Here is a 144,179-nt window from a genome sequence, read left to right on the forward strand (position 1 = left end):
TTTCTACATATAAAGCATTATTCTAAGTATTTTCTTTTTTATTTCATATTAAAATGTATTATTTTATTTTTATTTCTATTTATTTCAATTTAAATTTTTTCCAGTTTTATTGAAGTATAATTGACATAAAGCACTGTATAAGTTTAAGGTCTACAGCATAATGACCAGACTTACACATATTATGAAATGATTACCACGATAGGTTTGGTTAACATCCATCATCTCATATAGATACAAAAACAAAAAGAAAAGAATGTTTTTTTTCTTTGTGATGAGAACTCTTAGTTAGGATCTACTCTCTAACAACTTTCCCATGTTTCATACAGTGTCAAATATAGTCATGTTGTACATTACATCCTAGGTGCTTATTTATCTTATAACTGGAAGTTTGTAGCTTTTGAACATCTTCATTCAATTCTCCATTCTCCTGCCCTCCACTTCTGTGTTCTGAGTATTTTCAATGTATCAACTCTTTTTATCCAACCCCAAACTCGGTGTTATTATTATGTGTACTTGTATGCATATATTTACCTTCTCTAGTCTTTGGACTCTTTTAAGAAGAGAGAAATTATATCATTTATATTTTTATCCCCTGCAAGGCTTCTTGGTACTTTCTGCATTAAGTATGTGATAAACACATATTTGTTGAATGACTAAATGAATAAAAGAAAAGAAAAAGAATGCACACAATAAAAAAATTGAAAACATTAACTCTATACTTATAAATCTTTTTTTTTCCCATGTAGACTGTGAGTTCTTTGAGGATAGAATTTGCTTGATTATTCTCAAAGTGCTAGGCACATGGTAAATACTCAATAAATACCTGTTGGTTTATTGGTTAAAATCTGTATTTTACCCTGAAGAGTGGAAAGCTAAGGGATATATCCTCTAACGCAAAGTCAGAATTCACTGATCACCTGCTGCCTACCTTCACACATATTGCGTGTCAGGAATCTGATTCTTTGGATGTGGTTTGAAGAACAATTGTGGGGTATCCTGCTCCACTGCCAAAGTTCCATTTGCCTCTATGACTAACTACTTATGCTCCAATCTGTTTCTCCTCTGTTCCAGTCATTTACCACCCTGGCACCATTGTGCAATTTTCTTTGCACCTACTGTAGACAATTTGTTACATACATAACAGGTGCCTTAAAAGAAGTTGCACGCTAATAGTGGGCACGTTAAGTGGAAATATATACTATAACCAATTTGTGGAAATTATTCAGTTTTTACAAAGGTTAATTTCTATTTATGGAAAAATCATGAAATTTTACATTGGTTAAAATGGAGAAATAAGATATTCAACTAAATGATACAGATCAATTATTTTTGTTTATTATAAAATCACACAATAAAAGATGTAAGAAATCTAAGATTATTTGTTGTTCAAACTGACAAAGTAAATTTGTGAGGAGATATTACATATTTGCAACTGAAATATCTTTCTTTCTTTTTTTTCTGAAAAGTAACCAAACAATTCTATGTTGATTAGTACATAGCAAAAATACATTTGGAATGAGTTTCAAAAACAAATCTAACTCTAACTTTTGCCAAAATTAATAGCAAATTGTCATTACAAAAAAGAAATCTATTCATTTTGAGAAGACAGTAATTGAGCTTTGATTACATAATTTCTATATCCCCGCCCCCCCCCCCCCCCACGCCCCAGGGGAGCCATATAATCACTCCGGATATGCACATGTCATCATTTTTTCTGAAGGGATGCCCTGGGCCCTCAAGCAAGGTAGTATCCCTAGAATTTGGACTGGAGACAACCTGCATCTCATGATCCTGTGATTCTTTCAAATTCTCTTCTTCACTTCCTGCTCTCCCTTTTCTGATACCTAGCAAAGATGAGAATGTTTGTTGATATTGGATAACCAAGGGGGGAAAAATGCAACAGCTAAGGCCATCTCCTACAACCTTTCAGACATGATGCGGAACAACTGGTGTTTCCATGATGGAGTACATGAAATGAACTGTAGATGTTTCCCAATACTCCTAAGAATGACAGTGCCAGTAGAACAGTGATTTATAGCTTCCTGAGTAGTTTTTAGACTACTCGAATTCTTTTATAAATCTTCTAAGAAGCAAATAAATCCCTATATAGCAGGAAAGAAAAAAATATCTTTTTGCATGGCCTCTAATGTTGATCTGTATATTTCAGTCCCCAAATAAGCAGGACAATGTTTGAAGACATAGGAAAAAAGTTTACACCCATCCAAGAATAGATCTTAGATCTAACATAATTCAATTCCATAATTCACGTACACCTCCAAGAAATTGAAACTAATTTCCATATATGAATGAAAGGATCAGCAACATTCAGAAACTATTCCTTGCCTTTGCACTTTAACTCTGGAATTCCTGGAGTTATCAGGTGGTAAAACTATAAGTACATAGCAGAGGCAAATAGGTAAGCCCTATGGATCAAACGATATGGATAGAATGCCTATAAATTTATTATTTATGGAAAAGCTAATACTCTAGAAACTAAATTAGGAAGTGTTTGGCTAGAATACTTTCTTACCCAGAATCAATTATTCTTTGTTAGGCTGCTTCATACAGTTGTCTAGTGGAAATGCTTATGGAGGGACTTCCCTGGCAGTCCAGTGGTTAAGACTCTGTGCTTCCACTTCAGGGGACACGGGTTTGATCCCTGGTTGGGGAACTAAAATCCCACATGCCATGCAGTGCAGCCAAAAAATAAATAAATAATAAAAATAAACAAATTAGACTGACACTTACATTGTTGCCTGTTAAAAAAAAGCCTTTGGAAAGCCTTAATCTATGGAAAACCCATTAGACAACAAGCATGTGTAGAGATAGCTAACTTAATTAGTAACCAGGTTGCTATAAATCATGACATCAAGGAAATGCCATTTTACAACCATCTGATTAAAACAGTGAAAAGTTTGACAATGCCAGTTGTTGGAGAGATGTAGATCAACAATGTATTATATGTGGTTGGTAAGAGAATAAATTAGTAAACCACTTTGGAAACCAATTTGGCATTGTCTTGTGAAAATGAACATTCACATATCCTATGACCTTTCAGTCCTCTCCTAGATAAAAATTCAAGTGACACTTGTTTATGTGCATCAGGAGACATGCATAAGAATGTTTATAGCAGCACTGTTCAAAATAACAAAAAGAAAAGTAAGTAAAAAATCTGTGTAAAATGCAAATAACCATCAAGAGTAGAATGAATAAAAAGAATCATTCAAGAGTGTGATATTACACAGTAGTGAAAATGAATGAATCACAATTATACACAACATAAATGAAGCATACCTACTGCTGAATGATGAGAAAAAGCATTATAGCCTTTTTTTAAAAATGGAAAAGACAGCTCAATATGGAAAAGTTGCTTAATCATCTGCTATTTGTAATAAAAACCAAATGTTTTTTAAAAAAGGTATAATCACCACAGTAAGTCTAGTTAACACATCAAGTACACCTCAAAACAACAACAACAACAACAGCAACAACAAGGGAATAAAAGCACAAAAAGCAGCATGACGGATAACTTGGGTTGAAGCCAATAGACAGGAGGACAGAATGGGGAGGTGTTCTAGTTCTTGGTCTGGATATTGGGTTCACAGATATTTATTATTTGTTGAAATGAATGAATGAATAAGTCAGTAAAATAAAAGAGGATAGAAATGCAAGTCAAAACTACAGTGAGGTATCACCTCACAACAGTCAGAATGGCCATCATCAAAAAAATCTACAAACAATAAATGCTGGAGAGGGTGTGGAGCAAAGGGAACCCTCTTGCACTGTTGGTGGGAATGTAAATTGATACAACCACTATGGAGAGCAGTATTGAGTTTCCTTAAAAAATTAAAAATAGAACTACCATATGACCCAGCAATCCCACTACTGGGCATATACCCAGAGAAAACCATAATTCAAAAAGACACATGCACCCCCATGTCCATTGCAGCACTATTTACAACAGCCAGGACATGGAAGCAACCTAAATGTCCATCAACAGATGAATGGATAAAGAAGATGTGGTACACATATACAATGGAATATTACTCAGCCATAAAAAGGAATGAAATTGGGTCATTTGTAGAGATGTGGATGGACTTAGAGACTGTCATGCAGAGTGAAGTGAGTCAGAAAGAGAAAAACAAATATTGTATATTACTGCATATACGTGGAAGCTAAAAAAAACGGTATAGATGATCTTATTTGCAAAGCAGAAATAGAGACACAGATATAGAATACAAATGTATGGATACCAAGGGGGAAGAAGGGGTGGGATGAATTGGGAGATGGGGATTGACACATGTACACTACTGATACTATGCATAAAATAGATAGCTAATGAGAACCTACTGTATAGCACAGGGAACCCTATCCAATGCTCTGCGGTGACCTAGATGGGAAGGAAATCCAAAAAAGAGGGGATATTGTATATGTCATGGATGGATCAGTGTTGACAGTGTGTCATGACTCATGAATTAATTCAAATCTGTATACCGCAGGTTCATTTAAAAACCAAGCAAGAGAACAAAAGAAAAATTTAAAAAGCTATTGCTGATTTTATCTGTTTAATTTTTTAATTTTTCTAGCTGAAGAAATGAAAGGCATAATGAATCCCATTGTATATGCTTATAATACATGAAAACAGCAATTGAATGGATATTTATTTTGGAGGATTTACAATCTAACATCATTATGAACAACCACAGAATGCGTGGCACACAGGTAGGCACTTGATTCTCTTAAATCCAGATTTTATTAGGATTTTGTTTGGGATTAGAGGGTGGGCAGGAACGTTCCCTGGGAGAAATGACATTTCATTAACATAATATATAGGTCATTCTGTCAGTAGGGATTGATTCTGCTATGTGATACTATTAGGTTTTATCTATTAATGATGACTTTGTTTCTCATGACTTCATGTTGGTTCCGTTACAGTTCTTTTTTTTTCTCCCTCTATATTTTTTTCTTTCATTCTGATAAGAGAGTTACTGCAGTCTGTGTGAAGGTGACATTATAATTATTACCTATATTGAGCCAACAGGATCCATGGCTACCTGGACTGAATGAAATCGAAAAACTGGTCAGTCATTTACTTTATGTGATTTATATCATCTTGATCTGAACAATTTAAACTTCTAAACTCTAAGCTTAGAGCCATATCTCAATAGGGAGTTGTGTTCCTCATAAATATAATTCAGACCCTCCAGTCTCCCATGTTGAATGATGGAAATGTCCAGAGCCGTCAAAACTTATGGCTGGAACAGATCTCGAATGAGCTGTCACAAGGATTAGGGTCTGGTGTGTGTGCATGTGTGTTAGGACATTTTTGGGGGGAGGGCATTGCACAGATATAGATCAGAATATCTTTGCACACTTTGCCCAAGTAACTGTGTGACTAGAAACAGAACAACACTTTTTTTGTTTCCTTCAGGCCTTTATCACAAATTGTAGGATGTAGAAAAATCTCTTTATATTCCTCTTGTGTTAGTGTCCCATATAAAAATATTGGAGTGCCAGGACGGGGGTTATTGCTCACCACTGCATTGCAGGTCTTACAGTGTCAGCTCCAAGGCCAGGCAGCAAATATATGCTGAATGACTGACTAGCCCCCATTAGGCAATGAGGCTGCTTTAGCAATCAGTCTCCTTAAATGGCATTATTTACTTGTTGAAAACGTGCTTTCCACACTGGCCTAGCTCTTTAATTGACATAGGCCCATTTCTACTCTGTTGTGACACAGATCACTTTCTGAACACTCCGCAGTTTTCTGACCTCCTTCTCACATGGAGACGTGTTGACAATTGCATCCGTTTTCCTTTAACAGCAGTGCCTTGCCCTACCCCTACCTCTAAATTGCAATTCTTTGATTCTTTATTATAGATCTAACATGCCCCAGCCTGGTCTGGGATTCCACAAAGTCCTTGACTTTAGATTATAAATAGGGTTGCAACTCAAGTGGAGTCTTGTCTGCCTGTTTACTAGACTGCTTTCAAGATTGTTCAAACCCAAATAGCCAGGGGAGAGATGGAAACTTAATTTGTTTCAGGCTTCAATGCCTGGAGGCAAGGCAGACTCTCAGTTTCCCATGAGCAGACTACTAAATGTTTTCAACCTCGGTAAGCAGAAAAGACTTTGTGCACAGGCTGCACTGAGATTTCCCAACAAGCACAGCTCATACTCAAATAACAGGGTTATCTGTCATACACTGAATGAGACCCACCTACCCAGGGAGTTGAGCAATTCTTTGCTTGTTCAATACATTAATCCTGGACTCAGTTAAACAGAGGCCCTGGCACATGCTGCAGAAAGTACAGCAAACACTCCACATGCCAAACATGATGGGGCTCTTGCCTGTTCTCCTCTGGCCTCACCTTCACCAATCCCTGCTGGAACAACGAGTTTTAAAGTCCTTTCTGCTGTCCTGGAAGCTGTTATTGTTGAGACAAAAAGCTACAATCAGAGCAAATTGAATTGTTATGCAAGACTGAAGCCAGTTGTTTGGAAGAATGAATCTCAGGCAAGAACTAAGTTTGAAATTTTAATGTGTTAAGTGACATAATATGAAAGAATTACTGTTTTGTGAACCGTGTAGAAAGAAAGATGGTAAACTGAGTGTGTCTCAAATAATTTAATTTAATTCAGTTCAGAAATTATTTATGAACACCAATCATGAAGCCTTGAATTAGACTATATGTTAGACATTGAACGAGAAGAGAATGGATTCTTCTTAGGAAGCCCACAGTTTGGATGTTGACTGATTCACATAGGCCAGTGTAACACAGAGACCGTCATGTAGTAGGCATTTAATACATCTTGTGCTTTTGTGTTATTTTTGTGTTATTACTATTAATGTGACAAGTATTATATTACTGCTATGTGTCAATTATAGAACTGGCTGAATATTTTTATTATGCTAATGGGCAGCTTACTAGAGAAAACGATCTATGAACTGATTCTTGAATACTGATCCTGCCAATAGGGGGAAGGGAAGGGTATTTAGACAGAGGGAATGGCATGTACAAACATCCCTGGCATAAAGGAACAGGCTGTTCAGTGGCAAGAAGTGTCCAGATCCTTCTTGGCCGGCAAGGGTACATATGGCAAGAGAACAGTCCACTGTAGTCTAGTCCAGACCTTGTGGTCCTTGTCCAGAGTAGACCAGACCAGGATAACTTGAGATAGTGTAGTCAGAGGGAGATTTTGAAACACAGTAAAAGAATGCATCCAAAGTAAGCAGAAAGCAATGCCAATGGTCAAGTGTGAAGAGCCAGCTGAAGCTGTGGGTGGGATAATTAGTAATGCTGTAAAAAGTCAATAGAGATTGGAAGTGTCAAATGCAGATCTAGAAATAAGTTGGGAGGGAGGGCATTTCATTTGGATCATGATTGGCACCACTGCAATGGATAAGAGACAAGAAGGAAAAGCACAGTTAGGAAGCATTGCAAAATTCAAGTAGATAATGAGTTGAAATAAGGCAGTAGTACTGGCTTCAAGTTTGAGAAAAGTTTAGGAAGCAAAATGCTTCACACTTGATAAACAATGGAATATGAGACTGAGAAGATAGATGTAGAAAATGCTGCTCAGGGACAACCCCTTGCAGAGTATGGGATAGAGATTGAACCTGTGACTGATCTATGTTTACCCAATAGGTAGAAAACATGAGTCTGGAAACCAAAGGGAAGAAGTAATATTAGCCTCTCTCATCATCATTCTTAATGACCAACCCTTCTGTGGATTTGTGTTTCCCATCACCTTTGGTTCTGCTAAATTAGAGGTCCAGATTCTTGGGGAATGTTTGCATTAGTGGAATATAAATGATCCATTAGTGACTGAACTTGAAGCTACCATGTCACTTTGTGATCCTCATGCTAGTGGCCCTGCAGGTAAAAATTCAGGGGAAAATGACCTTGACAATAAAAAAAGGTGGAATGTGATTAGTTCCAAAAGAGAAAAAGAGAAAAGAACATAAAAATAGAAAAGAAAAATATAAACTATAAAAGGAAATCTAGAAGATGGAGAAATTTGGTAAGATTCAGAAATGCAAAGATGAAAGGCCAAAAGATGGCAATGCATAAAGGTTAACAAGAATAAATAATACATAGTATCAGAGAACTACTTACTATTCTATTGCATGAAAATATTTACAAATGCCCTTTTGAACGTGTCCCTAGTGAATAAATAAAGGTGCATCTGTACCTAGTCTAGTTATATTTTATTGGACTTGATGATATTATCTCATTGTTATTTTTAATAATAAAGAAGGAAATAACCCCTGATAGCAAAATTTCAACACATTTTTTCTATTGCCACATGGAGAATACTTTTGTTGCATATTTTCACCTTATTATTTAGAGTTGTGATACCTTAGGTATTTGAAGTATTTTTAATACAGTGATGGAAACAATTAATGAAATTTGGAAGAGTTAAATGGATTCAATGTTATTGTCCTGACCTTGTGCTGATTTTCCCCTTGCCCTGCCAAGATTCAGATTCATATTTCAGGCACAATAGAAAAATAGTCGTGTAATAAACTGATACAAAACAGCTTAACTTGAGTTGTCCTTCTTTCTGTATAGTCAGTATTTCTGCTTCCGTTCTCCAACAGAGAAACTATTCTGGCTTAAGTGGTGTTGCTGACAATCAATATAGTGTTAGGATGAAGAGCATGAGTTCTGGAGTTAGATGCAACTAGGGATGACATCTCCTGTGTTACCATGTGCAAGTGAATCAAACTCTCTGAGCCTCAGATTCTTCATTTGTAAAGGAGGGTTAATAACAAGATTCACCTACCTTTAGGATTTTTGTGAAGATTACATGAGCTAGTGCAAGTAAAACATTAGCCCAATTTGAAGACTATAGTGAAATTCTGATAGCACAAAACCTCTAGTAAATTCAGTAGTATTAGTATCTCTGGTAGTAGAAATCATAATAGTAATAGTAGTTGTAATTAGAGGATAATTTTCAAAAAACAGGTAACTCATGACTTTCATATAGATGTAAAAATGCATGTGTATTAAATTTTATTTAACTCAATCAGTGAGGGGATCAAGCAGATGCTATAACCTGTTCAAAAGACAATCCAAAGAATAGACACATTTATCAGTGAGGAATATCAAAATGAATGTGAAAACGGAGGCAAATTTGACCTCCTCCATAGTGAAGAGGGAGACCAGTTGGATGCTCACTGGCTAGAACTTACATGTCTTTAGACCAGATTTATTTTTGCATTACTCTCAGTTATCTACAGCTTACAGAGTTGCAAAACAGCTTCCACAGAACCACCATTTTAAAATGGAGAGGGATGTGCTATAGACAATGTGTACTTCTCCACTGAAGTACAATTTTTGTCTACATAGTGGTGGTAGTGGTAATATTTTTGGGTCACAAGTAACACGTGTGATGTAAACATTACTAAAAATAGGTTAAATCCTGAAAAACCCATGAAAGAAGACAGTATGTAAATTATTCAGAAGGTGCTGGTGGCAAGCATCTGGCCCTAGCATCAAAGAAACCTGGATTCTAGTTCCATGTTTTTACCATTTATCAGATAATTGACTTTGGACAAGTCAGTTAACCTCTTTCAGTCTTGTTTTCCTCATCTGTGAGATTAGGCATCACAGCAAATGCTTTCTAAAGCATCCCCTCCCCCTGCCCCTTGGACTCACGTCTATAGACAAGAAGCAATGACTGTTGGTGTGCATTATCATGGAGTGTCTCTCGTGGACAGTCTACACATGGATAATTGAGACTTGGCTGCAAATGAGCAATGTGATTAGAGTTACTGACCTAAACAATTCCAGCAAATGACAAGTCTTCAGGGCCTTTGAAATGTCACCCATTTTACTGTGTATATTTAATGAAATGCTAATGTAATTTTGCTAAACATGCAGTACTTATCATTACACATGACGGATTGGAAATACGAGTTTCCAGTGGTAGTAAACTGTCAGAGAAATAGTGATTAAGCACTATAATTATGGGAACACCTACCTTTTATATTAGAAAGTCATTTTTTCCCAGCTTGTGTCAGTTAAAATCGTAAGAGACTGTGAATGTGAGGCAAAGGATGTGTGTTGAAAGTATGGTTTAAGAATATTCAACTCAAACTCTGCTTGCATAGTGTCATCTGGGTGGAAGATATCTACTCTATAGTACCATGGGCACTGCATACAACTTTTGTACATTGTTCCCTCAATTCTGTGTGTGAGATCTCCTGAGATATCTGAGCAAGTGCTGGACAATAAGTGGTTTGCTTTTTAAAAATGATTTTTTATTAGAGTGTAAAACTTTTAATAGAATATTTATTATAACATTTTAAAATTATTTATTATAAAATAGACGGGAAACTGCATAAAACACGTGAAGAGCTTAATGGAATATTATGATGCATCTAACTTGGATTAAGAAACAGACTTTGGATATTTACCAAAGAGATCCTCCAGGTATCCTGTCTCAATCATAACATTCTTCCTCCTTCCTAAAGGAAACTGCTCTCCTGTATGATAATCACTTTCTTTCATTTCTTCACAGTTTTATAAATATGTTGCTAAACATGGCCAAACATCCCTGGGTGGGAGGGATCTTCCTTGGTTAGAAGTACTATTCTAAGTCCTTAAGACATAAATACTCTTGGAGGAAAGAAGGAATTTGTGTGTAGTTTGCATACAAAACATCTAACCCATCATTAAATTCCAGCAGTGGTTTGACATGACCACATTCTCTAACATACCAGAGAGAAATGGATGCAGCTATGTAAACATATATTCATGTTTACATAATTTTTAATGTCTTCAAATATACATAATTTTTAACATTTTGTGTATATAGTGTCTTTTTGGTTTTATTACTCATACATATTTGTTATATAAAAAGGCAAAAAAAAAACCCTCAAAGAAGATACAAAGATCTGTAATCATGTCCTACAAATCTAGCTATTATTTACAGTTGAGGTTTATCATTAAGATTTTCATCTCTCTCCATCTCCACCTATGCCGTTTAAGTATAAAGCTATATCACATAAATATGCATATAGTATATAAAATAGTTTGCATTGTTTGGGCCATTGTATAATGCACATGGCCATGTTTCTTTAATCTAGTTTCCCATATATTTCTCTCTTGTTGAAATAAATAGTTAAAATGTATTTTTAAAGGCCAAGGACTTAAAAAGAAAACTATCCACAATGCCATTTACCTCATCAAAAATTAATATTTTTTTTAAATTATAAAATATCCTGTCACTGTTGAGGGGAAATAACTATTTGAATTCAGTTAGTGAATGAAAATGTATTGAGTCTAAATCTTGGGCTACACTGTATTTTAATGACAGAGTAATTTTATGCAGCTAAAGCACTGTCATTTGAACGAAGACTGCAGTTTCTGGAAGGGCATATTTTTCATGTTTTAATAATCCGCACAACTGTTTTCCATTGACAGAAGGAGGGGGATGTCTTAGACAGGAGCCTTCTATAGGCTTGTCCATTCTCATGGTGGCCCCCTGGTGGTCAGATGGACTCTGTTTGTGTTTCTTTGCTGAGTGTTTTGAAGTGTGTGTGTGTGTGTGTGTGTGTGTGCGGGTGTGTGCGTAATTTTGAGAGGAGAGGAGGGGAAAGACTTTCAGAGGGTACAATGGAATAAATGCTAGTGTATTTCTTTCTTCATAGACAGAAATACGCTGTAGTCCACTGAAGGCTGTTCTATCAGCTGTAGTCTCACCTGTGGTGAAGCCAGGGTTCTTGATTCAATGCAGCTGGGTTGCAGAAACAGAAGACCATAGCCTGAACTCTCAATACTTAAGGCTCTAGGTCAATTCAGGTTTTAATTTTCTATTTTATGAACCTAGAAATCATAATAAATGAACTGTCCAGGCCCCTTCTAATCCTCCTGACTATATAGTTATATAAAATAAATTCACTCATCGGTAGCTCCCTCAGAAGACAAAGATTTACATAAATATTCCAGTTAAAGCATTCTGATTTTGAAGTGCTTGGAGAAGAAATGAGCAAGTTACTTTTTTCCAAAAATTAAATTTAAAGATGTTAATTCATTTTTAAAATTGTTACTGAGCCTACAGTAGACAATCTACTCTGCTAGATATTGGGGTGGAGATGAGGAGAAGAGATAAGAAGAGAAAAAAGCACATAATCTGTCACAAACGAGTCTGTAGTTTGTAAATGAAAAGGTTAAAGTGACCCACTTTGAAAAAAATTTGAACTTGACAAAATAAATTTATCATGAAATAGTTGTTTGAACCATAACAGAAATGTTGAAGGTCATGCTTTCATAGGTTAACTTGTGTAAAAGAAGCCAATTACATGCACACACACACACATAATCATTTGCAGCCTGAGTTCTTTATCTATTGTGAGCACAAATTAAAAGTAATAGTTATTTAGACTGAATCGGGTGCTTTAGATGTATCATCTTATTTAATTATTATGATAATGCTGCAAGAGAAGCATTATTATTATTTTCATTTTACATCTGAGTAAGTGAAGCACCCAAAGTGTAGGTAATTCCCTCAAAAGACAAAGCCAGTAAGAGATGAGACTGGGATTTTAACCATTCAACTATATATGTTTTCACTTTTGGTGCCCCTCCTGGTTGAACTATTGTGACACTCAGGTCAAAAACCACTCTTCTAGAGGTGAGAGCTGGTCAGAGAAGAGTACATTTTGATTTTCTTTAATCCTAGGGTACTAAAGTAGCAAGGCACTAAAAGTATTTCTATTCCTTCAAGATTTTTTTTAAAGAAAGTATTAAATGTAAGAAGATTTACAAGCAGTTAGAACTAGCAACAGGTTATTATTATTTTTTATTGTGGTAAAAAACACATAACATGAAATCTACCTTATTAACAAGTTTCTCAGTGTACAGTGCAGTAGTATTAACTATACATACATCATTGTACAGCATATCTCTAGAACTTTTTCATCTTGCATGACTGAAACTCCATGCCCACTTGAATAGCAACTTCCTATTTTCTGCTCTCCAGCCCCTGGAAATCATCAATCTACTTTCTGCTTCTGTGAGTTTGATTACTTTAGATATACAAATAAACAGAATTGTGCAGTATTTGTCCTGATGTAAGTGGCTTATTTCACTTATAATATTCTCAAGGTTCATCATGTTGCAGCATATGACAGGATTTCCTTTTTTTTTTTTTTCAGGCTGAGTAATATTCCATTGTATGTATATGCTACATTTTCCCTATTTATTCACCTATCAACAGACATTTAGATTGTCTCCATTCTGGCTATTATAAAGAATGCTGCAGTGAACACTGATGTGCAAAGATCTTTTGGAGTTCTTGTTTCCAATTCTTTTGGATGAATACCCAGATCATATAGTGGTTCTATTTTTAATTTTTAAGGAAACTCCATACTGTTTTCCACAGTGGCTGCACCATTTTACATTCCCACCAACAGTGCACAAGGGTTCCAATTTTTCTATATACTTGCCAACACTTGTTATTTTCTTCCTTTTCTTTTCTTTAAAAAAAAATCAACAGCCATCCTAACAGGTGTAAGGTGATTTCACTGTGGTCTTGGTTTGCATTTCCCTGATTAGTGATGTTGAGTGTCTTTTTACGCAACTTTGGCTACTTGTATGTCTTCTTTGGAGAAATGCCTATATTAATGATTATCCACTTTGGCTTTTGAAGCAAAATTCATTACTTTTTTTTTAAAGATTTTTTTTTTTTGGATGTGGACCATTTTTAAAATCTTTATTGAATTTGTTACAATATTGCTTTTGTTTTATGTTTTGGTATTTTGGCTGGGAGGCATGTGGCATCTTAGCTCCCTGACCAGGGATCGAATCCACACCCCCTTCATTGGAAGGCAAAGTCTTCACCACTGGACCACCAAGGAAGTCCCCATTCCTTTCCCATGAATAAAAAAATTTAATTCCTTGCAAAAAGCATGCACTGAACACATGCTGCAGAAGGTATACTGAGCCTACAAGGATGCACATCTCCCCTTCTTGAAAAGCAGTTTGCATCATGGAAGAGAAGCAAGTCATGTATATTCAAATCCTACTATAGAGCAAGGTCTGAAATGCGTTAATAATGGGACTGGTTTCAGTGGGGATGCTTTGAGGGGAAGGGAGCTAACATTTATTAATCAAGTACCATCACGTACAAATCTGATTTGGTGTGTAAGGATCATCATCACAGCTATCTGAGGCTTAGGGTGATTAAGTCCTGTGTCCAAGGTCACCAGCAAGTAGATCAAAGAACCAACATTTGAACCAAATCCCAAATCCATAATCTTTCCTACTGTAACATTTTGTATCCTTTTCTTTGGGAATTGAGGGAAATTTCAGAGAAATTTGACTCTAGAGCTGAAACTTAAAGGATGGGTCAGTGTCAAAATTAGAGAAAAAATAGTCACACTGATTCTTCTGCTGTCTCTGTGATCTGCCTTAGAAATGAAGTGATAAGCTCCAAGATAACTCCTTTCTCCCTGAAGAGAAAGGGGGTGAAGGGGGTGAGTTTCTGAAGTATGCATTGAAAGCCCTATTCACCCCAGGAACACTGTTTAGGTTGCAAGAGCCTCCTCATTTTAGAGACTGAGGTTTCTAATTAGTCAGTTAAGCATAACCCTTCCTCTGATTGTTCCAAACTCTTCCCATCTCCTAGGGACCTCAGACCCTTACTCCCATCCAGAGTAATTGCTCTAAAGTGAGCTTCTCATAGCTATGCTTTTTTTCTCTCTTGACCATCAGCTATTTCTTAATTGTTAAATGCAAGTGGTAATTTGTTGATTCTGAGGGCAACTTTTGGGACTGCACAGCTATTAGGCAAACCATGGTTATGAGTTCTGGTCCAAAGGCAAGATCTTTAACAACACCAAGGACCCAACAACTAAGGATATGTTGTAATCAAGATTAGAAGCTCTGCAAAGAAACTGTCCTTGCCCAAGGGAGGCTGGTCTTGGGTGGTGGAGGACCTCTGTGAACCCTTGTGGTATCCTCAGTGTTTATTTCCATCTGGAGTTGTTAGTTGAAGTGTGTTTCTCATTAGAGTCAACTGTGGGAATCCAAGAGTTTTATAATGTCTCCATTTATTCATTTTTAGCCAACAAATATTTAGAGGCTCCAGAGCATTACTGGGGACATCATAAAGTGGTAATTCATTGAGTCATATTCAGAAGGGAGAGGAGATGAGGATTGTGGGGCTGCTTCTGTACCCCTGGCCAGGCCACCCAATCTCCTAGAGTGGCCTCAGAACTGACCCTATCCTGAAGATGGCTCATCTCCTTATCAGAAACACAGAGGAAAGATGCAGCCAGGTGGATACCCCTGTGAAAATGCCCAGTCATTGGCCTTGATAGTTTGTTGTCACCTTTTAATAAGTTGAATGTAACATTGGCAGATTGTCACCACCTATCATTTAACGAGCTGTTCTTAGGAAAGTAGTGTTGATCGTGTGAGGTGCAGATGGGAGACGTAGATATTGTTCTGAATCCTGACTCTGTCACAGGCTGCGTGATTTGGGGCAGATGACTTTACTCCTGGAGTTTTGGTTTCATTTGTATCATGGGCATATTAGTACATGGGTTTTGCAAGCAGTAAATGAGATGCATTTTGTGAATGTTCTTATTATATTAATTGGCACTTGAACGTGCCTAGTGAACAGCATTTCCCTTCTCCGTAAGGTAGAAGAACAAGGGAAATTTTAGATCGAATATGTTGTGTTGGAGTATACATTAAAGAATGTTTCCCAAATGAAGATAGATCAATACATATTTAGGCAAGATTGAAAATGTATGATGAAATCTGGATTGTTGTCAGCCAATAATAATATTCTACATATTTGGAAAGGAAATGAATAAAAAAAAATACGAATGTGTACATTCTGCAGACATTCTTGAAATTCTTATTATGTTTGTGTAACTAAACTGAAGTGGAAACTAGATGGTGAGAATGATTAAGGTAAAATAAGAAGATGATTAAAGCACGATAACATGACCTAAGAGAAGTATGCAAACAAAATAGAATTGGGGGTTTTAAGAAAGAAGAAATTAGTAGAATTTAGATAAACTTTACGGAGGAAAAAAATAGAATGCCTTATCCCTAGTTTCAAAGGACAGAAATCAGGGGTAATGCATTTGGAGTAGGACCTGAGGAACGGGGAGAAGCATCAGAGGTGCAAGAGGTTAGTGGATGGTCTTGTTTCATTGAAGGCCCAGCCAGGTTCCATGGACACGCAACTTGTGTAGTTCTACAGGGCCCCACACTTGGTTTATTGCTCTGTTGTTGCCATCTTGATATTCTTAACAAATTTTGAACAAGGGACCCTACATTTTCATTTTGCACTGAGCTTCAAAAATTACGTAGCTCCCTACTGAAATGAGAGAAGATATTTGCAAATGATAGCTCTGATAAAGGGTTGATATCCAAAATGTAGCAAGAACTCATACAACTCAACATCAAAAAAAAAAAAACCTGATTAAAAAATGGGCAGAGGATCTGAATATACATTTTTCCAGAGTAGACATATAGATGGCTAACAGGCACATGAAAAGATGCTCAATGTCACTATCATTAGGGAAATACAAATCAAAACAGCAATGACCTATCACCTCACACCTGTCAGATGGCTATTATCAAAAAGACAAGAAATAACTAGCGTTGGCCAGAGTGTGGGAAAAGCTTCAAACACTTGTGGTGGGATTGTAAATTGGTGCAGCCACTATGGAAAAGAGTATGGAGACTCCTCAAAAAATTAAAAATATAACTACCATAAATCCAGTAATTTCACTCCTGGATATTTATTCAAAGAAAAAGAAAACACTAATTTGAAAAGATACATGCACCTCTATGTTTACTGTAGCACTATTTACAATAGCCAAGATATAGAACAACCTAAGTGCCCAACAATAGATGAATGGATAAAGAAGATGATATATAATACATACATACATATATATAAAGAATGAAATCTTAACACGTGCAACAACATGGGTGGACCTAGAAGGTATTATGCTAAGTGAAGCATGTCAGAAAGAGAAAGACAAATATTGTGTGATTTCACTTATGTGTGGAATCTAAAAAACAAATGAACAAACATAACTCAATAGAAACAGAGTCACAGACGCAGAACACACAGGCAGTTGCCAGAGGGGAGGGGGTGTCAGGGGAGGAGAGAAATAGGGCAGTGAAGAGGTACAAACTTCCAAAAAAATGATGTAGCTGGTCTTGACTAGAGAAATTGATTGAAGTAAAAATCCTGATATCCTGCAGGATTTTAAATGTCAGCATAAAGAACCCAAATTTTATTGTGTCTGGGAATGAGGAGACAAGTGACATGACCAGGGTTATGTATTAACCATGAAAACCATATGTTTGTTGGGTAGAAAGAGAGAGGACAGTCAGCGAAGGAAGTGGTTTCTGCTGGGACCACCACAGCCCCCTCTTTGCTTAGGGCTGCCCTGGTTTACAACACTTATCCCAGTGTAATTATTAGTAGTGCCCTCTCTCAGTCTCAAAAATATCCTAGTTTGAATGATTAACTGTATGATCACCCAAGTTATTTTGATCATCTAGGCAAATTAAGCCTGAATTTGAATGAGGACAGGAGGTATGGTGAATAGAGAACCAAGAAGGAGGATAAATGGCAAAACATCAGACTTTGAGTCAGAATTTCCCTTTTAACGTCAATAAATTCTGCAAATGCCTATGTTCTAGTAGTTGAACTTTTGGTATCTGTCACTTGAGAAAATCCAGGATGACATAAAGTTACTTGGAATTTAGTGTACTATTAGATATTTTATTAGTCACTAGACATTTGAAGATTTGCATTACATATTTGAATGAGATATTATTCATCCCATTTAAAGTCACTGCTAGCTGTGCTTATAGCTTGGTAGACCTCTTGCAAAATTTTAGCCCTCCCTCCATAACAAAGTATCCTTCCATGGCCCAGAAGGGCAGACTGGCTGATTTGCAGGCAACACTTAAATTCTTTGGTGTGACATTGAAGGTACCAGTATAGACAGAATTTAAAGTGGCGCCTGTGTATTACAATTTGAAGAATTCCCTAATAGATGGCTGGTGAGAAAAGGTGACAATGTGTGTGTATGAGGGAATGGGGGTAGAGTAAATGGATGTGGTTTTATGGAAGTTATACTCCCACATAAGAATATATGTTTATACTCCCTTATAAAAATAAACATAAAATAATCAATCATTGATTTTTACCTAATTTATACATTGGGCAGCTGCATATTTCCTTTGAGATATATTTGAAATCCATGAATGTGATAGAAAGAGCATTGTGAAATTGCAGATTTAAATCGTGGCTCTACAATTTATCAGTTCTGTGAATTTAAGCCAACCCTTGAGGTTTTCTGAGCCTCCCTTTCTTCATTTATAGAATGGGGTTAGTGAAGCCACTGTGCAGACTGCCATGAGGAGCAAAGTAGACGCAGTGTGTGAAATGCTTTAAAAACTGTAAATCAGTGGTTCTCAAACTTTAGCATACATTAGAATTACTTAGAAGGCTTATTAAGACAGATGTTGCTGGGCCCCATCCCCCAGAATTTCTCATTTGTAGAATTTGCATTTTAGCAAGACCACAACTGAATGTTTGTATCCCCTTAAAACTCATATATTGAAATTCTAACCCCTAATGTGATGATATTAGGAGGTGGGACATTTGGGAGGTAATTAGTTCATGGGGGTGGCATCGTCTTGAATGGGATTAGTGCCTTTATGAAAGAGACCCTTGAGAGCTCTCTCACCCTCTTTCTACTATGTTGAGGATATAAGGAGAAGAGAGGTTGTTAGTCTGCAAGGTGGAGGAAGACCCTTACATGATCATGCTGATACCCTGATCTTGGTCTTCCAGTCACCAGAACTGTGAGAAATACATTTCTGTTGTTTATTAAGCCACCCAGTCTATGGTAATTTTTTAGAGCACCTGAACTGACTAACAGTCCATGTTGTTTTAAGGCTACTTCTCTGGGTACCACACTTTGAGAACCACCACTCTTAGCAAATTTATATCTTACCAGAGTTAAAAGAATAACTCCCATCTTCCTAAAGGATAAGTTTGTTTTTTGGGGGGGGAGGGGAGGCTGCACATTATTAAATAAAAGAGACTTTAATGAAGAAATACATGTGACTAAATATTTTACTAGAGAAGGAAAATCTTGGCTATGTGAAGAAAATAACAAAGATTGCTATGAATCATCTATTGGTCTCATGCAAAGTAAAACCAAGGATTATATACCCAGCTTAATTTCAACTTTATAATGATTTCCTTTAATTACTGTATAGGACCAAACACGAAGATGCAATACTGTGAAATTAATACTGACAACACTGGGCTTGCCTGGGCTCTGCAGATTAACCAGCATTTTACTACATCAATAAAGGAATGAGGAAATAAAATTAAAAACTGATAGTAAATGGAATTACTTATTTGAAGCTAGTGATTATGTCAAACTGTCACTCCCACAGATGGATTAAGCATAGAAAGACAACCAGATAAATTATAAACCACTCTGTGAAGCTCGTATCCATCTAGTCCACAAGCTTGGTAACAATGGAAATCTGAAATCGACTTGGTCATGGCAGACTTGGGTTGCGTGTTTAGCATTTCATAGAATCCTAGCATCTTGAAGAGCAGAGATCAAAAAGACCTTAGAGGTCATGTGAGATTAGATTTCACTTTTTGAGGCATTACACTGAATTATTTAATCTAAAAGGAAAAAATAAAGTTTTTCTTCCCTTTTTAAAAATCACTGAAATATAATTTAGAGAAAAAGGAATAGTGCCAAATAGTATACCTAAATCATGTGAAACATAGAAATTACCTTAAAAAATAGCAAGGTTAGTTCTCTGCACTTTGAATAGACTGCATTTATTCAGGCCATAGATTTTATCTTAGTTTCTCTTTCCTTTTATTTAATTCTTTTCCTTTCCCCCTCCCTGCTCTTCTCATTACCACAACTCCTTTATAATCTAAACTCTTAGATCACCCAAAAGTCTCCTTAAAATTGACTGGAGCACTGATTCCCTTATTACCAACTGATTGCTGGGCAAATTGTGTCTGATTATAGAGGGTCCTGGCTTTAGCAGAAACAAGCCTGCATTTTTTTGTACAGATGAAAGTAAAGAATTGTGGAATTGAGCGTGATCTTAGAGAAGCTGTCTTTCTGTGTCTCTGACAAATTTTGGTGAGATGTGGTTCTGTTTTGCCTGTGCTCCTTACGCCCTCACTGTTGCAACGGAGAAAGGCAAGCATTAGGATTTTGCTAGAAGGGTCAATATCAGCAATGAGATTTTGTTTGTTTTGTAGCTGATCCCTTCTGAAGAGTATAAGGATCTAATACACTCTTTTGAGGGTGGAACTTTGATTATAAAGTACTGAAGTAGGATGGAATCTGGACGCTGAAGAAAAAACAGAAAAGAAGAAAGTGAAGGAGATTTAGGGGCTCCAGGCATACAACTAAAGATGGACTCTCTGTGGCCTGAGAGACCCTACATGGTCATGCTGAGGATCAAGACTGATTTATTCCAGGCAGTGGACAGAATTCAACCACCCTTCCTGTCACTGGGGGGCCTAATGGCTAGATTTTAACCAATATGGTAGAACTCAAAATTGTACTAGCCACATTTGTAAGTCTGCTGTGACAGAGCCAACTCTTTCTGTTTGGCTAGGATTTCCAATGGAAAGAAAGAACATAACAACTGGAGTTTTTCTTTAAGAATTTGCTATCAAGTAATTCCCCCATATGCCGATTTATCCTAGGAGTCCTCTGACTTCCCTCTTCAACAGTCTCAAAACCTGGGTGAAAACCATCAAATCTTCCAGTTGGAAGGGTTCCCTGGTCATGTATCTCTTCATTATCCATGACAAAGGCTTCATTGAAGCTCTTCAATAATGGAAAGTGATGGAGCTTTCAGTGATGGAGCTCTGGCTGTGTTCCACTTTTCCCAGGGTTTTATTGTTGGAGTGTTTTTTCAAATGAAAACCCCTCCCACCAGCTCTGAGAAAGCAGAGTTAATTCAAGCCTCAATGGATTAAGTCTGACTTTTTAAAATGCTCTGTATACTTACCCTATTTAGTAGCTAATGCTCCTCAGTACTTACTGTTCAAGAACTTTGCACTAAACCCTTGTAGTAATGCTAGGTACTATTATTATACCCATTTTATAGATGAGGAAACTACGGTATAGAAATATTAAGTATATCACCCAAGGTCACATGGGATTTAAATGAAAGAGCTGGTATATGCAACCAGGTAGTCTTATTGCCAGAGCCCATGGCCTTAACCACTAGGCAAATGACCTTTGATCTACTGTTGGAAAATACTTTTCTGTGCTCTCTCCTCTGGATATTTCTATTCTTCTATTAGAAAAGTGTCACTGGTTCTTCAGTTAGACCCAGGACCTTTGATGCATACAAAAAGCAATCTTAATATTTAGGTATATTTCTTAGTCATTCAATAAATTAATTTTAATACAACTAAATACACTTCTTAATGGGGTGAAGGATAGATGAAAGTCAGCGGGAGAAATACTTCATAGAATAGGCAGCTTTAGAGCTTACAAATGGTACCTTAACAGGTGTTTATTCAATGTCATTAAAAGAAATTGATCTTAGATGCTAGAGAACTCCTTACGGAAATCTCAGATTCAACCATACCAAGCACATATTTTTCACAGTTCTTTCCAGCTCGCCTCCCACTTACTGTCAGAGTAATAAGAAAACATGCAAATGGAAAAGAAATCTTGTAAGCTCTTCAAAAAGCATTCAAATACAACTGAGGGAGACAGATATTTTTTAAAGCTTTAACCTGTGCTCTGGGTGATCTGATGATAAACTAAAAAGACCAAAAAAAAAAAAAAAAAAACTTTGTATGTAAAGGACCTACTTGCTTTCTGTGGAGAGCTACTGCTCTCTCTCTCTCTCTCTCTCTCTGCCCCCCATCCTTCCTGCTTTTGTATATAACTTATTATTATCACCCATGCCTGCTTCTAAGATTCTGAAAATTATTTAAAAGAAGCAATTAGTACAATGTGTTAAAAATACAAGGAAAATGAAAACAGAGGCAGCCACTGAATAAAACAAATCAAACCAGGCGGTAAATCTTAAAAACAATAGCAACAATTTTTATTCAAAGCTAAAGGATTACAGTGATAAAAGTAACATCAGAACCCTGAAGGTTTTTCTTTACGTCCAATTACTGTTATGAATATCTATAGTACATATACGTATGCCTTAAACTCAAGAGTTTCTTGAGAAACTAAACAATAGAGGGAAATAAGGTTGTTCCCTCCGTATACATTTACCAGAAGTCCACTGGATAAGAGATAAAAATATACAGTGTGTTCAGTATGCGTGGAATTTCCTTTGCAGAGGGTGGTCAATTTAGGCGGTCATAGGCAACCTTTTCTGTCTTGGGATTACTGTGGAACCTGGTGGAGCTGTTTGAGGATTACTCTACATTTCTTATCCACTGATGGAGGATCTCGAAGACACACAAAAAAAGTAAGACAAAGTCTTTAAGACTCTGAGACAAAACAGAGCTTTTAAGTGTACAACCAAAAGAGTGGATCATTCCATTTATTAAAAACAAAAGTATGCCTCAGAGTTGAATTGTTTACCATCTAGTAATCTTTGCCATAAATGCTCATGTAGGCAAAGTGTGCTGAATGGTACTAGTCTGTTTGGCACATTATCATCAACTAACTATTCATTTGAAGTTAGAGGTTGATAACTAATGTCACTATTGGATGTAAACATATCAGATACATTAATGTTAGATTTTTATATGAAAGATTTTCCAGGAGGAGGGGGAAATAAACGAGAACCCACAATATGAAATTGAGCAGACATCTGTCACGGTGGCCAAACCTCCAGTAGGCTGGATTAATGATTGTGAATCTATTACTGTTGATATATTACATAAAGCTGTGGGAATAGAAAGCTTTTCAAATTACACAGAGGGTAATCAACAGCCAACAGCAATAGCCCCATGCTCCCACACCTGCTGCGTGCCTCCTGTGGGAATATGTGTATCTCCAAGCCTGGAATTATTGGCAAGACAGAAGGAGTTTTCCTTCACCTTTAGCTTGACTTTCAAATTATAAAATAAACCATTGGTTAGTCAATCCCACAATAGGGGTGAAAGGAGCCATGCTGTCAAAGCACAGCTAATAGAGGCATCCTTTACCTCCTCTCCTCAGCATCTCAAGCCCCATTACTAAAGCTTGCTCTGTTGTGATCTCTTTCTCTCTTTGGTCTCTCTCTACCGCACAAATCACACATTTTAAGAAAATTTGAAATCCTAAAAAAAATCACAGTATACTTTAAGAAAAGGGAGAGGCAGAGGGAGAGAGGGAGAGAAGGAGAGAGAGAGAGAAAATGAAAGAAATGTGAAGGGTTTATTTAGAAATTTGAATACAATTCTAAAACAGGAACATGTTTAAATCATAATAGAAATTTTAGCTACTGCAAGTCAGATCGTAGGTTCAGAATCTACTTAACCACAGTCATAAGCTGGTTACTATAGCTAGGTGGATAACTCGGTGGTCTGCATTGATTGTAGACAAAGATGAAGTGTTCCGTTTCATGCCCAGCACATAATTAATGTGTTGTCCACTCTCAAAAAGTATAGTTAACATTGATCTGAGGTTAAGATAACTATGTTTCCTTTATAACTTTTAGTGCTATTTGCATTCTATCTATATAAAAATCATAGCTGGCACCACTTTAGTCTATATAACAGCTTCATATGAATTTGAAAAAGGCACCCCTTCCTCAAGATATATCCTTATTATCAGCCATAAGTTTGTAATAAGTATACAAAATATTACGACTAACATGTGAAGTACCCCTCAGTAGTATACCAGTTGCACAACAAAATGCAACTATTTTGGTAGGTTGTATGTGACTGTTTCCCCATAATTCCAATCCATTGGTTCTTGGCCATCCCACACTGTGTTGTATTCACCTCGGTATAACTTGATCTTGTGTTTTGATCCAGCCTGACATCTCCAGGCACACTAGTTTGGCATGTTACATGGCCACTCTTACACTAGTAGTATTCGTGGCACACATGCTTGGCCATTTTCACTTATTTTTACGTTTGCACTTTGCTTCTGATCCCGTCCACTTCCTGACTCTTGACTACACTTCTGATTTAGGTTCTTTGTTTACAGAATACTCATGATAGCAATCAAGCTGTATTTCATATGTCATACTCATACACACATACACGCATATAAAAGGTCACTTTCTGATGTTAAACTGGTAAAAATCAGAACAAAGAAGATTCCCCTGAAAAATTTTATACGTCAAGAGATGTTTGCAGATATTTTATTGAAGACTAGGGAATACTCCAATAGGATCACCATGGCATCCTTAGGTCTGGAATGTAACTAAAGCAATTGTTATTCTGAGAAGGCAGACTGCATACAAAAGGGAGAAACATAAGAATTTTCAGTGTTTATCCTATACTACCTAGTGGAAACTGCTCCCTCCTCCTGGAGGTGTGCCCTACTTAGGTAGATAGAAGTCTTCTTTCCTTAGAGAAAGGACAATTCACCTTCTGGGGATTATCTGATATGGTTGTGCCAGTTTTTAACAAGCAGCTGATCTATAACTCAGTCTCCTGAGAGGTCTTATATCTAGGATCAGTCATGATTCTTGACTCAGGCCTATTTTTCACTGTATTAAATTGGGGCTAAAGGTTTTTTAAAAGCTGTCTCCTATGAGTTAGTTTAACGTTAATTCCCTAGGATCTGAAATACTATATATAGATAAGTTGATCAAGAGTAGTTTCTGTTCAGAAAACCTGACAATCTGACCCAGATACACCTGCATGATCCCACAACACTATAGACCAGCCTGGGAGACCTATCTAGAGCAACTAGCAAGACTATCTCTTGAATATTTGATGTCTGAATGCCTCATTCTTTTTTTTTTTTTAAGCTCTTTATTGGAATATAATTGCTTTTACACTCTTGTACCAGCTTATGAGGTACATCAAAGTGAATCAGCTGTATTTATACACATATCCCCATATTCCCTCCCTCCCACGACTCTCATTCTTTATATAGATGCCTATTAAGATATTTATCTGAAATTGGGGAAGCTATCACCCTACATGGTCACAGGCGTAGCTCCCAGAAGCCATCGTGGTTCTGCACAGTTCATACCATATAGTGAATGGCTGAGGATAGAAGGTGAACAGAATTACATAGCTGCACATGACTGATTGGAACAGGAGTTATCATTTGATTCACCCTGGACAATTCAAGGTCCTCCTCCAGGAATCTGAAATTTGAACTGAATTTTAATTTTCTCTTGTGGCTGGAAATTAAACACATTAGTTTGAAAGCCATGGATGGTCATGTGTACTGGGGAGCAGAGAGAGAGAGAAATACCAGTTAAGCAGAGAGTCAAATATGAGGACCAGAAAAAAACCCTGTGATGCTCCTAACAGATTCTGGTCCTTCCAACATGTCTGGACATCACCCTACCCTTGGGGTCTGCAAAACAGTTGAGAAGTCTCACTGCTTTTTTTTTTTTTTTAAGTTAATTAATGTTTCCAGTACTTACTGCAAAAGTCGTAACTATCACAAGTCTATAATTCTGAATTTTCATCAATACATCTGATCTTCTTACTCATTAGTTCAGTCAATAGACTATTTTAATGAATTCCAAAGTTACCTGTATCCCAGGGCAAATCACTTAATAAGCTGCTTAGTTTGTAAAATGGTACAGTATGTCATAGAATTGTGAGGATGAATTGATTTAATATAGACATGAAATCTGAATAACAGTAGCAGGCACACAGAAAGCACCAAGTATATTTAAATTTTATAATTTTATAATTATTTACATTAATGTTATTAACTAGGATCTTTTCATGATCCTTTTATAATAAAAAACACATTTGGGATGTTCCTTATGTTTTAGCTTAACTCATATCTCCAAAATGGAGTTTTATTTTATTTTATTTTTTTGGCGATACTGCATGGCATACAGGATCTCAGTTCCCCGACTAGGGATCAAACCTGCACCCCCTGTGGTGGAAGCGTGGAGTCTTTAACAACTGCACCGCTAAAGAAGTCCCCCCATATGGAGTTTTAATTAGTTCTTACAAATACTCCATAGATATATTCATTGTTTAATTACCACACTTATTCATTCAAGCAACAAGTTATTGGACACTTCATATGTTCACGTATATTTCTGTTTGTATAAAAATTACAATTAAGAATTTAATAGTACTATTAAGTAGCTACCATTTAGAAACAATCTTATTATGTTTTTCAATTTAGGATTTTAATCAATGAGATGCTTTCTCTCGAGTTACGTCTTATCTGCATTAATCTTTCTTTGGCTTCAGAGAAAAAAAGAACTGATGTTCTTTGAAGATAATTCTGTAATATATTGCTAGATGTTAATGTTTGTTTGATAAGCAAAAGAGATACAAAGGTGAGCATATTTTAAGCTTTATGATTACTCAGGTGATTGACTATTAAGAGGATGGACAGAATCCCACCAGGGATGGTTACATATGTCTTCATCATGACAGTTCTCTAAAAAGAGGGTTCTTTGATGCACGTGAACATTTGTTCCAACAGGCCCACTGAGTATTTGAAGCTTTTTCAAAAGGTCACATTTTTGGGCAAGACTTCAGTCATATAGTCCAGATGGGCTAAAACACAAAGGAATGTAAGTACTTCGAAGTCTGAAGTGTTATTCAAGGATTTCTGGACTGATTTCTTAGATGTTGCTTTAACTTTGGACAGTTTCTTTTGGAAATGTCATGAGTAATTCTCAAGAGGGCTTAAAGGGAACATGAAGCCACCACCACCAACACACAACAAAAAACCTGGTATAGACAAAAATATCAGTGAAAAATTTTTCTTCAAGCAGTTTGAAATGGTACTCCTAGAAACGATTGAAAATATCACTAAAATCAACATGTGTCTCCATGGTTCACAGAGAGAGCTGAGAAGGTCAAGCTATTAAACCAAACCTGGGCACTGTAACATGATATCAACAACTTTTATCTCTCATAAGCTGCCATCATACCGTTTCTTTAGACATTTTCTAGTTTAGGAGTTTCCAAGATTCAGTCTTATGCTTTTCCACCCTAATGCCGTCTTCATTTCTTATCGTGTAGATCTCAGGTCTAGCAGATGAAAAATCTTTTTTATAACAAATATTTTCACTTTTCTGAAGTGAAATTAATAGATAACAAAGCTACCAATGATGTAATTTTAAAAGTCAATGTAATATCCTAGCTTTAACAATTTTAAGAAATAAAAGGAAAGTAATTATATTGAAATAATAGGGACAACTAGAGGAGAACAGAAACGATTCCATCTGATGCCTGTACTTGACTGTCTAGGAAGATATTTAAAAACTGAATAAGACAACTCTGTGCATTTGCAGGATACTTGGCTTTCATTGTCTCCACTCACTAAGTGCCTTAGCACACTCATGATTGATATATCCAAAAAACGTCCTCCATAAAATTCTAAAACTCCCCCTAGTAGCAGAGCTACCTCATTGCTAATCATTACCATTACCATTTCGAAAAGCAAATTAAACCATAATTCCAATGACAACAGTTAGTCCCTAATAAAACAATTTTACTTATCAATATTTATTGTGTATATTGTTTACTAATATCATATCACTATCTTTTAAAATCCTATTAGTAATTCCCAGCACTCCAAAATGCAGAGACAGTTATATCTAACGAGTTACTCATTTGTAATTTTTATTTGAAATATTGACACTGGTTTCAGGCACAGAAACAATGTAATATAAGTACTGTTTTTTAGCAAATGCTTAAACTTGATTGTGAGACTGTGAGAGATCATGCAAGTCTTTATGTACTGCTACACGTTATGTGTATGTTGGTTTTTAAAGGGCAAGAACTATTATTAAAAGGAAACTTTGGTTTCCACTGAGAGCTTCCACGCATTGGTCTAGTCCTGTTTCCGGACTGTTTTCAGACTCTGATTTGGTTATGATTGCAAAAAAGCAGTTTCCCATCTCCTCATTTAGATGGTTGTCCTAATGTCTGTGTTTATATCAGTATCACCACCTATATTTGTAACTATTTATTTTTTCTTGTGGCTGCACGTGGGATATTTTGGTGCCTGGAGTAAACATAAAGACCCAACCATCAGAAGAGATATAGCAACTGACTTCAATCATGCTGTCTTAACAGGTCCTAAAAGTATTATTGCTTTATAAAAATTATGAAGAATCTGGAGATATATATAGACACACACACACACATATATATGTATGTTTATACATATATACATAATTTTTAAAATGAAAGTTAAGACAAAGCCAACTAAAGTTTTAGAAAACCCTGGACAATTCCTTCTGTTAGTCAATTAACAAGATAGCTCAATATAGAGAACAAGAATAGCAGAGAAAGGCAGAAAAGTGATTGATTAAACATTAATTTTAGACCTAGATTGCCTAACTCTTAGCGGTGCTAACATGAGTAAATTATGTACCTAGTTTGAGCTTTTTGGTTTTTCGGTTTTTATTTGGTAAAATGGTGCAATAACAGTTTCTCCCTTATAAATGACCTAGAACTCTAAGGAGATTCACTTGTGAAGAGTTCAGATGGTGCCTAACACAGGACAAGAACTCAGTAAATATTATTGATATTATTGGTTGGTTCTTCAGTTCCATCAGTTTTTATCTTTATGTAAAATCCTAACTGAAAAAAGGGATAAGATCTGAATGGAATATCATTTAGGTCATTTTGTGACCACTCTGGTTGGAGTACCATATGATTGTATAACCTGTGTCTATTTCAGATTTGGATCAATGTGGCGTGTAAGTGCAAAACAGAATAAAGTGGATCTGAAAAATGGTCTGTTGGTAAATCTTTTTTCAGAAAGATTCAGTGGTTCCTTTAGTGACTTTTGATAGCACTAAAGTCTAATGGGATTATTCGAGTTGGTCCTAAGAAAGAGACACAGACTAAATCTGTGGTCCATTGGGTAATGCTGATCTCTGATACCATGTAGTAAAAATAGGTCACCCACCCAAGATTTTATCATCTATAACCTTGGTTTCCTTATCTCTAATCCTGCGTTCCACGTAGCTACTTGGAAAACATGTGCCACTTGAAAAACATGTGCCTGCAAATTAATTATTCTAAAACGAGGCAGAGATCTCATAGACCAGTTCACTTAGGTTCACATAATAAAAGATGAACAATTTTAAGTTTCAGTTAAGTTAAAGCACGTAGTTCTTTATTGCTTTATACCTTAATGGCGTGAATTTTATGGATTTTATTTGGAGAAATTATTTACTGGTGGTCAATATAAAAATAACCAGCAAAAATATTTTACTTTTAAACTCGAACAAAATGAGTTTAATTTGCATGCAAGCAAAATTCCGAAGTCTGTGCATTGCATGCAGCAGCTTTGCCTGACATCAAAGACACTCTAGAGATCAAAACAAAATCAAGTTCTGAGGAACGATTCTCTTATTCTCCTACCTAATAAGCGTGATTTTGTTTTCTTTGTTGGTGTTGGTCATTTCAAGGCAATATCAAAGTCTGTGGACTCCATCGACGTTTGAGTGACTCCATCTCAACCTCAGAGGTAAGAGCGGTGGGTAATGAAAATGTGGAAAGTCTGACATCTGAGGAAGAGCCTGCGATTGGAATCTGAAAACCTGAAGCCGAGACCTTTGTATCGCTTCAGTCTCCCTCTTGCAGAGAAGTGCAGTCGTTGTCACCAGATTGGATTTATGTTGTGACATTTCCCCTTCCCTTTCAATTTTTTTTTTTGTAAGTGATCAACATGAAGGTCATTGATTGTTCTTGTTAAGCCTGCCTGAGCCAAAGGACAAAGACCCTTTCCATGTTCTGTCATCTGTTTGGGTAGGTTTGCCCCAGTCTTCTTGCTTTGTTTTCTCAGGGAAGGCAATTCAGAGCCAATCAAACTGTAAGATCCTGACTGGGTTAAAACCAGGCCAGAGTTGCTTAAGCAGTGCTAACACTTTCGGAGCTCATTTTTGTGACAAAGATTGAAAGGAGTATAGAAAATAGCACAACAGGATTCAATTCACGTGACAAAAGGAAATTGTACAAAGTTTAATCCATTCCCATTACAGTCTCAAGACTGTAATCTCCTTGGATGCTGAGCCTAAGGAAGATTTTTTTTCCCTACAATATGCTTCATCAAGTTGCTTTAGAAGTGGTGCTGTGGGCTGGAGGGAGGCGGCACAAGTTATATAACATGCAATTTAAGATAATGGCCTTTGAAAAGGAGAAATTAATATAAACAGACAAGGCCAACAAAGCTTCAGTCATCTAGAAGGTAGTTTCAATCACCACTGACATTAAACAATATCACCCCCACTGAGTCTACACTATGTTTATTATCATTTAATTTCTTGCCCAAATCGGCGCTTTCTTATTGTGATGTTGCCGGGATTGCAAGCTCTGTTATGACTACAATTGGTAAAAAAAAATGCATTCTTCTAAGTGAGTAACAAGATAGGGAAATTGAGCTCTCTATCTTAACCTTTTGTGGCTTTAAATATTCTACTAAAAACATTAGCAAAAATGGAAGCTATAGCATTTCCATAATTATCACAGCACTGCCTTTGTTCTTATAATGATAGAATCCATACTTTCAATTTGGAGTGCTTAATAATAGCAGCTGTCGTCTGCTCAACTGTGGGGTTTTAGGGCTCCCACAATTATTCATTTTCACTCACTTGACAGTGGGTGTTTCCTTGAAATACTTCAGGGCCACATCAGAAGATAGAATTTTAAAATCCTTTTAAGCATTCTGCTATACACAACAATATTGAATTATGCATTAAAAAACCAAATTTAATTTACTTGGAGGTGCATAAGCCCTTATTAATATACCTCAATACTAAAAACTGATTGCCACAAATCATCAGCCAAACACAAATGCAGGCATGAAGGTCCTCTGTCTCTTGATCCCTAAAACCACAAACTTCGCCTTTTTTCACCTTCTCCCATGCTCTTTCCTTCCTCATATTCTTGCTTCTGGTTTTCCTTCTCCTCCTTTTATTTGTAAAAACATTTTATTTTGGAATAATTTTAGACTTACAGAGAGCTGCATAGATAGTACAGAGAGTCTACCTTTCACCCAGACCTCCTCTTATTACTTACTAAAACTTATTAATGGGTAGTTGAAAGGGAAAAAAATAAAAACAGAAACCTACCCATAAAAAATGCAAATGGCACTCCATCTTTCTGATATGCATCAAGCTAATTACAATAATAAATAAAATATGAATATTGGGAATAAACCCAGTCAATCATTTCCCTTTATTATTCAGTCTAAATGTTTCACAGTGAGAGATTATAACATACATGCATATGTCTACTACTACCAACAGCAGTGTGCTTTATTATGATGGGTGAAAATTGTATTTCTGAGTGTGTTTACATGTGCCAAGAAGAGAGGTCCAAAAGATGACGAAAGTAGTTTTATGGATACGGCTGTGGAGATGCTGGAGAGGATAACTGAGGGAGAGAGGTTTTTATGATACAACAGGGCACAGACAGGGGGTGTGGGGGGGTAGGGACAGGGTGGGTGGGAATGGGTAAGCAGTTTTAGAATGCTCTCAGGACACTGATGCCGGGATCTGTAGACTCTTAGTACTCTTTCACGTAAAAGTAAAGTGTTCCAGGGATAGTGCAGAGGTAAGTTCTCACATTATGCGTACAGCACGCATATTTAGTCTAAACAATTCACTCCAATATTTTTTAAGAAAACAAAGCACTGTACATTTTGTACAATTATAAAATTAATTCACATTTCAATTGTATAATTGAAAAGGACTAAAATAAAGTTTATTAAATTTTGTCTTTACCACTATAAATAATTTTGAAAATTTATAATAGCAGTAAGAAGAAATGACATCATAGATAACCACTCTGAACAATTTAATGCATTTTGTTTTCAATTATTTTATTCGTTTTTTCTAAATTTTATGACATATTTGTTCTAAATCCTGTTTTGTTGTTTTTGTTTATTTTTCTCGTAAGTCTATCAAGTTTTCACTTCCAGTCATGAGAATGGGGCTCCAGACAGCTCACAGAAAATTCCATATTTTTTTCTAAATCATATAAAATGTTCCAGAAAATGCCTTTCACTATGTAGAGGCAAACATGTTGATATAACCACTGGAAAGCATTAAAAAGACAGTTCCAAAGATGGAAAGTTTCTTCTAACTCCCAAGTACATGCACTGCTTTGTTCTTTACTAAATGATCGGTATTGTTTTATAATTCAATGTAACAGCTCCTGCTGCCAAATGTAATCTCTCTTTTCATCTATGCCATTTTCACTTATAGTTATGCCGTTTCTTTTTTCACAATATCTATATCCATATTTCTCAGAAATGATCGACTTTTACCCTGTAGGTGTAATACCTAGCACCAAAATCAATCAAAATATTTACTGACTGAATAAATAAGTTTATCTATGAGGAGGATGTATTAGAATTCTTCAGAGAAACAGAGCCAATAGGAGATAGATGGATGGATAGATAGATAGATACACAGATAGATAGATAGATAGATGATAGATGATAGATAGATATATGATAAATAGAAAAAAACATTATGAGGGGTTGGCTCACTCAGTTAGGGAGGCTAAAAAGTCTCATGATATGCCCTCTGCAAACTGGAGGACGAAGATAAACAGAGGTATGGTTCTAGTCCAAGGCCAAAATGTTGAGAACCAGGGACCCAATGGTCTATGTCTAGCCTGAATCTAAAGACTCAAGAACCAGGAGAGCCAATGTCTGAGGACAAGAGAAGACAGATATCCCAAATTTGATAGAGAGACCAAATTTGCACTTCCTCCACCTTTATGTTCTATCCAGGCCCTCAATCTACCAATCCAAATGCTAATTTCTTCTAGAAACACCCTTGCAGTCAAACCCAGAAATAATGTCTTACCAGCTATCTGGGTATCTCTTAGCCTGGTCAAGGTGGACACATAAAATTAACCATCACAGGGGCTTCCTAGGTTGCGCAGTGGTTAAGAATCCACTTGCCAATGCAGGGGACACGGGTTTGATCCCTGCCCCAGGAAGATTCCACATGCTGCGGAGCAACGAAGCCCATGCGCCACAACTGTTGAGCCTGCGCTTTAGAGCCCGTGAGCCGCAACTATTGAGCCCATGTGCCGCAACTACTGAAGTCCACGTGCCTAGAGCCCGTGCTTCGCAACAAGAGAAGCCACAGCAATGAGGAGCCCGTGCATCACAATGAAGAGTAGCCCCCACTCACCACAACTAAAAGAAAGCCCGCGCACAGCAAAAAAAGAGCCAACACAGCCAATTAAATAAATAAACAAACAAATAAATACATTTATTAAAAAAAATTAAACATCACAGAAGTATTCAGTATTATACATTGTCCAGAGAAACTGAAGCACTGCGACAGACAAAGATGCCAGAGTTATCAAATTATTCCAAGAACAAGACTGGTCAGGACCTTAGTTTTGATCTTACTCCAGAGCAGTACCATTAAAAGATTTAAGAAACATCAGTTATCTGGTTATGCTTCTTGCTGGCTATGTCTTTAGAAAGTCAAAACCTACTTTCCCTGGAACGAGAGTAAGAATCAGGAACCAGCCTTAAGTCTACCTGATGCTTGGAAGCATTCCATTGGACACCTCAGTAGTTTGAGGGCAGGTAGAGTATATAAACATGTCCATATAAATTTATCTAAATGCAAATGTGAAATAAATATTACGTGGCTTTTTTTTTTAGAGAGAAATGGGCATATTATGAAATCACACAAAGTAGAGCAAGGTGTTGCAATTCTCAAAAACTAGAAACCTCTGGCTTTTGCTGGTAAACTATAATGTGACCTCGAGACAGGCACAGATATAAAATGAAATGAAATGAAATGAAATAAAATAATAGTAAAAAGATAAAACAAAAAATAAAAATAAAGTAAAATAAAACAAAACAAAGCTATTCATATAGCCTAATGAAATTCTCTCAGGTCAAAAGCACAATAATTTACTGAGAATCTGTGGCTCTCTTAGTCTGAAAGCCTCAAGAACATTTCTCTAAACCAGTGGTTCAAGATATTCATTTCACTTTAATAAAAATCTATTTAGTATTTAAGAAGTACCAAGAACCATACAAGATGCTGAAGCTAAAATATTGAATAAGACAATAGAGCATGCAGGTCTGTGGAGCTTATCATCCAACAGGGAAGCAAGATCATTAAACATATAATTATAACTAAAGGTGTCTGTAGCTATGAAGAAGTACTGGATTAAGTGGAGAAACAGCACGGTGTCTGTAATTCAGGTGTTAGGAAAAACTTCCCAGGCAAATGACAGCTAAGCTGTGACCTGGACTGCAGGTAAGGTTTAGCCCATTAAAGCCGGAACAGCAGTAATGAGAAAGGGGAACAACAACAACAAAAAATTAAAGAAAATAAAACAGAATTTAGGTAAAAAGAACAACCTGTGTAAAAACTGTGGAGACTGAGAAATGTGAGTCTGTGACCCATATTTTAAGATGCGGAATGGCAAGAGATGAGACCGGGGAGCTAATCAGGCCTTAGAATATATTGTTCATGTATTCTGTGGGTAGTTAATAAGAGGTATAAAAAATAGTCGACTACATTTAGGAAATTCTCAGAGCCTTTATTTACTATGTTAATATCCACCACAAATCTCCCATGTTTAGAGCTTCTGACTTAAATTATTGTCTTGCTGTTATTGTGCTTTTTTGAAGCTGTGACCACCTCCCTCCAGATTTCCCCAGAATTCTCCAGAAACCTCCAGATTTCTCTTTAATCTGGAGAAATAAATGGTATAAGAAAAAGAGATCAAATGGGATTTAGGTAGCAGCATATGACTTCTTGGTATATTTCCACTGCCCTGTACCTACAGAGTGTCCCATCTACTGCGGAATCCTAATTCCAACAACTGCAATTTTTTTTTTTCAGTGAGTTACAGGTATGCATATTCATCTCCATGCAAAGTTCACAGTAGACAGGAACCATCTACCCCCCATAATGATTTTTTCCTTACTCCTAAAGGAGTGTTTTCCTACATTAGCTGCACATTTTAAAGGAATTGATATAGTCTCCTACTCCAGGAGCTTATTTTATTTGGCTGCCATAGCCACCCCACCACAAAATGAATGAATGAATAAATAAATATATAAATAAATAAGAATACAGGCAGCATGTTCCAAGAGCTGTACATCTTCTTGACAGAAAATCAATATACAGTGGGTCTGGAAATCGAGACTGCTGAGCTAAATTTTTGTTTACTTTCCCAGATAATTGCAGTTTCTGCTGTCATCAGGATGGTAAAAAGAGAGCTTTCTTGCATTCCCATTTCATAAAACCCTTTATGGCTCATGACAAACTATTTGCAATTACGTTCATTCAAATTCTAAGTTCTGCCCAAATGCAGTTGACAGACTGCAGGCAGCTAAGTGATGGGCATGGTATGAATAAATTCTGTATATGATAATTATATATTGATCTGCAAAGTGCATTTGATTTGAATCAGTACTAGAACAAAGGCACGAATGTGTTGAAAGCTCATGTAATCATATTGAGAACATGGACAAGAACATCTTCCTAGCATGGACAGAGCTGAAATGTTCCTGCCAGAAGAGTAAGACTTCCTTCTGTTTCAATTTCTTTTAACACGTAATTGTTTAAAAATTAGTGGTTTCTGTTTCCATACCCAAATCCTGATTTCAGAAGCTCCTTTAAAAATATTTATTACCACACCAGCCACTGCATCACAACCCTGTTATTGGTGTTTAAAATTTATACATTTATAAATTGAGTAGAAATTTATAGTCACTTAAAAATCAGTGTTTTTTTTTTTAATTTAAATTAGCAAAAGTTCCATGACAGTGAAAATCTCTTTAATTCTTCCATTCATTTTGGAAATGGGATCTGACTTTTGTTTTAAGCACAGTTGTGTTTGTACAGTCACTGAAATAGTCCTACCCAAAACACATGGCTGAATGGTGCCATTATGGTCCAGTCTGTTAAGCAGAACTCTAGGGGGGGTTTCATAGTTCTCATAAGGCAGGTACAACAGGCTGCCTTTATATCTATGGAATAAATCAAAATAAGTTATGTGTCCTTATCTACCATTAGATCAGTCCTAAACATAAAGATGCTGAAGATGTATTTGACTAGCTTGTTCTAGGTCCTCATGCCTGGACATTCTCTTCCAATAAGTCTGAATTCAGTTCTAGGAATATTTTATTTTTAGCAGCACTCCAGGTTATTCTAATGCAAGCGCTCCTTCAGCTTAGAGATTTTTCATCTTTATATTCCTGGTACCCAAAACAGTGCCTGGTATATATTATACTCTTAAAAATTAGTCTTTTAACCAAAACTAAATTAAAAGAAACTGAAATTTCGTTGGACACAAGTATGGTTGTGTTTGTCAAAACAGGTTGGATTATGCAGCAGGAAGAAACAGCACTGAAGTCTTGGTTGTTAACAAAACATAGGCCTATTTCTCATGTTCATGGTCCTAGCCACTCTCCAAGGGCAGCTAGTGTCCATGAAGCCACTCAGCGATTCAGGCTGACAAAGATGTTCCCATGATGCAGCTTCATCTTGTAGCTGCATACTCTAGCTGTGGTGGCTTTTGAAATCACCACAGAAGGGAAAAGGTTTGTTGGAAGGGTTTTCTCTATCAATTAAGGGTTTGAGTTTAGGAATAATGCACATTAGTTTATTCCCAGTCCTTTGGCCAGAACTAGTGTGTGGCCCCACTGAATTGCAAGGTGGCTAGCATGTGTGGCACTCCTGTGCCCTCAGAAGGAAAGAATTGATTTTGATGAACATTAGGGGTCTTTATCTCTGAGGGTAACATATAAGAGTCAGTTTTTCATATGCTTCTTTACAATGTTTTAGGTAGTGCTCAAATGCCACTGATGGACTCTTCTATGCCAGCTCTCCTGTCATGGTCCCCCAGTGCAGCTCAACCAATGCCTACACACTCTTTCTTTTTTTTGGCGGGGGGAGTGGGGGGGGCGGTGCATTGGGTCTTTGCTGCTCTGCATGGGCTTTCTCTCCAGTTGTGGTGGGTGGGGGCTATTCTTTGCTGCAGTGCGCGGGCTTCTCATTGCGGTGGCTTCTTTTGTTGTGGAGCACGGGCTCTAGGCCTGGGGTTTCAGTACTTGCAGCACACAGGCTCAGTAGTTGTGATGCACGGGCTTAGTTGCTCTGCAGCATGTGGGATCTTTCCGGAGCAGGGATCAAACCCGTGTCCCCTGCATTGGCAGGTGGATTCTTAACCACCGCGCCTCCAGGGAAGTCCCCACACGTACTCTTTTCATGGAAGAGTGGATGAACGGCACGATCACAAAATAGGCATGATATCTTTTGTAGACATTCCCACAAAGACTCACGTTAGTAAAATGAAATAAATCGTACTCAAACGTTGAGGCCTGAGTTTTAGAGAGTTAAAAAATATGCTTGGAGAACTGAACACATAGCCAAAAAGGTCTCCAAGAGTATGTGGTTGGTGGTTAGATACTGAATAAAACACTTTTGAATTTAACCCAAATAACCGTTAATTCTTCCAGGATTGATGTCAGTATTTTGTAGGCCAAATAACACTGTAGATGGGGAAAATATTTGATATGTCTGCAATATACCCAAAGAAAAAGGATAAGAAGAGGATTTTCATGTGTAATCACTGTTACATGGGAGTAGAACAGAGACCCAGTGGACAGTTTTAAAAATTGTCTTAAATACAAAAAGATAGTTAAACTGGCTGTTAGTATCAGTCAAAAATTTATTTTAAAAAAATGAAACCCAGAAGTTTGTTTGTTACTGTATAAAGACTATGATAACTAGTCATAACTCAGCTTAAAAGCAATCTTTCTCCCAGAGTTTTCAGTAAACGGTTAAAAATATTTAAGCACTACAAAAGTAACAGATGTTGTTAAACAAATTGGAACAAAAAAGAAAGAAAACCTGAATATCTCTTGCTTCCTCTTTTCAAATCCATGATATTAAAATCTTGTTTCTTTATTTATATCCTTCCAAACTTTTGATATGTATATGAAAATACACATATGCAAGCAACCACCAGCACTTATATCTTTATCCACATATTGTAAATACATATTGATCTCATCTAGACCTTAAGTAAAATGAAACTAGAGAACGGTCAGTGTTTCCTTATTTTTATCCCTGGTACCAAAGTGTCTAGCAAATCATGGATGCTTAATTGCCCATCTGATGAACAGAAGAACCTTAAGAAGACATCTTAGTTTTCTATATGAGCCTTATTATTTTTAATGGAAGTATAGTATCCCACGATATAAATGTGCTATAATATTTTAAACTATTTTCTACTGATGAATATGTAAGGTTTTTTCTATTCTTTCACTATTACAAACAATTCAGAAATTGTTCACTAGGATGATTATGTTGGATAAATTCTTGGAAATGGAATGTTTAGCTCAAATTCACAAAAGTTTTAAATTTTGAGAGATGCGAGTGATACAGTTCTTCACCTTTTTGAGAGAATCACAAAAGCATCTGACAATCTGATGAAAGCTAGTATACCTTCTCCCAGGAAATTGTACAAATGCTCTATGTAACCTCTCAAACTTCTGGTTATAACTCCTACGTTGAGAACCCCTGCTTTAGAGTGTTACATTGACTGCTAATGTTGATTTTTGTCACAAATGACCTCGACTTTTAGTTGCAACATGGTCTGCCAGTTTTCCTTCAGGAAACAGAAGTTCTCTGAAAGGAGAATTATGAGCTCTTGAGATATTACATGCTAATTCGCCCCATGCAAATTTTAAGCTGAGTTTACCCAGTTTCAATCATTGTTTACACGGGATACTTCTGTGCCAATGCGCTCACATGACTGTAAGAACTCCCACACTCTGTCACATTGAAATCCCAGTTAAGCCATGATTTTCTTATTTTCTTCTTGAAGTTTCCGTAAATGTTCCAGCCACAGTGATATTACCAATTTTTTTTTTTTTTTTTAAGAAAAAGGGGAACAGTCTGTTTCTACTCAGATTGCATCAGGTTGGATTAAGTAGGAACTTGAATATTGCCCAGCCCAAACATGAGTTGCACGGAGTCATAGAAAAGAACTCCGTGTAAAGACAGTTAGTAATAGCTAGGAGGAAGCTTGGTCAGCAGACATGCAGAACCTGACCTCCTAGTGACCAATGGGGGACTCAGACCAGCCCCCACTGGGGCAATTGAGCCAAAGAAATTAGTATTTTATAATTCTGAGTCAAAACAAGAAACCTGAGGTGCTTGTGACACCAGCGTTAGTGTCTCTCTTCCACATACACACCTCAAATCTTCTGTTCTCTAAGCTGGTTCATTTTTCTTAAAAGAATAAAAGAAAAATTCATTTCAATGGTCCTCCTCTCCAATTTCAGAGAAAACAGAGATGTAAGTTGCAGCTGCCTTCAGGAGGAAGGATGCTCTTCTTTAAGGAACTTTAACTGACTTACATGAGAAAAAGTGTCCTTGGTTTACTTAGCTACAGATGATTGAGGCCTTTCCTCCTTCATTTCTGAAAAAGGAACATTTGGACATTGCAGAGAACTGCCTCTGACATCTTTAGAGAGTGGAATCACTTGATCGGGCTCATTTCCTGGCTCCTGTGTTTTCATAGCACAGAGTTTCAAAGACATGTAAAGCCAACACACACTTAAAATTCTCGGTCTCTATCAAAACAAATCTGCCATTTCCTGCTTCACTTTTTCAGTGAGGCTCATTACAGTCCTAAATTTGAACCTTGTTGGAGAATAAAATCTACACCTGTCTTCAGATCGTTCCTAAAAACTAACACTCTCCTATGTTTTTGGTAAATGCTATTGTACACAAGCTTGAAATTCATGATTAATATTACTGAGTAAAAATGTTACCAGACGGTTTTAAACTATGAAAGAAAAAGTGTATAAGTTTTCTCCTCATTGCCCTTTAAGAAATCAAATTGAAGTTTAATTCAGGTAGGAAACAGATTAATGACAATAAAAAAAGTTTAATCTAGACCCTTGTTATGCAAAGTGTATTTATTGCATCAACAGTGTCAATATCACTCCGGTGTTGATCAGAAATGTAGAATCTAGAGCCCGACTAGAGATCTACTCACTCTTGATATGCATTTTTACAAGATTCCCAGGTAATTTGCATACACAATAAAGTTTAAGGAACACTGATCTAGGCCACCTTTGTGAAGCTACCTAGAGACACAAAATGTTCCATCCCTTAAAATGCACCATCCTGTGACTGACGCCAGCTACCATGGGTACTTACTGTCCTCAAGATTATAGCACTCCACGTTAATTCCCTGAGCAGGACAGGTATGGAAGAACATGTCCTTGAGGAAATCTAATCAAAAACAGAAAGTCAAAAAGATACTCAAGTTCTTCATGGCTCCGTTAAGATCCTTGTGCAGAAAACATTACTGCAGAATGACCAAGTAAAGACGAGTATGATTCAACTAAAACCAGAAGTTTTAGTTGCAAAAAAGAAAATTAAGGGCTCAAAGTAATGAATAAAAACAGGCTTACTTTGTTTTACCTTATATATTTACATTGCTAATTTATTATTAATTAAAATTAGCATTTAATAACATTAATAACTTTAGTCCCAATAATGCTAAATTTTTTGTTCTTTTTTTCATTATAAATAGAGGCTCTGAGACACAATATCAAAACTTTGCTCATATAGTCAAAAATATAATTCAATGCCAGGTACTGCTTTAGGTATTTAAGATACAATTAGTAAAGAAAAAAATATTGTCTACCTTGGTGATGCTTACATACTTGTGTGGAAACATCCACAATAAATACCAAAAAGAAGTAACTTGCATAGCAGGTTGGAAGTGATAAGTGCCATAAAGAGCAGGGTTGGGAGTGGAGAGAAGGTTGACCTTTTTAAATAGGACTATAAGTTGTGGAGGTACCATTTGGGCAAAACGTGAAGGAAGTGAGAAAAGCAGGAGAAAGTAGAGGAAAGCCTAATTGTTTTGACTAGTTAATGATACATGTAAATCTCTTCCATGCAATTACTATTTTTCTTTTTTTCTTCCAGTTTTATTGAGATATAATTGACATAGACCAAGGTATAAGTTTATAGTGTAGAGCATAATGATTTGGTTTACATGCATCATGAAATGATTACCACAATAAGATTAGTGAACCTCCATCATCTTATAGAAATACAAAATAGAAATAAAAAAATATTTTTTCCTTATGATGAGAACTCAGGATTTACTCTCTTAATAACTTTCATGCATCACATATAGCAGTATTAATTATATTAATTATGTTGTACATGACATTCCTATTACTTATTTACCTTATAACTGGAAGTTTGTGCCTTTTGAGCACCTTCATCCAATCCCTCTTCCCTTCACCCACTGCCTCTGATAACCACAAATCTGATGTTTTTTTCTATGAGTTTGTTGTTTTTTAAGTATAATTGACCTACAACACTATGTTAGTTCCTGGAGCACACCATAGTGATTCAATATTTCTCTATGCTATAAAATGATTACTACAATAAGCGTGGTTTCCATCTGCCACCATACAAACATATTACATTATTATTGATTGGATTTCCATGCTGTACGTTTCATACCCCTCACTCATATATTTGGTAACTGGAAGTTTGTACGTCTTAATTTTCCTCATTTATTTCACTCATCCCCTGGCTCTCCTCCCCTCTGACAGCCACCTCTTTGTTCTGTGTATCTATGACTCTGTTTGTGTTTTGTTTGTTCATTTATTGTTTTTTAGATTCCACATATAAGTGAAATCATACAGTATTTGTCTTTGTCTGACTTATTTCACTTAGCATAATACCCTCTAGGTCCACCTATGCTGTCACAAATGGCAAGATCTCATTCTTTTTTATGGCTGAGTAATAGTCCATTATATATATACTACATATTCTTTTTCCATTCATCTATTGATGGACATTTAGGTTGCTTCTATATCTTGTGCTACTGTAAATACTGCAGTGTGCATGTATCTTTTCAAATAGTGTTTTTGTTTTGTTTGGAATTGTTGAATTATACAATTCAACAATACCATATGGTAGCTCTATTTTTCATTTTTTTGAGGAAACTCCATGCTGTTTTCCAAAGTGGCTGCACCAATTTACATTTCGATTAACGGTGCATGAGGAGTCCCTTTTTCTCCACATCCTTTCCAATATTTGTTACGCATTGTCTTTTGCTTAAATAGCCATTCTGACAGGTATGAAATGATATTTCATTGTGGCTTTAATTAGCTTTCCCCTGATGATTAATGATGTTGAGCATCTTTTCATGTGTCTGTTGGCTATTTGTATGTCTTCTTTGGAAAATGGTCTATTCATGTTCTCTGCCCACTTTTTCAAAGTTAATTAGTTAATTAATTTTATTTTTGGCTGCATTGGGTCTTCATTGCAGTGCATGGGCTTCTCAGTGTGGTGGCTTCTCTTGTTGTGAAACACGGGCTCTAGGTGCATAGGCTTCAGTAGTTGTGGTACATGGGCTCAGCAGTTGTGGCACGTGGGCTTTGTTGCTCCGTGGCATGTGGAATCTTCCTGGACCAGGGATTGAACCTATGTCCCCTGCATTGACAGGTGGATTCTTAACCACTGCACCATCTGGGAAGTCCTCTGCCCATTTTTTTGTTTGTTTGTTTTTGTTTTTGTTTTCAATTCTTTATTTTTTAAAGTCTGTCTTGAAAGTACAACCAATGTGATTAATTGTGCCTTAAACAAAATCAGTGTCTAAACAAATTCAGTATCTAAACATATCTTCACCAATGTCAGGTAAAAGGGAAGGAATTTCAAAACACAGACCAGGAAGCAATCGCAAAATATAGGTTTAATTACTACTGTTAAACATAAAAATTAAAAATCAAAAAACAAAACTACCAAGAAAACAAACATAAGTACTTGAGTAAGTCTTGCTATTCTGAATAATGTAACATCTTTTCTAAGTTGTATAAACACAGTAGAAGTTTTAGAACACACAGACACTTAGGAAAAGAAAGGCTAGTTCCTTGGGAATGACTACCCAATATGATACAATAACTTTAGGGTAACAGAAGCTGAACCTTCCTTACAATTAGATTTTAACAAACGATTTTGCCAGTAATAGAAATGAGGAATGTGTGAGTAAGTTTTGGAGGGTGAAAGAAAAAAAATCAAAGGTAAGCACTGGATACAGAACTGAGGTTTGCTTATTTTTCACAACCAAAAATAAGCAAGTTAACTATCTTGCACAAATAAAGCTTGATACTAAATATGTGAACAGAAGCATAAACATTTGTAACTAATCACACCCATGAAAGACTGGATTAACACTTTGAACACTGTATTGCCACTAGTGGACATACAAGGCAGAAATTTCTAAAATACTGTTACACAGATGAGTAATGTTAGTATAGGTGCATAGGCTTCAGTAGTTGTGGCACATGGGCTCAGCAGTTGTGGCACATGGGCTTTGTTGCTCCATGGCATGTGGAATCTTCCCGGACCAGGGATTGAACCTATGTTCCCTGCATTGGCAGGTGGATTCTTAACCACTGCACCATCTGGGAAGTCCTCTGCCCATTTTTAATCATGGGTGTGTGTGTGTGTGTGTGTGTGTGTGTGTGTGTGTGTGTGTTTTGATGTTGAGATGTATGAGTTCTTTGTATATTTTGGATATTAACCATTTATGAAATATATCATTTGCAAATATCTTCTCCCATTCAGTAGGTGGCCTTTTCATTTCATTGATAGTTTCCTTTACTGTGCAAAAGCTTTTTAGTTTGATGTAACTTCATTTGTTTATTTTGCTTTTGTTTTCATTGCCTGAGGAGACATATCCAAAAAAAAAAAAAAAAGTATTGCTAAGACAAAGAGTGTATTGCCTATGTTTTCTTGTAGGAGTTTTATAGTTTCAGGTCTTAAGTCTTTTTAAAAGTAGTTAATTAATTAATTAATTTATTGGCTGTGTTGGGTCTTCTTTGCTGTGCAAGGGCTTTCTCTAGTTGTGGTGAGTGGGGGCTACTCTTTGTTGTGGTGAGCAGGCGGTGGCTTCTCATGTTGTGGAGCACAGGCTCTAGGTGCATGGGCTTTAGTAGTTGTGGCTCATGGGCTCAGTAGTTGTGGCACACGGGCTTAGTTGCTCTGTGTCATGTGGGATCTTCCGGCCCAGGGATCGAGCCTGTGTCCCCTGCGTTGGTAGGCAGATTCTTAACCACTGCACCACCAGGGAAGTCTTTAAGTCTTTAATTCATTTTGAGTTTGTTTTTATATATGGTGCGAGAAAGTAATCCAGTTTGATTCTTTTGCATGGAGCTGTCCAGTTTTCCCAGCACCATTTATTGATGAGGTTGTCTTTCTTCATTGTATATTCTTGCCTCCTTTGTCATGGATTTATTAATCATGTAAGTGTGGGTTCATTTCTGGATTTTCTATTCTGTTCCATTGATTTATGTGTCTGTTTTTGTGCCAATACCATACTGTTTTGATCATAGCAAGTTTGTAGTATAGTTTGAAATCAGGGAGCATGATACTTCAGCTATGTTCTTCCTTCTCAAGGTTATTTTGGTTATTCAGACTGCCTTGGGCAGTATGGTTATTTTAACAATATTTATTCTTCCAATCCATGAGCATGGTATATCTTTTCATTTGTTTGTGTGGCCTTCAATTTCTTTCATTGGTGTTGTATAGTTTTCCCAGTACAGGTCCTTTACCTCCATAGTTAGATTTATTCTTAGATATTTTATTTTTTTTGATGAAACTGTAAATGAATTGTTTTCTACACTTCAGGAAGAGCAAGGGAGGGAAGTATTCTCCCAACTTGAATATGATTGTTAATTCACTGCTTTAGCAATAGTGTACAACCCCACTCTATAATTTTATATATCATCCTTTCTGGTGAGCCATACGTTCAGCCAGGAGTGAACTCAGATTTTATTTTTCAGTTGCCCTTATTTTATATGTAATTATGTCTAGAAATTAAATACACAACTATAACTTTTTTATGTGCTTACGGTGTACAAATTTTATCTTTTTCTAATCTTGGAAGAAGGTACTTTTATCCTTACTTTAGAGATAAGGAAATGCAGGGTCTGAGATGATGAGATGGCTTCTCTCAGATGCCAAAGTCACATTTTTTTTTTACTAAGCCACCCCCACAATTTGAGCTCAATGCATTATGTTAGACACCTGTAACCTCTAATTTCATTATAAGTTTACTTATGGGATGGACTACACAAATTTCTTACTATAGACTTCATACAATAGTAACAAACACAAAAAGAGGCCATGCAGACAAGTAAATAACTGTTTGATGGCAGCTCAATATTTAAACCAAAATAGAACTTCAAGGTGCTAAAATAGTCTTTAAAATACAACCTTTATCAGTCTTTTTATCTATAACCACTATCATGTTCCACACATATAGTTTTTTTTTCATTGACTGAATTCTTCCTATGAGTTATGTATTCCAAATATATAACTGCATTTTATCTTAATAACTTTATTTTGGAGATGAGAAAAAAGGCCCAGGGAGGTGTAGCAGGGCTGTGTCCTTAAGTTTCATGATGAATGTGAGTCTTAGCCCCTTGCTGGGAGCCCTAGAAACTTCTATGTAAGGAACTGCTTAAGGGACTCAGTGCAGAGGTACGAAAGCAGCCCATCAGAACACAGTAAATCTAGGGGTGGCTAAGGGGTAATTATCTTGGACTATGGGTAGGAAGTCAGGACAAGATACCAATCGTTCCTTTAGGAAGAAGGTTCAGGGAGCAACTACATTACATATTAGTACAAATCTGACATTTCTGCCCATCGAGGTCCCAGCAAAGGACCTAGACTCTCTAGGTGACATATCTTTATAAATCTATCTTTTCTGGGAGGTGGGGGGCAAAAACCCTCTCAGGGTCTGAAGTGACTCAGTGTCCCTGGTCATCATAAGCAGCTGGTAAACTGAGATGGAAAAGGAGACTAAAAAATCAAACAGCATGTGTGTAGCTTTAAGTATAATAAGGTATTGATGACAGAGATCCTGAGTCACCAAGAACACATTGAAGGAAACAGAGATGTGTGCAGTATATGATAGAAAGCTTTTCATTTAAAATTGTTAAACTAAAAATCTAGGCACTTGATCGGGCAAGTTTTATGAGCCGTACAGGAGCTTGCACTTTATGTGGAATTCTCATTTCCTGACAGCCCTGGATAGATCAGGCCGAGCCGTGATAACGCTCATCTCTGTGTATTATAATGAAGCTGCGATGGTAACTCTAGAAGTCACTTTTAAAATGGGCAATTTTAAAAGTTCATTTCTCAGAAAAAAAGATTAGCACAGCTGTAACACTCATAATAATCTAATGAGACTTGAAAGGAACATTCAGGCAAAAAAAACCCATAGAGACTGCTTGGATTTCACAATTGTACTGTCCTGAGAATGATGTGGTCCTCCTATGACTTCCCAAATCGATGAAACAAGGGGGGCATTAGATCAGAAACTTAATTAAATTTTGGTGCGTATAACCCAGCAGAACTCATTCAGCTCCTACTTAGCTCAGTATGCTTGCTAAGTAAGTCACAGAGCACGTGCATAAAAAATTTTATGTACTTGTCATTTTCATAATCTAAGGAGCTAGGTATAATAAATGTTCCTAGTATTATTTATTTAGGAAAGGTTGACTCTACCTTTTATGACTGGCCACAGAAATCAGACTGGGAAGGAAACAAATGTGACACGTCGGAATTGGGTCCATTTCCAAAGTAAAACCCTCTATCCTCAGTCCCACCCACTCCCAGTTTTTTGAGAGGGAAAAGGCATAAATCAATGCCCAAGGTCTCTGTACCTTGTTATGTAAAACATTTGTCTTCTTTTCTAAGAGTGACTGTAACTTTTTAAAAGTTCATTGTTTTTTGGAAACTGAATCAGTGCCACTGATCTAGAGATGTGGCATGCTCAGGAAGCTCCTGTTATCTCCGGGACCTCATAAGCACCAGAAGCACACATTCCTGGAGGCATGATGTGATGATTTCTTCAAGTGGAATGTCTTTTCCAGCATTTTCCTTGAAGGCTTACAATTTAGCCCTGGCTGCAAATTCAAATAAGTCAAATTTAATAAATATTTATTAGCAGAAGGCTTTTATGGCCATCTGCTAATAGAAGAAAAACCTTAATCTATATGTAGCATCCCATATTGCTCAGAAAACTGTCCTACAAAGTTCACATAGTTATTAACCTCACAATTGCCTTTTAAAGAAACTAGGCTACATCATACAGGAGTCACGGAATTCTGCTTTCGCACTTAGCCTGGCTTTCTAAAACACCCAACAGTGACTTGACTGTCAGTCTTACCAATTTGAAGTAAACGACAGCGAAACTGTTTGCTTGATTACTCCCTCCCCCAGCCTCCGCCCCCCCCTCCGCAACCCCCCAATTCCTGCCCCAGACAGGGGAATTGATTGTTTGACAGCAGGTGGAGAAAAGAGTATGAATATATTGAGTCATCTGTTTTGACTTCATGTCAAACCAGTCTTGCCATCAAAACATTATTTTGGCCCTCTCAGTAATTTCTAAACATGCTGGTGGCCATGGAGTCAGACGGAGGTGGACAAGTTTCCTTGAAACTGATTATATCACACGCAGTGGAAAAGAAGTAGAAAATCAAATTAGGCCAGTCAGCCTGCTTAGGAGACGTCCATAATATTCGGTTGTCAAAGGACCAAGAAATATTAGCTCAGATTTCAGCCCTGAGAACAGTGGCAGGGCTCATTCTACCTCACACATGTTTAACCTGAATCTTTTATAAGCATCGTGGCTAGTTTCTTGGGGGCACGTCACGATTCTGATAACTTGAACGTTTAGTGGTTGGAAAGTTCTATTCAGCGGGTGGGAGCAAACACTGGTGAACTCAGAGTTCTATGCCCCATTTTATCCATAAGTGGATAATGGTCAGAGAAACTCCACTCTAAGCTTTTACATTAATAGCAGCTACTTTGTCCTGGATTGTGTTTTAAGCATTGGGCCACATAATGAAAAAGACAGAATTCCTACTTTCAGGACGTTTGCTCCAAAGTGAACAAACCACTGCTACAGTGGGAAGAATGGACCCTCTTTTCACTCAGCCTTTCACATTCATCCATCCCCAGGTGCCTCGCTCTCCCTTTCCATCTGAAGGTTTTCCAAAGTTTTCATATATTCACCTTCAACCAAACCACTGCCTTCTTGATTTTATTGGGAGATCTTGCAACTTATTTTATCCAGTACCAAAAGAGATATGCCAAATCATGGATTTCCTCAACTTCTGTCCCCTCCACCTCAAAATTTATATCTTAGACTCACTGTACTTAGTGCTTTTCCTTTGATGCTATCTTTATCCCCTTCAAGGTTATTACTCATTTTCTAAATATCCTCACTTATGCTTCTGCTCTCAACTCATAATCCATGGACACAGCTGGCTGTTTCATACCCCAGTGCCTCTCTGAACTCTTTCACTCAGCCTACAGCATTCTTGCAGGAACACTATTACTCAACTCTTACAATTCATGTTCCACCGCTCCCTTTTACATTCTGCCTCTCTCTTATCTTTTCTTTCTTTTATTTTTGATTTCTCTTTCTCCACTGAATGTATATCCTTTCCTCCCAGTTTGCTCCCCAATCTTGTTCTCTTGGTTCAAGAGTTCAACCCTCTCTCTTAAATGGTTTTCCTGCCTCCAAAGTCCTGTTTTCCACTTTGTTTCTTCCTCTGCCATTAATAGGATCTTTCTGAAGCACATCTGGGATCATGTCACTCATTCCCTCAGCTGGAAACTTTAATAGTTTCCCACTACCTTAAAGATAAAGCCGAAATTTTATACCATGACTTCTAAAGTTGTTTCAATCTCTCTTCATCATGAATGCCACCCTCCAATTTCACTAGATTTCCCACAAATCCTTATACCCTCTCTGTGTTTGTCTCTTCATATCTTTCTTCTTCAGCTTTCTCCTCCTGGTGGAGTCCTCTTCCTTCTCAATAAGTCAAGTGTCTCCTCTTGGAGATTCTTCTCAGACCCTGGGGTGGGCATGAAGGAATCCATTACTCTTTCTCCCATCTTCTTGCAGAACACTGTCACAACCTCTTCACTAAAACTCAGCACAGTGTAGCAGAGTTGTTTGAATACATTACATATCTGTCTCTGTCTCCTTGAAGTGTCCCACCCAGATTACGGAAATTTCTAAACTTGGGACCTCCTTTGTAGTTTGATACTCAGCAAAGAGTAGGTGTTCAGTAAGTATTATTCCAGAGCTGGCTAATTCTTCTTCCATGTTAAGAAGAATTTTGCTAATTTGTTTTCAACCGTAACATATAAATATACAAACACAGACAAGTGTACAATTGTGATGGTTAATTTTATATGTCAACTTGGCTAGGCCACAGTACTCAGCTAGATGTCTGTGTGAAGATATTTAAAGATGAGACTAACATGTAAATCGGCAGACTTTGAATAAAGAAGATTATCCCTCATAACGTAGGTGGGCCTCATCCGATCAGTAGAGGGTCTTAATAGGAAAAAGATTGACATTGCCTAAGGAAGAGAAAATTCTGCCAGAAGATAACCTTTGGACATGAACTGTAACTTGTCTCTGGATCCCCAGCCTGCTGACCTACTCTTAAGATTTTGGACTTGGCAGTCCCCACAATTTCATAACCCAATTCCTAAAATAAATCTCTCTCTATATGCACATCTGATTAGTTCCATTTCTCTGGAGATCCCTGATGAATACAACAGTCAACACATACTTCTTATCACATGAAACATTTCATTGGTTCTCTCTCCACACAAAAGTTTCTAAAACACAACATCACAAAAATAGTTATAAATAAGCCTCATGCATTTAGATTTGGAAATATTTGTTTGTGAAGGTGTGTTGTGACCCAGTAGTCCTGAAGTCACCCTGAGCGTGAGCTTGAATCCTGGCTCTAGCAGCTGGGTGACCGTGGTCAAGTTACTTGGCCTCTTGGTTTTCTGTGACTTTATTTTAGAATGAGGTCGACTAATTACCTTAAATGATTGCTGTTGTGAGGATTACATGATTTACAATGAAAACATGTAAAGTGTTTAAAACAGTGCCTAGCATATAGTAAGTGCTCAATGAATGTTTACTGCCATGCTTATAAAGCCTGCTCTGTCTGCCTAATTGCTTCAGTTTATTCGCTTCTCCTTGTTAATTTACCACTGAAAAAAAAATAGGAATTATGTTTTTCTGCAGCTCCTACAGTCCAAAAATTAATGCACAATAATGTATTCATTATTATAAAACTCAACTATTAAATTTTTTTGGATGGCTTCTATTTCTTGAAGTAGTGGTATTATATGTGTACTCCTGGAGTATTTTTTGGTTGCTTATGGTTTAAACAAACCTGGTCCACTTTGATTCTAGGATATAGGAAATGTGAAAAGCTCAAATATATAGGTAAAAATGAAATATTTTCATTCATTAAAGCTATAATCAAGACAGAAGGCATTAATTAATTACTTAAGAGAATAAAAATGTTGTTTTTGAATTTGCTAACTATTCTTCCCCGCAGAGGGCTTTGCTGGCATTCTGTCTTGAGCCATAACATATGCAAATACATAAGTAATGAGAGCCAATTCTGGATTTTCCTTACTTATGAAAGAAAATAGTGGTTCAAAAAAAAAATCTCAAAAGAAATTCTGTTTGGCCTGGAACTGGGCCACGTGATTTAGGGGGAATTAGTGGATTTATTTTGGAATATGTATGTATGTTTTAATCCTTAATCTAAAACAAAACAAAGATCAATCTTTATTTTTTTAGCACAGTCTTGCTCATTCCTTAAGAATTTGTTTCAGAATTATGTTAATAAGATACCAGAGTCAATCAGGAAGAAAGGATTGAGTGTGTGTGTGTGTGTCTGTGTGGGTGGGTGGGTGTGTGTGTGTGTGTTTCACACATCAGTCCCATAAGACATTGCTTTTTCCTCATTACTTTCTGTTTTCCACTGATGGCATTGAATTCTTCTTGCCCTTTCTTGATAAAGCATCATGTCCCTAAGGCATATACTAAACGTTGAAAGAAAACATTCCTTTTCCCCCCTTTGACAATGTGAAAGATTGATGATGAAGACACTTTCTATCTTCACTCATGCAGTTCTCTCTTTAAATCACTACTAATAATTTGGCAATCAAATGCACTTGAAAGATGTAGATGAAATAATCTTCATTCTTTTATCAGTGGCAAAAGAATTTCTGATTTACAAGTGGATCAAGAAACAGACACTTTTCATTGAAATATATTAATAACCATATAAAAGACCTATGAGCATAAACGATAAACTGAGCATAAAGCAATGCAAACTAAAAGGACACATATTCCTGAAATCATTTAAGTCATTTCCCATCCTCCAATCAGGCTTCATTAAATCAATACAGACTGATGAGTGTTTATCTCTTTCTTATAAATTTCAAGGAAGAAAGAGGCCGAATTTAAGGAGTAATCATTACCTATGTATGTACATACGTACACATATATATAACATATATATATATATTATATGCTATTTTTAAAAATTCAAATTAAGTTTTAACTTGTAACCTTGCATTAAGTATCTGCTTCTTTTTGACCTCTGATAGAACAACCTCACTATAGTTTTATGAAATCAGAATTGTTACCCCATTTTGTAGAAAGGAAAAACTGAGGCCCAGACTTTCCTTCATTCCACAGATAATTAATTTTTTTAAAAAAGGGTTTTTTGCTTTTTTAAAAAATTTAATACTAGGCTTCTTTGGTCAATCCAAGTTATTTTTTAAAAAGTCTAAACCATTTTCTCACAAAACTATTATGAACAGAGGGAAATCCTCAGGTGGCATAATTTTTCCCTCTCACACCTTATCTTTTCCACCAAAAATGTTCTTTCATGTTTAAATAAAACCTGCTTAGAATCACACTCCATTGGTACAATATGGTAGACACAGATTAAACTAGGCCCTTATTGTCAGTATTTCTGTATGTAAAAATCAGTTTGGTTTGAAATCTTTGTTTTTGGGTATTTATTAGGCTTGCTGACTAGCATAGTGCATCTGGTGAATCTTCTCAGCTTTGAAAGGACTAGAGAAACAAACCCAGAAACCCTTTGAAAGACAAGCCCACTAGATCCCAAGGTAGTTGCTTGATATCCACAGTCAGCTTGGTTTGGCTGCTTTCCAAAGCCTGGAATGAGAAACTTTCCCTGATAGTTCCATCAAGCCCTTCTTATAAATGGCCCGCATCATATTTTTAATTGGACTCTTCATCTTTCATATTACTTCCTTTTTTCCCCACCCAGACCCCACCTCAACTTTTCTCTCTTTTCTTCCATCCTACCGTTAACACCGTGGGAGCTGAAATGGCATAATTTTATCAAACCCGTTTTCCTTTGACTGATAAGCAGAGTCTTACTTCTGTGTCTCTTAATGCCTAATCTCCCATCAGGGCTTTCCTCTAATCTCTCTTACGCTTCAGGGTCTCCTTCAGTGCAAAAGGAGTTGTCCTTAATGCATTCAACAGATGCTCCTCCCAATGCCATCTTTTCAGAGAGCTGAAAAGTGCTCTATTGTGGAGCCTAGCGGATATGCTTGAATATACAAACACAGCAATACTTCTTTTCTTTATTGACTTGCACTGAAATCTGTGCCTCTACTAAATAAAACACTTCGCCATCCCAGTATCGGGCCGCCCATGTGCTGAGACATTTGTGTCTCCTTTAAATGCATCAAAACTTCCCAGGTTTGCCTCCAACAATATTTTAACAGATAACACACTGCCAAAACCCGATCAAACGCTTTCCAAATCTTCTCGACAGCGTTATTGATGACAGATGGTTAGCCTCCACATTTAACCAAACCGTGGGACAGTATTAGAAATAACATTGCCTCTATATGATTACGTAGGAGGACAGCATATGTAATTCCTGTTCAACTCTTGACCCCTGGAAGAACATAAACATTTAGAAGAGTTCCAAAGTACTAGAAGAACTATAATTGCACATGATTTTATGTGAACTGTTTACTTACTGGTCCCCTTAGCTGAAGGGAAATTATTTATTTGCTTTTCTTTTCATAGGAATCATAAGTGTCATTCTACTATATTTATAATGCCCATTCTCAGAGCTTACCAGAGAAAGGCAGCTAATTTATCATGAGTGAAAAAGCTCTGAAAATAGATGTACTCATGGCTTGAAAATGCAATTTCTCAGAAGTCTGTTGTTGTTTCCAGTTAGGAATTTTTAAACCAGAAATAAAATGATATATTGTTTTTTCTAATTACTGTTGGGTTCTCTCTGATGTTAATCCTTGATTTGTAAGTATCAAAAAGGTCATTAATACTGCACAAAATGTGTTATTAATGTAGCTGCTTATGTAAAAATTTTAAAATTTGTCGGACAGTTATAATTTAAGTCTCTTGGGCACCAAAATATGCTATAATAATAAATAGCTTATCATGGATGTGTGGAATAGTTATCATGTTCCCAGCTTCTTAAAAACTCCCAGATATTACCTCCCTACATTATAAACTCCCTGAAGATGAGATTATGTCTGTCCTGTTCACTTTTGTATACCCACTGACAACCATTGAATCTGCTGTCATAATAGCTACTCGATAAATATATGATGACTATCCAGATGAAAAAATAGATGGATAAATGGATGGATGGATTTATCTAGGTAAAGCATATTACAACTTTCATCTTTTTTAAAAAGAATAACATAGTGAGAGTTAGCATACATTATGGGTAAAAGCCTGCCTTTGGCTCTGGTTATACTTATTAGCTTTATAAAAGTGGAAAGTTCTTAGAATCTAATGCAATTTCCCCATCTTTAAAATGGGAGTAGTAATACTTTCTACAACATAAAAATATAGAGACAGTATTGTGATGATGCTAAGCATATTGGTTCTGGGTATAGATTTTCTGTATTTGAATCTATGCCCTACATGTAATATTTAGCTGTGTCTTTGCTCAATGTTTTTATGAGAATTTGGTAAGTTGATATTCATAAAGCTACAGCACCTAGGGCTTAGTAAACACAAAATAAATGTTAGCTGTTTCCATTGTACAATACTTATTTTTTCTTTCTTGAACCAAATGAGGGTTTTTTGTTTGTTTGTTTCTCACTGTGATTCGTTTAAAAGAAAAAAATCCGGTAATTGTAATTTAAGAGCTGTAAATATGAATTCATCAATCAAGTTGCAAATGTGAAATAAAAGGGCTTTAGGGCTAGGAGTGGTTATGGAAAAATAACACTTCAATGTAATAGGGCTTTACAGAAAAAGATTAACTTGTCTTCTCTAACCATCTATTCATCTACTTCATTTGTTCATTCAATCCATTATTTATTCAACAATATGTATTAAGCCTTGGCTCTATGAAAGGCACTACTCTAGGTGTAGTAAATATAGTTAGCAAATAAACAGAAATCATAGCCTTCAACAGTGCTTAGGAACATGTATGTGTTGTGAAGTGTGTGTACATGCGTGTGTGTGTGTGTGTGCAGAAAACAATAAGAAGTAAAAAAGTAAATACATATTTTATCTAGTGCTAAAGTAGGTTAAATTCATGTAGGTAATTTATGTTAAGGAGAAGATAGCTCATAAATAGGGAATTTAGAGTTTTGACAGTATAATTTTCCCAGAGTAGACAGAGGAATCTTCATTTACGTGGTGGATTTAGAATAAAGATCTAACAGAGGTGAAGGAGTGAATCATGCTGGTATCTTTGGAAAGGACAGCCAGGCAGACTGAGAAGCAGTGGGAAAGACCCTGAAGAGGAACCCTAGCTAGTACATTTCAGAAATTTCAAGGAGGCCGGTCTTTTTTCAAGTAAGCTCCATAAGGAGAAGAGTAGTAGGAGATGAAGTTGGAGGGCTGGTGGGAGTGGGCTGGACTGTGTAGGGCCTTGTATGTCAGCAGAATGATCTGAACTTTCACTTGTGAATTTGAAGGTTTTTAGTAGGAGGATGAAATTATCTGATCAGCATTTTAATAGGATTATTTTAATTACTGGTCTTGAGAATATACAATAGGGAGGGTAAGGGTGGAAACAGAGTCAGGAGACTTCCAATAATCATAGTAGGAAATGATATGCTTCTGGACCAGGATATTATAGTGAAGATTGTATAAAGTGGACAAATACAGAAGTTATTTTGAAGTTAAGGCTAAGAAGACATTGGCAAATTAGATGTGAGCAAGGAAAGAACAGAGAGCCATTTCTTAAAGATATGGAGCTACTGGAAAGATAAAGTTACCATTAACTATTTGGGGAAGCTGAAGGAGGGAACTGGGAATATATATGTGGTATTTAAGCACAAACGAATTTTACTGTACATATTGTTCTCCTATGTGATTTTTTTGGCTTGAAAATATATATTGGAGAGTTCCATATGTTATATAGAATTCCTTGGTGCTTTTAACTGTTGCCTGATATTTTATATAATATCCTCTTGATGAAACTTAGATCATTCTCAGTTTTATCGCTGTTATCAACAGTTTTGTAACCAACATCTGGGCATGCCTCGTTGTGCATATAGATGAATAGTACTCTAGAGTCAATACTTATAATCAAATGCATACACAATGAAAGTTTAACTGATACTTAGTTTCCTCTGTTAAGATGGTTCTAGTTTATACTTTCACTAATAGAGTAAAAGTAAGAATAAAAGTAAAGGTTTTTTTTAAAAAAATTATGATAGAATTTGCAAAAGATAATATCCTAGTGTTCTTTTCACATAGATAAAACACTGGCAAAATGTTATGGGTTGATTAATAGTTATTGATTTTTCCAAACCTACTTTCAGGTAGTAAGGATATATCCGTGGGGAAGCTGACAAATTTCCTGCTGTGATGAACATAACATGCTAGGGAGTATAAATTTTGCGGGCTCAGGGTTTTGTTTGGATTATCTAATACAGTAAAGAGTATTTTATTTCTTTCATATTCTCTAACTGCCATGCCTCTCTCTGAGAAATTGAAAATGTACACCTAAAATAGTTTAAAAACTTTTTGCATTAAAAAACCAAATAAATAAAATGAAATAATTAATGACAAATCTGGAAAATATTTTTCAATTTATAAAACAAATATTAAAATTCCTTATAAATTTTTTTAAGTGAGAAAAAGAACTGTTAATGGACAACTCAGTGAAAATAATGCAAATAGCCCCAAAATACATGAGATGCTTAAACTCTCACAGTGACAGATTTACAAATGAAAACCACAGTGAGATAATATTTTTCACTCAGCAGACTGCCTAATATCAAGGACTTTGACCATTAACTTTTTGGCAGGCTCTAGGGAAACAGGCACTTTCATTTATTGCTGGTAGGAATGCAAAGTGCCATTCTGAGGGAGTTTGGGACTATACAGCAAAATGTATGTCTTTATTCTTGTATCTAGCAATTCCTTCTAGGAATCTACCTGAAGATCCCCTTGCAAAAATACAAAATGATATATGTACAAGGATATTGATTCTGACAATATTTAAAACAGCAAAAGCCTATAAACAACATATTTCCCTCCACAGTGAACTGGTTCAATAAATTATAATATGTCTGCATCATACAGTACCAATCCTCTGTAAAATGTGATGAGGAAATCTCTGTATACTGATATGAGGTGACTCCAGAGTATTTAGTTAAGTGGGAAAAAAATGCAGAAAGTGTAAGAGTAAAGGTGGAGGGACCCGGTTGGAAGCAAGACTTTGGCTATATATTGCAATATGTTTTCATTTTGAAATACTTTAATGTTTTATAAAATTTTTAAAATTAAATTAAATAATCACTAAACAATGAATAAAGATTAAACATATGATCCTAATTTTATATAATGTAGAGAATAACAGGAAAATAATCATTTCATGTGATTTAAAATGCAGTATTTTTATCATACAACCCTAATAAGATGTATCCTCAAGACAGACTTCTATTTAAAAAAATATGTGACTGAATTTAGAAGACTTGTTTTCAGTAGTTCTATTGTTATTTTGAATATTGTTAGTTTTTTAAGAATCTATATTTTCAGAATATGAAAAAATTATAAAATCGAACGTTATTTTAAAACCTGTAATTTGATATGTGAACTGGCAAACACTATAAAATCATTAATAATTTTTATTTTTTTCTAATATTTAGCTCTGTCCACTAAAAAGACCTGGAAGCAATGACAACTGCTGTGGGCATTCCACGCCAGATTCTGGTCTCTAAATACTATTTTAAAAGCATTTTATTAAAGAGCTTAATCCTAAGAATGTGATATAAATTGCACATTTTTTCCATTTTATTTACCTTTGTCTTTGCACTATTTTTGTCATGAAGATTTTTTTTATTCCTACATATTTAAATTTATTATTTTTTCTATTAAGATTTCTGGATTTTTAAATTTCACAACTAAACACACTTTTCTTTCCCTAAAGTTATAAAGGAATTTATTTATGTTTTAGTCTAATATGTCTATGGTTTTACTTCTGATATTTTATTTTTAAACATTTGGAGAGTATTTTGGTGTTTGCTTATAGGTATAGATCCAATTTTGTCTTTTTTCTAGCTGGCTGTCCAATTGCCTCAATATCATGTACTTTTATCCTTCTATTTGAAGATGCTACCTTTATCATATGCTAAATTTTCATACCTATTTGAATCTATTGCTAAACTTTATATTCTATTCTTTTGATCTTTCTATTAGTAAATCTACTGTTTTATTATAAAAGCTTTATAATATGACAATACTTGGTAGGGTTAATACCAATAATATCTCTACCATTTTTTCATAACTTTCCAAAATATTTTTACTTTTAAGTTTTTTCCCATGCATTTTTGAATCATCTTTCTTAGTTCCAAAACAAAACAAAACAAAATTACAGCAACAATCAACAAACAACATCCCACTCCCCCACCCACCCACCCAAATCCTAGAACGGGAAGAACATGGCTTATCTTTCCCTTGATTAAGTATATTTTTGTGTCTTTCAGAACTGATTTAAAATTTTCCTTGCAAAGGATTTAAATATTTCCGATTAAGTACTTCAAACAGTTACTAATGCTGCAAAACCACCCAAACTTAGTGGTGTAAAACAACTGTTTTGTTATGCTCGTAGATTCTATGGATCAGGAATTCGGAAAAAAAGAGAATGGTGACAGCTCGCTCCCTTTTCCGTGATGTCAACTGAAAGGAATCAAAGGCTGAGGTATCTCATTCGCTGGGGACAGGAATCATCTGGAGGCATCTTCATTCACAAACCTAGCAGTTGAACGTGACTGTTGTTAGGAATCTCAGCTGGGGCTGTTACTTGGAAACCTACATACGGCCTCTCTATGTCATCAGGGCTGATTCATGGCATAGTGGCCTTGGACATCTTATACGGTACTCAGGCCTCCAAAGGCAAGTGTCTCAAGAGAACCAGATGGAAACTGTATTACCCCTGATAATCTATCTTTAGAAGTCTCATAATATCACTTCTACGACCGTCACAAGCCCATCTAGTTTAAGGGGGAGGGACATGGATTCTGGCTCTTTTGATAAGAGGAGTGTCTAAGTCATATTTTAAGAGTATGTGGGATGAAAGATACTGCTGAATTCATTTTTTGAAAATACAATGAGCCAGGGGATTTTTCTTTAACTTTTCTTTTTTTCTGTTGCCTTAATGATTGGGCCTCTTCTTTCATTTCATATCCTGAGTGTTTATTATTTAATGAATGTTACTGATCTCTGTATGTGACTTCTATACCCTACAACCTTATTGAATTCTGTCCCTTTCTTTTTGTGTGTGTTTGATTCTTTTGGTTAATCAGTTATACAATTAGATAATCAGCAAAAATAGTTTTACTGCTTCTGTTCCAATTTTTGAGTTTTTTTTACTCCGAATTTTTACTCCTGCAAATTGTGTTGGTCATGAGCAAAGGGCACTGGATAGCCTTGTCTTCTTCCTGACTGCGGAAGAAATGCCTCTTTGTTGTCATTAATTAAAATGCTACAATTGATAAGACAGTGTTTTCTCCACAGTCTCCTCCTTTTTTAAAGTTGTGCTATGGTATTTGATATCTAGATAATCGTTGCTATCACACTTTCATTTTGAACGCAATCTCAACTATTATAAAGTGTCTTTTCCTTTTCCTTTTTTTTTTTTAATCCCTTTTGGTCTTATTTCTACCTGATATGATATTAAGATCACAAACCCTGATTTTCTTTTATGGCATATATTTTCTTTCCTTAAACACCTTGTAGGTGTTGCTCCACTGTCTTCTGGCATTAAAAGATACTGTTTGAAAAGTCTGATACTGTCTTAGCCTGTATGGGCTGCTATAACAAAACACCAGAGATTGGATTAGCCTATAAATAACAGAAATTTATTTCTCACAGTTCTGAAGATAGGAAATTTAAGATCAGGGTGCCACAATGATTGGGTGAGGGCCCTCTACTGGACTGCAGACTTCCTTGTTGTATCCTCACATGGAGAAGAGGCTAGGAATCTCTCCAGAGCTGCTTTTAAAAAGACATTAATTCCATCTGTGAGGGCTCTGCCCTCATGACCTAATCACCTCAAAGGTCCCACCTCCTAATACTATCATAATGGGCATTAGGTTTTAATATACGAATTTTCAGGGAGACACAAACATTTCGCCATAGCAGATACTCACCTTATTATTTTTCCTTTATAAGAGTGTTGATGTTCTTGTCTATCCAATGGCATTTTTCTTTATCTTTAAAGCCCAATATATTTATTAGGATAGGTCTCAGCATCAATTTGTCTTGGTACACAGATTCAATAAATAGATTCACATCTCTTAGCTCAACCAATTTTTTAAAATACATTTTAAAGTATTAATTCTTTCTCATTGTACTTCTTCCTTGGAAGCCTCAGCTACGCATATACTAAATATCCTTTACCTGTCTCCTATATCCATCATTTAAGATTTATTTGTTTCCACCTCATTTGTTTGTTTTCCTTACTTTTCTTTGTCAGACTAAAGTCCCCATGTCACCATTTTCTCTCATTTTTGAAATAACTTTGTCCTTTTCTTTTCCTAAGTTCTGTCAATTCCTTTTTTCCTTTTCTGGTTTTCTAGCCATTGCATCTTACAGTCTGGCTTATTTCAGAACTCTTGTACTTCTACTTTGTAATCTTTCTTCATAGTTGCAAATAATTCACTGTTATTTAAAAATTCAAACGGGGGGCCCTCCTTGGTGGCACAGTGGTTAAGAATCCACCTGCCAATGCAGGGGACATGGGTTCCATCCCTAGTCTGGGAAGATCCCATATGCCATGGAGCAACTAAGCCCGTGTGCCACAATTACTGAGCCTGAGCTCCAGAGCCTGCGAGCCACAACTATTGAGCCCATATGCCACAACTACTGAAGCCTGCGTGCCCGGAGCCTGTGCTCCACAACAAGAGAAGCCACTGCAATGAGGAGCCCGCGCACCACAATGAAGAGTAACCCCTGCTCACCACAACTAGAGAAAGCCCACGTGCAGCAATGAAGACCCAACTCAGCCAATAAATAAATAAATACATAAATAAATAAAGTCATATTGGAACATTGGATTATAATTATCTGCTATATAGTATAGAAGTATTTTAGTGAATTTTCTTTGTATTGGAAAATTTCTGTATAATTTTTTACATTTTTTTCCTTATGCTATTTTCCTATTTTTTGTCTTTTTTTGGTTGTCGTATATAAATTAGAGCAAAATGTTCCTGGATGTAAGCATGAAATGGCATGGGGTGAGAGCAGCAATAGCTTCCCTGATTCCCAACTCCCTCTAGAATGGTATGGACACTGGTATAATATGGAAGCTGATCAGTAAGAAGAATGGTTAGGACTCGGTGATTTCACTGCCATGGGCTGAGGTTTGATCCCTGGTTGGGAACTAAGAGAAAACAAACAAAAAAAAAGAACCGATATCTCAGCCAATCATTTCAGTTTATAAAATTAAAAAAAAAATTCAGGAGTGAGTTTATATTGAAAATCAGCCCTGGGCTCAAAAATCTTTCCTTATAGTGTGCTACTTCTATGTTGGCAACCTTCCTTTGCCACTTGGAACCTAAGTTGGCTCTGGAGGGCTGCCGCTTCCAGCCCTGTATCTCCTCTGCTTATTCTGTTGGCTGTGGCTACTGAGAGACACAGGTCTTCTCCTTTGTAATCCACTCGCTTTTAGAAAGTAGACTTTTACGGATATTTTCTAAATACACTCTCCTCAGTGCTCATCTCTGGGCAATTTTAAGTCTTCCTTCTGTCCCCAGTGCTCATAGTCCATATGTCTTTCAATGCTGCTCAGAGCACTTGCCTACAGCTTGGGACCCTCACCTTTTGGAGAGTAGATGAGTATTTCGCTCTTGGTTGCTGGGATGGGCCTCTGCAGTGTCAGCATTCTCCAATCTTCCCAACTACTGCATCAGGACTACTCTGGGGCCTTCCTGCCTGGCTCCGCTGGTCTCAGTTGCTTTTGGCAGCATACACACATAATTTGAAGTTTATGGGCTTTCTTTGTCTCCTATTTTTAAGTGAAACTGGAGCCTGTGATTTTTTTGTTCTTTTTCTTTTCATTATCTTGTTGCTCTATTTCCAACAGCAGAAAAATTCAGAATTGAAATGCTACCACGCTCTTCCAGAATCATAGTTAATACAATTGTTTTTGTCATAGTGAAGGTAGGAAGCATATTTCCACTTAGGTAAAGAATGAACTTTTCACATGGAAATATGAGATTTTCTAAAAGATGGATCCCTGGGCAAAATGTATTCCCCACCGGTGACTTTTCAAGATGTGCTCTGGACATAATTGAGAGAGGGTAGCTCGATAAACTTATTAGGTAAGCAAATCTATGCAGAGAGTCTGTCACTCCCTGAGAAACAAAACTGGGTAGAGGAAAAAGAATCAGATTTACATGTTACAAAAATGCTGTTCTTTATTTTAATCGACAGAATTGGATTAGACTCCAGCATCAGCATGCATTTCCCATTATTTTCTTTTTATATTAACTACAGGAGACTCATTAGAATTTCATGGATGTAATTGTTTCTGGGTTACATCCTCAATTAATGACTATAATTGAAAGATCGGATAGGACTGGGATAACGTGACTGTAATTTAAGTGTAAGATGTCTGGGCCTTTATTTACAATGCATTTGCTTTTTTTTTTTTTCTTCTACTGTGGAGAAGTATTTATGAGAGGCAGAAATAAATGCATTTCAAACAGCAATGTCTCAATCAAAACAATGTGCATATTGTGCGCTGGGTGTTGTTTTCCCGGGCTGTTTTGTGACTCTGCAGCCCTCAGCAGGGTGCATATGCATGAAAAGAGCTTGTGCTCAGATCTTCTGGGAGGACTTGGGGGAGGAGAAAAAGCTTCAACAAAGGGGAGGTGGAAGAGAAGGCTATCTCTGTCCTTCTTTATGGTCTGTTACAACACTGTTCAAAACCCAGCATCTCAGCCTGCACTTGCCAAGGATTCCCTAATCAATTTTAGATTATGTCATGGGGAAAGAAAGGAGGACCACCCCCAAGCTCCTAATGATGGCTCTTTTCTGCTTTCCTCTCCTTATATTTCCCCCAGAAGTAGATATTAACCTTATTAGCTTTTTTGAGCAGTGCATCCCTGATTATCTATACACGGGCTTTGAGGCAGCTGCAAGGGGCAGCTGAACAATTACCCAGGGTTAGCCGGATTTGCTCCAGACTCTGGAAACACAGAAGTCTACAGACCAAAGCTCTTAGGTTCAAGGATGTCTGCTATTTCTTTATCCAAGGTCAGATGTGGACAATGTAGCTCATTATGTGTCTTTTTCAATAGTAATGACCTTTCTTTGTCTTGTGGGTCTACTGATCTGGACAGAATGGCAAAGAGAATATCAGGATTGAAGATGTGATAGATGGGCTGGAGAGGCCAAGATGTGTGGCTAGACTAAACCACCATGGAAAGAAAAAAGAAAGTAGGACAATAAACAGGTAGGAATAGAGAGTTAGGAGACAGAGAGGATGGGAAGGGAAGGGCCACTGATTCAGAGATGATTTCACAACAATAATAACAACTTGACACCGATGTACCTCTTTTTGTAGCTCTCATGCTAATATTGTGAGCTGAGGAGTATTTCCTAATATGTCACCTCTGCTTCGGAAACACAAGGGTGGGTGCTTGCTAGAATTCAGAATATCAGACCCCACCACAGTCCTATAGGGATCAGAATTTTGGGTATGTTTCCAGGATGTTTCACCTTTCCAAGATTGTAGGTGATTCTGATAGACGAGTTTGAGAGCAACTGGGGAGGAGGCAGTGGAAAGCAGAAGGAATGTAATGGTGGTGATGGGCCAGAGAAGGTGGCTGGGAGAGCATGGACTGGAGGGCAGACTTAAGACACACGTATTCAGCCCTTAGGGGTGGGGTGGGGGGTGGTGGGGAGGGGGTGGGCTGGCAGTCAGAGGAGTCCAGTGTCTTCCTGTAAGTTATGCATCAGATAAGTGGCAGAGCCAAAGTTTATCCTTCTAAGTCCAAGGCTCTTTCTTTGCACCAAATCTAAGTCAATAGAGATAGGAAAGTATTAGAATTTGGATGGCAGGTTACAGGAAGAAGGCAACATGACTTGGGATCCAGCCCTTGAATTTACCTGTTGAGATAGGGACACTTTCCAGGAAAATAGTGTGGAGGCAAAATATGTCCTATTTTCTTTAACCTTATATTCTGAACTCTTTTCCTTTTTTTTTTTTTTTTTTGACTCTTTCATGAATATGTTTGGGCATGGTTGCATATTAGCTGTAAAGTTATACACTCCACTTATTCTTTTGTTAAATTGATGCTTTTTGAAATTTAGCATGGTTCTAACTCATAATATTGTAAAGCCATCATTTTGATATATTAAGGTATTCTAGTACACATTAGCAAACACCCAACTCATAATGTCTTTAAAAATCTATCTGTACACTACGTAAAATCACCTTGCCAGCAGCACTACACACACTGAGATTTGGATGCTATGCTTTCTCCATTTTATCTTCTGTTCTAGAGAGTCCTCGTTCTGTTGCCTCCCTGAGCCCTGCTGTCTAGCATGTCTGCATGGTCTCAAATCACTGTGTTTACTGAATAGGCTTGTTCAGCACTGCTTTCCCAGTGGTGCAGCCTCTTCAGTATCTTTTCTTGTCCCTCTCAACATTTTGCCACTGAGCTTCTCCTTCAGCTTTCATTTCTGACTGAATTTTACCCATGGAATTTGGATCTTTCTGCCTTTAGTGGTCCTAACAAGCTCCCCTCCCTCATCACCTAATGAATGTGACCATCTTTATGAATAGCCTTCAATCATAATGCCCCTTATTGACATGATGTCAGTAAAATGTTTGATAAATAAATTAATAAATGATTTTAGACCACTGAGTAATTAGATGGTTTTTAAGTGTCCAAATGATAGGCATTAAAAAAGAACAAATAAGTGTAATACCAATACTGATTCCTTCTATGAAGAAAATAAAACAGAGTAAAGTATTAGAGAAAGAGAGATAAGAAGGTGTTTATTCTTTATATAGGATGGATAGGGAAGATCTCCTTGAGAGAGAAAGACTTGAATAATGAGAAAAAGTCAAAAATAAGCTGTTTGCACTTAATGGTAGAAGCGTGCACAAGGGAAAGGTGTGCAAAGACCCTGAGATGGGGATGAATTTGAAGCTCCAGGGGGAACAGAGAACAAGCCCCCAAAGAGCAAAGTAATAGGAGGGGTCAGAGAGACAGGCAACGAGAAGATTCTATTGATTCTTCTAGACCACAGCAAGGAGTATGACATATACTCTAAGTGCAATGGAAGCCACTGGAGGGGGTTTCCAAGGGAGGACCCTGATCTAGCCACCTAGGTTCTGGGGAGACTGAACCAAATGCAGCTCCCCTTACTTTATGGGCACTTGTTTGTCTTTGTGTGTCACATCCTCCTGCCTGGATTACTATTCTTAACTCTCCAGTTTTCCTAGACCATCTTGTTCCTTTTTGTCTGTAGACTCCTACTGCAAAGAAAACATGATTAATTTTGTTTCATTCCATATTTCTCAAACATATTTGGCCACAAACTTTTTACATGAAGTGTCTATTGCCTTCTTCAGGGAAGCATTCTAGACATTTAAGCTACCCTAGTCCTTTATACAGTTACAGAATAGATATAGTCATTCCCTGTGGTTTTGTAATAGGGTTCTCCAGAGCAACAGAACCAACAGGATGTGTGTGTGTGTTGGGGGGGGAGTTATTTTCAGGAATTGGTTCAGGTTATTATGGAGGCTCACAAGTCTAAAATTTGCAGGGTGGGCTGTTAGGCTGGAGACCTACAGAGTAGCCAAACCTGCAGTTGAAGTTCAAAGGCCATCTGCTGCAGAATCCCCTCTTACTTGGAGGAGGTCAGTATTTTGTTCTATTCAGGTCTTCAACTGATTGAATGAAGTCCACACACATTAGGGAGGGCAGTCTGCTTTACTCAAAGACTACTGGTTTAAATGTTAATCTCATTCAAGAAATCCTCACAGAAACAGCCAGAGTAACATTTGGCTACAAATCTGGGCACTGTGGCCCAGTCAAATTGGTACTTAAAATAAATCATCATGCTTTTCTTATAGGACACGACAAAGGAAGAAACCAATTTTTCCATTTAAGAAGTAGTTCTGTATTTCATCACAGGTGGATTTGCATATATGCATTTTTGGTGTTGCCAGTAAATCAGCAGCCATAGAATTAACAATCTCCTTTCAATGATGGTCATATTTATTAAAGGCTTTCCTGAAATAAATGTTAAAAGTATAGTAATCAGAATGGAAGCGTGAAATAAAGAACAACAGAATATAGCCTAGGTCAAGATAGGAAGAACAGAAAGGAAAAAAGATTCATAGGAATTTACTAATGAGGTTCCTTAATAAAAGAGTAGAGACAGCTAGTAGTAATCTAAGTTTTTTTGTTTGTTTGTTTTGGGTTTTTTTTTTTTTTTTGGTGTTTATAGCACTGTAAATATTTCCATTTTCAACAGTTGGTTGAAAATTTCTAATACATAGAAATATAATCAATTTCTGTATATTGGCCTTGAATCCTGTGACCTCACTAAACTCATTCATTAGTTCTAATAACGTTTTTGTAGATTCTTTGAGATTTTCTAAGTAAATAATAATGTTTTCTATGAATAGAGAGTTTTGTTTCTCACTTTCCAATCTTGATATCTTTTATTTATGTATTTGCCATCTTGCCTAACCAGGGCATCCAATACATCACTAAGTTTTGTTGATGCAGGATGGGATGATGATTTTTTTTTTTCCTGAGAGATTTAATTGATCAGTACTTCATGCAAATGAATAATGTAGGTGAGCCTTATCAGCATGCTGGAAGCTTACAATTATTCAAATTATTCAAAGCCATCAAATATGTGAAAATCAAAACAACAGAAAGAGCCACTAATTCCCATTCTGTCCCCTAGCATTCTAGGGTTTTACCCACATTTGTGATAGAAAGATACTTCAGCCTTGAAATTAAACAGAGAACACACTGTGGTAATTTACTCACACATTCACTACTAAATTGTTTTAGAGGTGAACTAGCCAAATGTACAACATTGAAGTATGCATGTTTTCAGTGTGCCATCCAATTCACGTCTTGCATGATGGATTTGGAATTTCAGATCACTCTAGTTAATAGAAAATGTATTAATTAAGATCAGTTTAATAATGGTGTTTTGGAAAATTAAAACAATGTTTGATTCAAGCACCACATTTCCATTCTGAAAAGCTACAGTGCTTTGAAATGGATGTATTGGACATGAAATATGCCCTGAACAAATCATCCTTCACAGACTGGATTTCTGTATTTTCTAAGTTTGAATCCATCTGTTAATCCACAAAGGACCCTTTCCTTTGCTCTTTCCCAGCCATCTCCTGCCTCTCCATACACCTGTGACATCAATAGCTTGACAGTGGCTGCCAACCAGAGTCCTGGAGTACCACTGGGGAGAGAGGCCCAGACCATGTTGGCTTTTTGCTAAATTAGAGAAGAAATTCACAGCAGAAGGGTCCCTTCATTAGTTACCATTGAGCTGAGTCCCAATTACAGTGTGAGCACAGGGATCACTTTCTATGTGTCCCAACAATGTCTCTTTTAAAAATGTCAGGAAAGTTGCCTAATGGTAAATTCCATCACAAAAGAAATATTAGACTAAGGGGATCTGATATCTGGAAAATCCACTGCCACTAGCAAGCTATATGTTGTCCTAGGGCAAGTTATCAATCTTGCTGTATCCATATTCTTTCATCTGTAAAATGGATACAACTATTGTTTACTGAGGTTGTATTATGTGCTATGTGCTTTCATACTTAATCTCTCAATCTTCATAATCACATTATGAAGTAGGCATCATTTTACACTTACTTATCCCTTTGTAGAAGAGACAACAGATACTTCTGATACTTAGAGATGTCCAGTATTGACCAGGGTTGCACAAGCTTGGAGAAAGGATTTGAAAGCACGCCCTCCATAGTGCTTAACTTTAATTATCACACTGATTTCCAGTATGCTTCTTAGCACTTATCGCATAGTGTTGTTTCTGGGATGAATTTATTTAATGTATGTAAAACACATAGCACAAATACCTGAAAGCAAATGTGAGCTTTAGCATCTGGATATAGCAGCAGCAACAACAAAGTCTTCTTAGGAAATCTTTTTACTAATTCCCTTCCAACTTTCCCCTCACCTTTCTTCAGTGCTAATGAATTCAGAGTCATCTAACAGGTATCTGTTCACGTAATCAAAACCTTTTCATTATTCCCTAATTATTATACGAAGAATACATTTCTCTGCAGTTCAGTTGTTTTATGCAGGGAGAGTCAAGGAGCCACAGGCTCTTGGTTAGAAGATCAGAATGGATTCTTAGCTCTTCCACCGGACTTTGAGGAAAAAAACTCAGAAATTCAGTTTTCTAATTTCTGAAAAGGGAATAACGATACCTGTTCTCTGCCTCTGTCAGCTCTAGAATAAAATTCAAATCAAAGCAAGCATATGATAGGCTTTATAAATGCCAATGTGCCACAGAAATGTAAAGGTGGTATTAGCAAGGGTTATGACATCTTCTGCTTCCCTTTCATTCATCCATTTTTATGTGTCTATCAACATAAAAAGCAATACTTTTTGACTTGCAAATTTACTGTTAGACTGAACTGTTGACTGATACAATGAAAGGAGGATGCATTCACATTTTCTTTTTATGTGAATAAATTATGGACAATTGTTTTTCCCTTTTACTTTTTTTCCCCTTGTGGCAAATGAGCTCTCTTTATTCATATTTAGATCAAAAATTCAGATTTCTTTCTGGAAAGTATTTAGGCTATAAAACCTCATGTGAGCTAATCAACCTGAATGAGTTTGGTTGGTTTGTTTCAGATGGTGTTAGAGGTCAGTTTCCCCCTGAAGAAGACTTTGACACAGAGATTTGAATATAAGAAGGCTATTTAGGAAGTGCTCTTGGGTTCAACACCTGGAGGAAAAGAGAAGGAAACAGGATTGGGCAAAGGGAAAAGGTCACTTTAGTCAAACTCAGAAAACATCTCAGCTGACCCCATGGGTAACTCTAATATGGGATGATCCTTCAGAGTTGTCCTGAACTGGGGAGGAGTGACTGAGTCTTTGTACCCTTACAACTGCCAATCTTGGATGCAGGCTTCCCATGGAAGAGGGCATGGCTTTAGGTGAGTCAGCTTTCTTCAGACAAAAGCAATTCCCAGAAGAGACTGACAGCCAGAATCACTTGCAGCCCCTGGGAAATTACGCCCTGCAGTTCTGAAAGGGGCACTGTGCAGCATGTTATAGTGTCCACTACAGATGGCAAGGTACCTGCTCTACCAGATCTATTTATGAATCTCATCAGCATCCTCCCCACGAATTATCATGCAGACTCAGGTAAGTCATTACCTTATGAGTATTTCTAAGTTTAGACAGAAAATAACTCATATTATGCTGAACTTTATGTTAAGCTGAAATCTGCCATCGGATTCTTTAATCTTTGAAAAGAGAAGATTCTGAGGAAACTCTACTAAAGGGCTCAACTTGACATTCGAACAAAGTGAGAACAGGACAATATTTGGAACTCATAAATGTTTGCTGGAGGAATAAATTGTTGAGTGAAATGGAGAATTTATGTAGCTAATGGCTATAGCATCAATCTTTACTCACAGTTACAGTTTTCAGCCATTGAATAAAAATAATGGCTACTACTTTTTGAATATTCACTACATACTGGACATTGTTGCAAGTTCATTACATAAGTGAACTATATTAATATCACAATAACCCTATGGGATAGACATTATAAACCACAATTTACAAATGAGAAAACAGGCTCAGAGAGATTAAAATGTATATCTAAAGCACATGACTAGTAAATAATGAAAACCAGAACACTCTTACATCTTACAAAGGGAATGATAGTAAAGAAAATTGGCATCTCACATTTTAATCCTTACTTGTCTTCCTGACCTTTTTTTTCTTTGCCAAATGCATTAGTTTCCTAGGGCTCCCCTAATAAAGTATCACAAACTGTGTAGCTTAAAACAACAGAAATTTATTATCTCACTCTTGTGGGGGCCAGAAGTCTAAAATCAAGGTGTTGGCAAAGTTGGCTTTTTCTACAGAGCTCTGAGGGAAAGTCTGTTCCACGTTCTTAGCTTCTGATGTTACCAACAATCTCTGGCACGAAGACACACCACTCCAGTCTCTGCCTCCATCGTCACATGGTGTTCTCCCTTTGTATCCGTCTTTACATCTCTTCTTATAAGAATACTAGTCATATTGAATTAAGGCCACCTTAATAAAGAATGACCTCATCTTAATTACATCAGCAAAGGCATTGTTTCCAAACAACATCACATTCAGGGTACCAGGGGTTAGGAATTCAACATATCTTTTGGGGGAATACGATTCAACCCATAACACCACATAATTGTCAAGAAGATTAATTCTCAGAGAACACACTAATTCAACCAATGAGTATTTCTTATGCATCTGGTATTGTGCTAGCCACTAGAGGTAGAGTGGTTTAACAAGCAAACTCTCTACAATTCAGCCAAAATATTTATGAAGCATCTACTATTTATCAGGCATGGGTCTAAGACGTGAAAATACAGTAAGTAACAGGATAAAGTCTCTTTTCTCTCAAGGAGTTTATCTTCAAGTGAGATGAGATAGACCATAAACACATTAACAAATATAATAATTTATGACAACAAAATGTGCTATGAAAAAAAAAGTAGGAAAATACAAGGAAGAGTGACTGGGAAAGGGTGGGCAATCTCCCTGAGAGGGTACCATTTGAGTTGAGAGCTGAATGACTAGAAGAAAGTGGCCATGGAAGGATCTCAGAGCAGGGAATCCAAGCAGAAGGGCAGCCAAGGGTAAAGACCTTGGTTGGGAATAATGTAGAATGTTCAAGAAAGATAATTAAAGCCATTTCCCTAAAGTGTATGAACTAAGGGAAAAATGAAAAGAAACATGTTAGAGAAGTAAGTAGGTAGGGGGTTTGGCTTTTATCATCCTTTTCATAGAAAGTTACCTAGATGTTTATTAAGGACAATGACTTAAATATAAGTTTTCGAAACATAGTTCTGGCTGCCTTCTGTAGGGTAGTCCAAAGAGGGGTAAGAACAGAATCAGGAAGACCACTTAGGTGGCAACTAACAGATGACAAATAAAGGATGGGGGGAACTTGGAGTAGGGCTGTAGTGGTGAAGTTGGTGAGAAAGAGTTGGAACAGAGATATATTTTATAACTAGAGAGGATGGAACCTTCTCAGGAATTAGATGCAGGGTTTGAATAAAAACATAAATCAATGATGACACCTCTTCATCAAAGAGCTTATGCTATAATGGGAAGCATCACAGAAAATGACAATTTTAATTCATTATGATAATTGTGAGAATAAGCCCAGATGGAATTCTGAAAACCATTTGGGAAAACTTAAAGGGAGGCTAGCGTTCCCTCAGAGTTGAGGGTATGTATCGTTCATCGCTGATGTTTTGTCCTATTCTCATCTCAAAGGCTGGCTTGCCTATGAGAAACAGTTTACAGATGGTTTTCTGCACAGGAGGATCCCATATCAAAACACTATGTTTTGACGAAGACTTCTGTTTCATGTCTCCTGAAATATAAATGAGTGTGTTTTACAGTATTAGGGAGCCATTTGATGAGTGGAGGGAGGGCTGGAACCAGAATATGAGATTGACCCTGGATGTCTCTCTCTGACTCTAGAGGAATACGACTTGAGGCAATGGAGTGCTGTGTTTGGAAGGAACCCCATGTGAGAACACAATAGACAGACATATAGTTCATTTAAGGCCAGTCTCTCGAAATGCTGTGGGTCTTTAGCCAGCAAAGTTTCTTTCAGAATGTGTAATGGGCTTCCTCAGAGAGCACAGGAACTCAGAAGGGAATTTTGCATGACTTCATAAACTCCCAAATCCCATTTCCTTAGACACTATCATCTGTATCAGTATGTAACAAAACTATCAGTAGCATAAACTTTATAATTGCTGTGCATTAATCACATTAAGAGAGAAATATACTATTGCCAAATGGGTACAGAACTTCCTATAATACCTAAGCAGGTTGTAACTTTACACATGCAGTGCCTCCTGCTTACCTCACTTTATCTTTCCAAAATTAGAGGTTTAGTTTGACCTTGCCCCAGGGTATTAGCTTATCTTGCTGCTCTTCTAGGTTTCTGACCACTCATTTATGGGTTGTTTCTCTTGAGGATCTATCCCTTTACTGTATCTTCCCCATCATTGGCCATCCCATTGATTTGCTGCTGGGGTTCTATTTATTTCATCCCAGCTGTATGGTAAGGTATTTCAACGTACATTTTGCTAGCCTCTGATTTAGAGGGTGGTTTCTGAGATATATTTGTCTGAAAATATGTTAAGTCTTTCAAACAAGCCATGACCTCTTAGAACTCTGCTTGAAATACCAATTGTTACTACCATTTGGGATAGTGAGTTAACCTCACTAGCCTAGCCATTTGCCTAGTCATAGATTAGGAAGCAGGACAGAAAATCAATGTTTTTATAATCAAGTATGATTTTCTCTAAGCATAAAACTTCCAAATAAAATATTCAGTGTAAATAGTGACTAAAGTAAACTGTAAAGGAAAGGTCTAAGAAAAAAGATAAAATGGAGCAAGATTTAAGCAATTACAATTGCGTAAGCACAGATTAAAGCATTTACTCTACTCTCAACTATATATATGTATTTGTATAGGCACCCACCTATATGTATGTGCATATATATGTATGTATATAAAATCAAACTTCTGATATTCCCTCAGAATTAATTTTCATATCCTGACTTTTACTCTTTAAGTTCATAAATCTTTCAGTGTTGTGCTAGGAGCTAGTGGTATCTGAAAGCTTAATGCATAACTACTTTGGGCAGGTTTCTATACAGATACTCAATCCTTAATTGAGTAAAAAGTAGTTAGTATTTTTACTATCTTAGTTCTTTCATTAAGCTGCTCAACTGACTACCTAAGGCCATCCTGTTTTCATTCGATAAGGGAAAAAAACCAAATCTTTTTGTATCATTTTCTTTTAAGGTGTACTAAGAAAAGGAGATTAATATATATTGATTCTCCTTTCTTTTCTTAGGACTGATTTAAGAAAACTGTGAATTCCCATATTTGCCAATTTTGCTAATTTCTGCTTTTACACTCTACTTCGGAAAAATGGTCATCAACTTTTCTATAACATGCTTAAATGGCTGCCATGAAAATTTTAAAGATGCTGAACCCTGCTCTCATGAAAGTTTTAACACATTCTAAGCAAATCATACTGCAACTATTTTAAGTGAAACCAGAGAATGGCTTACCCCACAATGGTAACTAGTTTTCCCAGTGGAGATAATTATTCCTTTCGTATAGTTCAGAATAAAAATCAAGACCATCAGTTCAGAGTACAAATAGAAATATATTCTAGGTTCTCTAGGTTGTCCTAAGCCTTGGTGAATGCAAGGAGGAAAAAACAAGCAAAATTAAGTGAAAAGAAATTCTAGGCAATATATTTTTTAAGATGTGATGTGGAAAAACCTGAAAGCCCACTCTGAGACCTTACAATGTCTAAAAGTGAAAGGAATGTCACAACAGCATGTATGGGAATTTTTGAAAAATCTGAATACTCAAGACTTACCTCAGTGAAACAGCTATTGACTTGTAGAATCTTGGAGGTGATGGTAGCCAATCAAAATAACCAAATTTTTCTTGAATATCAGATTCCAACATTAATACATAATCAGGCAGGCATCAGCCCTCATGCCCCACATCTTTCCTGAAAAGCAAAAGATATGAACAGAAAGGATGACAACATGCTGGCATGGGGAAGTCATGCAAAGAAATCATAACTAATCAAGCAGACACCATTAAAAATAAATTGTTGTGTTGTCACTGTGCACTTTCCTGTTACACTAGTTCCTAGATATTTTATTATTTCTAATCTCTCTCTGCAGGTACTGGTGCTTGATGCTTTTTGATAGTATATGAGAACAAACCAAGAAAAAATGCTCACTGTGCATTAAGTCATCTTGTAAGTCAAGAACACTAGTTGAGAAATGTCGATTTCCACATTGCTATGCCCTCTGGGACACTGCTATGTATTAACTGGTGAGTAGTACATAAAATAAAATATCAACATTCTAAGTTTCATATTCACGACAACTAACGAGGATTAACCTGGTGGTCTTTTATATAGATATATGTTTTGGAAAATGTCTCTCTCTATATCATTAGTGTATAATGGCATCATTTAGAAATTTGGAGAAAATATAGCAGTTTTATCTTAATTAAAATATTCTTCTGAAAGGATTCACTTTCAAGTAATTCAACGTTTCTGAGTGCTGGGTGACATTATCCTTTTAATAATAATTAGACAAAAATGCAATCGTAATTGTATCATGGAAAAATTTATCTTAAGCTGCATATAAAATCATTTCCCTCTGTTGCAGATTTTATCTTTCCTTTGGAATTACTCCGAGGTGAACCATTACAAATAATTATTGAGGGACATAATTAAAGAATTAAAGTTGTGCTTTCTTCTGAAGTTTGGGGGCATTAAATATCACTGGTGCTTTGGAGTTTTTTGTAATTTGTATTTCTTTCAATGCTTAGGTGGCTTAATTTATGTATATGACTAGGTGACAGTGTACTTATTCTTATATGTCATAGAAAACTGATGAAAAGGTGAGAAGTATATAGCTCATCATGATGATACTCAGGTATAAAGAAGTATTAGATAAAATGTAGAGTAATTGGGGAAAAGAATTATGTCTTGTGCCAGTCATATGAATTTTAAAAATAGCTTTACTTTTTAACATTGAAAAACAGAATATTTAATAGCTACTTTCTCTCTTATATTTACTTGTAGTATACATCAGTACATGTGTGCATTCATTAAACTTAATGTGGGGCTTTTATCTTGTAAATCAAGAAAATAGGAGCAGTTCTGTTGGAGTAGAGAAGAAAATGAATGGAGGGGACGAGCATAGCTTTTGTTCCTTCAAACTCTCTGCTTTTGTTTTCATTTTTGATCACTTAATGTTAGAGAAGCTATTTTGATGAGAGACTTCATCAATTTATGTATAGCACATTTTGTTTAGGGATCCAGATGACAAAAGCTAGCAAAAAATTTGGAGAAGGCAATTCTTACCACCTATATTGAAAATTCTACAATGTTGTGGCTTTGATAACATTGATAGGCAGCCTTCTTTGTGCAAATGTTCTTACAAGGGGTAGCAGCAATGAAAAGGCTCTTCAAGTGACTTGTTGGGTATCATTCTTCAAAAGGAAGATACAGAGCAGAAGCAGAACGTGATGGGTATCATGTATGTACTGTAGCTGATAGTTTGGGTTGCAAACACACTTATAACATTTGTTAGGGGAATGTCCTGGAAAACATGTGGGAATCATAAACAGCCTGGTGGTTCTGCGCGAATAAGTAAGAGCATTTTACAGGAATGTTGGTATATTGATTTTACTGTAGGTTTATTTGTACTCATTAGGTAAAATGGCTTAATATTTGGGGGTTGTACATTTTAACCTACCTTAGTTTTAATCTCTAGATTGAAGTCAGAATAAAGCCTAGATCCCAAAATATTGTGTTAGAATACTTGGTGTTAGCTGTCTCAGTGATGTGTCATATAAAGGTTTGTTTCTCACTCAGGTGAAATCTGATGAGGTCAGGTGTCTTCCATTTTGAGTTATGCTGCGTGGAGGCCATGATCACCATGCTCACTGTGACAGAGAGAGGGAGGGGTAGAGGAGGCACCGCACTTCTAATGCCAAAATCTGTGCAGTATTAGGCTTCTCCAGAGAAAGAGAGTCAACAGGGCACAGATTAATGGATTGATATCTATCTATCTACCTATCTATCTATCGTCTATCTTCCTATCATCAAGAGATTTATTATAAGGAATGGCTCACATGATTATGGAGGTGAGCAGGTCCCAAACTTTGTAGGACAAATTAGCAACCTCGTGACCAGGAGAGCCAATAGTTTAGTTCCAGTCCAAAGGCAGGAACAAAAATGATGTCCCAGTTTGAAGGCTGTTAGGCAGGAAGAATTCTCTCTCACTTGGGGGAGGGCCAGCCTTTTTGTTCTATTCAAGCTTTCAACTGATTAAATGAGGCTCACTCACATTAGGGAGAGCAATCTGCTTTACTCAGTCTATCTACCAATTTAAATGTTATTCTCATCCAAAACATCATCACAGAAACACCCAAAAGAATGTCTGACCAAATATCTGGGCACCTTGTGGCCTAGTCAAGTTGTCACATAAAATTAACCATCACCGGTTTATACCTTGCAATTGGGCACCCATACAAATCTCCTTAAGCCATACTTAACCTTCAAATAAAGACAATATCAAGGTCATCACTCTACCTAAAATGATACGACTACCCTCTGTATAACAGAAAACTCACTAACTCCTTTCCCAGAAGAGGAGGTAAAGTTCTTGAGTGATGTTTACTCTTCTCAGTATCCCACATTTAAATACTGTGATGTACAGTTAACAATACTTAAATACCATGATATAAAATCAAGCAATCAACATCTTATGTTACATCATAAGGGAAATAAGAAAGGGAAGAAAACAGAGACATTTCCTTAAAATTATACACATAGACTATTTGTTAGAGTCTTAACAGAATAAGGAGGAAATACTTAGGAGTCCTTGGTGAACTATAAACATCTATAGTATGATAGCTAAAGTTTGAAAAGTGAAAAGCACATACACACGTCTATTGTACCAAGCTCTAAAGTCAAACAGACATTTGTATTTTGCGACCATACGAGGAGGTTTTTATTTGTGTATCAATTCTATGTTCTTTGCCTAAGTGAAAAAACAAACAAACAACACTTTTATGCTTCAGTTCTGGATGACTCTCTTGATTTTTTTGTCCCCCACATGATGATCTATCCACATTGGTTATTTCCTTAGGGAATCTCAGACATTTTCACAATAGAGTCTGCATTAATCAAATATGAAGTGATCCAGGTTATTCATTAAGCAAGGAAAGTCCACAGTAGACTCTACCATCTTGTAGTCATTTTTGAGGTAAAGACAAGCCTCTTCATCAAGTATTCTTCTTCTCGTAAAAGTACTTTTTTGGGATTAAAAAAAATAAAAAATTGATCCACATGGACTTATTCCACTGTTTACCCACAAAGTATGGTGCTGCTATGTCATCTTCCCATCCAAAGCATCATCCATACAGAAGTAAAATTGTAAGAAACAGGTCTATTTCTATCCTTAAAGACTCTTCTTTCTATGAGTCTCGTTCTCTATCCAAGACTAAGCTAAACACTAGGTATGCTTGAAGATTTCTTGTTTATCTTCCTCTCAAACAAAACATAACTATATAAAAATTATTATAACTATAATGATAATAATAATTATTTTACTGAAAAGTCACAGTTGAGAGAGAATGGGTGAAAACCCGAAAGAAAGGAGAAAGGAAGGAGAAAAATCAGGAAGCATGCTGCCAAACGAACTTCTGTCAAAGGAACAAAAATTAAAAAGATGATTTTACTACCAATTACCCAAGTGATTTCCTAGGTCTTTATTTACTTTTCTATTCTCCAGTAGTTTGATTGCAGCAGTTACCTTCTAGTTTGGGTCTCTTTACATGATATTTTAAAAATTGATAGATTTAGTCAACTAATGAGAATATTACATTTACATTTGTCATCATGTGACTAAAATAAATATTCTCTGGATTAACATTTTTATACTAAGTTCTCTTGGAATCAAGGACACGTGGCTTGACCCAATTAACATGTAGAACAAGGTTCTCTCTAACACAACTTATTCCAATAGATGTGTCCAGTGGGGGTTATTAAGCAAGTCGCCTGGTTCTTATTTATATAATATTTTTCAGTTAAACAAATCCAGGGTTATACACTTTATTATAAAGATTTCTTCAACATGTAGAAGCGCGTGCAGAGTATGTGTACATGTGTGTGTTGGTATATGTGTTTGTGTGTATGGATTCTGATGCAAAACAAGATTTAAAATTAATTTGAGATTGGACACAATTAAATCTCCAATTCACTTTTGTATTTTCCTGCTCAGCCTTTTTTTTTCTTCTTCTTCTTCTTCTTTTTTTTTTTTGACTCACAGTTTTACCTTCAGACTTTGTTCTGAAAGAATGTGGTCACTATCACTACTTTGTGACAATACAGATTTTCAGTCAACATGTTTGCAGTATGAACATTTCTTCTTATACTGTACTTATCTGCTTTGATGTTTCTGACTCTTTCCTTAGATAGGATTTCTTGTGTTATTTTCTTCTCCCAGATCAAAGAAATGTCACAAAGCCAAGGGATTTCATATCTTAGTGTACAGAAAATTCAAGGGTAGGAAGCCTAGGAAGATTTAAAAGAAACATCTGAGTAATGCAACTCTGATACCAGGTGCTCCTTGCAGCTTTATGTTATCACATAGGGATGACAGAATTGAGACCATGTCCAGAAATCACAATACATTTTTTTGTATAAAATACAGTTTACAAAGAACATTCATATATATCAGCTGATAGTATATTTACAGCAACTCTAAGGAAAGATGGAGCAGATTATATTCTAATTTCACCAACCATAAAATCAGGAGCCAAAGAATTTTAAATAACTAATATTTTAGCAGTGGGACAATGATTAGAAACTAATCTAGTGTCTGTCAAACAACGCTGGTCCAAGTTTATACAGCTGCTAAGGGGTAGAACTAGGACTCTGGTATTCCCAGCCAAAGTTCTTGAGTAAGAACTGAGATTCAAAAGCTGTAGAAATCAGATATACGGATGAGATCCAAAAGACTAGAGTGAGACTATATGCAGGCAATGAAGCCAGTGGTCAGAGTGATTGAATAATGACTAGAGTAGTTCGAACAAGCAGAAGATTCCTGGGTTCTTACTGAAAAGCAATTGGGGGCTACGAATTGGAAATGTACTAAGTCAATCATCATGTTGGTATAAAAGTACAGAATCAGAAGAGAATGTTGTTTCTATAGAATTTCTAGACTGCAAAAGGAAGAACTTGGTCATCAGATTCACTAGTCAAATCAGTGTTTGATCCAGACTGACTCTGAAACTCTTAAAGATAAAAATTAGTATATCTAGCATTTGCCTCGAAAGAGTCACAGGCATTGCTGAATCACAGACAAGATTTAATACCAACGTGGCAGCAAGCATTGACAGAGTGCTGGAACACCGGTCACTCAGATGTGGCCTTAGGGAGTTGGCTTACATAGGGTGATTCTCAGATAAAGTGAGAATGCTGGACTAGGGAGGGAGAGCATTAATAAAATATTTTGAGCTGTGAAGGCCTTTCTTCAAATGATATCATACATAATGACCCAGTCTGTAAGAGAGGCACACGTTGTTGAAGGTTGATGGGGGACCCAGACTCCTCCCACTTATCCCACAGTTAGCCCCTGAGGTACACTTCTGAATCTCTCTCATGATCTACAGAACATTGTTTAAAAGTCACTAGATTAGATGATTTATAATAATACTTTCACTGATAAAAGTACTAGGTGACTGTGGTTCTAGATGCAGGCTTTTACATTTGTTAATGAAGGTAGAAGGGGTATGTCATTGCTCTAATTTATGATGTTTGTCTATGGCTTCTTGGATAACTCTTACAGGGAAGAAGATTCTAGCCCCCATCTGGCTTTTACAGGACTCAGATCTGGGGACAGTGTAGAGAATGAGAATTAAAGAGGCAAAAATATATGTCAAGGTTATAATTCCCTCTTCCCAGGGTCAGAGGATTTATTGCCTTCTGGGGTGGGGTTGGGGGGTTAATCCTTCCAGACGGCCTGAGGGATTGGACATTAGCAGCATAAGTAACATCTGCTGTCACATCAGGTATGGTTTTCTGAACATGGAAAAGCTAAGTCTGAGTAGAGTGTATAGTACTGCTTCATTTTATTCCCAGTTTGGCTATTTCCTGACTTCAGGATTTTGGGTGTGTATCACTTGACATAGCAGTAAGCATGGTATTTAGCATGCCACCTGGAGGGTCAAGAGACCTAGAATCTGCAGCCCCGGTTTGGTAATTCTTAGTTTTTTGACCTTGGGCACATTAGGGTATTTGAAGGAGTAAATGAGCTAAGTGGCACCACTAACCATATAGCCACGTAATATAAATAGTACCAAGAAATGATAGGTACGACTAACCCATCAGCAATCACAGTGGTAATACAATTTCTTCTCTGTGACTAGTCTTTTCAGCAGCAAAATTATGATAACAAAATACCTAATAAACCCTTTTCTAGGGATGAAGCATCTTTCATTTCTATCCAGGCAGCTTTGTGATTTTTCTAGAGGTGGAGTCACATTTTGGGGGCAGATTTAGCCTCAGAGCCTCATGGAGTCTCTTAGGCCTGATCTCAAAGTGTTCTACAGGAGTAACTGTGTCACTTACTTTTGTGTAGGTGGAGTAAAGGGAGCAGAAGTAGGATTACCTGGTACATGCTTTAGGGGCTGGTACGCCACAGCACCCTAACATTCTTAGAGACAAAATACTCTTACCTGAGGTGACAACAGTTATTATCAAGGAAGTGTAGGGATCCCTTCTTTGCTGCTGATATAATAAGCAGGTGACATCAGGGCACAGAGGACGTATATTTTCATAGTGCATCAGTATTTCCTTGATTTTGCTGTTACTGATAGGAGACGTATAATTGGCCTTTGCTCATTCATGAATCCTTATCATTTGCATGATTTCATATTTTAATAATAAGATATTTGATTGACAGAGGAAAACTAGACTTTGAGGGAACCACATAATAGACTATCCATAGTATGGAATATTAGAATATTTTCCAGCAAAATATGATGGAATCCTTCTGAACAAGTTCAAACCAGGAAGAAACAATATTAAATGATACTAAATATTGCAATGGAGTTTGGGGCTCTAAGGTTGATTGGGCTATTTGTTTTGTGATGTTCCCCAGGGTTATTTTGTTGAGAGCTTGCCATTAAGTGGTCTAATTGTGTCAGTGGATGGGGGCCTTTTCAATTTGCATAATTTCCTCAGGGGACTGCAGCTGCTAATTTGGTGATTAATTATCCATATTACATATTGTTTATTTGACCATGCCTAGATTAATTTTTTTCCCAGCAAATCACATTTAGATATAAATTTGCATATCTTGATTACATTTTAATGCCTTGGCTATCATTGTCTCTTCCCTGGACACCTCATCAGATTACAGAAGAGTACTCAAGCAGAGAATGATGGAATGTCTTAAATGACATTGCACATCAGTGGACAGATAATGCACGTGACTTATTTTTAATGAAGAATGTGTTCTTTCATAATCAAGTGAGTTATGATATCTAATGTACAATACATTTTGTTTTTACCATTTCCATTTCACCATTATCAACCAATTAAAAAAAGTCTTAACATTTTGAATATTGCTATATGTTTATCTCTTTTTATATCAAAATATTTTATTTCTATTCATTTGTAGTCTTGTATTTTGCTGTCAATTACTTGTAAGCTGGGTTAATATTTAAGGTTTCTAATTAGTTAATCTCCTACTCAACTTTTTTCCAAGATTGAAAACCACCAGGATTCTGGTGACACTACACTGTAGGTTACTTGTAGTCAAAGACTGTGTCTCAATTTATCTTTTATTTAATTTATCTAATAGTGTCTTTACTGTTATCATTATTGAAAAAATATATAATAATTAATATTTATAGCTACACTTTTTTGAGCACTACCTTGGTTCCATATAGTATTAAGATCTTTACTTGCATCATCTCCTTCAGTTGTCAAACCATCTTATGAAAAAATATAATTTTCCTTGTTTTACAGTGAGACAAGGAGTTTTAGAGACAGACAGAAAGAAATCTGTTCACAGTAAGATAGCCAGGAAATCATGTAGCTAAAATTAGAAACTGTCTTCCTTCCAACTTCCCTCCTTACCTTTCTTTCTTTGCATCATCTCTTCAAAAGTCATGACTCTGTATCACAACCAATCTCTTACTATCAATAGTCTCTTATTTAACATTTGTCTACCATTTTTACTCCACATCTCTAAAAAACGTTGGTTTATTTCTCAAACGCCTTTTAACTTTCTCAGGTTGTAACCTGTTAGTCTCCTAAATATTCTCATCATTTTTATTGGCTTCTACTTACCCTACAAGCATCCTACAGGCTCAGCTTCCCTACATCAACTTTGTTAATCCTTACCTTCCAGCACCCAGAGCTGACCAGCAGAGCTGAGGGTGTCACAGAACTCTGGTATACCGTGTAAGAATATCTTAATTTGTATGAGTAATTTTACTTAAACTTCATAGCTACTTAGAAATTTTTATATACTCCTTGCTGCAAGAGTCACATGGCTGTTTTATCTTTCAATATATTTATGACATTTGTGTGGCATTTAGTATATTCTTTAAGTTGTGTGTGTGTGTGTGTGTGTGTGTGTGTATGCATGTAGTTCTTGACCATACTTCTTAGAGGTCAGTCTTAATTTTTAATAAATTTTTGTAGCACTTATTATATCTTTTAAATTTTTATTTATGTATTAACAAATATTTATTGAATGAATTCCATGTGTTAGAATGCTCTAAGCATAGGGAATTCTGCAGTATCCCAAATGAGAATATTTCCTGCTCTCATGAAATTTATATACTCTCAAGAGACAGATAAAATATACATAAACAGATAATCAAAATAATAGTAGATAATAATTAAGTTACTTATCCCCTACAAGATTATTACCATTAATAACAATAAAAGTAGAAGAAATCCTTGGATAGAGGTCAAGACACCACAGGTCTAGTCACAACTTAGACATGTATTAGGTTGCATCAATTCTCTCTCAGCCTCCGTGTCCTCTCCTATAAAATGAAAGAGCTGGCTTGGAAAATTATAAGGCCCCTTCCAGCTTACTAGAGTATGTTTCTAAGATCTACGATGTTGCTGTTCATATCTAGAGACCCCAATTGATGCGTCAAAGTATGCAGAATATCTTTGAAAAGATACCGTAAACATCTTCTGGGAAGAGTTCTATTTTAATAACTATTAGGACAACAGGAACACTGTGTCTTTTATTAAATTTGTCTGTTCCCTGGTGCTGATAGTATCTTTGGAATATAAATTGCACAATATAATATAATAAAGCACAGTTTAGAATTGTTTTCATAATAGTGCATGCCATAGTACTCGGCCATAAAATAAGAACTGCAAGTACATCTTGTTCTGTAAACTCATAATTTTCAGCTGTCTAAAAACTGGGTGTAAAAAGGAAATTAATAAGAGAAAAACATTTCACAGCATGCAAGCACAGCTTAAAAAAGATTATGTTCTTTGTGGTTAAAAAAAAAAGGCAGGAACGTCATTCTTCTGGAATTTGATAACCTAGAATAATGTTTGTATTTTTTAATCTTTGTTTTTGTTAATAATTATCACTGTCACATGTATTTATTCATTGACTTATTCTGTCATTCTCTTAACAAGCACTGGTTTAGCAGTTACCATGTACTCAGCTCTACTTTAAGATCAGCTGATGTACAGATTCATTAGACATTAAAAGAGAAAGAGGCCCTGGAAGCTTGGAAGTCATGAGGTTTACATTAACGATAAGTGAGTATCTTATCCAGCTCATAAAGATCAGCTGGAGTTGAATACCTTTAATTTGAGTTTTGCCAACCTGTAGGATTAGCTCAAAAGTGATTTTCTTCTAGTAGCATTGTTCAATTAACTTTGAGACATCATTAGTTAGTGTGGGCATATGGTAAGTAAAAGTCCAGATTGGATGCGAAGCTTGTTGTGGTAATGCAGTTTTGCTAATCAACTTTCTTGCCACTGGGACCAAAATTATGGGTTTGCTTTCTGTGGATCTGGATAATATAATAGCGGCATTAATAATATTATTATTTATTCTACATTTAACATATGCCGTGGGCTTTATTCTTTCATTGTGTAGGAATCATTTCACCATGTTCTTGGGAGAAAATGGAAAAAAGAGCAAAGTTATTATCTTTGAAATGCTAATTCAGGAGGCTCACAGTTACAAGGGCGTGGGATAAATGCTACGGAGTGTATGGAAGCACATACTAATGATAACCAGCCTAGCCTTAGAAAGGTTAAGTGGACAAATTCACACACTATGTGTTTTTCTTTTGTGGTATATATATTTTTTAATTCCTACTGGTGTATAGTTAATTTGCAATGCTGTGCTAGTTTCAGGTGTACAACAGAGTGAATCAGTTACACACATACATATATCCACTCTTTTAGATTCTTTTCCCATATAGTCCATTACAGAGTATTGAGTAGAGTTTTCTGTGCTATACAGTAGGTCCTTATTAGTTATCTATTTTATATATATTGGTGTGTATATGTCAATCCCAATCTCCCAATTTATCCTTCCCCCCTTAACGTTGTGTGTTTTGACTGCTTAAAGTCTTAAGGTAAATATGACAATCTATATTACACAGATAAAGAAATCGAGGCCAGAAATGATAAGTGACTAGACCAAGGTCACGCAGGTGGAAATTTTGACAGCTGAAGTTTTAACCCTCAGTTCCAAAGCACTTGCTCTATTTGCTACAACAGAGGTTGCAATCTCTGTCTCTTTCCCAAATGCTTGCTTGCTGATGGCTGTGGGGAAAATAATTAAGAGAATGCGAGCACAGCAATAAAAAAGCAGAGCAACAATGACGACTGCACATGAATATATACACATATACACACTATGTACACAAATATATATATATAAACTAATACATGCCCGTATTCACACATACATATACATATTCTACTTTTTTGAGTCAATGGACTCATCCACATGTAAAAAATGGTATAAAGAGGAAAAAATTGGCTTGTGGAGCCAAAAGACAGTATTTAAATTCCATTTTCAACAAATGCAAAGTGAAACTGCCTCCTTTAGAGGCTCTTGTTCCACACCTATAAAATGACATTAATAATGACAATATTTACTATTCCCATATGTTGAATATTACACATTCAATAATGCACTTATAAACCACTGTAAACATTAAATGTTCTACATGTATCAGTAGTCTGTTTTAAAGGTGGTGATTTATATGAAATTGTCAGTTGCCAATGTTAACCTACTAGCCTCTCTGCTCAGAGTCCAGTCCAGGTGGATTTGAGGCAACAGTAGATATAATTTAAAAAATTACATGAATAATTACATTCCTCTTATCATGGTGTTTTTGAAGATTCATTTTTATACTAACATGTGGAGTCATCTGGATAAATAACATTTTTATGTAGAAGAGAAACTCAGTGTTGTTAGAGTCAATGGTCTCAGTTTACCTACCCAGAACTATGACACAGTGATGACTCTGCCAAAACACGTTTGCTCCAATTTCTCCCTTTATAGACACTATTCAGATCTCTTTTAGTGATTCTTCATCATCTCCCTGTCCTCTTAAGGCTGTAATGTCCTTGGGATTAGGACATGGACTTCTTTCCTTCCCAATCTGCATTCACTGCCTTGGTGATCTCATCCACTCTGGTGACTTTTAATGCCATGTAGATCTTAAACATTTATTTTTCCAACACAAACTTTACCCCTGAGTTCCAAGCTCATATACTCAACAGCCTATTTGACATCTCCACCTGGATGTCAAAAACACACCTCAAATTTAACATGATCTACACTGAACTAATATTACTATCATTCACTGTTACTTGTCTTTCAACTTTCTCTCATTTAACTTAAAATGTTATTTCCTTTGTTGCTCAGATCAATAGCTTTCACATAATCCTTGACCCATTTCTTACCTTCAAATGCCACATGTGGTCTATCACCATATTTGACTCTACTTTCATAATTTGACCAGTTGTAGATTCTAGTGTTGCCATCAAAACTATCCTTGTCTTGCATCTGGATTAGCCAAGAACCTACCTGCTGTCCTTGCTTCTACCCTTGCCCTATCGTGTGGTCTATTCTTAACACAGCTACCAAAACAATTCTCTTAAAATGTAAGCCAGAGCTCCTCACTTCTTCGCTAGAAATTTTCCAATTATTTCCCATTCCACTTAAAATAAAAGTCAAAGTCCTAACAACAACCTAGATGACCTTCATCATTTGCAGCACCCTTCCGCCCATCTCTCTGATCTCCTCTTTTTTTGTCTCAATTTGCTTCAGCCTAACTAACTCCTTGCTGCTCCTTGAAGCCCCAGGCACCCACCTTCGGTCCTTGGCAATCACTACTTCCTCTGCCAATCACTGCATTCTGTGTTTACTAAAATACAGCTCTATGAAACATTCTCTGGTCATTCTCCCTAAAATTATATTATGCCTAGGTTTCATATTACTTTTTCCTGTTCTACATTTTCTCCTTGACAGTTATCATCATCTAATGTACTTTATGTTCTACTTATTTGTCTGTGTTTTATCTATCATTCCCATTCATGGAAAATAAGTTCCAAGAGTATTTTTGTCTGTTTTCTTTGCCACACTACCCTTAGAACTATAACAATGCCTGTAATATTACAGGTGCTCATAATATTATTGAATTGAAGAATTAATGAATTTTATTACACACATACACACATATCAATAATATATATGTGAGATGTGTGTAACATAGATGTTACACGAAAACAAATCATATAAATGTGCCCTAAACTTGAACGATTTAGATAAATATCTCAAACATCTATTTTATTTAATTGTATAGGCATCGTCTGAAGACAATTTGCATCAGAAAAAAGCCTGTGTTCATTCCTTAAATAAAGGACTATTGGGAATGCTAGAGAGAAATTAGGACAATCTGAAGGTTTGCAGGTATCATAGAAATATGCAGGCCTAATGAGCTTAAAAATTCTTCCCAAGACTATCCTACTCAGCTGGTGGGCAAAACAAAACATCATAAAATGTTATCGTTGCCACGATGTGAACCAGAATTTCAGCATAGATTACTTAGTTGTAGCTTCAAGTGCAGTTTGTTCAGTAGTCAAGAAGTGCAGCAGTTCTGGCAAAAATACGACACATTCTTTGTGCAGCAATTAAAGTCTGCATTTTTAAGTTGAAGTTAATAAAATGGATAGAGTTATATGTTCACCCAGAAGTCAGTACCATCACAAGCTGGTACTATCCTCATAAAAGGAAAACAGGAAATATTAAGTTGACCTAGAAATATACTTAAGACAATTGACTAATAGGAAACTCACCAGAGTAAGTGAGAAAGCACTTAAGAAACTTTAAAATATATATTGGAAGGTCTTATTATTTGTTATATTGGAAGGTCTTATTATTTGTTATCTAATTCTAGAGTACTAATTCTAGAGTACCATGCTGTATCTAATGAATGTTTGCCTTGCCTTGTTCCTTATTATAAGCTTACGGAGGGTAAAAATCATAAAGGCAGGTAATTGGTTACTTAGTGTCCACGCTTAGTCACCTAGAATATTAGAGTAGCAAGTAGGGAGCAAATAATAAGCCAGAGCTGGAATAAAATTCCAGAAGCATGGTCTTCTCAAAATTATGTGGTGGCCTGAGGATTTCCCCAGGAATCTCCATTTAGTTGCTATAAAAGCCATCTGGTAATCCTGGGATAAGCAGATTTAGGGTGCATTTCTGGACTAATGTATTTATTCAACAAACATTTTCTGAATTTCTAGTATGTTCCTGACATTATTCCAGGTGCTGGGGATACTGAGGTGGACAAAAAATTTCATTTCCTTATGAAACTTACAGAGATGGGTAGTCAATTAATAATATATAGCATTGCACAGTATCAGGTACATACTATTATAAGGTTAGGCAGAAAACAATAAAGCAGAGACATACAGCAAAAGGGAGGGGTGATTTTTTTTTTTTTTTCATTTTTTATGACTTGAAATGAAATTGTGTCTCTAAAGAGGAGACTAGGCAAATTACATGGTAGAATTGTCCTTGGGACTATCTGGAAAAAAACTCTCCAGGTAGAGGGAACAACACGATGCTGGGAGTGATGAGGGAGGCCGAGCATGTTTGGTGTGTTTGAAGAATACCAGGAAGCTGATGTGGTTGGAGCCCAGAGAGTTATATCACACAGAGTTTTGCAGGACATGGTCAGATCTTTGGAGTGAGTTCTGGATGATACAGAAAGCCATGGCGGCTATGGTGAACAAAACTGAGTGTCTTTATATGATTCATGTTTTAAAGGATCATTCTGGCTATCATGTGGCAAACACATGATAGAATTGGGAAACCATTAGGAGGCTATTCCAGTGGTGCAGAGGAGACATGATGGTGGCTTGTACCATGTATAGTGAAGAAATGAGAGTAATTTTTTTCCAGCTCTTTACTGGAGTATAATTGCTTTAAGGGAGTATTTTTTAACACAACATGAAGCTAGAGCATATATGATTTGATGGCAGATCGAATATGAAGAGAGAAAGCAGAAATCAAGAATGCCACCTAGGTTTGTGTCATTTGCTGAGGTAGAAAAAAACCTGAGGAACGTAAAGTTTGGGGGGGATGTTGAAACTCAGAATAAATTTCACTCACGTTAATTTTGATGTTTCCAGGGAGTAATGTTGAATGGGCAGTTGTACAGATGAGAGTGATGTTCAGAGGAGTGGGCTAGATAAAAAAATTTGAAGATGTAAGTATATGGAGGGATTTCCCTGGTGACGTAGTGATTAAGAATCCTCCTGCCAATGCAGGGGACATGGGTTCAATCCCTAGTCCAGGAAGATCCCACATGCCTCAGAGTAACTAAGCCCAAACACCACAACTACTGAGCCTGAACTCTAGAGCCTGCAAGCCACAACTACTGAGTCCACCTGCCACAACTACTGAAGCCCATGTGCCTAGAGCCCATGATTCGCAACAAGAGAAGCCACCACAATGAGAAGCCTGCGCACGACAATGAAGAGTAGCCCTTGGCTCGCCACAACTAGAGAAAGCCTGTGCGCAGCCACAAAGACCCAACGCAGCCAGTAAACAAATAAATAAATAAGTAAATTTATCTTAAAAAAAAAAGATATGGAGAGAAGAGAACAACGAGATGCACCTACCAGACACCAGATCCATCAGGAAAGTATAGCAAAAGCAAGAGCAGAAGATCTGTCAGGCATGGTGGATTTTAGGTTGGACTCATTCTTAGTCCTCATAACACCTGAGGTCCTTGCCTCAGGACCATGGATTTTTGCTAACAACACGACAGGGTTGAAGCAATCAGGTCTTTACAGAGCACCATGCATGGGAGGTATACAGTCTGAATCAATTACTTAATGATAAGAACTTTTCCCCCTCAGAATTGAGATGTGATATTCCCAATGTCCTCTGAGTATTTGGCAACATTAAGTCAAATATGATTGCCTGGGACTTAAACCATAAATGGCTCCTGGACAGTAGATGCAAGTCCAACTTCAATGAGCAAAGGCAGCATCACTTCTTTTGATGCTTGCAGCCTATGTTGAAATCTTATGCCAACCCATTTCTTTTAAGAAACAGAACATCTTTGTTCAGGAAATAGTTTCCTTTGATGCTTCACTGTGTTTTTGAACCTAATTTGGGTCCACTTGCTTGATGCACAGCAAAGCTAAGCTACTAACACCAGATTGTGGTGAAAGAAAGTACAGCATTTATTGCAGGGCCATGCAAGGAGAATGGGCAGCCCATGCTCAAAAGACACACTCCCTGATGGCTTTCAGGGAAGGGTCTTTAAAGACAATGTGAGGGAGAGGGTCACAGGGTGTGTGATCAGCTCATGCACAATTCTCTGACTGGTTGATGGGGAGGTAACAGGGTGATATTTCAGGAATCTTGATCATCAACCTCTGGTTCCAACCAGTCTGGGTTCTACGTGCTGGTGGACAGCATGCAGTTAACTTCTTCTACCCGGTGGGAGTTTTTGTGTCTGCAAAACAACCCAAGATATGGCTCAGGATATGATATGGCCCTTGAGAAAGAATCAACGGTCCTTGACTTTGTTTCAGGGCTAAACTATCATTATTTTGACTTGTTTGACTGCTTTTCTTTGTATCTGCATTTTTTCACTTCTCTAATTAAATTTTCTCTTTGAAACTCGGAGAAGGCCTAGGAGGCTAAAGCTTTTCTATAAACAAAGGCAGGGGACAAGGCAGGGGGCAGGTGGTCTGCCCCTGGGAAGGCCCCGCAAGGTCCTGATCTGTTTGAACTGGTCCTTTTATTCAATATGTAAAATGTTTTAATGCATTTATATCCACATGAATTCAACAGGTCTTATCCTGCATGTATGCAGTCAAAAGTTTCTCCAGTGTATGAATCATCCTTCCTCATTTTCTCATCACTGCTGGTTACTTTGACCCAGTGACTGTGGGTTTAGTGTGATGTCAATGTCAATTGGACTTCGCCGTCATGGTGAGATTATAACTATGAGTTTTGGTCATTATTGTTAGGGGATCTTGTTTATAACAAATGTTGGAAAAAGGAGAAGTCTCAAATGGAGGTATGATAAAGGGTGATGCCAGAGGTTGCCTTGAGATTATATATAAATGTTAGCCATTTATTGTTATTTACTCTGCATAATAAGCTTATGTTTAACATATCATTTATTAATTCAACAACTAGTAAGCAGGCTTTAATTAGACTCTGGATACACAATGGTGAAGAAATAGACACTAGGTTTAGCAGTAAGCTTCCAGGCAGACAAAAAACAAGTAAGCACCCTCCCCTCCCCCAAACTATAGCAAGTTACAATTTATGAGGGAAACAAACAGGGTGCAAATAAAATGGGACTTGCTTAGGTAGAGAGACCAGTAATAGCACTTCAGAGGAAGTGACAATTATATATTGAAATTGAAGGATTAAAGAAAAAGTCAACTGTGTAAATACTGGGGGAGATGGGAACAGTGTGTCAAATTCCTGAGACAGGTCTGTTAGGGAAAGATTAAGACATTTGTGTTCAAGAGGGGAGAGACAAGTAAGTGAAAGAAAAAATAGAACAGGTGAGGTTAGGAGGCAAATGAGATCTTTAAACCTTGGTAAGCTTGTTAGTGTTTCATTTTGGAAGTAGACCAAATAGCAGCAAACACTGGCCTTGCATGTATCAGTAAGCCTCTTCAGATCAGAGTTTCTACCCTTTAAAATTCCATACCAATTGATATGTTATGTAATAGCATATTCCCTATGGGCTTTATGATTCACTTTATCCTGGAGATTATTAATTTACTCCTAATTTCTACCATATTATTAAAAAAATCTTGAACCATAATAAGTACCTAATGTAGGTGTTAGGATCAGAGAGGCCTGCTAAGTATATATTGGTAAGTAGTTAGCTGCATGACCTTAGCAATAAAATAGTGATAAAAATATTTATTTAATCAAGTTGCACGAGTTAGAGATGATACATGTAATGTGCAAGGTCTCAATAAATAGATCATTATTATTGTTATTGTTACTATATTATTATTATTATTACTACTACCGCTACTATTACCACAGTTATTACTTTCATGGCTGTTGGATAAAATCACTTTCTTTCTTGCTTTAGAATAAAATATAAGCTTAAATATTTATCTTAAAAAACAGCAAGTTCTAAGTAAAGTTTATTTTATATGCTATCTGAGGGGAATAATAGAATATAAATAGAGTAGCTTCTCCAGAGAGATGGCCCAAGTGTATAAAGAGTTCTGAAGGTAGTTGTGGGTTCCTCCTAGACTGGAAATAGTAATTCAAAGGTTTTCAGAAATCCAGCTTACTGCATACCTATGTACATGATTTTTTTTTCTTCTCTGTGTCTTTGTGCTGTATATTAGAGGAAATAAAGCAGCAGAGAAATTGCAGGTACTATGAAGCATGCCTTTTAAGTTTCAGAAGCAGATCGTGAAACTCATTCTAGAGAAAGAGTGAAGAAACACAGAAGTTGTCTCTAAAGGTCTGTTGTTATACTGTAGTGAAGCTTTGGAAATGAAGCTCCCAATATGAAGGTATGCAGGGCTTCTTTGAGATATGAATGGAGGAATGATTGTATAATGTTATTTTAAAGAAGTCCTGTTTTGGCGAGTGTTATCTTATAATGGTGGATAACTCAAATTAAAAATAGATATTCAGTGGTAAAGGGTTAATTCTAATATCTTAGTTTGGGAAAAACAAATTAGTGAGTTGAGTATGTCAAAATATCTTAAGACTTGTCTAGACAGGACTCCTTCATTCTAACTGGAGGGGGCTGACAGGGCAGCTTATATGTGAGTAATGCAGAAAATGTACAAGGAAAGTGATCCTGAGGAAGTTGCACACACAGGAGGTTCAGTTTGAGAGTCAAATCCCATTGACAAAGGTCTCCAAAAATGTAAGCAGAATGGAGACTACAGGATTCGCTATTTTAAAAGAGTTCTAAAATCTATTTCAATATAATAAAATTTAGGGAAATTTATTATGTACTCACTACTTGTGAAGCCAGAGGTATGCACAGATGAAAAAAATTACCTGTCCAGGAGAGATGACGCGCAAATAAATGAGTGTAATGCAATGAGAAGTAGGGTAGACATTCTAGAAAAATGTCAATGGGTTAGCATTCTAGAACTTGGCACATACCTGGATCTAATTCTTTGTTACATTACAGTATATATGTACACGCAAGTGCAGTAAACATACATGTGTGTACATTTATATGCAGTATATTATGGGGTTATGATGTTTAGTGATAATTAAGAAAGCCCCTCTAGAAATAGGACGTCAGTGACCCTATAACCTGGTTCTAACATTTATCGGGAAAATTACTTAAACTCTCTAAGCTTTTATTTCTTCACATGTGAAATGGGAATATTTGTATCTATTCCAGAGCCTTGTGAAGATCAGATAAGATAGTGCTGGTTAAGCATTGGCCCAGTGCCTGACACAGAGGATTTCAAGAAATGTTAGCTATTACTTTCACGTTGCTTTTGTCACTCTTAGTAGTAGTTGCAGCAGTTTTATAAAATCGAGGTAACTAAAAGAATGGTTTCTCAGTGGCTATTGTTCTCCTTTCTATCTTAGAGGACACATATTGAGAAGATCTTTCCCAAACTTTCATTGTATCAAGAATAGAAACATTTCTATGACATTTACTAAGTGCCTAGCAGTGATCTAACCACTACACAAGTATTAATTCACTTAATCAGCATAATAATGAGATAGCAATGATGATCATTATACTGTGTCACATTGTACTAACAGGGAAGCTTCTCTACTAACTACTGAATGCGAGGAAAAGCCGTTTCCAGAAAATTAGTGCTGACAGGATAATCTCTTAAATACACACACGCACTCTCTAATATTGGAAAATAGATCCAGATTATACTACAACTATCCAACTTTCCTTCTAATAATATATCATGGACATCTTTCTACATTATTACCCATAGATCCATCTCATCAATTTTTAAGTTTATTGAGTTTTGCAAGATGAAGGGTCCTTCTCATGGATGGTGGTAGTGGTTGCACAACAAAATGAATGTTCTTAATTCCACTGAACTGTACACTTTAAAATGGTTAAGTAACAAATTTTTATTATGTTTATTTTACCTCAATAAAACATTAGAGAAAAATAAAGTATATAGAATGCCAAGGCTGTACTAGATTTTGCTTAAACTATTTCCTATTGAATGATATATAGATTATTTCAAAATCTTTACTTTTATAAGCAATGCTGCAATAAATATCACAATAATTTTCTTCAAACACTGATTTTCTGTAGAGTAATATAAGAAAATAATAGCTATTATTTATTGAGTGTTTAATGTGTGCCAGGCACTACACTAAGCACTTTATACAGATAATCTCATTTGAACCCCACAATAACTCTGTAAAGTAGATAGTCCTTGCCTATTCTCTCCAGATGATGCAGGATGTTCCTTGCACAGAAGCATCTGTTTGAGGTGGCAAGTTGGGGCTGACATCCAGTTTGAACCTCTTTTACCAGCAGTGGCCCTGAAGTTCCGCCTAACTTGTATGGTACAGAGCCAGGGCTGAATTCAGAAAGTCTCACACGAGAACACACTGAATCACTACACAAACGCCTCCTATAGAAATAAATTCCCAGGAGTGCAACTGATATGTCAGAGGGCAGACACGTTGAAGATGTTTCTTCCAAAAAGACTTTTTGCCCATTTACTTTCCATCAGTGGTTTTTGAGAGTGTCTGTTTCCTCACATGCTAAGTAATCTTGGATATCACAATTCCTTTTTTTTTTTTATTTGTTAGGTTTTTATTATCGTAGTGCAAAAAGTTGGCAGACACCACTATATTTTTTTCCTGGAAAAAGTCATTGTTGTTATTTTATCCAATCTATGGTAATTGATACTTTTCTGTTATTTGACTTTTTGTCCTAAAAGTAAAAGTAGATGGTTTAAAATCCTGGAAAATTAATATTGTAGTGGCATTGATTTTGCTGCCTGAGCAACTTGACATAGAAACATATTTCTACTGACACAGTTGATAAAGAGATTTGATTACACAAAGTCGTAGACTTCTTTTGGATGACATTTTGAAATTTTTGAAAGCAGATAGAGATACTAAAATGTCTTAGTGTATTTTTAAAGGCCGTTTCATCCTTTGCAAAGCCATTTCCCTTGGTATGAACAAAATCAATTTTATTAGAATATTTGCCAACCATAAGCTGTATTTATAGACAGCGTATGTGCTTTATATTAAGCTACTTCAAAGCCTGTGTTAATAGAATCATCAAGGCCCTCCAGTCCAGGCACACTTGTAAATTGCTAGTGTGTCTTTTATCTTTCAAGATCTTCTGATGTGGAGAGTGGATAAAAGTTTGGAACCATTTTTAAAGACTCATGTAAAATTTTATCCATGCAGGTGCAAATCTTATTTTTGTTTCTTTCACCCAAATGCGTTTTCTATTAGATTAGTGCAAACTTTATCTTTCATTTTAATCTAGTCCATGTATTCACGTTTTTAATTCAGTTTACCATCTTATCATGCCCAGTGAATGTGCTGGTGTTGCCTCAAATAAAGAATCAGGTCTCACTCTCAGTCCAATAGAATGACTCAGGAAAGTCTCTTGTAACACATGTATTCAGTTTGCCATTTCTTTAAAATAGATATCATCATGGAAACCAAAATTTTAAAGTTCAATAGTAAAAGCAGATTGAATGAAATCTCTTAATGCCTAAGACTTTTATTCTTGTGAGCCTTCTTTAGAGTCCCCTTAATACATCTGTGTTTTTCTTGAGCCTCAAGCATGAGGGCAGTTGCTTCTTTTCATTTGGATGCTGAGTAAAGGTGAGTATTAGGGTTAGGTATGTCTAATAATCATAAATAAGTTTTGCTAATAAGTGAAAGTTTTATGTCAACTCATGTTCATTGTGTGTGTGTGCTTTGTTTTTTTTTTTTAAACATAAGGTCAAGCAAATGAAATAGTAGGACAAACGAAGAGTGCCAGTCCAATTCTTACTGGGAACAACATCATTCCTGGCCACACACAACTATGTGGTTCAGGTTGCATCCTGATTCAGACATAGAGATAACAAAGTGATTAGTCAGACCCCAATGACTGCAAGCAACAGAAACTAATTATAGCTAATTCATACGGAGAAAAATGGACATCGGTTAGCTGGATCATGAGAAGAGCAAAGGGTAATAAGAAGGGTGACGAGAAAACTAAAGAATCAAGCTCCTAGAAAGATAAGACTCAAAAGATCTGTGGGTTTAGATTATGATAACTACTCCAAATGAACATGCTTCACCTGATATTTTTCCTGCACCAACACTTAAAGTCTTGAAAACGAGAATATGATTAAACTTGCTTGGGTTAGGGAGTAAACAGTAACACATTGAATAAGAGTCCCACCATGACTGTGCATAATAGAGGCAAGATAATTCCTTAAAGTACCAAAGGAAGAAAAGAAGAGTGAGTGAATGCTAAGCAAACACAAATCAGAAAAAAGTATATTATGGCAGAAAATGAACCATCCCTGGCAATGACTCCATTATTTGGAAACATATTTTTATTAAAAAAAAATCATACACATGTTTAGCAAGTTTTTTTTAAAGTACTATTCAGATTTAATGTAGAAAGATGTGTAATAAAACACTGAATAAAAGTGTTGTTTTTTAGTCACTTTTGGCCATGGCAGAACAAACATTTATTTCATAATTCTGGCCTTGCTACCAACCAGCTGTGTGACTTTGGGTCGATAATATTATTTTTCTGGATAGCCAATGTCCTGCCTACTTAAAATGAAGACACTCGGTGCAGATCTCTCTAAGGTATCAGCTATAGCATGAGTATGATGCCTGCACCCCCTTACTTTTTCAACCCTAACCCAAACTGGTAAGGTGAGTAGTTTATGGCTTTGCTTTCAAGCTTTGGTCATAATGAGCTGGATTAGCTTTTCTTGATTAACTTGTCTTATTCCAATAAAAAAAGAAGTTTCATAATTATCCTCGGCAAGCATCCAAAAATATGCCTCACTATCCAGTTCCAATTAATAATGTGTGACTTGTTAAAAACAGATTTTGTTCATTTGAAGGTTTTAATAGCACCCAGTTTCAACTTAGTTCTCTTGGGAAAATATTTAGCATGCATTTAGCTTGCTTGACACATACAACTAATTAATTTGTCTAAAGTGAACTATTATATGAATCATAAACAAAGAACTGAAAATTGAAACAGTGCCAGAATTAAAGCTTGAGGTACTTCATGCTTAATTAGCCTCAGGTTGGTTTTTGTTTTTTTTTTGTTTGTTTTTTGGGTCCCTATTTCTATTAAATAAGGTATATGAATTAATAATATGTCATTTTTCAGATAGAAAACTGAAAACTCACATACAGTAATGGGTGCTTTTATGTATTCTGAGAAATTGAAAGAGCTTTCAGAAACCTGATTTTTAAGAAATATGTCTAAATGACACAGATCAAATGATGATGGACAATGTGAGAAACTAACACGAGCTGCTATGCCTCACTGCCTAGCTCAATCCTAGAGATGCACAGAAGCAGAAGGGAGGTTGATGGATCTAAGTAGAATATTTACATTACATACTTATTAAAAGTTTAATACTTTCCATTTCTTGGTAGGAGTATTCACTTACTACAAAAAATCTTGGGAACCAGAAGTTGGTTATATTCTAGTCAGAGGGAAACAGTCCTCCAAAGTAGAAGAGAATCAGGTGCAATGAGAGGGAAAGAGGTGCAAAGACAAAATTTTAGTTGTGATGTCTCCTTGCTCCCTGTGTTCCACTGGTATTGCTTTGGAACCACTGCCCAGCCAGTAATTAAGGTAAGACAGAAAATCAACAATGCCGTTTTAGCTTAGGGGTGAGATCTTATTGTAATGTCATCTAGCTGAGATGGGGTGTAGATAACGAGAAATATTAGTAGATGGGGTGGCCATCGCCATTTATTACTTCTTATCCCCACCTCTTTTTATGAAACTGAAGGTGAGAAAATTATATCCCAGTAAGATAATACTGGTGGAGGTAGAGAGTTTCCTCATAAGATCAATTTGCCTGGCGTGGAACAGTTTGTAAAGATTCTTTCCTTGAGACACTTCTATTCCCAAGTACTAAGAGGGAATAGTACTGCTAAGGGTGGCTGCTAAGGAGGGCCTGGGCTGCTTTAGCTACCTCCCCCCACACTCATTATCAGCCCAGTGGTCGATATGTCCAGGGGAAAGTTGACCGCAGGGAAGGGTAGCAATTTACCTGAGGAAGACAATTGCTACAGAAGACAGATATTCGACATCTTGTATGAGAAGAAGCAAAATTTCTTGACCAGATGGAAAAAGAATTTTAAAAAAAGAAAAGAGAAATTATCTTCAAAAGATAACAAAGATATTGGTATAACAGGAGTAAGTGGTTATAAAAAAGAATTAACTCAAAATACTGGGTATGAAATGTATAATAATTTGAACAGACAACTTAATGAATGGGATGAACAGCAGAAAGAAAACAACCAAAGAATGAATTAGTAAATTGAAAGATCAGATTTAGAAACTCTTTTCATATATCTTAGGAAAGGATCAGTAAAGGATAGATAGATGGAAAATTAAGAATTAAGACATATGGAGGCAAGAAGAATTCTCAGCAGATGTACAATGGATTTTCCATAAGAGAGAGGAAAATAAACAATGAATAAATAGAAGGAAAGAATAGCAGAAATAAATTACCCTAATTTCTCAGATTAAAAAAAGAAAAGAAATTGTCATTTTACAGGAGCACATGGAATGCCAAACAAAAAATAATGATAGAACAAAGTAACACTACCTATCCCCTCCCCCTAAAAAACCCTTAGAAGCATTAAACTGAATCTTAGGAATATCAGTACAAGACAGGGGAAGGGGAGGCTCTAAAAGTTTATAAAGAAAGAAATAGATTACTTCCATAGGTACAAGATTTGGATTGGTATCGGACTTCTCAAAAACTTTAAAAACAAGGATACGATGAAATAATATTTTCAATGAGAAGTTCTAACATAGAATTTTATATTTGTCTAACTCTTTACACAAATCTGAGAGTAACATACAGTCATTGTCAGGCATATAAGAGCTCAGAAGTTTTACCAATTTAGTTTACTAACTTTAAAAGGAATCTCAGATGAAGTATTTCATTAAAAGCAAGAGCAAGAACTCCGATAGGATGTGACAAGATACATGAGAACTAAGGATGAGTAACTAATTTATTGGAACTTAATCTTGTCTTTAAAAATGTACGCCTAAAAATGTGTACAAATGACATTGCAGAAGTAAAATTCTATGGCACAAACATGAAGTAGGAGTGGGATACATTACTAAGCACTTATCTTTTCCATGAAGATATAAATAATAATACATTTAGAAAATTGAAATAAAATAGTAAACACAAATAAGTCAAATTAAGCCCAATTTTAAATAGCATAAAAATATAATGTATAACTTTCAAATAAACAAATAGCATGACAGAGAAAAAAGAAATAAATGTGATAAATATGTAACATGAAATAAGATGGCTAAAAGCCATTATACAGCTGTAGCTGCAATAAATGTAAATAAATTTACTGATCAAAAGAGTTTCTCAGATTGGATGAAAATGATCTCATAACTTTAGTTTCCCAAGAAACAGATTTTTAGACAGTGATTTGTGTGCAAGAGGTTTACTGGGGTGGGCTCTTAACAACAATAGTTGTAGGGAGTGGGGGAAGGAGGATTGAGCAGAGGAAGAAGTTGGACTGCGATACAGTTTCAACAAAACCAGCAACTGATTCCACAGGGAGCTCTGAAGCTGGAATGGTCTTTCAGGTATGTCAAAAATTGAGGAAAGGAGGTTGGAACTTTATACCAACTGACTGACCAGGTAAATGTTGGGTGTGGGCTAACACTAGGAGGTGACATAACCTGGAGTGAAGCAGTTCTCTTCAGCCAGGGGTAATTCCTGGACAAGGACTCATCTGAGTCACAGAGAGGCAACACTGCTGGTGACTGAGAAAATGTTTCTCAGTCCTGAAGCGGAGAGGGGTGGCAGGGATGGTGTGCAGTACAATCCACACCTTGAGTCACTCAACTTCACTTGCTTCATGAAAGTTATTCACCCATCTAGGAACTACTTCTCTAAAATTCTAGCTGGTCTCTTTTCCTGGGAAAACTTCAAGAAAAAGATTAGCGGGACAAACCATAGCCCCTGCTGCTATAGTTAGTGTTGGAACCACAAATGACACAAATCATCTTACTGTTCTACTACCCATCTAATCACACCTCGATTTCATCTCGTGTCTCTGCTAGTCTTGGTGACATTAACACCTATATGAGGTCTGAGCCCCTAGTTCAGGATATGGCTGCTACACTTTTCATTTACTCTTGAGATTGATTAGGGCAGTAACAAGAAATGCCACCGTGGCTAACTGTCACATACATTCTCTTTGACTCTAGGTGTAACAGCAGCCCTACCTCCTTTTGATAATCAGGGTCAAATACCTCCATCAGGATGGTGTCTTCTTACTTGGTCTGCTGATTTTTCAACATGAAGAGCCTGAAGTGACTAGAGGATAGCCATGGCTTAAAATTTCATGGAATCCAGAACCTCTAGATCCATAGTGCTTGGAGCTGCAGGAATGGAAATCATATATTTCCCAAGTGGATCACTGAACATGACAACAAATCTTCTAGTTCTATCCCTTGGTTCTTGGTTTCTTGCACTCTACCTGTTGGGGTCACAGCACTCCAACTTACATTGTTTATTTAGAGCATATACTATGACTGGAAGATGAGACCCTATTCTTTCTGGGTATCAGAAACTGGTGCCTCAGTTTGAGTGGTGCAGTATGTGGTAGGACCAATGGATTCCATGGTAATGTATCACTGCTGGATCACCTTTGCTGTGAAAGGAATCCCTTGGACTGAAGTGATACTTCATAGGATTCCTTGTTGATGGAACAAACTTTATAAACCTTCAGACAGTGATGTGAGCAAAGGCCCCACGAGCTGCAGAGTCAAACTCATCCTGAAAATATTGTCAATAATCTAGAGGTGATTTGCTGCCTCTGCCAGGGTAGAAGGGGTCCAACTAATGGATCTACTTGCCACCAAGTGCTGGTTGGTTTCACTGAGGCATAGTACCAAATCAGAAGCTCAGTTGCTGGAAAAGTAGACATTCTGCAGTGTCAGTACCTAGATCAGATTTGGTGAGATATAATCAGAACCATCACTTCTGCATCATTTAGTTTTTTAAGGGAGGCACCAATCTCCACCAATACCCAGATACACTATTGGTTTGCATTAACTCTTTGAGCTAGGTTGAGGAGGGGAGTTTTCAGAGTCTTCCTCTTGGCTTTCCGCACGCTGATAGCTCTTATCACAGATGAAGGAAGTAATGTGTCAGCTCTGGCAACTAGCAAGTGTATGTATTCATTATTTATTTGGTGGCTGGGGAAAGTGACTAGTGGGTGAATCCTTGAGTTCAGTGAATCTACTGGTAAGCTGAACCTAGACCACAGTTCTTTAGTTGATCTCTATACATCCTCATTCTAACAGGGACATAGTAATCATGCTTCAAGTTCCCAAATATCCATATCAACTCAGATTTTGTGACCAACATTTTCAAATATCTGTGCAGTTTGAGTATTGCCCTTTTCCCAGTGTAGATACCTGCATCAGTGCCCACAGTTACCTTTGGAGAAAGACTGAGGGAATAATTACAATGAATACTTGTAATGGTGTTACAGAGTTCTCCTCCTAAGAATCTGGTATTTCTTTCAGTCATTGGGTTCTAAAATCTGACTTAGTGCTAGAAAGTGGAAAGGAGTCATAATTTTACTGGATTGGATATCCTCAGCTTCCTGATCATCTATGCATGAATTATTTTGATTGTATAGACTGAGTAATAACCCTTCTGTGTTGCCAATCCATCTCGCTTCTAGGTCCCTGTGTTCTATATAACCATCTCCATAGCTTTCTGTAGGTCAACACCACTCCCATTTTCTGGCTGCCATTGAGATCTTGTTGCTTATTTCTATAATTGCAGCCACCTGCCTTCTCATAAACACCACCAGTTGGTCTCTATTATTTTGAGAACTTATCATGTCCCATTGTTACCAGTCAGTAACAGCATCTTCTACCACCAGATGGCAAGCTTCTCAGTGATGTTGGTGCCCCCCTCAATAGTGCATTCCTTAGAACTTTGGAAAATTGTCTCTGGGCTTTCTCATGGAACACTGTTAGACAGTGGTTATCCTAGCTATTCTGGTTGTCACTGATGGAAGCTATAAGTCAAAGGGGACTTGTTATGGATATAGGTTTAGAAGGAGCCAGGGGTTTTTAGTGGATGAAAACCACAGAGGTGAAAACAATAATCTAGGTAGAGTCCTTTGGAAACAGTAGAATTTATTCTGCTCAATAAATTAGTTCTTTTTCTTTCTTTCCTTTATTTAATGTATGCACAGCTGACTGTAGCCCAAAGATGCTAACAAAATATTGAAAAGACTAGAAAACACATCACTGAAACTTAGTTCAGAATTCTTATTAATTCTATGCCCAAATATATCCAATGATTTATTTCTGTGAGTTATTAAAATCCATAAATTTATTCTCTTAGGAAAGAATTTACTGGTCCCATTTTAAACTTCACTAAAAAGTAAGAACCATGGATTCTGAGATGTTTTCTCTATTGTTTACTTAACCTAAAGTCACAAAGACTTTTTCCTATATTTTCTTCTAGAGGTTTTATAGTTTTCAGTTTCATTTCTAGGTCTATGATATATTTAGAGTTAATTTTTGTGTATGGTGTGAGATATAGATCAAATGTCTTTATTTTTCCCCCTTTGCATATGGAAATCCAATGATTTCAGTATTAACTACTGAAAAGACAATCCTTTTTTTTCCATTGAATATTCTTCTCTCCTTTGTTAAATGACTATATATATGTGGGTCTATTTCTGCACCCTATTATTTCATATTGACTTATTTGCCTATTTTCATATCAATACCATATTGTCTTGATTTTTTCATTTTGGGGTGCTTTTTATTTCTTTTTCTTGCCTTGTTGCTCTGGTTAGACCCTCCATTATGACTCCGAATAGAAGTGGGTGTAAGTGGATATCCTTACCTTGTTCTTGATCTTAGGAAGTAAGTTCAGACTTTCACAATTAAGAATAATGTTAGATGTAAGTTTACTATAGATCTCCTTTATTAAATTTTTTAAAGTATGTATTCCTAGTTTGCTGACTGTTTTTTTAATAAGTAATGAGTGTTGCATTTTGTCAATTGATTTTTTCTGTTTCTAATGACATGGTGATATATTTTCTTCAGTCTGTTAATATAGTGAATTGTATTGGTTTGTTTTCAAGTGTTAAACTAGCCTTGCACGTGAGATAAATCCCAATTTGCCATGATGTATTATTCTTTTAATATATTGTTGGATTCAATTTCCTAACATTTTATTAGGAATTTTTGTATCCTTCTTCATGAGGGACACTAGTCTGTAGTTCTCTTTTCCTTTAATGCCTTTGCCTAATTTTGATGTTAGAATAATACTTGCCCCATAAATGAGTTGGAAAGATTTCCCTCTGCAATTTTCTGGCAGAATTTGCATAGATTTGTATTTTTTTTTCTTTCTTATATGTTTGGTGGACTTAGTGAAGCTATCTGTGCCTGGAATATACTTTTTTGGGGTGGGGAGGATTTTTAACTTGAAATTCAGTTTCTTCAATGCATTCAAATTATCTGAGAAGATCCAAATTACTCTATAATACTGCTTAACTGATAGTCTTGCTTCTGAAGAAAACTGGAAAAAAGGAGAATTCTCTAGTATTAGAAACTTGAAAAGATTAGAGGAAAAAGAAGGTTAAAAAAATAGAAAAAAACCAACTGCAAAAGAAGTTTTAAAAATTAACATGAATTATGACAGTGAAAAAAAAGTATGTCATGGAGTTTCTTCATTTAAATACATCTAAGTTTATAAGGTTCTTATTAGATACCATTAATTTATACATGTCATATAGAGTTTATGGAGATGGATAGCTCATGATTAGTAATACATAATACTTCATATTAGTACTGATAAAATCAAGATAATGTAAATGTCAAGAAATAAATTTCCTTTATTCATGCATTTATTCATAAACTCATTTATATATTCGTTGATTCAGTATCTTAACACATTCATGTACTTATTTATTCCCAAACGTCAATTACTGAAGGTCTTTTATGTGCCAAACACTACCTGAAGCCCTGGAAATTTAACTGTGGACAATAAAGACCAGCATTAGAAAACAAATAGGAAAATTTCTGATGACCATAAATACCATGATAAAAATAAAGCCAAATGATGCAAAAGAGAATGATATTGGAGCTGCTTTAGACTGAGAGATCAGAAGGGTATTAATAAGGAGATGGAATTCAAGCTGACCTCTCAATGACAAAGAGGAACTTGTCATGAATGTATTTAGAGGACAAATAATTCATGCAAAGGAAACAACTCATGAATAAAAAAACATGATGGAATGAGCTGGGCCTATCTGAGGATCTCTGAGGCCAGTGGAGCTGGAACAGGCTAAGGGAAATGCAGACAGTGGGAGCTAAAGAGAATTGGAGAGGATCTACATAAAAGGCACGTTAGGCCAAAGTGTAGCATACTTTAGTGTAGGAGAGATGGGAATTTCATGGGCAGCATCAACCAGAAAAGTGACAATTTATATTTTTATAAGATCACCCAGATTCTATGTGGAGAATAGACTGGAGCAAGAGTGGAAATGAGGAGATCAGATGAAAAATGTCTACACTTTGGACGTAGACAGGACATGCTGCTGGACTGCATTAAGAAGTTGGGGAACATTTCCCTCCAGTTGACTTGCACATTTTTAGCCTTAGTGGCTGCATATGGTGCTATCATTTCCTGAGGTAGAAATTACTGAATAAGAAGAAGATTTGAAAGAATGCATATTAATATGTTTTTGGGGATATCTTAAGTTTGAGATATCTAATAGATATTCCAGTGGAAATGTCAAATAGGCATTTGAACATATAAATTCAGAGTTTAGGATGATGTCACTCACTCATTCATTCGCTCTCTACACAACAGACTTACTAAGAGACTATTATATGTGAGGTAACTGTGCCAGCAATGGGGATATTAATATAAGGAAGAAGTAAGGTCATCTCTAACTTCAAAAAATTCACCTTCTACAGAGGGAGACAAACATATAAATGTATAATTACTATACAGTGTGATAAGCGCTAGAGTAAAGGAAGGAACAGAGCACTTTAAATATCAACTGATGGCACAATCATTTCTGTTTGAGGGAATTGGTAAAGGAGCTGCTAAAATTTTGAAGTTGATAGTATTTTATTTTTAGTGCAAAAATGATGCCAAATTACTAGAGTCAAATTTCTGAAAATAATATTGTAAATGTGTATGAGATCTTTGAAAGTTAAGCTGAATATCTTCAGAAAGTCACCACAGATCTCATATACATTTAAGAGACTATTTTCAGAAATTTTACAGACAAATAGAAGAATCAATGCACCACATGCACTGAAAGTAGAGCAATTCTCACATATTGCATTTGGTCCAATTAGTTTTATCACCTTTTTTGGATAACGTATCATCCAATGAGTAATTCAATGGGCATCAATTTCCTTTCCATCTTCTTTAATATTGTCTAGGCAAGTGAGAATTGGTCAAGGTATACTTAAGAAATAGCAATAAGCGCTCACATCCTCCAGGCAGTTTCTTGGCAACACGTATATACCAAATCTTATTTTCAAATGCTTGCTGCTGCTATCACCTACTCTACTTAATTAAGAACTCTGTGGACTTCTTGTTTTTACTTCTGTCTGTTTCGGTTTCACATACAACTTTCAAAGCAGCAAGCAAACTGCTTGAAACCACAAGTTTAATTCTTTCTTGCACCCTCCTGGAAACTGTGAGTGTGGCGGGGAGAAATGGGCAATTAAGTAGATAACTTGCCTCAGTCAGACAGGTTATACACTCCCAGCAGAGTTAAGAAACAAGAATGCTCTAAATGGAGGAAGCGGGAGTGGTACATTTGTCAGTTTTCAGGTCCCTCTTCAAGTGCGTAGTGTAACACCTAAAATTAAGGCCCAATATTGTGTGCTGCCTTGACATCTGGTGAAATCAGGAGGACCTCAAATAGCTTAACCACAAGCTCCTCTCCCAATTCTGCTTCTTTGGGTAAAGTCTCCTAGCCAAGCAATCCTCCTTATCAAGGGGATCAACTGAAGTTCCTGGTTATGCCTGAGAAGTCAGTGTCAGTTCCCTTCCAATTTACCGGATTATGCAAACAAGCCAATTACATCCTCCCACAGAACCAGACACCATCCCGCCCTCTTGGTACTACAAAGCCTGCCTCCCCCAGGCCCCACCTCTTCACTCTGTTTCTGAGTGAAGCCCTGTATTGAATGTGGTGTTTTCCTCCTCTGGGCTGTGAGTATATGTGACTAATAAGTTGCTGTCAAGCTCAGCTGTTTGATGTCAGATGTTGTGTGTTTGGCCACCTCCCTCATGAATGGGGTCAGAAGGGGTGATTGTAACAAGTTGGTACTAGGATACACATAGCTTTTTGTCCTGGACAGGAACAGAATACTTTAAGAACAGAAAGGTATGCCTTTTCCCCAAGAAGTATGGGTTGATAGCAGCTAATTTTCAGTGTAACCAAAAGGAAAAATTTGCCTTCTTTGACAACCTAAATTGTCCTGTTTTCTGAAGCTTGATGTTATATATACACAACCCTGCTTTCTTCCTTCCTCCTTGCCTTTTGATATGATTCTCTACCTGTATCAGTATCTTAATTCTCAGTTCTACATAGATTAGTCCCTTTTCTAATTATACTTTCCTTTCTGGGGGCCTTTCCAAGACAAACATCAGCCTTCTTACTCTGTGCTACAATAGGTGTTCAGAAACAGGGGTTCTGCGAAAGCAAATCCTTTCCATCCTCTATTGGCCCTTGACTTCTACAATTATGATCCCTCAGGTTTTGACTGGAGTCTATTCTTTGGTCATCAACTCTTGCCAAGTTCAGTAGTTAGGATGCTTGCATGTGGTCTCATTATTTTGTTTGGAGTATCATCCATTTTTAGATCACTAGGCAATGCTCCTTCCAAAAATGTAAAAACTCCACCACAAATGATAGGTATTAGGGTTTCTTTCCTGCTCCTTGGATTAGCACACTGAATTAAAGTTGACTAACATCTATTACCCACATGGGTGTGTCTGTGAAAATTTTACACAGTGAGTTATGATCCGGTTGCAGCTGTCTTCAGTCTCCAAGCACATAGGGTTTTCAGGAATAACTGTTGATGGTATCAGCTTTGAAGCTATTTTCATACACATGGATAGCCACTCTGTAGTCACACATGTGCACATACATACACACTCATGCATACCCCATTTTCATACATACAACAGATTACTTGCTTGTTCCCCATTCTCTCTCCTCTGCTGCGAAAATATTCCATTTCCATTTGACTCTAATGGAAAGTGTTCTCCAGAGTGAAAGGGGGCACTTGGTTATCCAAGAAACTGGAGCCGCTGTGATAACACATTCAAAGTTGTCAAGGAGGAGGAGATTGATTTCTGTAGATGGAATCAGATGGCAACTGAAAGTGATGGCTTCAAAACTATCTCCCCCTTCTGTTTGACATCGATCTTTTCTACATGTGCCAGCTCATTATCTGGTGGGCAGAGGGGAAATTGCGACTTGACGTCATCTGTGGCAGTTTTACAAAGGAGAGTGGAAGGGCAGACTGTCTGGTACTGATTGACAGAGCTTTGTAGCCCGCAAATGATGGCACTGATATACTCGTCTGGGAAGAAAAGTATTTATTTGTGGATTAAAGTTACATTTAAATAGCTGGAGATCATGTTGTAAATGGTAAGAAAGCCTACAATATGCAATTTCAGTCTAGGCTAGTATTTTAAAAAAAGAAGGTTTGTATTAATATGGCATTTCCCAGCTCATACTTTGGTCTGCTCTGCAAATTGAAGACAATTTAATTTTAGTTTGAGTCTTTGGAGCATTTTGGTGTCCCAAGGGCAGATTAAAGACAATTCATGGGCTGTGGAATGCATCACAGTTACCCAAGTTACGACCTGGTAATTGATAGGAATGAATGAATGCATTTACTGAAGAAGGATTCTGAGATCAAGCAGGGCTAATGAAATTGTTTGAAATGGATTCTTCACCTCATTTAAAAAAGAGTGTCAGTAACCCCATCAATTTACATTGAAAGGTCCTTTTGGCCTTCTGGGGAGATCGGTATATACACTTATTTTTGATAATCAGTATATACATTTATTTTTGAGTGGATGCTGTCCTGTGTTACACGTGTGTCTGTCACAGTGTACTCTCAGTGTCTGGGAATTGTGCATCACATACTTTTTGCATTAACACTGGAGATAATACAGTTTTAATGGAACTGGAATCCTTTGGCACATGGAACAAAGAACTCCCCGTTTTCAGGCAGAGTGTACTAATAGCACATCAAAATACACTGCAGCATAGGCATTGAGTCCACAGATTCAGTTTTAAAGAAATAAACACAGGGTTATTCTCTTGTCATCTTGATATAAATTTTACGTACATTTTAAATCATAGCTCACATCCCCCCTTCGGTTCTCAACCATTCTCTGACTTCTATGCCCCACCTCCATGATCCTTACTCTCAACAGACAACTTTGTTCCTATGGTATGAAAGAGATAAAGGCTATAATTAGTAGAAATCCTCACAAATTATCTCCTCTCTCTTAACAAAAACTTCTTGAAGAGGGGTTCATACCAGTTCTACTTCCTCATCCTCTGCTTGTTCTTCACCTATTGCAATTCAGCTTTTAGCCATACTGTTCAATTAAAATAGGCTCCCAATAAAATCAGGGAGGACTTTCTAACTGGTAAATGAAACCACTGTTTCCCTGCCTCGCTCCACGTGATCTCTGTGACATTTGGCACTATAGTTCCATCTTCCTTTCCCTTCCTTTTCTTCTTCCTTCTTATCCAAAACACCATTTTCCCTTGCTTTTACTTTTCTCCCCTAATCTCTCAGATTGTTCCATTTCTGATTGCCCCAGGGACTCCTTTGCCTATGCTTGCTTGGAGTAGAGGCGCGTGAGGCTTCTGATTGGTTGCAAGTATTCTCAGAGTCACAGGGCCAATGGGGCTGGAGGGCTCACCCCCATTCCCTTAACGTTGATTGGCTCCTCTGCTTTGCCTTCTGTCATGCTCGGTATCCCCCGTGACCATTTCACTTCCAAATTTCCAGCCAGGCTTGGGGATAGAAAGTGCTTAAGTTATTACTTGGTATCTAGTAAGTGCTTAACTAAAGCGAGCTAATTACAGGTGGATTTAAGTGATTTAATATATTTTAACATTTTTTATAATTTGCATTTGCCATTAATTCTCAATAATGTTTCCTCCTCTTTAAAATAGTTTACTTTATATCCAAATTAAAACTATCTATGAATTATCCTATGTCACTTCTTTCTTCTATATTAATCATTTCTCTTATTAAACTTGGGTCAATAGTTCTCTATATATACCATCAGAGTTCCAGTAAAGCCTTTTGATAATTTCTTGTATAATTAAAAAAATTATGATTTCACAGAGCAAGAATCATAGAAGAACTTTAAGGGAAAGTTAAAGGTATTTCTGAAATAGGATGGAAGAGATACATTTCCTTTGATGAACATTTATTTGGACTAAAATTAGCAATTAATAATAGAAATCACCACACAAAGCATTTTTGGCCTTAGTTTTCATCTCAGACATAGGATCTACCACCAAATCCTTTGAAAAGGTTGCTAATAGGCCAAACAATATGTCATAATCTCTGGCTGGTGTAAAGAGATTATGAACAAGAAAGAAAATAGAGAAATGAGGCAGTGAGGTTTAGTAGAAAAATATAGAGGACCTAGTTTCAAGTTATACCTCCAGCATCCGTAGCTCCATGATAACTCGAACTCTCTAAATGGGACCCTCTACGCTGGGAAGAATTCCATCTACCTATTTTCTAGTGCTGGAAATTTCTTCATGCATGATAACTGCTATACACATGTAAAGGATTATTTAGATTATGTTGCACCCAATAAATGTGTATTATCAGTTGGCTATATTAAATTGTCTTTTTCCTAAAAGACAGTACTTTCATGGACCAGGCAGATCAATCCCATGCTCCCAGAGGCAAACCATTCTTATAATATTAACTGTTCCTTTTACATCCCCAAGTTTTACTTTGTTCATCTATAAAATGGGACCATTAATAACACTTCCTCCATAGGAGAGTTGTAAGGATTAACTGAGATGATAGATGTAACTGGTTGGCAAATAGTGAGCACTCGACATCTCTGCCTACCTTTCTGGTCTCATTTTCAATACTCCCTTCTTGTGTACCTTAAGAACTCTTCATATTACCCTGTGTTCATGTTCTGAAATGCCATCCTCTCTCACCTCTGCCAGGAATATTGTTCTTCCATCCTCCTTCCTGCCCACATTCTTCCCATAAAAAAAATGTACCTCTGTAAAGACAATTCACTTCTCCTTCTGGTGCCTGCCACTTCTGAGCACGAGCCAAGTTTTGAATCAATCTCTAGAATAATAACTTCCATTCCAAAACAGCACCTCACTGTGTGAACAGTATTTTCACTATGGCTTTAAAAATGACAGGCAAGGTAGAATATCAGGCAACATTTGCTGCTACTCCCCACTCCCCCTGCTGCCATTCTAGGACTTTTTTTTAATAATGCTAATATTTGAAAAATACATAGAAAAGTGCTGTTAGAAAACAGTGATATTTTAAGATCATGGCCAGACATACACTACTACAAAAATTCTAGAAAAGCAAAACTCCAGAAAAATGGAAGTCTGTTACTGTGTGAAGCATTCAACTTTAAATTACAAATGTCTAAAAACCATGGATATACACATGTCTCTTTGAGAGCCTACTTTCAATTCCTTTGGGTGTATAACCAGAATGGAATTGCTATATCATATAGTAATTTATTTTTAATCTTTTGAGGAAACACCATATTATTTTCACAGCAGCAACACCATGGTACATTCCACCAATGCTAAATGAGGGTTCCAATTTATCCACACCCTCACTAGCACTTGATGTCTATTTGTTTGTTTTCACAATATCCAGCCTAATGGGAGTGCTCCACTACTCTTACTGGGGTCTGCCGTTGATCTTCTTTGTAGAATCTTTCTTATAGCACTGGATCCCTAGCCACAAAGAACAGATCCAACAACACTGAAGGAGCTTCCTCGTGCTGATGCAAGTTTCTAGGCCCCAAAGAAGCAGAGATTAGCAAATGTTTTTGACTTTTTGGCTATCAAACTCAAATTTCCAGATATACACTTTGCCTCCTCAGGATTTTTGTTCTGTCTTAATTTGAGTTTACCCTTAGACTCAAGACTGCTCAATTTTCCTGCCATCTGTAAAACATTAATTACCTCTTTAGGCAGAAGTAATGTATACTTTCACTTTTTTCCCAAGACATTCTATATATTGCTGAAGTTAATATATTACGGTAAAATTATTTGCTTATGTATTTGCCTCTGGAGCAGACCCAACAGACCTAATTACCATCCACACTTTGTTTTTACTAAAAGAACTTTGTTTTTCTTTTGAATAGCCTGTAACCAGCTAAAAACCTATATTCCACAGACTCTTCTGCAGCCAAGGCTACCTACATGACACAGTTCTGATTAAGAGAATAACTGGAACATTGTTGGTGATTTCTGAATAAGTTTTGGTTTCCTAATGTAGGCATAACCTCCTTCTTTATAACTGGAATACAGATGAGAGGATAGACACAGAGCAGCCATTATGGAGTTATGTGGTAATCATGAAAATAAAAGCCATATGTGAAGGATAATGAAACAAAAACATAAAAAGAAGCTATAATGATGTAATGGAACATCCTGTACTGTGCCTAGATGTATACTATGGATTTAAAAAAATATGATAAAATATCAACCTGTTTGGTAAAGCCAGTGTTTCCTGGTATTTTTTTCACATCACAAAAGATATAGAAAATGATAATATTTGCTACTTGCAAGGAAAAGGCAACTCATAGACAAAGTTGAATATTCAGAGTGCTCTCTTTGCTCTCAAGTAGAAGTACATTATCTTGTCACACCTATAACACATTGGCAAAACAATAATGTACTGTGTAGCACACCTGCTGGGAATCTCTGACTAAACCACAAGTCATATTGTTTTTTCAAGGAGCTGAACATAATTTCTTACTAATAGAGTTTCTCTAGCTAGACAATGAGATTATTGAGAGCAAAACTATGCATTATTCATCTTGTTTCTCTCTTACCCAGTATGCTGCTAGAAACATAGTAATTACTCAACAAATATTTATTGAATAAATGAAAAGAAAAAACAATTCACTGTTTCAGACTGACTGGTTTTCTCATAGTTCTGGATCATGCTCCTTTCTGACTAAAAGGCATTATTCATTTTCTCCCTGCCTGGAAAAACTTCCTGATTCCTCTCCATGTAGCCAAATCCTACTCATTCTTCAAAGTTCTTCTTTAGTCTCACCTCTTCCATGAAACTCTTAACATTTTGGCTCTGGTCATCCCATTTTATTCCTTTCTCTGTACTCCTATAATTCATGCTGAAAGAAAGGTTCACTGTGACCTTAAAAATACAGGTGTCCTCCAACTAATGACCCAGTTTTTCCAGGCTGTCATATGCTAACCATATTTCCTAATGACAGAAGGCTGTGCTTTGGATATTCTTTATCTAAAAACATATTTCATGCCATGAAAATACAAACAATTGATGATGAAATAAAAAATTAATCAAGAAAACAATAAAACAATGTAAGGATTACATTTTAAATTTTCTCTTTGGAGAAATGCTCTAAGTCAGCTGCACTTTCCTAAAGTACGAATATAGTAAAGTTGGGCTAAGCACACCAAATTAGTCAGAATCTCCCTAGGTTAAACACTGAGATGTTTCAGGGCACAAAACTCTTAGAACTGCATTTAAAGATATTATCATCTGTCCCAAAATTTCTACTGAAAATTTGATATAAGGTTGGCTTATAAAGGTCTTTGGGTGGTAAACTAGAGTTGGGCCTTTTATTTCTTTCAACAATCCTCTCCTGCCTGATCACCACCTTCAATACAGTGGAGAAAACTCACATTTCTGGACATAATTAGATGCTTTTGGATCAATGCTTAGAGCTTCCCCTTGAGCACTAGAAATTCACTAATATTCCTCTTGCTACAATCAAATTATTCTTTGCTGACTCTAAGACATTTCTTTGATTTTTCACTTTTCCTGTTCTTCATTATTTTGCAGAGATAATACTTTACCAGAATTTTTGCTCAGGTGTGTTTGATTGTACATTCATATCATCAAAAGTTACTGCATTTGTACCCATGTATTTAGTGAACTGGACACTGAATAAACAGTCTGGTGTATCACTCTCCTACTACTTTCTTTTTAGCTGGCTTTGAAGAATTACTCAGGTCTCAGTTTGAGTCTACCACGTGGAACATTGCCATCTAACATGGTACCTTTTTAGTATATCCAAAAAGGTACAATATTTTTGAATTTGATATATTTAATGTTTCTAGAATTTGCAGCCTATTGAGACCTTTATTCTTTGTTGGAATATCCTATGTAGGTAACACTTTTAAAATCTCTACTTGTAAATATAGCAGGATTGGTGGAGATGTTGAAGAAGGGGCAAAGACTGAGAAATGTACACTAGGCTTATACCAAAAGTTACTACTTTACCTCTTAAAATTTGTGTGACTTTGGACACTAGCTAAGTCATATAAGTCTTTGCTTTCTCACCTGGAAAATAAAGTTGGTTTTAAACCTACCTACCACACAGAATTGTTATAAAAAATCATTTAATATATTCAACATGCTTTGTAAATTGAAAGCAGTGTTTTGAAAATCCAGCTACATATATTAGTGTCCAGTATTCACATATTGACTCACATTTTCCCTATGAAAGGGAATAACGTTTTTTATACTGTAGGACTATTCCACTATTTTGGATTGTATCTGGGTTGGTTTACTCCCAGTTTGCTACCAAACTGAAATATTTCTGTCCCATTCTCTGCACTCAGTGAGGGAAGAAATGCTTACCTGCTTGCTTAAAGTGATTAAATTTGAAATAATGGCTTGAAATTTCCACCTTTACCTTCAAATTTTTTTATATTCTTTGATTAACTGGATGGGTTGATAAATGTTCTAAATTTGTTAGGCATGAAACAGACTTTATTTGGGGTTGTACTGTTTGCTTATCCTTTGGGTTTTCATATCAGATACCTTTCAATCGTGAAGAAAAAGCAGTTACATTAAAATATCTTAGAGGGAATTCCCTGGTCATCCACTGGTTAGGGCTCTGCGCTTCCACTGCAGGGGACATGCGTTCAAGCCCTGGTTGGGGACTAAGATCCCACATACTGGTGAGGGCCAAAAATAAAATAAAATAAAATATCTTAGAGCTGAGTGACAACTTACCTAGAGACAACCTGTGGCCCTGTAAAATTTGCCCCTGGCTGATTCTGGGAGTTCATTTTGAAAAGTTAGTTCACAATACCAAAGAAGCCCTTTCACAGGAAGCTCATAGGGTCTGTTTACTTGGTAATTCTGCCACATGCACCCGACTTGAAACTGTTTTTAAATTCAGAGCCATAAGGCTTTCTGCAGGTATGGCTTTCAGTAGGTTGTAAAGTGCTTAAACAGATGAGACATTGTTATTAGCATGGATAATATATTTTCATTGTATTAGGGGTGAAAGTGATTTTCCAGATAAGGGTTTAGACAAATGTTTGTGGAATCCGTCTAGTTAATCCACCAAAAATGCAGCCTGGCTTTCAGGAGCAATTCTACTTTTATTGAATGTTTTTGATTAAATATTTAACTCCTGTGAATTTCTTACCACATTGTTAAAGAAACTCTATTACTTTGTTTTCTTCTTGGAGTCTTTGTTATTGCATTATTTAACCTAATAGTGACTTCTGACTAATCTAGAAACCCATTTTCAACTAAATAGCTACACATTTTATTACATATTAAATGATTTATTAAAAAAAATAATCTCAACTAAGGTCTTTTTATATTTCCATAGGTATCATGGAGTGCAGATCAAAGTGTTGTTTGAACTTAGATGAGATGCTGTAGCAGGGGTACAAACCCCAATGAATCGTGCACTCTTCAACCTAAGAATTAGCCACAGAATAGCTATATCATCTATTTATTCCACCCGCAAATTGTGTCTCCTATGTAGCAGTCACTGAGCTAGATGCTGGGGACACAAAAGAATTAAAAAGAATATCTTTTTTTTGTGAAGACAAGGAAATGATTAACATTTAAAAAGTACAATTTCAACTTGTAATTAGGGCTCTAGTGGGACTTGATACTTACGAGCTGAGTGGCTGAGTTATATAACTTGTTCTGTCTTAGCCCCAATTTCCCTATTAGGATGGAGGATGTTAACCATGTAGGCTTGCAGAGTTATTGAAAGAGTTAAATGGGATATGGCTTGCCTGGTATAAATGGAAGCTGTATACACTGGAAAAAAAAAACAAAACGAAGATTTGAATAACTTAGGGTTCACAATAGTTACACACTATTTATATCCTTCCCTAAATTTCTCAGCTGATATTTTAGCAACTATTTCAGTATTGCTTTTATTAGTTTTGAGGTTCTTTGAGTCTCTAAATTGTCGAGTTCCTGTTTATTGTTATAACCTATGTGAGACATAGAGAAGCCCTGATAGCCTCTCTCGGTCTGGCTGACTGACATTTTCTCTGTTTTCAGTTTCCTGATTCAAAACAAAACTTATACCACCAACACTAACACCCTTCCACCACCAACAAAAAAATAACTCATAAAAATAGCTGTGTTAGTTTCCTATTGCTGCTGTGATAAATTACCACAAATTTAGTGGCTGAAAACACAGCCATTGATTCACTTAGAGTTCTGGAGGTCATAAGTCTAAAATGGGTCAGCAGACATGCATTCCTTCTGGAGACTCTGGAGCAAATCCATTTCCTTGCCTTTTCTAGCTTCTAGAGGCTACCCACATTCCTTGGCTCATGGTTCCATATCACTCCAACCTCTGCTTCTGCTGTCACATTGCTTTTCTGATGCTGACTCTCCTGTCTCCCTACTACAAGGCCCTTGTAGTTACAATGAACTCACTTGCAGAGCCCAAGATATTCTCACATCTCACATTTCTTAACTTAATCACATCTACAAAGCTCTTTTTTGCCATGTAAATTAACATAGTCACAGCTTCCAGGGATTAAGCCAGGGACATCTTTGGGAGGCTATTATTTTTACCTACCACAAAGTATAAGAAGATGAAAAGAAATCTAAAACATGTTTTATTTTTCAGGAATTAGGTGGGATGGCAGGAAACAGACAAAGCACAGGTGATGAAGGAATGTGACACTCTTTTTTTAAAAAAATACTTTATTTATTGGCTATGTTGGGTTTTTGTTGCTGCACGTGGGCTTTCCCTAGTTTCAGCGAGTGGGGACTGCTCTTCATTGCAGTGCATGGGCTTCTCATTGCGATGGCTGGTCTTGCTGCAGAGCATGGCTCTAGGTGCATGGGCTTCAGTGGTTGTGGCATGTGGGCTCAGTAGTTGTGGCATACAGGCTTATTTACTCTGTGGCATGTGGGATCTTCCCTGACCAGAGATCAAACCCATGTCCCCTGCATTGGCAGGCAGATTCTTAACCACTGCACCACCAGGGAAGTCCCACACTCTCTTTCAATGGACAAAATCAATTCTATTAGGGCTAACTGAGGGAAAAGCCAAATAGTAGCATGAATTATATAGTTTTGTTCATCAAAGCATTATTTTGGCATTGACTATCAAAGAATAACTAGGATTAAACTAACTGAAAATGATCTAGTAGACACTGTTGAAAAATTTGTTGGGGAAACAGATAGATAGGAAGAATTTGAAATTAGCATATGGATTCAACATGAAATAATCATAGTTGGTTATTTTTTATGGTAATATAGAGATCACAAAAAAGTTTATTAGATAATATTTTCTTTTTAATACTGTGAGCACCCTTATTAGGTATACATGTTTTGAGCCCTATATTTCTGACGAAGCACTGATGCTCATAGGTATTAAATAGCTAGCTCACGGTTACAGAGCTAGGTGAGGGGTTAACCGGCAAAGATCAAATCTGTGAACTCTGACGCCTCAGTGTATCTGAAATCCATTAGATCCCAAACATAGCTGAAAAATTCCCTTTCAAGTCTTGTTTACATTATGATTTCCCCTTGATGTGCTAAATGATCACAGCCTAAGACTACAGAAAAGTCTCTCAATTAAGAAATAACACCCTTTTTTCTTATATCTAATATCACCGTTAATGCAATTCCTCACATTCCTGAGGTGAGCTACTACTGCATTCAATAGTACCCTCTTTATCTTGCCTTCTTTCACAACCACCAGCAAAACTAAATGTTGTCTTTTATTTTCTGAACCATTTCTAATTAAGGACCAAGCATTTTTATCAGTCTCAAAGATGACTTACACACAATTGCTTTGACAAATTATTAATCCCTGTTTAGTAATGAACCACTTGCAGGTGCTCAACATTGAAGCATCCTTACTAGAAGCTGCTCATGTGAGAAGCAGCAAGCAAATTAAACCTGCAAATAAGAGCATCTGCTTTTGTGACTTGCAACGCAAGACTCGAAGCAGATATGCCATGCCTCCCAGTTGGGCTCCTACTGCAGGTCCTCTGCAGGACAGATACTTATGTTATGGTGCTTCTCATTCCATGAAACACATTTTGTGTTGACCAGAGAGCCAACATTTTAAGTCAGACAAACACAAGCATACTCTTAAAATTTGGTGCAAAATCTGTCCTCAGTTTTAACTAATCTGGAGGATAATAACGTATCTGTTTGAACCACCCCCAAAGGATCCCAAAGACACATTCCATCATTCTAAATTTATTCTTTAAACACAGGCAATTATCATCCAGCTGTTTTCCTGGGGTGAAACAAAATCTTGATTTTATGTAAAGGCAAGAGGTACTATTTATTTAAAGATATGCAAAGAGTGACAAAAATGTACCAAATGACTCTCTGGGCTCTCCAGATTTGTAGATCTCATGATTCAAATTTGTGAATCAGCAAAGACATCACAGTATATTATAGGTCATCAGTTTCATTCTCACTTGGTCCACCTGTGCATTTTCCAAGCATCTTCTGAATCGATTTACTTACCTAACTTCATATGTATCCATAAACAGGACCACGAATGTCTTCCAGTGAACTGAATAATGTCAAGAAACCTTCAGTCTAACCTCTGTGTGAATTACCAGAGGATCCTCCTACTGCAATTAATGCAGTGCCAATCAGGGAGACTCCTTGTACACTCACCTTCTTCACACACCTCACCCTTCACTACTTTCACAGTCATTATGCTTTCATCTTCTCACATCTAGTCCAGACAGCTGTTACATCTACTTTAAAATATTTTTTTTCCTTAATAAATTCCTTGGTGTATGTTATTGTCCAGTGAGGTATACAGACTAGGAAGAAAAAAGCCAACAAAACAAAACAGCAGGTACTTTATCATTTTGAAAGGTTCCAATTGCATAAGCCTTTATGACACAGACTTCAGCCATATTTTGTATCAACAGCTTGTCACATGGGTCCCAGCTCATAGTATGGGTCATTATTTTCCAAATTGAATTTGCTTATCTGCTCCTTTCTTTATGGGTAACACTACCTAGGAAACCAAGCTCACACTGCTTTTAAGAGTGTTCATTTGAAATCTTTTTCTCTCCTTTTTGAACACTTTGCACTGGAATTAACAATTTAACATATGTATCTGGTAAAATGGCTCATTTTAATCAGGCTCTTCTGTTCCTGTGGTGTCTCAGACTTAAGGGAAAAAACTTTGACTTTTGATTATTTTCTTTTTTTTCACTTTGCAAACTCTCATTTTACTGAGTTCTGCCAAAAAGCAATTTTTTTTTAAAAAAGCACTGCTATTTGGTTTCTTGATCATTTAAAAAACCAGTGGTCTGAGACCCTCCTTCCCACTCAGCCCGCACACCAAAGCAAGCGACCTTGTTTCAAGCTGAATATTGTTCTTTGCTTTGATGCTCACATCCCCACCATCTTGTATGCTCCTATTACTATTGTCGGCTCTTATTGCTGTTGACAGAGCCATCCCCAGGATAAGCCAACCAGAGCAATTGCTTTATGCCCAAAGCACTAGGTAGCTCACACTTTTGTCACTAGGCTACAAGTCAGAGACTTGGGATGTGGGGCAGGCAAGGTAGGGAGATGGTGGGGGAAAAGTCTTTCGTAGAGTATACTACGAAGAACCAGAGCTCACATTTTTCAATAATTTATTAACCTCTCTTTCTGCTTCATATCCCCACCCCCCTCCTTTCCCCTCACACTGCACCATCAACCACTCCCCTTCCCCCAAAAAAGGTAATACTCTTCCATCCATGCATTTACACATCCTCTGTATCAGTTTAGTTTTAAGCCATCATCACCAACGCTGGCTTCTTTACCTAAAGTGAAATTTACTGAGGTGTTATGGGGCCTCACAACATTAATGGGAGGCAACTGTAGAGAAATGATAAGACCCAAGAATACCTGAGGGCTGGGCAGTAGAAATCACATTAAAAGCGATGCTACAGAATTTGTCTGATCCACAAGCTGCTACAGCTGAGATGCATATGAGGGAATCTTTAGATGCAAAGCCCTGGGAGGAAGATCTGAATGACCACAACTACTATTAGTCCAAACTGAATTTCTGTGTGAATTAGAATACGGCATCTTATCTGGGGAGAGGCAGCCCATAGGTGCCAGGCTTGGCAAGCAGACCCCAGCTGATTTTCAGTCCCCACTGACCTTCTTGACAGGGTGTTCTTATGAATAGGGCACAACCTACATAATCTTTCCCAGGACTCTGAGGTCAGGCTGTGCCTGACTGAAACAGGAAGGGGAGTAGAGAAGGATCTGATGTATTTGACATTCTTAGTGGGAGGTGGACACTGTATATGGTGGAGAATTCCCCAAAAGGGAAAATGGAGGAGGATAAGTAAAGAGAAGTTTAAATATTGGAAAAATATTGAGAAAGACCCACTGTACACCCAGGGATCTAAAGACACCCTTTGTTACATCATTTCACTTTCATTTTCCCATGAATGAAAGTACTTACAGGCTCGGAGGGTAGCCAAGGATGAAAGGATTTCCCTTCTTTATGATTTGTATAAGCTCCAACACCCCTAAAATCAGCCTCCTTAGACTCTCCTAAGATCTCATGTAAGTGAAATTACAGGAAAAGGATACATTGTCAATGTTAGACAACTAGGAAATCATTCTTCCTTTATTTATTATAGCATTTTTAGGGAGAGAGAATTATACAAATTATACAGTTTAGGAAATGTGGTGTTTAATAACATGAATGCTTAGAACAAATTTTGGTTTTGCTTAAATTAAGTGCATGTCTAGGTTAGCGATCATATGTCCTTGATATATCTGGAATAAAGTAGTATACTATTCTTTAAATTTTTATTTTGTATGTTTGTAATGATTCCAGTAGCTTTCTGATTATATAAAGATTAAACACATGGTTTTCATTTCAGTTCCCTCCCCAAACCTCATTAAAGTGCAAGTAAAGGAATCAAAAATAGTAAAAAAAAAAAAAAAAAAAAACCACACAAAAAGAAAAAGAATGCAAGGAGAGACGGTAATACACTGAAATGGCAACTACAGTAGGCAGAAAGTGAATGGAGGAGTTACTATTGCTGAGAAAGCTGGATAAAAGTACTGGCTGGAGAGAAAGACAGTGAGGACTGTGCTTAGTTCCTTCTCCAGAACCCTGTACAGGCTCTGGGAATGGGCATCACACAAAGCAGGGAAGGTATGATGCTGCAATCAGGAAGACGGTGGGAAGTTTCTCTAGAGACAGGTAAAAGCTTCTTCCCTGGTGTGTACAGTCAACAGATTCACCTGTCCTGAGTCTACAGGTTTATTCTGATTCAGAATAAGAGGCTCTCATCTGAGACACGAATGGACCTTGAGGGCATTATGCTAAGTAAAATAGCCAGACATATGAAAACAAATACGGTAAGATATCACCTGTGAAATCTAAAAAAAAAAAAAAAAAAAATACAAAGAAGAGTAGAATGGGCTAGCAGGTGGGAAAAATGAGATGTTGGTCAAAGGGTACAAACTTCCAGTTATAACATGACTACATTCTGGGGGTCTAATGTACAGCATAGTGACTATAGTTAACAATACTGTATTATATAAATGAAAATCCTTAAAAGAGTAGATTTTAAATGTTCTCACCATACCAATACACAAAAAGGTGATTATATGAGGTGATAGATGTATTAACTAACCTTACTGTGGTAATAATTTCACAATATACACAAATATCAAATCATCACATCATACACCTTAAACTTACACAATGTTGTTTCTCAAATATATGTCAACAAGGCTGGAAAAAAATTTAAATAAAAAATCATTTGCATTTCTATATACTAGCAGTGCACACATGGAAACAAAGGTAAATTAATTACCTAGGTATAATTCTAACAAAAATCAACAAGACTTGTGAGGTAAAAACTACAACATGTTGATGAAAGAAATTAAAAGAAATTTAAATAAATGGAGAGATATTCTGTTTAAAAAAAAGAAGAGAATAAGAGGCACTGAGCTCAGGGACAGGAGGTAGAGCAGAAGGCAGAAGAGAGGAGCCAAACTGAAAATAGATGATTAAATAAAAGTTTACACATTGAGCTATGCAACTACTACACCCCCCGCCCCCTGCAAACCAATAATGCTTAGCATACACTGCTACCAGGAGATTGGAGGGTTACTTTAGGGGGGGAAATGGGATGGCCTATGGGGTGGGGTTACCAATATGAAATGAAAGAATTTCTAGTAAGTCACTCTTGAGGAGAAGTCTCTCAGCTGGAAGATTTCATGCTCTCACACAGAACTTCAATTCAAGTTTCTGATGCCCCAATCCTAAAAATGAACAAATAACAAAAATCTTTGGCTATTGAGGAAAGCCCCACCCAAAAATAAAGAGATCAAGAGAAAAAAAGGAACTCATAGAAAACAGGAATGCAGAGAACAGATGAAGACTATAATTAAAACTATAGTTTATGTTCTCAGATAAATAAGTCATTGCATCCAATAGGATACTGTAAAAGTGGAACTGTCAGTTAGCTAGCTAGAGCTCTTGAAGACTAGAAATATGGATATAGAAATAAAAACCTCATACAAAGAGCTAGATAATAAAACCAAGTTATCATAGAAAGCAGAACAAAATTAAATGGAAAATACAATAGACATAAAAAGATAAGATTATTAGTAGATCAGTCCAGGAAGTCCAAAGTCTGTCCAAAAGAGTTCTCCAAACAAGATAACAGAAGAGAGGAAACTGGTAAACAAAGAATACAATAAAAAGTTCCAAAACTAAAGCACCTAAGTTTCCAAATAAAAAGAGTCTAAAATGTCTTGCAGGATTATTAAAAAAAAAAAAAAAAAAAAAAAAAAGACCACATTAAGGCCCATCACTGTGAGACTTCAAAATACTGGCAATATTGAGCAGATGCAAAAATTTTCAAATAGTGAAGTTAAAAAGTTCACATTTAAAAGAAAAATTTAGGATCAAATTGGACTTCTTGAGAGAAATACTCAAGGCAAGGAATCAAGGAAAAAATGGGGACAAAATTCTAGAGTCTCCAAAATGAAAAGTCATTACAAGAAAGAAAAACTAGAAACCAATATTGTTCATGAGTTTAGATGCAACAACCTCAACAAAATATTAGTAAATCAAATCCAACAATATATTAAAAAATTATACAACACAACCATGTAGGATTTTTTTTCTAGATATGCAAGGCTAGTTCAAAACTTGAAAATCAAGTAATGTAATTAGTCACATCAACAGGGTAAAGAAGAAAATCATACAATTATATCAACAGATCCAGAAAAAGAATTTGACAATATCTAACACTCATTCATGAGTAAAACAAAAACAAACAGATAAAAAAGCCAAAAGCCCAAAACAAAACACTCAGAAATCTAAGAATAGAAGAGAACTTTCTTAACTTGATATAGAACATTTACAAAAAACCTACACCTAACATTATATTTAATGGTGACAAATGAGATTTTTTTCCCCCTAAGATCAAGAACAAGGCAAGGATGCCCCTCTTACCACTCCTACTCAACATCGTAGTAGAAGTCCTAGGTTGTGCAATAAGACAAGAAAAGGAAACAAAAGGTATACAGATAAGGAAGGAAAAAGAAAAAAACTGTCTTTGTTCACAGAGGAGAGGATTGTCTATGCAAAAAAATCCCAAAGAATTAACAATAATGAAAACAACAAAATTTATACTACCAAATGCTGGTGAGGATGTAGAAAAATAGGAACTCATTCATTCATTATCTGTGGGGATGAAGAATGCTATAGCCACATTGGAAGACAGTATGACAGTTCCTTACAAAGTTAAATTTTGTTTTACTATATGATCCAACAATTGTGCTTCTAGGTATTTACCCAAATGAACTAAAAACTTTTGTCCTTACAAAAACCTGCACGTGAATGCTTATAGAGATTTTATTCATAATTGCCAAAATACTGGAAGCAACCAAGATGTCCTTCAAAACATGAATGGATAGTCATACATTCATACAACACACTGTTATTCAGCAATAAAGAGAAATGAGCTATCAATCCATAAAAAGACATAGAGGTTGGCCACCTCCCCCTCCTTCCCTGCTTGCCTTGTGCTCCCCAGGCTCTCTCACTCTCTCCAAGGTGCACGTGCTTCCAGTCTGCACACTCTGGGCTCTGGCTTCTGCAGGCTCCTGTCAGTGCAGTGACTGCACTGGGAAATATGGAGATGGAGGGAATAATTCTCACTAACCATGACCATCAAATCCCGGTCAGAGTCCTCACAGATGCATCAAGAATACATCAAAAGATGCAATAATTTCCACAGAAAACCAGCTGAACACCAGCAGAAGACCTTGGACACCAGAAAGGACTGCAAAGATCCCAACATAACTGGGTAGGACAGAGGGAAAAAAAAAAAGGAGAATGAGGAGGAGAACAAAGGAAAGAGATGGGTCCTACACCCTGGGGCAGGGGGAGCTGAAACAGAGGCAAGATTGCTGAATTCTGGGAAACCTCCCTTATCTGACAGGGAAACCCCCTCTCCAACAGGGAATTTGATTGGGTCAGAACGGAGGCATTTGGGACTGTGGGTGAAGAGGGTGAAGTGGCCGATCTGTGGCAGATGGGAAAGAGTGAGAAACACACAGAGGGTCTGTACACAGCTCTGCACATCCCAGACTGAGATGTGGGTTCACAGCTGTACAGGGAGTCTGGAATGTGGGAACTGGAGAACTGGTTCAGGGTGAGAAACATTGTTGGCTGTGGGGAGATGGCCTGAGGGGACAGGAGGGAAGAAATCTGCAGCGGAGAATGCCTACCGTGGAAAGCAGGGTGGCTATGGTGGTGGCTACTGCTGATTCAAGCAGAGAGAAGGAGCCACGGTTGTAGCCTTTCTCTTAGCACCTGTGATGAACAAAGGGCGGCCCTCTCTGGGCCTGGCTGTCACAGTCGACAAGGGATAGAAAAAGCCCCCTGATGGGGCTGGCCTGGTGTGCCTGCGGCCAAGAGCCAGAAGAAGTGTGCAGAGTGCCCCAGCTCTGGAGACATTCTGCTTACACCTGAGCCTGCTGGCTTCCCTCTATAATAGGCACCACCACTGCTGCCAGGGCTCTCACAACCCAGGCAGGGTGCTACTGCTCACTCACACCCAGGGGAAGGAGCCACTATTGTACCCTCTCTCGCCCCACACACCAGCGTCTACAGACAAACAATAAAGGAAGCTCTGCTGGTTGCAGAGTAATACAAAAAGCCCCTGAGGGCTGCCCATCAGGAGCCTTACACCACACACCAGTAGAGAACCATGCTAAGGCCAGATTGCCCATACCAGTGCTGCCGGTATCTCTGTGCATTCGGCATCACCCCCAGGGCTCCTGCATCTCAAGAAGGGCACTACTGTTGAGTCACACACAGGGAGAGGAGCCACTATCAAAGCCTCTCTCTCCCCACACACCTCTATCTGCAGATGAACAATAAAGGAAACCCTCACTGAGGCAGATCCAAAGAGCTCCAAGGAAGCCTCAGGACCAGACTCTGGAGGTTAGACACATGCAGAAGCAGGGACAAAACTGAAGCTGAACACCAGGGACAGGGGAACTAAGGAAGAGGTTCTAAAATCTTTCCATCAGATGTACATGCTGCAGACTAAATCACCATGATCAGCTAAGTAGACACTATGTCTTTGGAATATCTGAGTAAACAATGAATGTTCCCACAAATGAAAAAGGTCTAACTCTGGCAGCTGTGGACTGTGGAAGCAAACACACATAGGAATTGGGCCAGAGCAGACCCTAAGTTGAACCCATAGGACCCACAGCAGGTCCAGAGTCCAACCCAGAGGCAGAAAAGGGCCTCCTGGGGAGGCAAAAGTGGCCTGAAGCCCAAGGCAGGTACAAGGACACTTACAGCTGAGACACCAAGTAAACAGAATTATTGCTATTAATTCTATTGATCTGATCCATTCTGTAGGCAGTTCTAGCTTTTTTTTTTTAATTACGATCTTAGTCCTAAGGGATCTTCATGATTTATATCATATTTTTTTCTATTTTTTACTTCTATTGTTATTTTTAGCCTTTTTATATATTTCTATTTCTGGCTACCTCTTTTGAAGTGCTGAGTTTATCGCCCCTATCTTCTTTCCTTTATCTTTTATACATTTCTAGTTTTTTCTTTTTCTTTTTATATTTCCAGTCACACTATGCTCTTCTGTTGCTCTCTCTTCTATCCTTTTTTAGTTTATTTTATCTTATACTTTTAATCAATATTATCAGTCTGCTCTGTTTACTTGCTTTCTTCTTCAAATGACACACTAGTTTGGTTTTTGTTATTAGTTTTTGTCTTTATCTTAGTTCTAATTATAATTGTTCGATTTCATTTTGGGGATCTTCAGTCTGTCTCGTTCTCTTCCTCTTTGTTATATTTGATCCCTGTTTTCACAATTTCCCTGGTTTTGTGTTTTTGTGGGGTTTTTTTGTTATTTTGTTTTTGTTTTTTGTCCTTTTTTTTTTTCTTTCTTTTTGGGTTTTTTTTTTTGGCTTTGAAGTTTTGTTGGTTTTCTCTTTGCTGGATTGCATTCTGGGGTTCTTCTGCCAGGTTGTTCTAGTGCTTTATGTTCAGTTTTTGTGTTTCTTGTGCATGTATGTGTTTCTTTGATTTAGCATTTGTTTGACTTAACCTTCTGCCATTAATCTAGGGCTTGGATAGTCTTTTTAAATCCTCTTTATTGCCCAGAAAAGCTACCTCTGGAGTCTGGAATCTTCGACCAGATGTCAAGTTGGAGGATCTGGGGAGGGAGCACCAAGCCCAGGATGCTACACCATTAGAGAGTCCTAAGCCACAGGGAACATTAACCACAGAGAATTGTCATGGAGGCCTCTATCAGAGTCTAAGACCTGGCTTCACCCGATTGCCTGCAATTGCCAGTGCTAGATACCTCAAACCAAACTACAAACAAGACAGGAACACAAACCCACCAATCAGCAAACAGACTACCTAAAGCCATATCAACCTTACAGATACCCTAAAACACACTACCTGACATGGCCTTGCTCCTCAGAGGGAAAAGACTCAGACCCACACACCAGAAAGCAGGCACCAGACCCTCCCACCAGGAAGCCCGCTCAAGACACTGGACAAACCCCATCACAGAGGGCAGAGAGCAGAAACAAGAGGAATTACTACTAGGCAGCATAGGGAAAGCAGACAGCAAACTATAAATTAGGCAAAATGAGAAAACAAAGAAATACCCTGTAGGCAAAGAAGCAAGATAAAAACCCACAAGAACAAATAAATGAAGAGGAACAGGAAAATTGCCTGAAAAAGAATTTTGAGTAATGATACTAAAGATGATCCAAAATCTCGAAAACAAAGTAGAGAAAATACAAGAAACATTTAATAAGGACATAGAAGAACTAAAGAGCAAATGAACATTAATGAACAACACAATAACTGAAATTAAAAATACTCTAGATGGTATAAACAGCCAAATAACTGAAGCAGAAGAATGAGTAAGTGAGTTCAAAGATAGAATGGGGGAAATAACTGCCACAGAGCAGGAAAAAGAAAAAAAGAATAGAAAGAATGGAAGACAGTCTCAGAGACCTTGGTGATAACATTGAGCACACCAACATTCAAATCATAGGTGTCCCAGAAGAAGAAGAAAACAAGAAAGGGTCTGAGAAAATATTTGAAGAGGTTCTAGCGGAAAACTTCCCCAACATGGGAAAGGATTTAATTAACCAAGTCCAAGAAGCACAGAGAGTCCCATAAAGAATAAACCCAAGGAGAAATACACCAAGGCACATATTAATTAAACTAACGAAAATTTTAAAAAAAGAAAAAAATATTAAAAGCAGCAAGTGACAAGTAACAAATAACATATTAGGGAAAACCCATAAGGATAACAGCTGATCTTTCTGCAGAAACTCTGCAGGCCAGAAGGGAGTGGCGGGATATACTGAAAGTCCTGAAAGAGAAAAACCTACAGCCAAGAATACTCTACCCAGAAAGAATCTCATTCAGATTCGATGGAGAAATCAAAATCTTTACAGGCAAGCAAAAGTTAAGAGAATTCAGCACCACCAAACCAGCCTTACAACAAGTGCTACAGGAACTTTTCTAAGTAGGAAACACAAGAGAAGGAAAAGACCTACAAAAACAAACCCAAAACAATTAAGAAAATGGTAATAGGAACATACATGTCAATAATCACCTTAAATATAAATGGATTAAATGCTCCAACCAAAAGACACAGACTGGCTGAATGGATACAAAAACAAGACCCTTCTATATGCTGTCTATAAGAAACCCACTTCAGACCTAGGGACACTTACAGACTGAAAGTAAGGGGATGGAAAAAGATATTCCATGCAAATGGAAGTCAAAAGAAAGCTGGAGTAGCAATACTCATATCAGACAAATTAGACATTAAAGTAGACTATTACAAGGGACAAGGAAGGACACTACATAAGGATCAAGGGATCAATCCAAGAAGATATAACAATTATAAATATATATGCACCCAATATAGGAGCACCTCAGAACATAAGACAAATGCTAACAGCCATAAAAGGGGACATCGACAGTAACACAATAATAGTGGGAGACTTGAACACCCCACTTACATCAATGGACAGATCATCCAAACAGAAAATAAATAAGGACACACAAGCTTTAAATGATACATTAGTCCACCTCAACTGAATTGATATTTAAAGGCCTTCCATCCAAAAAGTACAGAATACACTTTCTTCTCAAGGGCACATGGAACATTTTCCAGGATAGATCACATCTTGGGTTACAAATCAAGCCTTGGCAAATTCAAGAAAATTGAAATCATATCAAGCATCTTCTCCAACCACAATGCCTGAGACTAGATATAAATTACATGAAAAAAACTGTAAAAAATACAAACACATGGAGGCTAAACAATACATTATTAAACAACCAAGAAATCACTGAAGAAATCAAAGAGGAAATCAAAAAATACCTAGAAACAAATGACAATGAAAACACAACAAACCAAAACCTATGGGATGCAGCAAAAGCAGTTCTAAGAGGGAAGTTTATAGCAATACAGTCCTACCTCAAGAAACAAGAACAACCTCGAATAAACAACCTAACCTTACACCTAAAACAATTAGAGAAAGAAGAACAAAGAAACCCCAAAGTGAGCAGAAGGAAAGAAATCATAAAGATCAGATCAGAAATAAACAAAAAAGTAATGAAGGAAACAATAGCAAAGATCAATGAAACTAAAAGCTGGTTCTTTGAGAAGATAAACAAAATCAATAAACCATTAGCCAGACCCATCAGGAGAAAAAGGGAGAAGATGCAAATCAAGAGAATTTGAAATGAAAAAGGAGAAGTAACAACGGACACCACAAAAATACAAAAGGTCATGAGAGACTACTACAAGCAACTATATGTCAATAAATTGGATAACCTGGAAGAAATGGATAAATTCTTAGAAAAGTACCATCTTCCAAGACTGAACCAGGAAGAAATAGAAACTATGAACAGACCAATCACAAGTACTGAAATTGAGACTGGGATTAAAAACCTCCAAACAAACAGAAGCCCAGGGCCAGATGGATTCACAGGAGAATTCTATCAAATGTTTAGAGAAGAGCTAACACCTATCTGTCTCAAATTCTTCCAAAATACAGCAGAAGGAGGAACACTCCCAAACTCATTCTATAAGGCCACCATCACCCTGATACCAAAACCAGGCAAAGATGTTACAAAAAAAGAAAATTACAAGCCAATATCACTGATGAATGTAGATGCAAAAATCCTCAACAAAATACTAGCAAACAGAATCCAACAGCACGTTAAAAAGATCACACACCATGATCAAGTGGGGTTTATCCCTAAAATGCAAGGATTCTTCAATATATGCAAATCAATCAATGTGATACATCATATTAACAAATTGAAGGAAAAAACCGTATGCTTATCTCAATAGACGCAGAAAAAGCTTTTGACAAAATTCAACATCCATTTATGATTAAAAACTCTGCAGAAAATGGGCATAGAAGGAAACTACCTCAATATAATGAAAGCTATATAAGACAAACCAACAGCCAACATCATTCTAAATGGTGCAAAACTGAATGCATTCCTCTAAGAACAGGAACAAGACAAGGGTGCCCACTCTCACCACTAATATTCAACATAGTTTTCAAAGTGTTAGCCACAGCCATTAGAGAAGAAAATGAAATAAAAGGAATCCAAATTGGAAAAGAAGAAGTAAAATTGTCACTCTTTGTGGATGACATGATAGTATACATAGAAATAAGGAGGCAAAAGACCTGTATGCAGAAAACTACAAGACAGTGATGAAAGAAATCAAAGATGATACAAACAGATGGAGGGACATGCCATGTTTTTGGATTGGAAGAATCAACATTGTGAAAATGACTATCCTACCCAAAGCAATTTACAGATTCAATGCAATCCCAATCAAATTACCAACAGCATTTTTCACAGAACTAGAACAAGAAATCTTATGATATGTATGGAAACACAAAAGATTCTGAATAGCCAAAGCAATCTTGAGAAGGAAAGACAGAGTTGGTAGAATTAGGTTTCCCAACTTCAAACAATACTACAAGGCCACAGTGATCAAGACAGTATGGTACTGGCACAAAAATAGAAAGGTAGATCAATGGAACAGAATAGAGAACCCAGAGGTAAACCCACATACATATTGTCACCTAATCTTTGACAAAGCAGACAAGAATATACAATGGAAAAAAGCCTCTTCAATAAGTGGTGCTGGGAAAATTGGACAGCTACATGGAAAAGAATGACATTAGAACACTTCCTAACACCATACACAAAAATAAACTCAAAATGGATTGAAGACCTAAATGTAAAGCCAGACACTGTAAAACTCCTAGAAGTAAACATAGGCAGAACACTATGACATACATCAAAGCAAGATCCTTTTGGACCCACCTCCTAGAATAATGGAAATACAATCAAGAGTAAACAAATGGGACCTAACGAAACTTAAAAGCTTTAGCACAGCAAAAGAAACCATAAACAAGAAGATAACCCTGAGAATGGGAGAAAATATTTTCCATTGAAGCAATGGACAAAGGATTAATCTCCAAAATATACAAGCAGCTCATGCAGCTTAATACCAAAAAAGCAAATAACCCAATCCACAAATGGGCAGAAGACCTAAATAGACATTTCTCCAAAGAAGACATGCAGATGGCCAATAAATACATGAAAAGATGCTAAACATCACTAACCAGAGAAATGCAAGTCAAAGCCATAATGAGGAATCATCTCACACTGGTCAGAATGGCCATCATCAAAACATCTAGAAATAGTATATGCTGGAGAGGGTGCAGAGAAAAGGGAACCCTCCTGCACTGTTGGTGGGAATGTAAGTTGGTACAGCCACTAAGGAAAATACATTGGAGATTCCTTAAAAAACTAGAAATGGAACTACCATATGACCCAGCAATTCCACTACTGGGCGTATACCCCAAGAAAACCATAATCCAAAAAGCAACATATACCATAATGTTCATTGCAGCACTATTTACAATAGCCAGGACATGGAAGCAACCTAAATGCCCATCAACAGATGAATGGATAAAGAAGATGTGGCACATATATACAATGGACTATTACTCAGCCATAAAAAGGAATGAAATTGAGTTATTTGTAGTGAGGTGGATGGACCTAGAGACTGTCATACAGAGTGAAGTAAGCCAGAAAGAGTAAAACATATACCACATGCTAACTCATATATATATGGAAACTAAAAGAAAAAAAGAGTACAGATGAACCCAGTAGCAGGGGAAGAATAAAGATGCAGATATAGAGAATGGACTTGAGGACACGGGGGTGGGGGGGGCGAAGGGGAACCTGGGATGAAGTGAGAGAATAGCATTGACATATATACGCTACCAAATGTAAAATATATAGCTAGTGGGAAGTTGCTGCATAACATAGGGTGATGAACTTGATGATGGGTGATGACTTAGAGGGCCAGGATAGGGAGGGTGGGAGGGAATCACAGGAGGGAGGGGATATGGGCATATATGTATAAATACAGCTGATTCACTTTGGTGTACAGCAAAAACTGGCACAACAGTGTAAAGCAATTATATTCCAATAAAGACCTTTTTTTTAAAAAAAAGGCATAGAGGAACCATAAGTATATATTGCTTAGTGAAAAAAGTCAACTTGAAAAGCCTACACATTGGATGATTCTAACTATTGACATATGACATTCTGGAAAAGGCAAAACTTTTAGAGACAGTAAAAGATCAGTGGTTGCCAGGAGTTTGAGGAAAGAGAGGACAGATGAATTTAAAAAAGAGTTTTGGACCCTAGTAATTGACAATCCTCCCACTTGACAATGAAATTACCCCTTCCCCAAACTTCCAAAAGTGTTATCCCACTATGGGCTCAAGTTCAGGCCCAAGTTCAGAATATTTCATCATCTAAATTAGATTGAAGTGGAATTGGGTAGGAAGAGGTTTCTCAGGTGAAGTTTCTCAGTCACAGCTTTTAAAGAATAACTTATATTGATTTGAAGGCTAGTGAACTGAGAGAAGTATTTGACACCCCCTGCCCCTTTCCCTTCATCCTCTGTACACACACACCCCTGATTAGATAACTGTAAAAAAAAAAAGTACAAGCGAAGCCCAAAGTAGTCACTAGTCAATAGCAATTATGAAATCCAACTGGGTACCTGCTTCATGTCCTTGATTAGGGCTCAATTCTCCTTTCTGCAAGAGGCTCTCCATATCTCTTGCTGAATCCTCTTCCTTTTCTTTAGAAATGGCCTGTGTTTGTAGCTGAGTAGCTTTCTCAATCTGCTTCCTGTTCATTAAAGTTTGGGGAGCCAGAAGCCTCTTTTCAATGTAGATGATTCCTGTCTAATTCAGTCAAAGCTGTAGGTGCTTCTATAGTTATAATTCTCTTAAAAACTTTCTAGGTTTCTTATAAATATTATTGTAGTTGACTCCATTAGACAAAGTCATACCCACAAATCTCTTTGAGACAGACGTCATTCTACTTTGCGCTAAGCATAGGGGTCTTTTGGACAAGGCCTGCAAGATTCTTAAAGCCTTTTGTCTAGCTGAGAGAGTCTCTGAGATATACTCTTAAATCTCTCTGAGGTTTCAACTAGGAGTCTTGTAGCCTACTCTAATCTGACCACCTAATCAAAAGTGTACTTCCCCCTTCCCTTATGGTGTAGTCAACTATAGAACTTAATATTTCTTGATATTTTCTAGTTTATTTAAACATTTTTTTATTTAATTGTTATCTGCTACTGATGATTAAATTGTAGGATCCAAGGAATAAGAACTTCATTTTGTTTTCCATTGTGTACCCAAAGCCTAATCCAGTGTCTGTTATATAGTGGGCCATAAATATCTGTGACTGAAACAATAAATGAGCATTCCTGCTAATAGTGGTATTGGTAGTATTATTGCTATGGTTATTGATTCAATAATAACGACTACAGTTGAAATGCATTTAGAGAGAAAGCCACAATGTGTCCATTAGAAATGAGTCTTGGCTTAGTTTTAGGGCCCTTGTGGCTACACCAAAAGTGGGGATACACCCCAAAGGAAGCCATCGTGCTCTCCCTTGGCCCACGTCTGCATGAAATTTCCACATCAATGGAATTGACTATTGTTAGTTCCCAGTTTCCTACTTATCTCAGAGGGCTATTGGAAGAATTAAAAATAAATTCCTATACAGCACATGATAGAATAAGCACTCAATGTAATGTAGTTTTTATTATTGTTGAGAGAGGGAAAGAACTCCCATCCTAGAGTGCATATTTACATTTCACTCACCACCCTTACTTCAGCAACAAATTATCTGATCATGAACTGTGTTTTTAGAACTTTTTTTCTGTTATTAGACAGTTTGACATTCTTTTATATATTTTTTGAGGGTTATCAGCATCACTCCTTTTTTTAAAAACATTTTATTGAAGTATAATTGATTTACAATGTTATGTTAATTTCTACTGTACAGCAAAGTGATTCAGTTATACACATATATATTCATTCTCATATTCTTTTCATAAAACATAATGGTTTACCACAGGATATTGAATACAGTTGCTTCTATCTATTAGAGATTCCCATCCCATCATGAAATATTCAATGATAGAGTAACAATAAAAATAATAACTAATAAAATATTGTCTGTGGCAAAATTTTACCTCTTATTAAAGTGGATGCTGAATTATTGGCAATTTATAGTCCCGTTGTTATTAGGTTAGACCAGGTTGACAAAATTGGGACGTTTCCATTTTTCTGTAAATACCATTTGACATCATCGTGCATTCTTGTAAATTAAAGGGAAATGCTAGTATGTTGGAATTATTTCCCAGTTTGTCTTTGTTTCTGTCCTTGGGAAGTCTACACACAGAGCCACATACTCATTTTCAGGGGCAGCCCTGGGCTTCCTCACCCTAATTCCCTGCACTAAACACATTACATAACATTCAATCCTCATGTTAATGCTGCAAGGTAGATATTACAGCAGGGCTAAATAAATGTTCCTTGTAAAGGGCCACATTAATTATTTTAGGCTCTGTGGGCCATGCAGTCCCTATTGTAACTTTCTTCCTGGTTGCAAGAAAGCAGCATATAAAGCAGACCACACATAAACAAACGAGCATGGCTGTGTTCCAATAAAGTTTTATTTACGGATCATGAAATTTAAATTTCACACTATGTTCATATGTCATGAAACACTACTCTTCCCTTGATTTTTTAAAACTTAAAAATATAAAAAATTAGCTTGCAAGTAGAGCCAAAACAGGTGGCAAGCCAGCTTTGGCCCATAGGTCCTAGCTTTCTGATCCTTGCAATATGCAGACTAGGAAACTGGGTTCAGAGAGGTCACAAATCTTTCCCAAAGTGACACTACCAGTGAGTGCGCGTGCCCAGACTCAAAAGTGAGTCTCTGATTCTTAACCCATGTGGTATATTGCCTCTTGGACAGTGATCTTAACTCATCTTAAATTTTAAAACTTTAAATAAACTAGAAATTCAGATGACTTTTGCTTAGCCTGGAAACCTGACCACTGCTTACAACATTATATATATATATATATATATAGTATTATATTATATATATTTATATATATATGTAGCAAAATATAGTTCCATTTCTAAGTCACATCAGTACTTTAGGATTATTTTCTGTACTAGGGACCACCTACAGGTACATATGCACTTACACAAGAAAACAATTGTTCCTTTCTTCTACAAGCATTTAAACAATAGTGTTATAATTTATGATGATTAATTTGCACCAATGTGTAAACAGATGCATGTTCAGCTAAAATTCAGTGTCCCTTGTGATCTATCCACAGCGCCAACAATTGCAGCACCCCTGCCCTTGACTCCTTCACCTCCCAGTTGGGGATAGAAAGAGGTTGGCTCACCAGCCAAACAGGAGACCAGATTTCTCCTGGGTGATTCGGAATGATCACAATATTTGCACAGAGCTCTGCTCTGCCTCATGTTAGTACAACTATAACTGTATAGTTGACTGAGCATCTGGGACAGTGCAGGATACAAAAAGATTTTCCCAGCCCTTTAAAAAAAAAGTCATGTGTCTGTACAAACACTTATGTTTATGCCTCCTCTCTCCCCGTGGGTTCACCCCTCAACTCTTTGCTCTCTGGGGGAGATTTTGGTCCAGTCTGTTTGTTGAGGGTCTACTTATTATCTTGAGCTCTGAAACTCTAGCTTTTTATATTTTAATTCAAAAGGGAGCACTGTTCCAAATCATCCATTATTTTCAACAAGGGCAAAATAATACAGGCTGTCAAGGGCCCCCAACACAGGTAATTTATTGCTCAGAAATGCTGGGTTGAACGTATTCTTCAGGAAAGCATTCTTCAAAACCAAATATCAGGCACTGCCGTGTAGGAATCAGACTGTAAATGATTAAAAACACAATGGATCACTGGTCAGTTGTTTGGTCTGTCTAGAATCATTATGCTTGGAAGAGAAGTTAAGAAGCTAGGAAAGGAAACCCTTTGAGGTCTGTTCCCTATAAAGAAAGAGGATTAAAAAGAAAGCCCAGTCCTCCTCCCCCAACATCATAGACAGTGTATGTGTACATACATAGACACAGACAAACACACACACAGCCATAGATTGCTCAAATAGCCCAGGGCTAAAAGTTAAGAATTATAAGGGAAAGATTTAAAAATGCAAGTTTGGGCAATGATTTAAAACAGACAAGGAAGAAGTCAAAGTAAAGAGCATTATTTAATCCTATAAATGTGCTAGCCTATGGTGTACTTAAAGGTGTAGGTAAAAGGCATTTGTTTGCTCACTGTTGTGGCTAGAAGCCTAGGAAAATAAATTTATTCAGGCACGCCAGTCTGTCTGCAAAGACTTCCATTTCGCCTTTTATGGGAATTTTGAACAAAGAAGACTATCTTTGCTTCTGTCAGGAAAGTGGTTTCAATCAGACTGATGAATAAAAAGCACAGCTGCCAGAAATGATCCATGGCAGGGTGAAGTTTAGATGCCCAACTGCCCATTATTCTATTAAGATGTGTCATTAATTTTGGCCTGGGCTAATAGAGCAGGGCGATGCAACACGCTAAACTGCTTCCCAATTTTAAAATATCCATCCTAGGAAGAATTACATAGGATAAAATATGACCCCAGCGTCACAAAACAGAGGCTGTTCGGTGAGACAAAGGTTTGGTTTTGCAGCCATCAAAGATAGGTTTATGCCATTTACGTATTTGGCAACTCTGTGGTTATGCCTGTTTCCTGAGAACTGTGTTTGATAAATGATTATTCTGGGACAATCACATCTTTTATCTGAATTTAGTAAGGCTAATATCTCATTCGAAAGAGGCAACTTACATGAGAGTTTTAATTTTCTAAAATAGTTCTGAGACCTTAGGAAGCTCCGGAAAGCTGAAACAGCATCTGCATTACCCTCTCATTGTACAAGTGAAAACACTTAGGATAGAAGAATTTGAAATTCTCTCAAACCATACGTCTGGAAGTGGCAACAGAGAAGTCAGAATCTTTAATTTCAAATCTATACTTTTTCTGATCAAATTCTCAGTGGAGAAATTTCAAGTTTGTGGCTCCTGAATAATTTTTCCAGAAAGAGACACCTGATATTTTGATGATTACAAACAACAAAGAAATGAAATAGCAGCAACCAAAACATCGCCGGCAGAGAGAAGCACACCCTTATCATTAACCCTTCTTGCTATTGGAATGTCCTATCAAAGTTGTTCTTGGTGTATTCAAATGGCATTGATTCTAACCCTCTTCTAGTTTGCCATGGTTTATTCTGTTACACGGCATATTGCTGTATCACAAAAGTAGCAAACACCTACTTTCTACATAAACACAAACATGGATTATTATAAAAATAAAATAAAGAGAAAACAGGAAAGAAAGAAAAGAAAAAGTGTGCTACATTTCTCATTAAGCTACTGCCAGAATGTCATTTGTTTTTGTCTGTTTTTAAACTGTTGGTTTCATGCCGTGGTTTCCTAGACAAATGTTTATTGCTATTTACGTTATTTTTCAAAAACTGTTGTATTAGTTATCTATTGCCACATAACATTCACCCCATAGCTCAGTGGCTTGAGACAATAGCATTTATTGTTTCACAGTTTCTTTGGGCCGACGTGGCTTAGCTGGCTCAGGGTCTCTCTTGAGGTTGCAGATAGGGCATCTGAAGGGGCTGCTTCATCTGAAGATTGTGTGGACGTGGAGGATCTTTCTTTTTTTGAAGGCTGTTTTCATGAAGGCTCACTCACATGCTCCTGGACGTTGGCAAAAGGCTTCAGTTTCTCCCTACATTGGCCTCTCCATGGACAGCTTGTATGTCATCACAGTACGGTGGCTGACTTCCTCCAGGATGGCCACTCCAGGATAGCAAAGCAAGGCAGAATGTCTTTAATGACCTACACACATCATCATTTCCTCACTATTCTATTTGTTATACAGGTTGGCCCTATTCACTGTGGGCAGGGACTCCAAAACGGCATAAAGACCAAGAGGCGAGGATCACAGAGGGCCACCTTGGAAGCTGGTCTCATAACTGTTTTCACTTACACTTTTGCTGTGTCTCTGCTGGGGATATTTGGTTAATTTGGCTAAATGGGCTGGTCAATTCAAACCACCCCATTGTTAAGCATACTGTCACCTTCTAAACCACTGCTTTTCATTACCATCATGTGCATAATAATAGTGCCTAAGGTAATCATAGCCCTATACAATTTATATTTTCACAAGCATTATCTCATTTAATCTTGACTTTCATTTTATATATGTATTTTAAATGGTTATTTTATTTTAAATGATTTTAGGTTTAAATAAGGGTTATTAAAGATAGTAAAGAGAATTCCCTTCATCCTTTTACCCAGCTTCCCCTAATGTTGACATCTTTCATAATTAAAGTGCTGTTGTCAAAACTAAGAAATTCACATCAATATAATACAGTTAACTAAACCATAGACTTTATTCATATTTCCCTAATGTTTCCCTTAATGTTCATTTTTTGTTCTAGAATTCAATCCAGGATATCAAATTTCATTTAGCCACTGTCTCCTTAATTTCTGCTGAGCTGTGACTATCCCTGAGTGCTGGTCAGGTAGTCTGTAGAAGCTCCTCAATTTGGGTTTGTTTGATATTTTCTCATGATTAGGTTAAGATTATGGATATGGGGGAACAGTACCACTGATGTGATGTACCCTTTTCATGATATCAGTATGCCTTATTACTACTGGTGATGTTAACTGTGATTTCTTGGCTAAGGTGCTTTCTAGAAGGATTTTCCACTATAAAGTTACTTTTTACCCCTTTCCAAATTCTATTCTTAAAAGTGAGTTACTCAGTCCAGTCCTACTTAAATAGGAGGGAAAATAAGCTCCACCTCCTGGAGGGAAGCATTTCAAAGATTTTGTGAACATAAGTTAAAACCATCACAGTAATTAATAAACATCTGGGGTGAGATTCTTTGAGGCTATGCAAATATCCTGTTTCTTCTTAAGGGTTTAACCTTTAACAGCCATCAGTGGATCTTGCTGTGTTTTAATAATAGTGACTTTCCATTCCTCTTATTCTTTTCTACATTTACTCATTGGAATTTTTCCATTAGGAAGATCTCTCCCTTCTCTGCCATTTAGTTACTTATTCAAGCATATATTTATATCAACATGGGCTCATGAGTATTTATTTCATGTTTTGGGTTATAATAATCAATTATATCATTGTTTATTTTAATATTCAAATTGTTCCAGGTTTGGGTATTGGAAGCTCTTTCAGATCATGGCCAATGTCTTTTCCACATGGTCTCCCCACCTCCACTCCCACCCCTGTCTCTTTTTACACACTTATTTACTTTTTGGTGTCACAAAATATTCCAGGCTTATCCTGAACTTTCCCTGTCTCACCCCTAGAATTATTTCTTTTCTTGCAAGGAGCCCTGGTTCATTTTATTGGAGAATGATATTTAGGAACCAAGACATGAGCACTAGTTGTGCTCATTGGTTCTGGGGTGTCACTGCTTCTAGGCTCTCTCTGCAGACAGAGCCAGGAAACATAAGGGTATGTACTGAACCAGGTTAGCTTTTATTTTTGAGTGTCTTCTATGTGTCACGCACCATACTAGACATTTTATATCCCTCATTTCATCTTGTCCTCACAGGGAGGCAAAGGTTGGCATGGGAAGGCTGGGTTTCTTGGAAAAATAGCAATGTCAAGATAAGGGAATGTTTCTAAAATATTCACCAGCACTTGAAAATCCACATGGATTCTTCAACTCTAAATTTATTTGTATCCTAAAATGTAATTTTTATCTTCCCCATTTCTACAGTTTAAAAGAATACTTCTTTTATTTTTCTTAACAGAATTTGATGATAATTTCACATTCATCCTAAACCTACTTTGTTTTGATAAGCATTTGTCTTTTCAGACTATAAAAGTATACATTTTATCATCTTTTTCCTATGATCAGCCTCACTAAAAGAATTTCCAAAAGAAATTTCTTTTTTCAGAAGGTCAGATAAATAGCTATTTAAAGGAGCAAGTACAAAGGAAGATAGAACCTCATGTACGCACACTGACAATGATTTTAAAAAGAAGAAAGTCTTAAAGGGGAGAAGGAATGAGTTTTCAGAGATGGCTTCTTGAAGGTGAAGAATGTTCAACTTAGCTTTCAAAGAAGTGACGGCTAACAAAGAAAGGTCCGGGAACAGAATAGGATCCATTTATAAGATTGCTTTGCCTGAATGCATGAGAAAAGTTTATATGTGTATCTTTTGAAGGCAATTATAGGCTTTATTTTTATTTTCTTTTGCTTTCTATTTTCAAAAAGCACAATATTTCGAAGAGGCTCTTCCTACTTAACTCTCATGTTGTTGCAGAAAAAAACTGATCCCACGAGAAACCAAGCACAACACTCGGAGAGTTGGAGAACTCAGGTTTATTAAGCCGGCGGACCCAGACAAGCTAACACTCCAAAATTCTGGGGCCCCGTTTCAGGGGAGTCTTCTCCTTATATAGGTTTAAAACATACAGCTATAATTGGTACAAACTGATTGGCTACAAATTACTATAGGTCACGGGCAGTTACAGAGCTCGGGAGTTGCCAGGGGTTACACACATAGTAGGGGGTCCTAACAGGAACTTGTAGGAGCCGGACATTCCATTCCTATCAGGACTAAGGTCCCAATTTGCATTCTCACGTTGGTTGCAGGTTGAAGTTAATGGTCATTTAACAAGTCTATGTGCAAAGGGTCTCAAACAAAGGCTTGGGGTGGGTGCCTGAGAGCGAGACAGTCTTCCCTTATCTGATCACTCTTAGTAATTCATTTTACTGTTTAACTGAGAATGGCGAGCAGGCCTCTGCAAGAGAGAGGAGAGGAAGTTTCAATTTCCTCATCAATGTGGTTTAAAAATCTAACCTAGACATATGTTGTTAATACTTTTATGTCAGGAGCCTGGAGGGTAGAAACAATTTTAAACATAACTTTTTAATTTTGGTTTCCTGACAACGCCTTCTTTTCTCAGCCTGAAGAATTCTGCAATGCCAAAAGTTATGACTCTTCCTAGATTTCACCAATAACTTGGGTGACACGAAGTAAATGACTGATTATAAACAAAATGATGGGAAACAGAAAAGTGTCCCTAATTTATTGACACAAATTTTTACATTCATCATCATACTGAAAAGGCTGATTACATATGAGATAAAAATTAAAATAAATAAAACTAAATAACTTAAAAACAGTACCAAAGGAAAAAAAGCGCAATAAGTCTGTTATAGCAAGGATGTCTTTCCTCTACCCGCCCCCCCCAAAAAAACCCTAAGCTTTTGAGAAGAGGCAACATGTCATCCCCAACAGAGAGGTAGATGGATGAGGACAGCAGCTCAATAAATGCATTTAAATTGAATCATTATTACTCAATTTTTTCAATTAAAAAAAAACTAATTTTTAAAAATTCATTTCCGTAGTCTGAGAAAAGATCAACTATATTTCTCTCATTGGGGAGTATTTTCAGATGACTGTTAAAAGAGCTTTTTTTTTTTTTTCTTTTTTATTCAACTGCTGGAGAGTAACTAGAAACAAATCTGTTGCTTGGACTAAATGTTCAGTCCATATGTTATCTTTCATGGTAACTGATGGAAGTGTGAAGTCCCCCTCAGTAAATTCTGCTTGAGGTCTTGCTGTCCCTTCCCCCACCACCATATGTAACACATTTTGAGAGCGGGGAGAATAATTCCTTCATCAGTTGGCTTTGTTGCTTGCATTTTTCCTTGAGTAACATAAAATTTTCAAAGAGAATCAGTGTTACTAATACGAAGAGTGGACAAACCAACCAAGCTATTCTGAGAGGCATTTGAGAGAAATGATAGGCAATGGGAAAAAAAAAAAAAAGACAGATGAACAGTAAGCATATTCTCCAATTCTCTGCACAGTGGGAGAGAGAAGACTCATCAAGGACTTTGAAGACAAAGAAATCTGGGTTTGTTCCCAGCACCACCATCTACCTAGCAGATCTGAGCAAGTTTCTTAATCTGAACCTAAATTTTCCCATCTGGAGAACGGTGGTATGTGATACCTACCTTGCAGTGCTGATAGAAGAATTTAAAGAGATAATCTGAGAAAAGTGACAGGAACGTCATAGGTGTTTAATAAATATTAGTTTCCTTGCTAACAATAATGAAACATTTTTGTTTGTGTTTCAATGATTTATGGGCATTCAGCCAAGACCATGAGTGTGATCAAGTACATATTTTATGGCAAAAGATTTACCAGAATTTTTTCTTTCATATTAGAAAGTCAGTCTAAGTTGACTTCTCTTGTCAAAACTTTTGGTGTAGCTAGAAGACTTGGGAGTTTCAATATAGACCAATACTTTAGGAGAATTTAACCCCAGGCCAAATGCTTTATGCTGAAAAAATAGTCTTTGATGTTTGAATGGGTCTGAGTGTTGCTGAGAGCCAAATGTGTTGGGTAGGACCCCTTGTGAATTGAGACATCAAAAAAGATTTGCATTAATTCTCTGCAAACCAAACATATAGAGTTTCATGCAGCTCTAATTGAAGTATAAAAACTATTTACAGATTTGACTGCACTCACTATGGAGTAATTGCTTTTCCACACCAAGCAAGTGGGAGATGAAGTAAATGTCTATAGAAGGGTTTGGAAGTTCAATAAATGTTTCTAAAAAACACTGTTTTGAGTGGTGTCTTTCCTGTCTCAAAGTTCAGTCAGAGCCCGACCTCTAGAGAGTCAAGTTATTGCTGGCCTTGGGTGTCAGAAGAGACCTTTATCACTCCGGCAGCTTGGGTTCATTAAAACATGAAGCTGCATTATCACAAAAGGCTGCAATAAAAAAGTTACTTATTGTTGGTTTTTCATATGTTCTGCATAGTACTTGACTCAACAATTCAGAGGCATCTTGGCTTTTTTTTTTTTTGCAGACTAAGTATGTTGGCATCTCTGCAGAGGGCAGAAAGAAAGAATGCAAACAAAAGTGGCAAACTTGAAAATTCCTAATGAATCCCACTGCAATTCGTTCATTGTGAAAATGCTCAAGAATCATGTACAATGGAATAATGACCAGCCTGGCTCAGAGCAACTGAAAACATAGTTTAAAAAATAAATAAGAACAAAACAGTATTTGGGAAATGATTTACTCAACATGATAAGTGAAAAAGTGGTTTCCTCCATCCCCAGTCCCAAAGGCTTTTGAATATCTTCATAAGAGGCAAAATAATCAGGGAAAGGGGGAAAGTTCTGCCTTTTGAGAATGTTAAAAAAATAATACTCCATTAGAGAAGGAATCTAGCTTTTTTGAGAGCTTATATAACAATCTCAGGAGGCCTGTATTACTTTCTCCATTTTAAAGATAGGGAATCTAAAGTTCTGGGAAGTTAATTATTTTCCACATAGAGAAAAAATTGCAAAATACAAACTCAAATCCAATTCGTGCTTTTCCCAAAACCAGTGCTTTTTCCGGAATAACAAGTGGCCAATTTCAAAATTACAAAAACATATCTATCATAGGTTCAGAAAAAATACATTTTGATATAAAGATCTAATACGAAGTTTAATTATTTTCATGCATTATATGCTACTATCCAGAAAGTTAAAAAATGGAAGAGTGATTGAAATAAAGTCACTAGAGCTCGGGTTCTTACTCTAAAAGATGGGACATATAATGTAAATTTTCCCAGGGGTAGTGTGAAGGATAAATTAAAAATAATAGCTACAGGGTGGTTCAGAAATATTAATGCCTTTTATGATGAAAACTTAGTGGTAACCGAAACCATCTTGTCCCATCACCTAATTGTGAGCAGACTTGAGTTGGAATGCCAGTTCCACTGTGTAATAATGGCAAGAACACTTGCTTTTCTAAAACCTCAGCTTCTATGTTCGTAAAGTGGAATCATAATAGTGTATATCTCACATAATGAGAAAATGCATGTAAAGTGTGTAGGGCTGCATTTAGCACATAGTAAGCATCTATTAATTATCTTGCCATTAATACATGAACTCCAGAAATATTGATGCCTAACAGCTCAGAGCACAATCATACTTTTCCCAAATACAAAGAATCTTCTCCCAATTATTTCAGTTCTTTGCTGATACATCTCACACCAATATTTTAAGAACTTCTCTTTTGAAAGGTGTAAATATTAGCAAGGTACTTTTATCATGACCTTAACAGATTAGAGGGTCACAACATACTCTGTGTGAGATGGTACCTTTTCTAGGACAGTGTCATTTTTCACAAAAAAGGTACAAAAAAAGAAAAGAATTTACATGTTAATTTTCTTCATCTCCATATTTAAGGTTTGTTATTGGTGAAATGACCATTGAAATGTGTCAGGTCTGTACATTTGATTCCACTGTTCTTGCTATTTTGTCAGTTGACCTCATGTTATTCACTGAAGTTGTTGTTCCTCTATTGTTTCCTTAAACAAAACATAAGGAGGATATCAAATTGCTTGTAAAAAGAGCTGTAAAGTACTTTGCTAAAATATCCATGCATGTAAATTGCTCCATAGACTATATAACATACCCCAGAAGCTACTGAAATTAACAATGAGCTGTCATTAACCATGTGTCCTCAAACCATAAGAAGACTGATGAATGGTCATAGCAGGGTTTGCAAATCTTTAAATTTTATTTTATTTTTTTTTAAGTCTTCTAAATATTTATTTATTTATTTATTTATTTATTTATATATTTTATCGCTCACTTATTTCATTTTGGCTGTGCTGGGTCTTAGTTGCAGCATGCGAACTCTTAGTTGCGGTATGCATGTGGGATCTAGTTCCCCAAGCAGGGGATCGAACCTGGGCCCCCTGCATTGGGAGCTCAGAGCCTTACCCAATGGATCACCAGGGAAGTCCCCAAATCTTTAAATTTTAAAACAAATTCTTCAAAACAGTAAATCCTAAAACCAACTCCAACTCTGATTTACCTACTTAATTTAGATAAATGCCGTGGGATGATCCAGATAAGTTTGCTTCATAGTTGTAAAATTCAGAGATTCATAGAATGTTAAAACTGAAATAGATCTTAGCTATTATTTAGTCTAACCCTCTAAATTTACCTCTTGAGACAGATGCCTAGATGTTCTCGGTAATCCAGTTAGGTAGGAGAAGGACTGAAATTAAAACTCAGTTTAAAGATTTATGAAGCGCAAATTTCACTACTTCTCTTTATGAGGGTCTCCAGCAAATGTTCTGCCCAAAACATTACCACTCATCCCACTAGTATAAGACTTAATTCTTACAGAGTTGTGAAAGTTGTTTGTTGCTTGTAAGTTCCTTATTGAATGGCAAACACTGCTAGCAGGGAATGCCATTATTAACTTCCATTCCCCTCATGTTTGAACCACCAGATAGCACCTTCTGAGGGGTATACTATGAAATACTTAGGCTGGGGCTGGACAATGACCAAGAAGATAGTTATGCTGAGGGAATAGGCTGGAGAGTGAGGCAAGTAAGAGAG

The 144,179-nt window shown here is 36.8% G+C and overlaps 2 long non-coding RNA genes across 2 annotated transcripts; one reads left to right on the plus strand and one right to left on the minus strand.

Annotated features, from left to right (window-relative positions):
- The first annotated feature begins 4,591 nt into the window (after positions 1-4,591).
- LOC130856368 (uncharacterized) lies at positions 4,592-58,785 on the plus strand. The gene is made up of 3 exons (XR_009054561.1): positions 4,592-4,722; positions 29,559-29,617; positions 58,142-58,785. It is a non-coding gene; the product is annotated as an uncharacterized LOC130856368 (long non-coding RNA).
- Positions 58,786-69,627: 10,842 nt separating this feature from the next.
- On the minus strand, positions 69,628-117,282 carry LOC130856367 (uncharacterized). Its single transcript, XR_009054560.1, has 3 exons — positions 117,214-117,282; positions 73,211-73,348; positions 69,628-69,839 (listed from the first exon to the last, which is right to left on the minus strand). It is a non-coding gene; the product is annotated as an uncharacterized LOC130856367 (long non-coding RNA).
- Between the last annotated feature and the right edge of the window lie 26,897 nt (positions 117,283-144,179).

The sequence above is a fragment of the Hippopotamus amphibius genome, chromosome 7, assembly GCF_030028045.1.
Source record: "Hippopotamus amphibius kiboko isolate mHipAmp2 chromosome 7, mHipAmp2.hap2, whole genome shotgun sequence".
NCBI classification, from domain to species: Eukaryota; Metazoa; Chordata; class Mammalia; order Artiodactyla; family Hippopotamidae; genus Hippopotamus; species Hippopotamus amphibius.